The 144,179-nt window shown below is 40.1% G+C and overlaps 2 protein-coding genes, 1 non-coding gene and 1 pseudogene across 3 annotated transcripts in view; 1 reads left to right on the top strand and 3 right to left on the bottom strand.

The window, feature by feature from the left end:
• Nucleotides 1-41,747: 41,747 nt before the first annotated feature.
• On the bottom strand, nucleotides 41,748-128,292 carry RNF144B (ring finger protein 144B). The gene is made up of 7 exons (XM_049765279.1): nucleotides 128,095-128,292; nucleotides 90,305-90,409; nucleotides 72,374-72,434; nucleotides 47,406-47,610; nucleotides 45,419-45,563; nucleotides 44,205-44,294; nucleotides 41,748-42,518 (listed from the first exon to the last, which is right to left on the bottom strand). The coding sequence occupies exons 1-7, from the start codon at nucleotides 128,257-128,259 to the stop codon at nucleotides 42,378-42,380; spliced, it is 912 nt and encodes a 303-aa protein (XP_049621236.1). The 5' UTR covers nucleotides 128,260-128,292; the 3' UTR covers nucleotides 41,748-42,377.
• Nucleotides 59,878-59,984, bottom strand: LOC125996707 (U6 spliceosomal RNA). Its single transcript, XR_007491388.1, has one exon. It is a non-coding gene; the product is annotated as a U6 spliceosomal RNA (small nuclear RNA).
• Nucleotides 105,195-110,157, bottom strand: LOC125996245 (ERI1 exoribonuclease 2-like; annotated as a pseudogene).
• A 13,692-nt stretch (nucleotides 128,293-141,984) lies between the features above and the next one.
• Nucleotides 141,985-144,179, top strand: part of LOC125995835 (POU domain, class 4, transcription factor 1-like) — a 2,598-nt gene continuing 403 nt past the window's right edge. The window contains exons 1-3 of the mRNA XM_049764809.1: nucleotides 141,985-142,072; nucleotides 143,314-143,399; nucleotides 143,965-144,051. Of these exons, the coding sequence (XP_049620766.1) occupies nucleotides 141,985-142,072; nucleotides 143,314-143,399; nucleotides 143,965-144,051 (261 nt within the window). The remainder of the gene's footprint in view (nucleotides 142,073-143,313; nucleotides 143,400-143,964; nucleotides 144,052-144,179) is intronic.

Below are 144,179 nucleotides of genomic sequence, written 5' to 3'. Positions count from 1 at the left end.
ATAGAATTCTCTTTGAAAGGAAACAATTGTCCTTAGGCATATTGTCATAGTAACATAAAACCAGAGAAGTTTGACACATACAACAGAATTGAGCTCCAGGAAACTTGAAGGCCCAATAAAAGTTGGCCTGCAACTTCTTGGGGCTCTAGTTCGCTCAGGCTTTATTCTTTTATATATATATATATGTTGAATCTACTCTTACCGACTCTTTTCATAATTTATAACACCATTGAAAGCAGTTGTCTGAGAAGATGTCTTAATGTGCTCTGACTGCTCTAACAAAACACTGGGTGGCTTGTAAATAAAAGATAACTATTTCTTACAATTCTGTATCATGGAAGTCGAAGGTCGAGCCAAAGGCCAATACAGTTAGGACTCAGTGAAAGCTCTCTTCCAGGTTAGGCTTGCAGCTTCCTGCTGTGAATTCGAGGAGTCAAAGGGTCAAGCTAGCTCTGTAGAGTCACTATGAAAGGACACTGATCCTTTAGCACCACAAACACGCCCATCTACCACCCCTCTACCATCAAACCACCATCCATCCCAGGTCAGCTGCTTGCAAGGCAAATGCACTACTGATCTCCTTTCTCTCCTGCCCTGGTTCTGCTTTCTGCTTGGCCATCTTCACTCTCATATTCCACTTGGTGACATGCTTCTTCAAGTTCCCTTCCTAGGATATGAAGGGGTGGGAAAATGAACTTCTGCTCAAATTTTATTGACCATGGCAAATTAGAGCTTAGGTTCCCAGGAGATAAGTTGAGCAAGAGAATTCACCCCAGAGCTGTGGTGCAGGCAATAGGGCATTTGCCTTGCACAAACTAACCTAGAACATACCACGATTCTATTTCCCCCTCCCCCCACGGTGTCCCATATGGTCCCCCAAGCCGGGAGGGATTTCTGAGAGCATAGCCAGGAGTAACCCCTGAGCATCACCAGGTGTGGCCCAAAATCAAAACAAAACAAAAAAAAATTTCACCCCATCCAGCAAAAAAAAAAAAAAATATATATATATATATATATATATATATATATAATATATAATATATATACCCAACTACAAACATGATGCTTAATAAAGATATTATTTTTAAAAAATTAAAAAAAAAAAAGAATTTACCTCACCATGAACGAGTTTTGCTCTTCCTGCATATAAATATTTCTTTATTGAAAAAAAAATTGCCAGGCCCGGAGAGATAGCACAGCAGCGTTTGCCTTGCAAGCAGCCGATCCAGGACCACTTTGGTTGGTTCGAATCCTGGTGTCCCATATGGTCCCCCGTGCCTGCCAGGAGCTATTTCTGAGCAGACGGCCAGGAGGAACCCCTGTGCAACTTATCGATCACTTCCTATGAGCTTGACAAGCCTGTGATATACATAGGCTTAGGCTTTGTAAAACTCTATCTCACAAAGGAACTTTGGCTTTCCTCCTGTTCTTGTCAATAAAGTTTTGTCGGAACAGTCACACTCATTCATTTACATACTATAATTGCTTTCCCATCCAATGGCAGAGTAGTTTCTACAAACACCATTTGGTTTGCAAAGCCTAAAATGTGTACTATTTAGAAGTTTGCAGAAAAAAATTGGCCACCTCTGCTCTAGGCTATTCAACACAACCAGAAAAACTAAAAGTTCTGGTTACAATAAATTCACTTCCCTGAAAGGCTAGAGGGATGCATACATACATCACCCACTTTGGTGTAACACAGTTTTTTTGTTTGTTTGTTTGTTTTTGGTTTTTACGGGCCACACCCGTTTGATGCTCAGGGGTTACTCCTAGCTAAGGGCTCAGAAATTGCCCCTGGATTGGGGGGACCATATGGGACGCCGGGGGATCGAACCGCGGTCCTGGTCCTTGGCTAGCGCTTGCAAGGCAGACAGACACCTTACCTCTAGCGCCACCTCGCCGGCCCCAGTAACACAGTTTTAACTACTAAATTACTGGCCTTAAAAATAAGCATGGGGGGGAGCCCGGAGAGATAGCACAACGGCGTTTGCCTTGCAAGCAGCCGATCCAGGACCAAAGGTGGTTGGTTCGAATCCCAGTGTCCCATATGGTCCCCGTGCCTGCCAGGAGCTATTTCTGAGCAAACAGCCAGGAGTAACCCCTGAGCACCGCCGGGTGTGGCCCAAAAAACAAAAATAATAATAATAATAATTAATAATAATAATAATAATAAGCATGGGGGAGGAAGAGAGAAAATAGAATACATGGCGCTGGAGCTATATAGAAAAAATGGTAGGGCGTTTGCCTTGCACACAGCCAACCCAGGAGAAACCCTGGTTCGATTCCCAGCATCCCATATGGTCCCCCAAGCCTGCCAGGAGCGATTTCTGAGCACAGAGCCAGGAGTAAGCCCTGAGTGCTGCCCGATGTGGCCCCCCAAAAAGCAAACAAACAAACAAAACTAATGGAATACATTTTGGGCTTACAAAATTGTATAGTACCACAAATGAGACACAGACTTCATGATAAATCCTTAGGATCCTCCTCAGGGATGGGTAAAACTCTACCCAGCTGGTGCCCATGCAAATCTAAGTATGTAGACAATGGCTCATTAACAAAGAAAAGAGATTTGTGTAGGGCTTTATTTTCTCCTCCCATTCTTTCCCGTGGCACAATTCATGTCTCCAAATAATGATTTGATTTCAAGAAACTCTAAGCCTTGTGCTAAAAGAGAAAAGCAAATATTTCTAAATACTAATGCTGCAAAGACTGAAAGCTTGAAATTAGGTCCTTGAGCTGATTTACTTCTGTAGTGGTCTAGGATGCTTCACAAGTAAACATCCGAGCAAAATATTTCGAGTTCATTGTGCTTGTGGGTTTTCTCAAAATTCTTTTGTGGTGTCTGAGGCATTAACACCATTATGGTTCACATTATTGAACAATAGAGCAGAAATAGCATAGGCTGTTGAGCTCAAAAGGCACCTGTGAAATTTTGTTTATTACTTCCAGTTCAGACAGTATAAAAGAAGGTCGTTTTCTGCTCTGTACTGTGATTTCTTCAACAGTCAATAGAATACTGATATCTGTTGGGGGGGGGGTCTTCCCAACCAGTGCTCACAAATCTAGGGGGCCACACTAATAATTTCATCCAACTGAGCTGGAATGCAATGATCCTAGGATGTGGTATTGCTCAAACTCTCTGGTGTTGGGTGTTGCCTGGGCCACCCCAAGAATACATGGTTCTGGGAATGGGAGTATTTTCAGACCCACATCAGGTAATGCCTAGAAACTTCCAGGAATGCAGGTAGAGAACACTTGGGAGACCATGTAGTGCTGGAGATTGAACTAGTCAGCCTCATGCAGAGCACATCCCTTGACCCCTGGACACCTCCAACCCCGAATTCTTATTTTTCAGTTGTCAGAGAATAGAATGGGTGTGTAAAGTCAATAAATCAGATCCAGGTGCACAGCTAGTTCTCAATGAGAGTGGCTTTCCTTCCTCTTCTTCTTTTTTTTTGTTTTTGTTTTTGGGTCACATCTGGCAGCGCTCAGAGGTTACTCCTTGGCTCTATGCTCAGAAATTGCTCCTGGCAGGCTCAGGGGACCATATGGGATGCTGGGATTCGAACCACCGTCCTTCTGCATGCAAATGCCTTACCTCCATACTATCTCTCCAGCCGCCTTTCCTTCCTCTTTTCCCTTCATCCTTCATTTTTTTTTATTGTATTAACAACTTTATTGGTGATACAATAATTGTCACAAATATATCTGCTAATGAACTTTCCTTTTCTTTTTCAAATTCTTTTTTTTTTTTTACTTTTTTTTTATTTAAACACCTTGATTACATACATGATTGTGTTTGGGTTTCAGTCATAAAAGGAACACCACCCATCACCAGTGCAACATTCCCATCACCCATGTCCCAAATCTCCCTCCTCCCCACCTGACCCCTGCCTGTACTCTAAACAGGCTCTGCATTTCCCTCATACATTCTCAATATTAGGACAGTTCAAAATGTAGTTATTTCTCTAAACTCATCACTCTTTGTGGTGAGCTTCCTGAGGTGAGCTGGAACTTCCAGCTCTTTTCTCTTTTGGGTCTGAAATTTATTATTGCAAGAATGTCTTTCATTTTTCTTAAAACCCATAGATGAGTGAGATCATTCTGCGTTTTTCGCTCTCTCTCTCTCTGACTTATTTCACTCAGCATAATAGATTCTGTGTACATCCATGTATAGGAAAATTTCATGACTTCATCTCTCCTGACAGCTGCATAATATTCCATTGTGTATATGTACCACAGTTTCTTTAGCCATTCATCTGTTGAAGGGCATCTTGGTTGTTTCCAGAGTCTTGCTATGGTAAATAGTGCTGCAATGAATATAGGTGTAAGGAAGGGATTTTTGTATTGTATTTTTGTGTTCTTAGGGTATATTCCTAGGAGTGGTATAGCTGGGTCGTATGGGAGCTCGATTTCCAGTTTTTGGAGGAATCTCCATATTGCTTTCCATAAAGGTTGAACTAGACGGCATTCCCACCAGCAATGGATAAGGGTTCCTTTCTCTCCACATCCCCGCCAGCACTGTTTGTTCTCATTCTTTGTGATGTGTGCCATTCTCTGTGGTGTGAGGTGGTATCTCATTGTTGTTTTGATTTGCATCTCCCTGATGATTAGTGATGTGGAGCATTTCTTCATGTGTCTTTTGGCCATTTGTATTTCTTCTTTGTCAAAGTATCTGTTCATTTCTTCTCCCCATTTTTTGATGGGATTAGATGTTTTTTTCTTGTAAATTTCTGTCAGTGCCTTGTATATTTTAGAGATTAGCCCCTTATCTGATGGGTATTGGGTGAATAGTTTCTCCCACTCAGTGGGGGGCTCTTGTATCCTGGGCACTATTTCCTTTGAGGTGCAGAAGCTTCTCAACTTAATATATTCCCATCTGTTAATCTCTGTTTTCATTTGCTTGGAGAGTGCAGTTTCCTCCTTGAAGATGCCTGTAGTCTCAATGTCCTGGAGAGTTTTGCCTATGTGCTGTTCTATATATCTTATGGTTTGGGGTCTGATATCGAGGTCTTTAATCCATTTGGATTTTACCTTCGTACATGATGTTAGCTGGGGGTCTAAGTTTAATTTTTTGCAAGTGGCTAGCCAGTTGTGCCAACACCACTTGTTGAAGAGGCTTTCTTTGCTCCATTTAGGATTTCCTGCTCCTTTATCAAAAATTAGGTGATTGTATGTCTGGGGAACATTTTCTGAGTATTCAAGCCTATTCCACTGATCTGAGGGTCTGTCCTTATTCCAATACCATGCTGTTTTGATAACTATTGCTTTGTAGTAAAGTTTAAAGTTGGGGAAAGTAATTCCTCCCATATTCTTTTTCCCAATGACTGCTTTAGCTATTCTAGGGTGTTTATTGTTCCAAACAAATTTCAAAAGTGCCTGATCCACTTCTTTGAAGAATGTCATGGGTATCTTTAGAGGGATAGCGTTGAATCTGTATAATGCGTTGGGGAGTATTGCCATTTTGATGATGTTAATCCTGCCAATCCATGAGCAGGGTATGTGTTTCCATTTCCGCGTGTCCTCTCTTATTTCTTGGAGCAGAGTTTTATAGTTTTCTTTATATAGGTCCTTCACATTTTTAGTCAAGTTGATTCCAAGATATTTGAGTTTGTGTGGCACTATTGTGAATGGGGTTTTTTTTTTTATGTCCATTTCTTCCTTATTACTATTGGTGTATAGAAAGGCCATTGATTTTTGTGTGTTAATTTTGTAGCCTGCCATCTTGCTATATGAGTCTATTGTTTCTAGAAGCTTTTTGGTAGAGTCTTTAGGGTTTTCTAAGTAGAGCATCATGTCATCTGCAAACAGTGAGAGCTTGACTTCTTCCTTTCCTATCTGGATTCCCTTGATATCTTTTTCTTGCCTAATCGCTATAGCAAGTACTTCCAGTGCTATGTTGAATAGGAGTGGTGAGAGAGGACAGCCTTGTCTTGTGCCAGAATTTAGAGGGAAGGCTTTTAGTTTTTCTCCATTGAGGATAATATTTGCCACTGGCTTGTGGTAGATGGCCTTAACTATATTGAGAAAGGTTCCTTCCATTCCCATCTTGCTGAGAGTTTTGATCAAAAATGGGTGTTGGATCTTATCAAATGCTTTCTCTGCATCTATTGATATGATCATGTGGTTTTTATTTTTCTTGTTATTGATGTTGTGTATTATGTTGATAGACTTACGGATGTTAAACCATCCTTGCATTCCTGGGATGAAACCTACTTGATCGTAGTGGATGATCTTCTTAATGAGGTATTGAATCCTATTTGCCAGGATTTTGTTGAGGATCTTTGCATCTGCATTCATCAGCGATATTGGTCTGTAATTTTCTTTTTTGGTAGCATCTCTGTCTGGTTTAGGTATCAGGGTGATGTTGGCTTCATAAAAGCTATTTGGGAGTGTTTCCACTTGTTCAATTTCATGAAAGAGTCTTGCCAGGATTGGTAGTAGTTCCTCTTGGAAATTTTGATAGAATTCATTAGTGAATCAATCTGGGCCTGGGCTTTTGTTTTTGGGCAGACTTTTGATTACCATTTTTATTTCATCAATGGTGATGGGGGTGTTTAGATATGCTACATCCTCTTCTTTCAACCGTGGAAGATTATAAGAGTCCAAGAATTTATCCATTTCTTCCAGGTTCTCATTTTTAGTGGCGTAGAGTTTTTCAAAGTAGTTTCTGATTACCCTTTGAATCTCTGTCATATCAGTAGTGATCTCTCCTTTTTCATTCCTAATACGAGTTATCAAGTTTCTCTCTCTCTCTCTTTCTTTGTTAGGTTTGCCAGTGGTCTATCAATCTTGTTTATTTTTTCAAAGAACCAACTTCTGCTTTCGTTGATCTTTCGTTGATCTTTTTTGGGTTTCCAGTTCGTTGATTTCTGCTCTCAGCTTTGTTATTTCCTTCTGTCTTCCTATTTTTGGGTTCTTTTGTTGAGTACTTTCTAGTTCTATTAGCTGTGTCATTAAGCTACTCAGGTAAGCTCCTTCTTCCTTCCTGATGTGTGCTTGCAAAGCTATAAATTTTCCTCTCAGTACTGCTTTTGCTGTGTCCCATAAGTTCTGATAGTTTGTGTCTTTATTGTCATTTGTTTCCAGGAACCTTTTGATTTCCTCCTTGATTTCATCTCGGACCCACTGGTTATTGAGTATGAGGTTGTTTAACTTCCAGGTGTTAAAGTTTTTCTTCTGAGTCCCTTTGGAATTCACAAATAATTTCAGAGCCTTGTGGTCAGCGAAGGTAGTCTGCAAAATTTCTATCCTCTTGATCTTATGGAGGTATGTTTTATGTGCCAGCATGTAGTCTATCCTGGAGAATGTCCCATGTACATTGGAGAAGAATGTGTATCCAGGTTTCTGGGGATGGAGTGTCCTATATATATCCACTAGGCCTCTTTCTTCCATTTCTCTCCTCAGGTCTAGTATATTCTTGTTGGGTTTCAGTCTGGTTGACCTATCCAGTGTTGACAAAGCAGTGTTGAGGTCCCCCACAATTATTGTGTTGTTATTGATATTGTTTTTCAGATTTGTCAACAGTTGTTTTAAATATTTTGCTGGCCCCTCATTTGGTGCATATATGTTTAGGAGAGTTATTTCTTCCTGCTCTACATACCCCTTGATTAATATAAAATGTCCATCTTTGTCCCTTACAACCTTCCTGAGTATAAAGTTTGCATTATCTGATATTAGTATGGCCACTCCAGCTTTTTTATGGGTGTTGTTTGCTTGGATAATTTTTCTCCAGCCTTTTATTTTGAGTCTATGTTTGTTCTGACTATTCAGGTGCGTTTCTTGTAGGCAGCAGAAGGTTGGATTGAGTTTTTTGATCCATTTAGCCACTCTGTGTCTCTTGACTGGTGCATTTAGTCCATTGACGTTGAGAGAAAGAATTGTCCTGGGATTTAATGCCATCTTTATATCGAAATTTGGTGTGTCTTTTGGTTAGTCTTGTTTAAATTAGGTCTTTCAGTTTTTCTCTTAAGACTGGTTTTGTGTCTGTGAAGTTTCTGAGCTGTTTTTTGTCTGTGAAGCCATGTATTCTTCCGTCAAACCGGAAAGTGAGTTTTGCTGGGTACAGTATTCTAGGTGAAGCATTCATTTCATTCAGTCTTTTCACAATATCCCACCACTGCTTTCTGGCATTGAGTGTTTCTGGTGACAGGTCTGCTGTAAATCTCAAGGATGCTTGCTTGAATGTAATTTCCCCTTTTGATCTTGCTGTTTTCAGAATTCTGTCTCTATCTGTGGGATTTGTCATTGTGACTAGGATGTGTCTTGGGGTGGTTTTTCTTGGGTCTCTTTTGGTTGGTACTCTTCGAGCATGCAGGATTTGATCACATATATTCTTTAGCTCTGGAAGTTTCTCTTTAATGATGTTCTTGACCGTTGATTCTTCCTGGAAATTTTCTTCCTGGGTCTCTGGGACTCCAATGATTCTTAAGTTGTTTCTGTTGATCTTATCATAGACTTCTATTTTCATCTGTTCCCATTCTTTGACTAATTTTTCCATTGTCTGTTCATTTGCTTTAAGTTTTTTTTTCCAATTTCTCCTGCTGTATGGAATTGTTATGTATCTCATCTTCCACAGCACCAAGTCTATTCTCAGCTTCTGATACCCTGTCCCAGAGCTTATCCATTTTGTCATTCACTTCGTTTACTGATTTTTTCAGGCCTGTTAGTTGACATGTTATTTCAGTTTGGAGTTTTGTGATTTCTGTCTTCATATTTTCTTGATTATTATTAGTGTTCTGTTCCACTCTATCCATGGTTTTTTGGAGGTCTTTGAGCATCTTCCATATTGCTACTCTAAAGTCCTTATCTGAGAGGTTGATTAGTTGGTTGGTCATTAACTGGTCATCAGAATTGTCATCTTCATTCTCTATGTCTGATGCTGGCCTGCGTTGTTTCCCCATTGTCACACTTGTATTGTGGGTTTTTCTACGTGTTGTGGTGGTATTCATTGGTTATATGATGCAGGCAGCACACTTCTCTGGCTCCGCCCTTTCTGGATGGGCCGGCTTGCCTCCAAGGTAGGGGAGTCCTCCGTGGATGAAGCCTCACACAGGATCAAATCTTAGGCCCGAGCACGCAGCAGAGAAGACAGTCTGGAGAGAAGTTCTTGCTTCTGTGATCCAACACAGTTCTTAGTGTGTTTTTTTTTTCTTCTTGTGATGGTGTTATTTTTTTAGAAAGAGCGCACGGCTGCGTAGCGAAGTGGAGCTAAGTGCCTTCTGGAGCCTCTTTTCAGCCCACTCTCAAGAGGTTCATGCAACAGGATAGTAGAGAGACACACACAGGCAGCACTCACAGTTTTTCACAGTCGGGCCCCACTGGACAGGCGTAGTTTTCACTCGCTTGCTTGGCAGCTTCAGAATGCTGTATTTTTGGGGTCGCTTCCCAGGACTCTGAGGAGAGTTGCTGGGTAGCTTCAGTTTTTGGGGGGTTTGCTTCCCAGGGCTCTGAGGTGAGCTTCCAGAGTTCAGGAAAGACAGAGAAGAGTAGGACAGGGCTCCCTTCAGGTCCTCAGTTTCCTCAGAAGGAGCACAGCCTGGTGGAGACTCTGCAGGTAGAGCAATCAGCACTCTGCCTGGAAACCCCCACATCCAGCCATTTCTTACTCACTCACTGGCTCGCTGGGTAGCTTCCGAATGTAGTTTCTTTGGGGTTCGCTTCCCAGGGCTCTGAGGAGAGCTTCCAGAGTTCAGGAAAGACAGAGAAGAGTAGGACAGGGCTCCCTTCAGGTCCTCAGTTTCCTCAGAAGAAGCACAGCCGGGTGGAGACTCTGCAGGTAGAGCAATCAGCACTCTGCCTGGAAACCCCCACATGCAGCCATTTCTTACTCACTCACTCCCCTTCATCCTTCTAAAGTCGAGGAAATGAAAGTTGATCCTATCTGACAAGAGAATCACACACTCTTTAGAATTCCTGTCTTCCCTGGATTCTAGATCACACAAAATGGGAAAGCTGAGAGAGACAAAGGGATTCCATTGTGTTCTATGTACCTCTATCCCTTGATTCCTCATCCAAGATTAAAGATGAGAATTGGTTGCTTTTTCTACATGCACAGAATGGTTTAGGTACTACTAATAGAAACTTGGCCACAAGCACCTTCTGTAAGGCTGTATGACATGGTTGATTCTAATAGGTAGTCTGCAGAAGAGCCAAAACATATAGTGCCGTACACCTCACATACACGTCACAATCAAAGCAGAGGTAAATTTGCTGGTGGCCACTAGGGCTCTGAGGGTCAAAATTGAGTCAGCTAAATACTGTGGGACAGATTTAGGAACAGGTTAACTACTCACTAATGCTAGAAGACCCTGATTGAGCAAGTTTGGGCCCTAAACATAAAGGAACAAGAGAAAGCATTCATGGTGGCTGGCAGCTTGGGTGGTCAGAGGAGAGGCCAATTTATTTTCATTTTGCCTCCAAGGAATTTGGAAATTAATTAATATTTTCCTTTGGGCTTCAGTGTAATGAGTAATTTCAATTTCTCAGCAAGAAATATGCTGCAGTCTAAAGCTAAGAAAATGTCAACTTTTCATTCTGCTATTAGTCTTCAGCATATTTAATAGCAAACTTTTAGCAGAAAAAGAAATTTACTAGAAAATGTTTCTTTCAAACTTTGGACAGAAATACCTACCCATCATAACCTCTAGGTGCAGGGGTCTCAAACTCGCGGCCCGCGGGCCGTTTGCGACCCTCTGTACAACATTTTGTGGCCCTGCCCTAGAGGAATCTTTTTTTGTTTTGTTTTGTTTTGTTTTACTTGTTTAGATCACAGCCCCCAATGTTCAAGGCTTACTACTGACTACTTACTACCCGACTTTGCCTCCTGCAGCCCCCAGGTAAATTGAGTTTGAGACCCCTGCTATAGGGTATGTTCCCTTTGAACATTGTTCATTCTCTTGACTCAGGGAGCTCTAAAAATGACAGAAAATTCCAGGAAAATATGCAGGCCACATAAATATGCAAGTAATTGCAATATTGACAAATATCCTGAGACCCTCCTTAGAATGCACTGGCCTCTACTCATCCTCAGTTAAGGATTCCTGTCCTAAGGGGCCAGAGAGATAGTATAATGAATTGGGAAGGTGCATTCCTTGTACACAGACAATGTAAGGTCCATCCCCAGCAACCCATATGGTCTCCCAAATCCAACCAGGAGTGATCTCTTTACACAGAACTAAGATTAAGTCCTAAGCCCCACCAGGTATGGTCCAAATTTATAAAAATAAAAAATTCTTGTACAACATCTATTAAACAGAAAAGGAAACATTTGTAGTAACAAAGGGCTTGCCTGCATTGGTCCATCATTAATTCTTTTGTCCTAGACTTTTAGCTTCAGGGACATTAGAATCCCTTTGGTACATGTCGCATCTGGTAAAAAGATTAAGCCCAGGACTCCCCACTCACTCAGGATATTGTAAGTCTTGGAGCCATTTCTAGGCTTCTTCTCATTATATCAAACTAATTTACATCAGTCAAAGTCATCTGACTGGTCCTACAAAGACCTCTTTCTTAGCATACTAGTCAAACTTTATCTAAAAATGTTTGTATTTAGAATTCCTTGAGACATAAGCTATAACACTGGAGAACTATGGCCTACCAGACTCCAAAATAATCCTAAAACAAAATGACAAAGCACAAAGACCACAACAGAAAGCAGTCAGATATGTCAATTGATTCACTCAACAAAAAGTATTTCCTGCCTGTTACTTGACTCTATTTGAGGGCTCCAAGGATACTAAGTGAGTGAGACAGCTATGGTATCTAGGGCTTGCATCAGGTTCAAAATTTGGCTCTGCCTTGTTATCTGAATTTTATAAAGTTTCATTTTTGCAATTAAAAAATTATGATTTACATCTTGCAAGGATTGGTAAATAGTATTCTAAATAAAAATGCCAAAGTACTCTCAAACAATGTACATTTAAATAGTATTCATTATTATTATTACTAGCAAGAAGAATACAACAGTTTTTCAGGTTATATATCACTGCTGAAAGATGTACAAAATTCCTGTTCTTACTACAGAAATGGTTGACCAAAGATTTCCAAAGACACTGTGGAGAATGCCAAAGAGGAGAACTGGGTTTAATTCTCCCATTTCCATAATGAAATTTTATTATTAATAACTGATCAATGTTGAATTGTGTCTTAGTTATGATTGTCCTTCCGTCATCAGTGCCCCTTTTGTTTTTTAAATATCATATTATATTTTTATTTGATTTTCATTCTTTATTGGCATTGTTAGTTTTTATTTTACCTCATATAGGTGGTGCCAGGGATAGAAACAGGACCTCACACTTAGTAGGCATAAAATGTGTTCTACCTGTGAGCCCTGTAACCTGTCCCTACACTTCTCATTTCTCTCTCTTCTAAGTCATCAGTGACTATGTCCCTATATTTTTTGTACAAAATTCACTTTAATCAAGTGGTCCACTGCTGATAGTCCAATGTAATCTCTTCATTACTGAAATAGTCTCTGCCTAAAAGTAGATTTTAATACTACAAGCTCTACCATCCCACCTTGATATATTTCCTTAAAATGTAAAAAAAAAAAAAGAAACCCTACAGAGCCAAAGGACAGAAATCTTACTGCCAGGAAATGCTAATATCTTGGTTACAGGAAGTAAGTTTGCCTGATATCTCTATCCAATGCCAGCTACCACATTAGGATTGTGTTCCACTCTGTGAAATACATTTTAAAATCAATCTTAATATGCTATAGAACAAATTGCAACTCCTACCCAGAGAATTTCTAGGCTTCTTATATTGAAAGGAAGACTAAGACTACAAAATGTAGTGATAAGGACAGAATCAGTAGAAGGTAAGGATAACCAAGCACCCATGAGGGATTTAGTGACTCTAACAACAACAAAAATATATAGAATCTGAAGAATAAGCAACCACAAAATTCTATTGTTCTGCAAGGTCAGAAAAATCATATCAGGAAGTCAGACAGAGATGGGGCTACCAATCCTCCAGAGAAATGTCAAAATGGAACCATGAATCTTTTTTTCTAAGCCAACATTGGAACAGTGACCCCAGTAGACTATTCAGAAAATAGCAGGTCTAAACACTGAAAGTGGTACATTTTCAGGATGACTCATTTTAGAGAAAGACTTAAAAAGCTTCCCAGCAAAGGGACAGTAAATCCCAGCCACCCCAACATGCACACACCCTTCTCCCTTATATCCCTCTCCTTCAACAACATACTCAACCTTTGCTTTTAAAACAATTTAAAACAATTCTTTCTCTTTTTCCTCTCTATCACTCTTCCTGTAAACCAGCTCATTATTCTGATTGAAACTGGAAGTAAGGCAGGATCTTTGACAGGACCAATTTTCTAAGGCCACTAAGATCTAAGATTACCATGGGGAAGGTATTGATTGTCAAGGCCAAGTGCAAATTCAAGAGTAAAAAGAACTGGGGAGGGGCCAGAGAGATAGCATGGAGGTAAGGCATTTACCTTGCATGCAGAAGGTTGGTGGTTCGAATCTCGGCATCCCATATGGTCCTCCGATCCTTCCAGGAGCGATTTCTGAATGTAAAGCCAGGAGTGACCCCTGAGCACTGCCGGGTGTGGCAAAAAAAAATAATTAGAAGACTCAAGGAAAGGGCTAGCTCATGTAACCCCTACCTTATAGGTAGACTGAGTTCCAACCCAGGTTATAGAGGTCCCTGTTCATTCTTTCAGCATTAATGTGACTGACAAGCCTGGGAGCATAGGGCTCAGCAGGAAGGAGAGAAGAAAAGGGAAAGTGAGACAGCTGTGAGAGATTTTGAAGTCTGGTGTGTCTTTAGTAAAAAGAAGTCATTTGTTTCAGGAAAGAGAGCAGGAAGAAAGGGATTTGGGGAGTTAGCACCTCAGGACTAAAGCCAGAGTAGACTGGGAGATCCCCAAGATTAGACCATCAAGGAACAGTACTGAAATCCTTGTGGGGTCCCAACTGGGTCCCCAGCAAGCACTGAATGGTCATTAACCATGAAGAGGTGAGTTGTCAGCAATGAGCCCCTCTTGAGTTTCGGGGACCTGCCTCCATGCCACTTTCCAGGGGTTCTTTATCCCTTTGACAGTACTCTCGGGTCTACAGAAAACATTCTGTCTTGGCATGCTTCTAAACTGTAAGATTTGAGTTTGTTTTGTTTTGTTTTGTTTTATATTTTGTTTACATTTACATGCATCTTGTATTTCCCTGAGAACTAAATAAAGTTTTTGGCCTTTAAAACAAAAAAGGCTCACTATTTCCACAAGCACCTCAGAAGGCATCTCTCAAGTAAGCTGCACAATAGGAGTAACCCCATAGGTATAGCCCTATACTATGCATACATCAGTCATGCAATGTATGATGATGTCTCCACTACACAGCAACCACGGCTCTGCTGGCACCAATGAAGCCCTCAGCTAACCTATAAAGGAGTAGAAAAGCACACTCGTAGTGCTGGATATCAGTCCTACCGGCAATAGCTGCTCCTTCTTGAGACACTTAAAAGATATGTCAACTTACATTTCATACTTACAAATTTCCTACTTACATATAAGAAAAATAAAAAATGTCATAGCTACAAGCACTATAATGAAATGTAAAAATAAATCTTCTGCAAACTTGCAAAATACTAGAACAGATGACATGATGTCTTTAAAGTTCTGAAGGAAAATAATTTACAATCAAAATTTCAATACCCAGCTAAACTGAATTAATAAAAGCTATCAAATAAGCAAGAACTCAAATAACCTTCTCACACACATCTTAAATAGTTTAATTTACTACAATAAAACAAGGGATAAGCTCAGAAAAAAGAAAGTACAAAATCATGGAAATAGCAGATCTGAAGGTAACAGGAAGGAAAGTATGAGAAGATAGTTGCAAAGATGGTCTAGACTCAGAGGAGTCTAGACACAGCTCAGCTGGAGTGTGAAGGAGGTGTCTCAGAAAGAAGTCCTTGGGGAAGGGGACACCAATGAATAAATTTTAAAAGGTTAGATATCCATGTGATACCCATCTTAATGCATATATGTCAGAACTCACAAGAATAATTTTTAAAAAATTGTTTATTAGCTATATAAAACTCTATATTAGTCCATGTGTGCTTAAACCAGAAAGGTTTAAAGAATGCAATATTTTGTTAAAAATAAGGAATTGTATCTTAAGATGGGACTGATTAATTGTGGAATAAAGTTAGAAGACAGGCTGTGACCATAAAAGAAATTGGTATATTTGTGAGAAAGAAACTTTAGGGCAACCCTGAGTAGCCAAGTGGAAAAGAATCCAATGAATTGTTAGAATTTTTATTGTTTCATGTTTTGAGTTATTTGTTTTTTGTTTTGTGGCTAAACACAGTGGGTGTTCAAGGGTTTACTTCTGGTTTTATGCTCAGGGGACCATATGTTCTGCCAGGGATCCAGCTAGGGTCAGAAACATGCATGGCCAGTGCTTTAATGCTTTACCATCTCCTTGGCACTTGTTTATTTGATAACTTTTGCTCTTTTTAATAAAATTATTTTATTTAAACACCACGAATATGGGGTTGGAGTGATAGCACAGCAGCAGGGCATTTGCCTTGAATGCAGCTGACCTGGGATGGACTCAACTTAATCTCATTTGATCCCCGGAGCCTATAGGAGGAATTTCTGGGCACAGAGCCAGGAGTAACTCCAAGCGCTACCGTGTGTGGCCCCCAAAATAAAAATAATATAAACACCATGGATATAAGGTTGTTCATGATACATTTTCCTCCCACAGATACAAAGTTATTCATGATTGAGTTTCAGTTATGCAATATACAATATACCCTATACCAGTCCACATTTCCTGTCACCAATGTCCCTCATTTCCCTTCCCCTCCCCACTGCCTGTTTATGGGGCAGTCAGTTTTCTGTTTGTCTATCTGTCTGTCTTTCTCTGTCTCTCTCTGTGTGTCTCTTTGTTTCTCTCCCTCTTTTCCTCCCTTCCTCACCACCTTTTAGACACTGTGGTTTGATTTATTGTTCTGAGGAATATCATGCCTATCACTTTATTTCTTTTTAGCACCAATTCTAGTCCAGATCATTTCCAAGTTTCATTGTCATAGTGGTCCCATCTCTGCTCTATCTGCATTTTATCTCTATTTATGGGAAGCTTTCTATCATGGACTGGTATTCCAGGCCCATATCTCTATTATCTTTGATATCATTACCATACTTGATAGCTTTTCTTAATGCAGAATTCAGTTCAGTGTTGAAATTTTGATTGTAAATTATTTTCATTCAGAATTTGAAAGACAAAAGTTATAAGTTTGTTTGTTTGTTTTTGTTTTTGAGCCAATTATCTCTCAGTCCCCTACTAAGGTCACTTTTTAACAAAAGATTATAACTTGTTTAAGTTGTTCAGCTTGGAAACAGATTTATCAAAATCACACCATACACTTTATATTAATTTTACCAACAAGTCCTTAATTACTTGAAGTACCTAGTCTGGATTTTAAGGAACAGAATTTAATTAGCAACCATGAAAATTTTAATGTGATGAAGTCACCTGATAATAAGATGGCAGTTAAAGCTCATGTCTGATAATAACAACCAAACACAATAGCTTAATTTTCCTTTACAGATAACAGTTATTGAGGGGAAAGAAAACAAAGTACAATTATCTACTAGGCCTGTGTACAAGTATATTTGACTTTTTTCCTTCCTTCCTTCCTTCCTTCCTTCCTTCCTTCCTTCCTTCCTTCCTTCCTTCCTTCCTCCCTTCCTTCTCTCCTTCCTTCCTTCCTTCCTTCCTCCTTCCTTCCTTCCTCCTTCCTTCCTTCTTTCCTTCTTCCTTTCTTCCTTCCTACCACCATATCCAGTCACACTCAGGGCTTACTCCTCTCCTTGCTCTGTGCTCAGGAGTTATTCATTATAAGCTCTGGAAACCATACAGAATGCCAGGACTGAACTCGGTTGGCCATGTGCAAGGCTTTGGTCCCAATATATGTGTCTTAATTTAAAATGTATTTCTTAATAATATTCTCAATAAAGTAAAATAAAGGCAGTAGATATAGTTTAGGGATAGTGATTTGTCATAGGAGAGACTTCATCTAACAAAACTTTGTCTCTAGATTTTGTTCCAAGACAGTTTTCTCTGGTAGTAGGGTTGTTTCTGGAACTCTTAGGTAATCTTGACTCTTCAAGTCATAGTATTGAAAGGTCCGGAAGTCCTAATTTAGCTACCCGGCGCAGAGAAATGAAGAGGCTGATGAGTTCCAGCAGATGCTTTGAAAAGTGCTTTAATACTGACCATTTTGAATGGCCAGGGTCTATGGACTTCCAGAATAGGACCGGAACCAAAAGACCGCGTGGGTCCCTGATCACCCCCTTTTATAGGATGGGAAGTGGGAGGAGAAGAAGAGTCCTTGAGGGCTGGACTTCCGCTAGGATAACACCAATGATTCGTGAGGTAGGGGTAGAGGTGGGGCCGAGGCAGTGACGACTTCCTTAAGGGTGGAGTCAAGGTAGTGATGACTTCCTTAAGGGGCGGGACACCCACCAAGGCTGGTGGGGGGGGGGCTGATTTCCCTTTTCAGTATGAATTTCTCCTGATGCTCCTCAGTTGATATAGTCCACATATCAAGTGAACATATGAGGAAGGCCTGAAATTTTTGGCCAAATAGGCCAGTGAGTCAATGCAAGGGCCCAAGGATGTGTTGCTATTCGGGCCTGTGTTACAAGGGATAGATTATCTGGGCTACACTGGTGGTCTTCAGGGAACTTCAGGGCTGCACTGGTGATGCTTGAGTTATCAGATGGTACCAAAAAATCTAATCAAGATCAACTACATGCAAGATAAGTGCCTTAACCCCTATACCTATCCAGTCCTCTTGTCATTTCTCTTATCCATATTGTTCACAAATGTGCTTTTGTTTTTAAATGGACCAACATTTTCACTTTATACTCACAGTGCAGTTATACCTACCTGACCACAATGCCAGGATCCCTCTATCGCTATGACCAGTTCTTCCTGCAACTCCACCACCATATTTTGGCGGGGGGAACCAATCCTACACAATACAAAATAAAATATTAACAGAAATGCCAGACATATTATTTGTTGATATCTATATCAATGAAAGAACTTGGGGAAAGCAGCCAAGCATTTCTCCTTTTCAAGAGTCCAGCCTCACTTCTCTTGAGCTGCCCAGGTCAAGCACACAGCACTGCTCACTGCTCAATAGCCAAGAGCTATGGGGGCTTGAGATCTCCTGTCATTTGTTACAGAGACAGCCCTGTTGGCCTTTCTTCATTGTGTGCAGTTATTCCCTTTTCCCTCCTAAAATAATGGGTATTGATCAACAGAAAACCAATTTGGCCACAATTCAGTATTCCTGCTTTCTCATACCTTCCCTGGGCTCAGCACTCTATAACAGGTCTAATGATTTCCATGGGCAAAAGGCAACTAATGAAACGGGGTAATCATCAATCAGAAGATAGATAGTGAGTTAAGTGGTTTGGCTATAATCTTTAGATCTTCCCATACAAGCCGGAAGTATGCACCATTAGATTGCATCAGTTTATCTTGCTAGCCCACAGAGTGGCAGCTAAGTAAGGGAAAGACACACCTCGCTGCTTTTTCAAAGGGAATTCCATGGCCAGTCAATGAAAACAACAGTCAATTAACTTCCTCAAAGTACTTGCAGAACTTAGCTTCATTTCCTGTCTTTGTTTAGCTGGGTATGTACTTCAGTGCTCCTGGCATTCCTTAAAAAAAAGGAAACAGTAGTTAGTTTGAAAGCGTTTCATAAGCACTAACAAATTCTTTAATGTAGAAAACTCTCCTGTGCCCCCTACTTTCTTCAGAATTAACTCAAATTATATAACCAAGTAGGAATCCATCTCCCACAGTTTTTCTGCCTTTGATCTGGCTGTTCTTTCATCTTGCCCTGTGAGTAAATGTATTTATTCTCTGCTTTGTTCCAACAAGGATTTAAGGGTAAATCCTATAAGTCAACCTCACATTACTAAAATCCTTCCTAAGTGGTGATATATATAGACAAAGAAGAATTACAATTTAATACAGTAACATTTTAATTAAGAAAACAACAATTCAATGGGAAAATATTAAAAAAACATTTATATTGCAAGACGATATTGTCACTAAATGCTATATAGTTATATAGAGAAGGGAAAAAAATCACATTCTTTTTTGCCCCCCCCCCTTTCCTTTTTATACAGACACTTTCTTTGGGGGCCACATTCTGTGGCACTCGGGGCTTACTCCTGACTCTGCTCAGAAATTATTTCTGGCAAACTCAGGGGACTATATGGAATACTGGGTATCAGTCAGCCGTATGCAAGACAAATGCTCTATCCACTGTGCTATCACTCTGGCCTCTCTACAGGTACTATTTTGGATAACTCTTTCCAATATATCTTGCAAAAGTCCCCTAATTTGTCATGCTACTTTTAGTTTTACCCTAATGAAATCTAAACACTTTGCTGCAGATTCAACCTTCTCGCTCGGAAGTCTTCAACGGCTTCCCCATCACAACAAGTGACCAACTCCTGAGGCCTGGCCAAAGTGTGATAACCTCTCAACAAAATGAACATAGCATAAAGACTGTCGTTTTATTGGGAGGAAGTCCACTCCATAAAACTAGATTCCTAGTAAATGATGGGAGTAGGGCTGCGAACTGCTTTAGGCAGAGGCTTGGGAGAAAGACCAACAAACAGTAGTGAAAATCTAGAGCTTTCTCTCAGAAACTTCCATACATGGAGAAGGAACTTCTTTCTTAGGAGGTCCTATGTGGTCCTCATTCGAGAAAGCATCAGGATAAAAGGTGTGGAGTACAGATACTGTTTCAGACCTGACCCAATTTGATGCCAAATTGATTGCGTATTTCAGGGGTGTATTAACAATTAACAAAAGAGACCTATTAAATTTAGGTGGGGCCTCTCAGCTATGTCTTTATCACCTCTTGTTTCTTTCACATAATTTTTTAAGCAAAGCTTAAGAAACATCCTAACTCATGTTTATAGGTTTAATGTACAAGATTTCATCTTGCACCATCCTTTTCTAACTCAGTTGAATAAGGAAATTAAGGTCTCCTTATTCTCATGATTTTCTTTAAAACGCTTTCTTTTCCCACACTAGGGGCTATAGAGGAAGGCTAGGCCATTTCCAATAGTTTTAAAGGGTTATTCCTGGCTCTGTGTTTAGGGATTGTTCCTGTTTGTGCTTGGAGGACCAAGTGGAAGGGGATTGAATCTTTCACACACACCCCAAATCCGAGTGCAAGGCCAACACCTTAAACTCTATACAAGATTTCTAGTCCCAACTGAACTCTGCTGGATCTCAGATGCCAGCACCACTATCTGCCTCTCTTCTATGCTGTGCTGCATTTTCGGCCTGATTTCATCCTATGTGTGGCTCATCTGCAGACGGCCTGCCTTCTCGTGAGCCTTCCGTGGAGGTGAGTCGACACGCCCAGAAAGGGAGGAGCCAGAGGAGCATGGCCGCTCTGCTTCGCTGCGCAATCGTGCACATCATTTAGCCAATGAATACAACCACAACATGTAGAAAAACCCACAATACAAGTGTGACAATGGGGAAACAACGCAGGCCAGCGCCAGACATAGAGAATAAAGATGGCAACTCTGATGACTTGAACATGACCAACCAACTAGTCAGTCTCTCAGATAAGGAGTTTGGAGTTGCAATATGGAAGATCTTCAAAGAACTCAAACAAAGTATAGAAGAGAAAAATAATAAGAATCAAGAGAATATGAAGATAGAAATCAGAAAACTCCAAATTGAAATTTCAGGTCAAATAAAAGGTCTGAAAAACTCAGTCGATGAATTGAAGAAAAACATGGTTGAGCTTTCCCATGGGATAACAGCAGCTGAGGATAGAATTAGTACACTGGAAGATGAGATGAATAACAATTCCATACAACAGTAGAAATTGGAAAAAAGCCTCAAAGCAAATGATCAAACAATGGAAAAATTACTCAAAGAATGGGAACAGATGAAAATAGATATCTATGATAAGCTCAACAGAAACAACTTAAAAATCATTGAAGTCCCAGAGACCCAGGAAGAAAATCTCCAAGAAGAATCAACAGTCAAGAACATCATTAAAGAGAAACTATCACTGCTAATGAATACATGTGATCAAATCCTGCATGCCCGAAGAGTACCAACTAAAAGAGACCCCAGAAAAAATACCCCAAGACACATCCTAGTCACAATGACAAATCCCACAGATAGAGACAGAATTCTGAAAGCAGCAAGATAGAAAAGAGAAATTAAATTCAAGGAAACATCCTTGAAATTTACTGCAGACCTGTCACCAGAAACACTCAAGGCCAGAAGGCAGTGGTGGGACATAGTGACAAAACTCAATGAAATAAATGCTTCGCCTAGAATACTGCACCCAGCAAAACAAACTTTCAGGTTTGAAGGAACAATACATGGTTTCACAGACAAACAACAGCTCAGAAACTTTACAGACTCAAAACCATTCTTAAAAGAAAAACTGAACGGCCTACTTTAAGACAAGACTGACCAACAGACACACCAAACTTCGATATAAAGATGGCACTAATTCCCAGGACAATTCTTTCTCTCAATGTCAATGGACTAAATGCACCAGTTAAGAGACACAGAGTGGCTAAATGGATCAAAAACTCAATTCGAGCCCGGAGAGATAGCACAGCGGCGTTTGCCTTGCAAGCAGCCAACCCAGGACCAAAGGCGGTTGATTCAAATCCCGGTGTCCCATATGGTCCCCCGTGCCTGCCAGGAGCTATTTCTGAGCAGACAGCCAGGAGTAACCCCTGAGCATCGCCGGGTGTGACCCAAAAACAAAAAAACAAAACAAAACAAAAAAACTCAATTCAAACTTCTGCTGCCTAAAAGAAACGCACCTGAATAGTCAGAACAAACATAGACTCAAAATAAAAGGCTGGAGGAAAATCATCCAAGCAAAGAACACCCATAAAAAAAGCTGGAGTGGCCATACTAATATCAGATGATGCAAACTTTATACTTAGAAAAGTTGTAAAGGACAAAGATGGACATTTTGTATTAATCAAGGTATACGTACAGCAAGAAGAAATCACTCTTCTAAACATATATGCACCGAATGAGGGGCCAGCAAAATATTTAATAAAATTGTTGACAAATCTGAAAAATAATTTCAATAACAACACAATAATTGTGGGAGACCTCAACACGGCATTGTCAACACTTGACAGGTCAACCAGACTGAAACCCAACAAGAATATACTAGACCTTAGGAGAGAAATGGAAGAAAGAGGCCTAGTAGATATATACAGGACACTCCACCCCAAGAAGCCTGGATACACATTTTTCTCTAATGTATATGGGACATTCTTCAGGATAGACTACATACTAGCTCATAAAATATACCTCCATAATATCATGAGGATAGAAATTTTGCAGGCTACCTTTGCTGACCACAAAGCCCTGAAATTATATGTGAACTACAAAGGGATACAGAAGAAAAACTTTAATACCTGGAAGTTAAACAGCCTAATACTGAATAACCAGTGGGTCCAAGATGAAATCAAAGAGGAAATCAAAACCTTCCTGAAAACAAATGACAATGGAGAAACAAACTATCAGAATCGATGGGACACAGCAAAAGCAGTACTGAGAGGAAAATTTATAGCTTTGCAAGCACACATCAGGAAAGAAGAAGAGGCATACCTGAATAGCTTACTGACGCAGCTCATAGAATTAGAAACTGTTCAACAAAAAGACCCAAATATAGGAAGGCAGAAGGAAATAACAAAGCTGAGAGCAGAAATCAATGAAGTGGGAACCTGAAAAACAATCCAAAAGATCAACAAAAGCAGAAGTTGGTTCTTTAAAAAAATAAAGAAGATTGATAGACCACTGGCAAAGCTAACAAAGAAAGAAAGAGAGAGAAACTTGATAATTCGTATCAGGAATGAAAAAGGAGAGATCACTACTGATATGGTAGAGATTCAAAGGGTAATCAGAAACTTTGAAAAACTCTATGCCACCAAAAATGAAAACCTGGAAGAAATGGATAAATTCTTGGATTCTTATAATCTTCCATGGTTGAATGAAGAGGATGTAGCATATCTAAACACACCCATCACTATTGAGGAAATTAAGATAGTAATCAAATGTCTGCCCAAAAACAAAAGCCCAGGCCCAGATGTATTTACTAATGAGTTCTTTCAAATCTTTCAAGAGGAACTACTACCAATCCTGGCAAGACTCTTCCATGAAATCGAAAAAACAGGAAAACTTCCAAATAGCTTTTATGAAGCCAACATCACCTTGATACCTAAACCAGACAGAGATGCTACCAAAAAAGAAAATTACAGACCAATATCGCTGATGAATACAGATGCAAAGATCCTCAACAAAATCCTGGCAAATAGGATTCAATGCCTCATTAAGAAGATCATCCACTATGATCAAGTAGGTTTCATCCCAGGAATGCAAGGCTGGTTTAACATCCGTAAATCTATCAACATAATACACAATATCAACAACAAGAAAAATAGAAATCACATGATCATATCAATAGATGCAGAGAAAGCATTTGATAAGGTCCAACACCCATTCTTGATCAAAACTCTCAGCAAGATGGGAATGGAAGGAACCTTTCTCAATATAGTTAAGGCCATCGACCACAAGCCAGAGGCAAATATTGTCCTTAATGGAGAAAAACTGAAAGCCTTTCCTCTAAATTCTGGCACAAGACAAGGCTGTCCTCTCTCACCACTCCTATTCAACATAGCACTGAAAGTACTTGCTATAGCGATTAGGCAAGAAAAAGATATCAAGGGAATCCAGATAGGAAAGGAAGAAGTCAAGCTCTCGCTGTTTGCAGATGACATGATACTCTACCTAAAAAACCCTAAAGTCTGTACGAAAAAGCTTCTAGAAACAATAGACTCATATAGCAAGGTGGCAGGTTACAAAATTAACACACAAAAATCAATGGCCTTTTTTTTTTTTTTGTTTGTTTGGCCCACACCCAGCGGTGCTCAGGGGTTACTCCTGCTTGTCTGCTCAGAAATAACTCCTGGCAGGCACGGGGGACCATATGGGACACCGGGATTCGAACCAACCACCTTTGGTCCTGGATAGGCTGCTTGCAAGGCAAACGCCGCTGTGCTATCTCTCCAGGCCCATCAATGGCCTTTCTATACACCAATAGTAATAAGGAAGAAATGGACATTAAGAAAACAACCCCATTCACAATAGTGCCACACAAACTCAAATATCTTGGAATCAACTTGACTAAAAATGTGAAGGACCTATACAAAGAAAACTATAAAACTCTGCTCCAAGAAATAAGAGAGGACACACAGAAATGGAAGCACATACCCTGCTCATGGATTGGCAGGATTGACAACATTAAAATGACAATACTCCCCAAAGCATTGTACAGATTTAATGCGATCCCTCTAAAGATACCCATGACATTCTTCAAAGAAGTGGATCAGGCCCTTTTGAAATTCATTTGGAACAATAAACACCCTAGAATATGGGAGGAATTACTTTCCCCGACTTTAAACTGTACTACAAAGCAATAGTTATCAAAACAGCATGGTATTGGAATAAAGACAGGCCCTCAGATTAGTGGAATAGGCTGGAATACTCAGAGAATGTTCCCCAGACATACAATCACCTAATTTTTTATAAAGGAGCAAGAAACCCTAAATGGAGCAAAGAAAGCTTCTTCAACAAGTGGTGTTGGCACAACTGGCTAGCCACTTGCAAAAAATTGAACTTATACCCCCAGCTAACATCATGTACAAAGGTAAATCCAAATGGATGAAAGACCTCCATATCAGACCTCAAACCATAAGATATATAGAACAACACGTAGGTAAAACACTCCAGGACATTGAGACTACAGGCATCTTCAAGGAGGAAACTGCACTCTCCAAGCAAATGAAAGCAGAAATTAACAGATGGGAATATATTAAACTGAGAAGCTTCTGCACCTCAAAGGAAATAGCACCCAGGATACAAGAGCCCCCCACTGAGTGGGAGAAACTATTCACCCAATACCCATCAGATAAGGGACTAATCTCCAAAATATACAAGGCACTGACAGAAATTTAAAAGAAAAAATCATCTAATTCCATCGAAAAATGGGGAGAAGAAATGGACAGACACTTTGACAAAGAAGAAATACATATTGCCAAAAGACACATGAAAAATTGCTCCACATCACTAATCATCAGGGAGATGCAAATCAAAACAACTATGAGATACCACCTCACACCACAAAGATTGGCACACATCACAAAGAATGAGAACAAGCAGTGTTGGCGGGGATGTGGAGAGAAAGGAACTCTTATCCACTGCTGGTGGGAATGCGTCTAGTTCAACCTTTATGGAAAGCAATATGAAGATTCCTCCAAAATCTGGAAATCGAGCTCCCATACGACCCAGCTTATACCCTAGGAATACAAGAATACAATACAAAAATCCCTTACTTACACCTATATTCATTGCAGCACTATTTACCATAGCAAGACTCTGGAAACAGCCAAGATACCCTTCAACAGACGAATGGCTAAAGAAACTGTGGTACATATACACAATGGAATATTATGCAGCTGTCAGGAGAGATGCTGAGTGAAATAAGTCAGAGAGAGAGAGAGAGAGAGAAACGCAGAATGGTCTCACTCATCTACGGGTTTTAAGAAAAATGAGGGCCCGGAAAGATAGCACAGCGGTGTTTGCCTTGCAAGCAGCCAATCCAGGACCTAAGGTGGTTGGTTTGAATCCCGGTGTCCCATATGGTCCCCCGTGCCTGCCAGGAGCTATTTCTGAGCAGACAGCCACGAGTAACCCCTGAGCAACACCGGGTGTGCCCAAAAACCAAAAAAGAAAAAAAAAAAAAAAGAAAGAAAAAAAAAGAAAAAAGAAAAATGAAAGACATTCTTGCAATAATAATTTTCAGGCACAAAAGAGAAAAGAGCTGTAAGTTCCAGCTCACCTCATGAAGCTCACCGCAAACAGGGATGAGTTTAGTTAGAGAAATAACTACTTTCTGAACTATCCTAATAATGAGAATGTACGAGGGAAATAGAAAGCCTGTCTAGAGTACAGGCGGGGGTTGGGTGGGGGAGGAGGGAGATTTGGGACATTGGTGATGAGAATGTTGCACTGGTGATGGGTGGTGTTCTTTACATGACTGAAACCCAAATACAATCATGTATGTAATAAAGTTGCTTAAATAAAATAAAAAAAAATAAGTACTCACAATGGTTAACTCCATAAAAAAAAAAAAGATTTCTAGTCCTTCGGCTTCCTTACAATCATGGTCCTAGTCATCTTTCAAAGCCCTGATTCAATGCTTTTACTGTAAACTTCTATTCAAGCAGTGTCACTAAAGTATGTTGTCCTCTAGATACTGACAGAATCAACTTCTACCACTCATCTACCATTTGCCAGGCATGATCTGGTCCAGTGATTCATCAATCTTTAGCTCCAACTGGAGATGAAGCCACTACAGGGCATGAATTGCCACACATTGGTTGAATTGCCACACCAGTGGGTGTTTTGGGAACAAAAAAGGAGGCAATGAAAACATGCCTTTTTTAAAATATCTTTATTTAAACACCTTGATTACAAATATGATTGTAGTTGGGTTTCAGTCATATAAAGACTTCACCACCTTCACCAGTGCAACATTTTCATCACCAATGTCCCAAATCTCCCTCCTCCCTACCCCCCCACCTGTATTTGAGACAGGCTTTCTACTTTCCCTTAAATTAGAACACTTGCCTCCTTTGGCAAGTTTGCCTATATGTTTCTTTCATGTTTCTCTAACAGATTTAGATGTCCTGTGAGCATCTTTTCAAACATTTGTGCAGCGGAATTATCTGGCTGCACACTAATTCTCATGTATAAGAGAGAAGAGCAAACCAACTGCCAGTTTGTTTTCATTTCTCCATTGACAAATTAACTGCCTTCTCTCAATGTATTTAAGCGAGCTGTCAGCTCAGTTTTATATCCTTTGACAAACTAAGACATCTTTGCAAACCGATGTTATCTTTTTCTAGCACAGTAATATGCTATTTTAAGATGGATTTCACATTTCTAGTAAGTTTGATCACTGACAAATATTCTTTATATATAATATTGTGAATGAATTAAAAACCTGAAAGTGCTAAAATGCAATCACCCCCCCAAACCCCCCCAAATTGTGTACAATGTGGCTATAGGCCTACACACTTTTTGAAAATAAATTTGACTTTTATACTTTGTTGTTTTTTTCTTTTTAGTGTTCCTTGGTATCTTTTTGAATGTGCCTCTTCTCTTTCATTCTTTATTCATTGCTGGCAAAATTGCTTTCTAGTCAATGAATTATTGACTCATTTATGGAAAATATTGCTGTGGAACTTCCTAGAACCACACCTTGTGGATGCAGAATGCAAAAAGATTAAGATGCAACATCTGTAAGAGCTTAATTCTACTTAGCATTTTTACAATGCCATCTCTAAAATAAAATGAAAATAACATGAAGTGAGGCCAGAGATATAGGCCCTGGGCTTTGATGCATGAAGCACAGACGTGATGTTTAGTTAGCATTTATGTGGTCCCCAGACACCACTGGATGTGACCCCAAATCCCCTCCCAAAATGTATAAAGTACATTATCATTCAATCCATTTAAAAAGACCATTGTGGGGCCCGGAGAGCTAGCACAGCGGTGTTTGCCTTGCAAGCAGCCTATCCAGGACCAAAGGTGGTTGGTTCGAATCCCGATGTCCCATATGGTACCCCGTGCCTACCAGGAGCTATTTCTGAGCAGACAGCCAGGAGTAACCCCTGAGCATCACCGGGTGTGGCCCAAAAACCAAAACCAAAACCAAAAACAAAAACAAAAACAAAAAAAAAAGACCATTGTGAAAATTTTCAGTATATTACAAATAGTTTCAAAAAAAATTACCAAATGTAAGTGTAAGATTCTTGGCAGTTTGTTCTGGAGTCTCAGCATCTTCCAAAGATTCACTTCTATTCTTTTTTTTTTTTTTTTTTTTTTTTTTTTTTTGGTTTTTGGGCCACACCCTGTGACGCTCAGGGGTTACTCCTGGCTATGCGCTCAGAAGTTGCTCCTGGCTTCTTGGGGGACCATATGGGGCACCGGGGGATCGAACCGCGGTCCGTCCTAGGTTAGCGCAGGCAAGGCAGGCACCTTACCTCCAGCGCCACCGCCCGGCCCTCACTTCTATTCTTAAACCAGTTGAGGCTATTTAGATGAAAACATCTGAGAAAGACCTTCTAGATTGTGAATGATAAGAGGGAAGGAACTCATTTCCTTCCTCTCAGCCCATCATGTCTGTTTTCAGATCACATAATCAACACTTTAAAAAATTATTCTGTTGGGTAACAGCAATTAAATCACAAAGTTTTTTTTCCAAGTCTTTGTTTTCCATCATTGGTTATGACATATTTGTGACAGAAGATATAAATACCAGAAATGAGTTCACACTTCAAATTACTCAGAGGTTAAAAGCCCTAAGTGGAAACATTTTGACATAATGTTTTGTCCAATGAGAGCAATCATTAGTGTAGACAGATTGCTGTGGGTTCAAGTAATTCAGGGAAAAAGTAAAATCGAAACCTTCAGAACTCAAGTGAGGAGTAAGTTCTGCTCAATGGCAGAACTGTCAGCCTCTTAGGTCTGAGGCTCTTTGGAGTTCAATTCTCAGCCCCGCATTGTTGAGTTTGATTGTTTCCAGGGCTCTGTCATTCAATCGCTGCTGTTGAAACAACTGTGACCTCAGCCATCTGTACATTAACAGCAAGCAGGTGTGTGACCTCAACCACTGCAGCAATATCAACAACTCAAAGGGGGAAACAATACAACTATTTTTAAAAGTGCTTGCTGGCATGTTGCTGACCCTGGTTCAATTCCCAGCACTACATGATCCCCTGAGAACCCCAAAGCATTGCTCGCTCTGGCCCTTCCTACTAAAAATACGTAAGTAAAACTATTTTTCAAGAATACTTCAAATTTGAAACTTTTACTCTTTTATTTACTGATTTTGAGATCTGGAAGTTTTTTGTTTATAATCTATTTTTGAAAATAGAGTGTATTATTTAAACCAAAATAAAATATTCTTTATTAAGTGTTTATTCTTTATACTAATAATTATAAAATATTATTAATATATTTATATAAATATAAATAAAATATACTATAATTCTTTATACTAAGAATTCTTTTTTTGGGGGGGTTGGATCACATATGGAGCTGTTCAGGGGTTAATCCTGGCTCTGTGCTCAGAAATTGCTTCTGGCAGGCCTAAGGGACCTTATGGGATGCTGGGATTTGAACCACCCACCATCTGTCCTGGATCAGCTGCTTGCAAGGCAAATGCCTTACCACTGTGCTCTTTCTGATCCCTTTATACTAATATTCTTTTTTTTTGGGGGGGGTCACACCCGGCAGCGCTCAGGGGTTACTCCTGGCTCTATGCTCATATACTAATATTCTTATTTCATTCACCTATCTACTACTAATTCTGTGTATTCTACTATGTATATAGAGTATATATTAGTATAGTATAGTATACATTAGTATATTAATATACAACAGTATACTACTATTCTATGTATACTACTCATATACACATGCATACTAATATTCATGTTTATATATAAATATATGCAGGATACAGAGTATATATTAATATGGTTATTCATAGTTATATACATTTACACACATAGTAGTATATATTAGAGTTTACATGTTAACATACAATATGTATGTTACATGTTTTATATACATAGCATCCCAAACACCATCTATTATTCTATATATGTATCTTAAATTTAATTCAAAGAATATTAGATGGCTACTAGAAACATAAAAAATTGGGCCCAGAGAGATAGCACAGCAGCGTTTGCCTTACAAGCAGCCAATCCAGGACCAAAAGTGGTTGGTTTGAATCCCAGTGTCCCATATGGTCCCCCATGCCTGCCAGGAGCTATTTCTGAGCAGACAGCCAGGAGTAACCCCTGAGCATCGCTGGGTGTGGCCCCAAAAGAAATTCATCTTGGGGCTGGCGAGGTGGTGCTAGAGATAAGGTGTCTGCCTTGCAAACGCTAGCCAAGGAAGGACTAGTGTCCCATATGGTCCCCCCAAGCCAGGGGCAATTTCTGAGCGCTTAACCAGTAGTAACCCCTGAGCATCAAACGGGTGTGGCCCGAAAAACCAAAAAAAAAAAAATTGATCTTTAGGGGCTGGATTCATAGCACAGTGATAGGGCATTCCTCCTGTTCATGGCCTGCCCAAAATGGATCCAGGTATGATATTCAACATCTCATATAATTCCCCGAGCCTGCCAGGAGTAATTTCTGAGTGCAGAACCAGAAGTAACTTGTAAGCACTGCTGGATGTGGCCCAAATCCCCAGCCCCCAAAAAATTGATCAATAAGTAGCCATATTCACAACAGCAGTCGCCATGTTTGAAATGGGCCAGCTCCATAGACTGACTCTTTTCTTTAATGAGATGTAAACCATGGCTTTCATGGCTACACCGGCCCATGAAAACTGGTCATCTCTGTAAGAGAAGGTAGACTAAGCCCCCAACCAACTGAAGCCACGCTTGCTGCCTCTATCACCCAGAATCACCATTTCCCCCAATGGCCCTGCCTCATCACTGCCTCTCTACAATTCCCTGGAGAAACGCTGATCTGACCACACTTCAGGTAACCAGTTGTTGGGCTGATGTCACCAGGGGTTTTTCTCGGAGTGAGTGGAGACACCTTCCCCAGTTTTCTCCCTTTTTCTCAGAAAGCCTGGCAGCTGTAACCAGACCCACAAACACAGTTGCTATGTTCAAACAGGATCTTTTTCCAGAAAGCGCTTCAGCTGAATACATGCCCCTAAAATTTGCTGTATCATAGCTTTGGATTTCTGGACAGCTTCATTTTATTGTTGCTGGCATTCCTAAAGGAACATCCCAATTCAACAGACTGGACATATGATAATAAGAGCTTACTAAACCTTCTGCCACTGCATTAAAGTCTTCATTGGAGATATAATAATTTTCTCAAATGACCTTGAAACTCTACTTATTCTTCATTCTTTCTTTTATTTTATCTTCTCTTCCATTTTATTTTTTCTTTCCATTTTTTTCTATACCTTTGCTTTTATTTATCTGGAAACAAATGTATCATATTTAATTATGTCAACTATATGATAAAATTTCTTTAAATAAAATAATCAAAACATCAAAAGCGGGGCCGGGCGGTGGCGCTAAAGGTAAGGTGCGCCTGGCTTGCCTGCGCTAGCCTTGGACGGACCGCGGTTCGATCCCCCGGTGTCCCATATGGTCCCCCATATGGTCCCCCAAGCCAGGAGCAACTTCTGAGAGCATAGCCAGGAGTAACCCCTGAGCGTTACCGGGTATGGCCCAAACCCCCCCCAAAAAAAAACCATCAAAAGCATGATTCCAAACACAAACGACAGAGCAATTTTAATATAGGATATACATATTTCAAAAGTTAAAGTTAAAATTATGTTAATAATCCATAAAGTAGGATGATATAACTACGTGGCTACTTCCATATGCTCTGCTTGTCAAAATGGCATGGATATGTTCATGATATTGTCATATTAGTTTCAGTTGTCAAATGAATAAAATTCTGTTGTTTTGATTTTTGGTTTTTGGGTCACACCCGGTGGTGCTTGGGGGTGACTCCTAGCTCTGCAGTCAGGAATTACTCCTGGGGACTGTATAGGATGCCTGGGATCAAGCCCAGGAAATGCCTTACTCTCTGTACTATTGCTTGGACCCCCAATAAAAATAATTCTCCCTTTTTCTTTTCTTTTTTTTTTTTTTTTTGTTTTTGGGTCACACCTGGCAACAATCAGGTGTTTCTCCTGGCTCCATTCTTAGAAATCACTCCTGGCAGGTTCTGGGGACCATATGGGATGCCAGGATTAGAACCAATGACCTTCTGCATGAAAGGCAAACGCCTTACCTCCATGCTATCTCTCCGGACCCTAAAAATAATTCATAATAACAAGCACTAATGCGTTAAGAATAAGCACTCCAATTGCACTTCAAATAAGGAAATTGAATCCTGGCTTTAAAAAATAAAAATAATAATACAAATGTGGAGGAAACATGTTCCTGGAAACTCCCCCAAGTCACTTGCTGGACGTCTTCTCAGCCATTCAGAGCTGTAAACAAATCATGAAGTTCAAATATCATTGTTTTGGAACTCAATCATTTTAAATAAATGGGTAATACATTTCACATGCTTCAGGAATGATGATCCATTATTTAATGCTGGGAAGTTGCGCTGGCAAAGACTTTTTTGTCTAATGAGATGTTCCCATGCTGGCTATTGACAAGGGTAAGGAACTCCCTGAGGAGTGATTTTGATTTTTTTTTTTCCCCCACCTTACCCAAAAGGTTAGCTGTGAACTGGACCTAAGGAACTACTGAAGCCAGATGAGATTGAAACATGTCAAAGCTACTAGAACCAGTGCAGTTCTCACCACAATTCCAGTCTTCCTTCCATTTCCGGTCAGAGGCACAACCATTCTAATCTGATCCAGAACTCTGTCTCTGCATTGAGGCAGAAATGGGTGAGGTCTGGATTTTGGGTACAGGCTTCTCTGACATAGACAGCAACCGGATAACTGATATTTATGCCTTCTTTGATCTGAAACCAGGGCCAGAAACCTGACCACCATCCTGTACTTTAAACCAGCTCTTGAAAGGAATTATCTTTCCTGGAATTAACTCAAGATACACTCCTACATGGAACCTGTTGAAGATTTATTTTAAAACATGGGATCAGTTTTTTGTTTTGTTTTGTTTTGTTTTGTTTTTGTTTTTGGGCCACACCCGGCAGTGCTCAGGGGTTACTCCTGGCTGTCTGCTCAGAAATAGCTCCTGGCAGGCACAGGGGACCATATGGGACACCAGGATTCGAACCAACCACCTTTAGTCCTGGATCGGCTGCTTGCAAGGCAAATGCCGCTGTGCTATATATCCGGGCCCAGAGATCAGTTATTTTTTAAGTCTGTTTTGGGAAACAGGACTCAAGTGACAAGACCAAGTAGATGTCTCTAAAGACATCAAAATATCCCCCAAAGGGCTTGAGGCTGGAGCCATCGTACAATGGATAGGGAATTTGCTATGCATGTGGCCAACAGTGGTTCGATCCTCAGCATTCCATATGCTCTTCCAAGCATGTCAGGAGTAATTCTGAGCTCAGAGCCAGGAGTAACCCCTGAGCAAGACTGGGTATGGCCCCCAAAAAAACAAAAAATGAAAAAGAAAGACACCAGAGCTAGAAGAGAGCAGGGTTGCTACTAGCAGCTCATCCAGGTCAGGCTTCATTGAATTTTGTCATCAGTGGAATGTTCCTATAGGAACCTAGATGATGCTCTTTCTTCTTCTAGCTTGTTCTATCAGAACTGCACACGGTTTCATTTCACAAGGGAGGCAAATACAATAGCGAGTGGCAAATATAAGCCTCCTATTTGCTTCTTTAAAATTCAAAATGATGGGTGTTAGTAAATACAACAGAAGAGTAAGTCTTTTCAAAGCATGAGGACTTGATGTGGCAAGTTGAGAAAGGCCACATGAAGAGTGTGAAATGGAGCAGAAATTTACCAACAAACAGAGAGCTTAGAAGAAAACTCTGGGTCCCAGAAGAAATCATGATCCTGAACTTTATCCCCCAAAGTCCTTGAACAACAGCAGAAAATCTTAGCCACATCATATCAAACTTCTGGGGGACAGAGAGCAAGTAATAAGTGTACCATTTTAAGCCATGTTCAAAAATGAATTGTTGGTTTTTGTTAATCAAGGGCCCAGGTTCTACTTTCAATCCCTGGTACCAAAACAAATTAGGCAAAATATTGCTAAGAGGTCCTGGAATCTGAGCTGAATGATAGTAAGGCAGGTAGGGTCTTGCCTTGCATGCATTCAACCTGTATTCAATTGCTGGCACTCCATGTGACCCCCAAAAATCTTCCAGGGTGCTCCCTGAGCACAGAGCAAGGAGTAAGCCTTGAGCATGTTGGTGTGGCCCAAAAACATACAGGGGGGGGGGGAAAGGGGGGTGTCATGGCTCATCCATGCAAGATAAGGATTAGGATTCTAGTTTTGCTATTACAAACCCACTGTATGACACTGGGCCTCACAGCTGGCTTCTGAATCTTGTCTCTTATTTACACATTAGGGGAGAGACTTAAAGGGACTTTGAACATCATTTGGTACCATGTAAACCCAAGTCTTGACAGTCCACTATTTACTGCAAAAAAAAAAATCAATGTTAATATGAATTCAGCATTTCTTTCTCCTCAGGTTCTCCATTTCATCTATGTGCAAAATTACTAAGTGTTTTTATGACATATTTTTTGAAAGCTGATTTAATTCTTTTAGTTTGTTTTTGTGCTTGGGCCACACTGACAGTGCTCAGGACTTATTCCTGGTTCTGTGATCTGAATCACATGGAGTGCTGGGATCAAATCCAGAGTAGCCACGTGTAAAGCAAATGCCCTTTTCATTATATTATCTCTCCAACCTCTAAGTTAACATTTTTACCTCAAAAAGAACTCTATATTTACTGTGGAGGTCACATCTCCTTCAATCCACATTCCCAAACTTGAAATATATTTTGGGATAGCCCTTGTCTCCTTTTGAGAAGTATGTGGCAGAAGACTCAATCTCAGTACTCACAACCTTGACATTTGAAACACACACACACACACACACACACACACACACACACACACACACACACACACACACACACACACACACACACACACCATGTTTCCATCTCCTCCTTCCTAACAAACACTAAGGAGCATTTAACATCCATGATCTCATCAGATTCTCCTCAGCATGAGGTAAGACTGATGAAATGACTTATGATAAATGACTGACCCTGGACCACATCACCAGCCAAGAGCAAAACCAGGCCTGAAACTGAGTCATCTTACAGCAAGTTGGGTGTCTCTTCCACCCTACTCGGATGGATAGGCAGAGAACCGGAAGCACAGAGGACACGGGTAGTTCTGTGTCCAGATGTCACTCAGGTAAGAGCCAACTCGCTCCCAGCATTCCATTTACATGCCCTGGAGCTGCTAAAGACCAGGATCTGCTCAAAATTTGGGCAGCACCAGGCCCTGTGGAGTATGAATTTTCTGGACTTGTTTGTTTTCACTTAAGAAAGTTGGTTTGGCTTCAGCAGTGAAGTCTAGGGTGATGAACAGAATTTGAATCACCTTGAGAAACGTTCTGGGATCATTTTGTTTGCATGTGTTCTGTCCAGCAAGACACACTTCGTGTCTGCTGCTCCAAAGAGGAAATTACTCTTCAATCAGGCAGGGTCAGAAAGAAACTATCAGGTAAAATAGCATTAGACTTCATTTCCTCCTTATCAAAGGAGTGGGTGTCTATCTTTTGATAAGGAGGAAATGAGAAGTATGTGGCAGAAGACAGGTCTCATCACTCACAACCTTGATGTTTTACACACACACACACACACACACACACACACACACACACACACACACACACACACACACACACCATGGTTCCATCTCGTCCCTCCTAACAAACACTACAGAGGATTTTACATAATTTAACAGCATTTAACTAGAAACTGGTTTCTAGTTTCAACCTAGACAGAAAAGTAAAACTGACAACATATGTTGTCAACACCTAAAAACCAAGAGGGCAGAAATTGGGGTTCTAAGCACAACTGTTTATACACTTCAGAAGTCTATGAAACTTATTATTGAGTCTATCTCGAGCTTTTGAAACTGCCAGTTTATTTATTGAATGCTGGGCCACAAGGCACAGCTATAGAAAAGAAGTTGGATCGCTCAAAGTCTTGATGAAAAGGAAACTGTGAGAAGGTAATTTATATTTCCAGACAAGAGGCAAACCCTTTGGCAGCCAGAGCAGTGCACGAATCCAGCAGCAATGCTAGTTTCTGTGCAAGCAAGTCAGCTCCACACCACTTAGTTATTTCTCTAATGAATCACCTCTCTTCCAACTCTTCTCCTCTAGCTGGATCTCAGAGAGTGACAGGAGTTTGATCAGGAGTTGATGAGCTGTCTGAGACCCACAGTTGGGCACACAAAAATACAAACTCAAAGTGATGCTTTGAGATCAGAAAGTGTTCTCATATTCCTACTTCTGCTGATTCCAGTAATTGAGGGAAGTCAATTCTCTTAAGTCTCATATCTAGGAAGATGAAGGTGGGGTCAGAATTAGTCCTAAGAAAGCTTGAGTAATAGTAAAAGAGTGAAAGGCACTTGCAAGCAGCCAACCCTGGTTCCATCCCCAACACCACATATGGTTTCTCTGAGCACTGCCAAAGGGATTTGATCTCAGAGCCAGTAGACCCTGGGCACCAAAGTGTAGTCCAGCCCCAATTAACAAAAGTAAAAAAATAAATAAAAAAAAATAAAATAAAAAGCCCCAAGCCCCAATAAACAAAAGTACTTTCATGTCTTGCATTTCTTAGCTGGCTGCAACTCGTCTCTCTCATCTTGGCAAGGCATAAATACCAAACCATTTCTTTTTCCATTAAATGGATCTAATGACTTCTCCATTTTTCTAAGATTATTCTCAAAAGCTCTTTTAAAGTCTCTGTAAAATATATGTAAGAAAAACATAATTGCTATTATTTGGAGGAAAAAAATCCTCATAATGGAGAATGGCTACTATTTTTAAGGGTCTAAAGAAAAACGAGATATTTTACTGAACAAATGAAAATAACTGAATTGCTGTAAAACCCAATTATAATTCTCTAAATTCACCGGAGTCATAATTTACATGGCAGTAAAGTGGTTGGTTGAGGCATTGATTAAAATCATGGCTGTGCAAGACGGTTTATTAAATATTTCTTTGGGAGTACAAATTCAAAGTGAGCAAATTATAAGCTCAACTTAAAAATGAAATAATGTTGACAAACTAGATGAATAATCACATTAAGAAATTATAACTCGGGCTGGAGAGATAGCATGGAGGTAAAGCGTTTGCCTTTCATGCAAGAGGTCATCGGTTCGAATCCCAGCATCCCATATGGTCCCCTGTGCCTGCCAGGAGCAATTTCTGAGCATGGAGCCAGGAGTAACCCCTGAGCACTGCCGGGTGTGACCCAAAAACCACAAAAAAAAAAAAAAAAAAAAAAAAAAAAAGAAATTATAACTCCCCAAATGTCTGTACATTATCCTATTGATTTCCCTAAAGTGTAATGAGGGCCAAATGAAATCTGAATTATGTTGATTGGAGCCTTTGTACTGTTATTCTATTCATCTAGCATCCAATTAAAAAGCACCAAAGCCAGATATACAGCAATATGAGCCTTCACTTGGATGTGTGTTTCTAGAAATACAAGTTCTAGTTCAACAACTTCTGACACTCAAATCCAGGTGAATACTGCCTGGAATACTAATTAGATGAAAATGACCTTAACATTCCATTGTAAATCTCTTTAAAAAAAAATCCTAACAAGAAAATATATTTCTCTAATAGACTTTCAGAAAAAAAAATGAAGCTAACCCCAAAGAGGACTCAGTCCAGTTCTTCTTTTACAGGATTAATAATTGATACCTCTTAGTGTTTATTAGAATAAGCAAAAGACCTAACTTAGGCTAATGACATAATGTCTAGGCACTGGCTATTTGGAATATCACAGAAACAACTAGAAATCGACAACCAATAAAGGCATTCCACTTTCAAGAGTTATTGCTACAAATGGTACCAAAGATTTGCATATGTCTGACTAATTCTGAATCTAGGATTTAGCAGTGAGTTGGGTTGCAAGTGGGTCATCAAATAGAAGGTGCCCAGAAACATGCAGAACGAAGCTTAAAATGTTTGATTTCCTACTCCACATTTATTAGGGCCAGAGAGGTTAAAATATCTTCCTCTCAAACAGATAGAAAACTGAAATAAAACAGCAATTTCCTGAATACGTAAGAATACTTTGGGGACCATGAAACAATGTGAAGTTAATAGTTTACAGATATCAACAAACAACAGTTTTATAAAATAGTCATCTAAGGCATTCTGCAATTGTCTTATAGGAAACTGAATATACATCACTCCATATACATAAAGCATTTATTTACATTTGGGACACACCCAAAAGTGCTCAGAGTTTACTCCTGGCTCTGCCTTCATGGATCACTCATGGCAGAGTTCAGAGAATCATGAGGAACCAGGGATTCAAACCCAGGTCAGCCTTGTGCAAGGCAAAGCACTTCACTTGCTAAACTTGCTCTAGCCCAAGGCATCCATTTATGAGACAGAAACTATTTCAGAACTTTTAGCAATGTATAAGGAAAGGTAAGTTATACATATTTAGGTTCTGAGTGATTTGTAAAGGACCATTTGGGGTGCTAAGAAACAATGGTTAACATTCAAATAAATAAATAAATAGATTTTCCAACTTAGATTGTTAAGATTTTCCAGATGCAGACTACAAGAAAATTCACATCATGTATTTTTTTCCTCTTTGGATAGAGGTTTTATTGGGGGGCGAGGGTGTTTTTGTTTATTTTGGCCTTTGGACCACATCCAATAGTCCTCAGGGATTACTCCTGGCTCTCTCCAGAAACTCCTCCTGGCACGCTCAGGGTTCTTTTTTTTTTTTTTTGGTTTTTGGGCCACACCCAGTGGTGCTCAGGGGTTACTACTCCTGGCTATCTGCTCAGAAATAGCTCCTGGCAGGCACGGGGGACCATATGGGACACCGGGATTCAAACCAACCACCTTTGGTCCTGGATCGGCTGCTTTCAAGGCAAACACCGCTGTGCTATCTCTCCGGGCCCACGCTCAGGGTTCTTATGGATAGAACCAGGGTCAACTGCGTGCCAGGCAAACAACTTATCCTCTGTGCTATCGCTCTGGTTCTGAGGTTTTATTTTATTTGAGGCCATACCCAGAGGTACTCAGGGCTTACTCCTGGCTCCACATGCAGGGATCATTTCTGGCAGTATTTGGGGACCATTTGGGGTACATGGATAAGATCTGGGTAAGCCACATGCAAAGCAAGCATTGCTATGTACCATTGCTTTGGCCCTGAAAACAGGTTTTTTTTTTTAATTTGGGGTCAATATCCCTCACATGGACAAATAAGATAGTATAGGTTTTAAAACCTGCTTTTATAGGCCATGGTTTCTTACTACCTTTTTCATAATAAGACAACATACTTAAAAGGGGTCACCAAAGATTTTATTTCTCTTTCAAGTGGACTACACTCATTTAAATACACGAAGATTTGGGCCACAATGTCCATTCATTATCATGTAGACCTATCTCCCCTTCCAGTACAGAGAGAGAGGATCATTCAGAAAGGACAAAAGAAGAATATGAGATTAGACACGTTTTTATTGGTCAATTATTCTCAAATGCAAACATCAGTCTTTGTTATCAAAGTTGTCAGCTCTCCTCTCTGTAAACACAGTCTTTAAAATTAGCTTGCACCTCCCCCTTTGATGCACCACAGGAAAATTTGGGTTTAGTCAACTAACTCTTCTTCCTGTTGACTCTGACAAAACTATTTATTTGGCAAGATCAGAAAGAAGACACCATATTCCAGGCACTTTTCCACCTTGTAAAAGCTTAACTCCAGTAATTTAAAATCAGCTCAGCTCTCTAGGCTTCACACACATAAAAGAGGCTAACTTGTTTACAGTACAGAAATCTTATTACAGCATCTAATAAGTAACCATTACAGTAGCTCTCTGAGAAGTCATATTTCTTTCATTTTGCCAAGAAAAGAGATGTTTTCTTTAGACTGCATTCTAACTTGAGGAGCCCTTTTTCTCTGTAGTATTTTAGAAGACTTGAAATCAGTTCCAGTTGTTCAAATATGGTGGAACAAAGCTTGGGGAATTTACTAATGGAGGAGTACATTGCCACTACAGACTTTCTTGATACAAAAATTCAATTGCAATTGAAGTCCTTGATCCCCTGAGCAGTAACAAATGCCCCTTACAATAATGAGGCAGCATAAAATAAAGCAAATTGTTCAAAAATACCTATTTCTGCATTTATACTAATATGAAATACATTGATAAAAGAGGGCATTGACTTCTTTTCTTCTGAAATAATTATGATTTTCAAGAAAAAAAATAAAGATAATACTGAGGAAATATTTTTTTTTTGTTTTTGGGCCACACCCAGTAATGCTCAGGGGTTACTCCTGGCTATGCGCTCAGAAGTTGCTCCTGGCTTGGGGGACCATATGGGACACCGGGGGATCGAACCGCGGTCCGTCCAAGGCTAGCGCAGGCAAGGCAGGCACCTTACATCTAGTGCCACCACCCGGCCCCACGGAGGAATTTCTAATAAATCATTAAAAATGGTTTTTTGGTAGGTTGCCATTCAAAAGTTTTCCCAGAGTTCTCATCTATGTTCTATACAAACTGTAAATAAAAAATGAACATGGCCAATAGATAATTCTATACCTATACCATCTATCAATATGAACATGAATGAAAGTTCCTTAGATATACACATTTCCCACTTACGATACATTCTAATGCATAGGCAAAGCATCATTCCTTAATAATAAATCAGGACAGCAGCAATAATCCAATTATCCAGTGACCTCAGAAAATAGCAGAGATCCTGATAGTTCCTGATGTAGTATCCCTGGCTTCAAGGAGAGTTCTCCATTAATACATAATATATATCTCATAAAGCACCAGACTGCATTGCTAATAGCAATGATGTCATCCTGTCATTGAAGAGAAAATACTCTTTTCACAACCCGTTTGTTCAAAATCTGACTAATGTATCATGTGAAAAAATAAGTCACAATGAGGTGGTACAAATGCGAACAACTGAATATAAAGCATTTACATTTTTATCTTACATATTCATTTTCATTTTATCAGTGCCTGTACCCTCAGAAAGCTTTCAGATGGTCTTCACAGAGCAGAAATGGCAATACTATAAACTTGGCTAAGCAAAGAACTGCTCTGAGTAGTGTTTGAAAACATATAACCCACTTGATGAGCCACAAGCATTTTTACAAGCCACGAGGACATGATGTAGTAAATAGTATTTTGTGAAAGAGTTATGTTCATGAGGTGATACCTTTGGGTACGTTGGGAGCTTGCCACCAAAATTTACATATACAATAGGCAAAAAAAAATCTTTAGGTTGATTTATAACAAAACATATTTGCCACAAAAAGAAAAATTGGCTTTTCAGTAAGGCTTTTTAAGTAAACATTTATTTTGTGTGTCTACTATTGGATATATTCACGCAAGCCCAAAACATAGAAATTCCAGGTAGACAATTAGGTCATACAGATTCTAGACATAACATGTATTATAATATTCACACTTCCTGTGGACAGTAAAGTCCAACTCTAAGTGTGTCAGCTGTAAGAACATTGATCTCTATTTATCTAAGTTGAAAGTTTCAAACCTCAGTCACTCTACCTTGACTCAATAGAAAATAATTGTGTAGACCGCAGCCAATGACTGTAAAAAAAAAAAAAAAGAGTTTATCGCTTCTAAAAGCGACTCTAGTCAAGGGGGAGATAGTAAATAAGACTATGGGCCCGAAAAGATAGCACAGCGGCGTTTGCCTTGCAAGCAGCGGATCCAGGACCAAAGGTGGTTGGTTTGAATCCTGGTGTCCCATATGGTCCCTGTGCCTGCCAGGAGCTATTTCTGAGCAGACAGCCAGGAGTAACCCCTGAGCACCGCCGGGTGTGGCCCAAAAACAAAACAAAACAAAACAAAAAAGACTATATTGTTTTACACGATGCCACCTTTCAGTGGGATGGGCAACTTTCCCTGCAGAGCAGATTTTCCTGCTTGAAGTTGCACATACAAGGATGAACCATTGCTGTCAGGTCCCCATGGAAAGGTTGGGAAAAGCATTTCCGGCAGCTAGCAAAGCCTGACAAACCACCCACCTTAGAGCTTTCAAACTTCCCTTTCAATGTTCTGATCTTCGCAGTTACATGTGCAAACTTCTCTCCCTACATGGGACCCAACCCAACACAAGACTCTAACTTCTCAACTACTGAACATGTCACCAACCAGCCTTCATCCATTTAGCTGGAACTTGTGCCATCTAGGCAGACTCTTTGAACAATGAAACACATCTGTATTTGTTCCTCTCCAGCAGCCAGGAAGCTTTCCAACATGTTTCATAGATGTTGACCTGTTCCACAGCACCCGGGGCTCTGTCCACAGGAACACATGGTTTTTTGTGGTGCTAAAGGAGGGCAGGCAAATTCAAAGTGTGGACACAGGCACTTCCAAAGTTTGGCGAGGAGAAAGGAAGCAAGATCGCTCAGTGGGGCTTTGTCACTGTGTGTTCTCACATTATAACCCAGACATGTGTGGCGTGTGGACAGGAAGGAAGAGAGTTTAGGTGGTAGGTGGGTCGTGATTTTTCTTCTTGCTTCGACAGGATTTGCAGACACAACAGATGATACACGGAGAAGCCAGGAGAAGCAAGGGGGAGGTGACCAGGGCAATGATGCCCAGCCCCACAAGAATTCCCACCACCTGGAAGTGGAGAAGAAACAACTCTTTTAGCACCTAAGTCTCTATGCAGATGTGTCACCCCCGGATGGGTCATCCTGAGATTTCCGTGTGGAAACTTTGATCCCCGATATGACAGTGATTTGGATTAGGCACCTTGGGCACATATTGAGACTACACTAGAGAGGCCCTTATAATGGGGTTAGGTCCTGGATATTCTGGTTGGGTTGCTTGTTTTGAGAGGCTTCTCCCCCAAGTATGGTTCAAGGGCTCCAGAGGCTACTCCCAATGGTGTTGAATCTGACAGTTCAATTCCTGGGCCCACCTGGTTGTGTTAGGGAGGACATACCTACTGTGTCAGGGATGGGATTTGAGCCTTTGAGCAAGTATCTCAGCCTTGGTTCGTGCTGTTTGAGGGGACCCCAGAGATCTGGCTTCCTTTCTCACCTTATTCAACCACTGTAAAGCACAATGAGAAATCCTACAAACCAGAGGTGGGTAAACCTCCCATAACTCAACTATACTGAGACCCTCACCTCCAGTTGCTGAGCTCCAGAAATAGGAGTAAGAAATCTCTGCTGCTTTTAAGCCTCCATTGGTAGTGACCTGTTCTAGAAACCCTCTCAGGCATATAAGAGTGGTGTAATCACAGGGCCTTTTTGTTGGTTTATTTTCGTTTTAGGGCCATACCCAGCATTGTTCATTGTTTACTATGGTTCTGCAATCAGGGATCATTTCTGACAGGCTTGGAAGTTCATGTAGGGTGCTGGGGATTGAATCCAAGTTGGCCACATGCAAGGCAAATGTCCCACTTGCTGTACTATCTCTCAAGGCTTTTCTGGACAATGCTGAGAAATGGTCTGAAATGCATGTAAATGAAGCAGATCCCAAGGACTAAATCACTGATGGCAGTCTATGATGGATTCACAGAGACCATCTCTGATTCAGCTTCTGGTATGAAGTTCAGGGTTATTATAGACTGTTGGAGTCAGCTCTCTCTTTACCTGAGAGACTTCATCCAGTCTCTTAAAGATGTTAAATCATGATTACGAGGCCCTGGTTGCTGAGTCCCTACCAAGGAACGTGGCCTTTATTAAATATAAAACACTATTAAAAATAAACCAGGACTTCCTTTGAACTTGCCACATAACCACACCAGGGGTGAGTCCCTGCAGGGGTTGGGGGATTGGAGAGAGCCACCTTTGAGAGCAAATATGTCTGAAAGGACTTTCAAAAAGCCATTCCACCTTTCTTTTTCTATATTTTTTGGGGGGCCCACCTCATGATGCCCAGAGCTTAATCCTGGGTTTGTGCTCAGGAGTCACTCCTGGGAGTGCTCAGGGAACTCTGTGTGTGGTACAGAACTGAACCAGGGTCTGTCAGCCATGTGTAAGGTAGCTGCCTTAACCCTACACTGTCCCTTAGGCCCCATATTGCCATTTTTGTCAGAGACAACAGACCCTCTCCCTTCCTTCTGCAGCTGCTCAAAGTTACTTGGCTACTCTGGGGCCTGCGGTTTCCACTGAATGACCCTCCAGGAGAAGGGCAGTGTCTATGCATTCACTTCACTCTGCTCTTCCATGACTTTCCAGAACCTTCCAGGCTGAGGTAGGTGGGAAGAGAACAGACTAGGTGAAGGTGATTAGAAGAGGCTTTATAAGCCATCCTCGGTGTGTCGGTTTAGCTCCTGCTAGTTTTCACTCATGTTACCTGTGCTCGGTTCCACATCACTGATGCTCTGGAATGGCCGAGCTTGTTCCTGCATGGCCCTTTGTCATAATGTCTGAGGAAAATGTCATTCTGAAAAACAAAGAGAAGTTTCAGTCAATAGAAAGTTTTGAACTGAGAACTAGCGACTCGCCACATTGAACATCAGACCACATTTGTGGATGCTAAAGCTCTAGGTAGTGACAGCCTCTAGGTATTTAAAGCTTATGATTTTCAGAATGGACCTCAGTAGATTTTAAAGTCACAGCATCGAAAGTCAACAAGAATCCTGAATTAGTCTAAGAAAGACCAACAACCTGATGAAGGCTCCTCAATAGGCATCTCCAGCAGAGGCATGATGTGGAATGAATGTGGACCCAAGTGAGGCCACAAAAGAATTCTGGGGCAAGAGCGCTGGAGCAAGTGCACACGATAACCTAGGACGGACCAAGGTTTGATCCCCCCATGTCCCACATGGTCCCCCAAGCCAGGAGCAATTTCTGAGCGCATAGCCAGGAGTAACCCCTGTCACCAGGTGTATCCCAAAAAGCAAAAACAAAACAAGAAAAACCTCTGCTCAATTTCCAACAAAATACCAATGTCATTTTCTAATCAATAAAAACAATTCTAAAATGTATATAGAACTAGAAAACACTCTAAATAGTCAAAACATTTCTGACAGTGGGGAAAATTAATACTTGGAGGGTAAAATCTTCATGCCTCTTCAATGCCTTATTTGTGTTCAGCCCATAGTGCTGTCTAGCTTGACTTTATTTTAATTTTGGTTTCTGTACCACACTTAGCAATACTCAGGCTCTGCCTTGGCTTTTGGCTCTGCCCTCAATGATTACTCCTGGCAGTGCTTGCAGGACTAAGTGGCATGCTGGGGACTGAACCCAGGTTGGTCGTGTGAAAGGCCCTACCCACTGTACTATCTCTTTGGTCCCAGTGAGCTTGCCTTTAAAGTTAAAGGGTGATGGTGGACACACTCAGACAAGCAAAGAAATGTTTTCTAGAGGCCTAAAGAAGTCCATTCAGGTGAGTATAGTAACGTAACCTGCAACTCAAAGAAATAGAAAACAGCTCTAAAATATCGTCTTGGAAATCTCTGATATGACATTTTTTTTTTAAAGTGAATTTCCATCCTATTTTGCAGAAAACAGCACAAGCTCTATATTCTCAGGACAGAGACAGCTCTGAGTCCTCTGGAGACTTACATCCAGGTTCTGGAGACAGTACCAGCAGAATGTGTGTTTGCAGTTCTTACACATCATCTGAGCACAGCCTTCGTTGCGCTCGATGTAAACCCGGCACACAGGACACTGCTTAATGGGAGCGTCAGCATCCGTCCCAAAGAGGGCCCTGGAAACCAAGCACATAAGAAATTATTAGGGGGTGCAGGTCCCACATGCTGCCCAGATCCCAATAACCAGAGCTGTGGAGAAGAGGGCTGGAAGCACCATGAGTTCAGGAACAAGTGTCCCTCCCCATCAGACTCCACTGGCTTGTTAGCAACTGAATTCCAGGGCTCCTGAAAGGAAGGTGGTGAGCTAATTCATTCTTCTCAGGAAAACAGTGGGTGCAAAACCAGAAAACACACTAATCACTAGCTGCTCAGGTGACTTCCAACAAGAAAAGATCTTTACTCAGAGGTCTGGCTAGTTCTCAACTGCAGAATGGCACTTTCTACACTTAATTCTTAGTTTCTGCAAACTCATTTTGTATGCCCTGAGCACGTACTGCCTGAATAAAAAGTGAAAAAAAAGTCTGTCACAGTGCTGAAAAAGTAGCTTAGGGTTGAAGTGGAGACTTCAAAATCCATTGAGTCATCTGCTTCTGGATACTCAATATTTTAAATTTTCAATCATTGAAGACATTTGCTCTCAACAGAAATAGTATAGCATAGGCTATACCAAACTCAAGGAACAAAGGAAACACATTTCAGGAAAATTTCAGGATAATGGTGATCTAGGTAAGCCATGATCTGGGGTCACACTCATGTGACAATTCATCCTCACTCCCTTCCAGCATACAGGAATGCTGTCACAGAGGGTTGTCAAATCTGTGACAGACTGTGGTCCATCACCTTGAACGGCAGTGAGAGAATTATGATTTTAATTTTCTTTTTGGAAAATGTTCAGATAAGGAAGCAGATTGCTAGTGGCATGACTTGTAGGCGGTCACGTGGATACCAAGGGACAATGTTGGAAATCAATCCTTCCCTCTGGAGATGCGGTGATTTTCAAAGATTAACAGGAAGAGGCCGTGAGAATGTAGGAGGATGGACGTGCTCACCAGGCCCATGACATCATTTTCTCTCCTAGATAGGCTGGGTTTGAGACTTAAATGCTATCTCCCAGCCAGAGAGCATTCCTGGTCCCAAAGAAAGACTCTTGGCACTGGGGAATGAAGCCAGCTGGCCCCCCCAACACTTCAGTTTGTGTCCTTGCTTCTACAGAACAGTCGTTGCCCAGAGCAAAGCATGGATCCACCACAGAGATTTCTCCCTCTGGCTCTGCTACTGTCTGAGAAGCCCTCTGAGAGAAAAAGGGAGACATGGAATGACTTCTTGTCATAACGCACCTTCAACCTTGGCCTATTTTCAGAGCAGAAGAGGACATTTCTTTGCTCTGAGTCTCTGAAAACTCTGAGACTCGCATGTCCCCATACTGGCAATTTCATCAGGTAAGAAAATAATTTCCAAGCCACCACTTTGCAAACAGGAAGAATGAGGTTTTTCGATGGTGTTTAGCCTCAGTAAATGGACAAACCAGAGCTGCCTATGCAAAACCAGCAAACCATGTGTCTTGTTCTAAAGAGAAATCAAAGATCCTTCAGATGTTAACTTTAATGGGACAAATCTCTTTTATTTCCCCTGGGACCATGCCCAGCAGTGCTCAGGGCTTACTCCTAACTCTGTACTCAGGGATCAATCCTGGCTCAAGGGACCATTATAAAAGATTGAGGATCAAACTTGCTTCAGTCACATGTAAGGCAAGTGCCCTACCCACTGAACTATCTCAATGGTCCCATCAAATCCCTTTAATAGTGTTTCCTTGGTGGTTTTTCGTCAATTTACCAGCTCTGGAAGACTCCTTAAGGAAGTTTTGAGAGGAAAGCATCCATCTCTAAATCCCAACACAAGACACATTTATCTCCAAGCAACACAGCTGGGTTTTAAGAAGGACCCATTTCTTTTCTTACCCTTGCTCTGTGGGCATGACAAAAGGCTGGTTGTCTCTGCAGGAAACTCCCGAATGCCAAGCATCCTTGCAACAGGAGCAGAATTTCAGGTGGCATGAAGGACATTCCACCAGCACTGGCTGTCCGGGTTCACTCGAGGAAACAGGGCACACGGTCTGGCAGTCTGCCACCGGGCACCAGGTTCGGCAGGGGTCCAGATGAACTTCTGGAGCATGAAGAAAGCAAACAGCAGAGCTGATATGATGTTTGTCCTCCCTTCCCTCATTCTCTTTTCTAAGAAATTAAAAGTACATATATATGTATGTATGTATATATGTGTGTGTATATATATATCCTGGAATCAATATCTGCCACTGTGCCTGGGCTTTCAACCAACCTGTCCCAATCTTGTGGAGATCTAAAATGGACCTTGTTTTTATTTTGTTTTGTGTGTGTTTTGGGGCCATATCCTGCTGTGTTCAGGGGTTACTCCTGGCTCTGTGCTCAGAATTATTCCCGGCAGGCTTGGGGGACCATGGGATGTCAGGGTTCAAATCCAGGTCAGCCGCATGCAAGGCAAACACCCTACCAGCTGTGCTATTGCTCCAGTCCCAAGAGAAGGGCCATTATCAGTGGGTTTGAGAATCTATGAATCACCAGCTGATTATTTTTATGGAAACCTTCAATCAAGTGTAGTGATTGCTAACTATTGATTTTCATAGCATTTCTGAACATACAAGGTCACTCAACTCTGACACATTTCTCTGAGGAGGTGCTAATGTTCATGTGAAGAGATAAAAAGTGCTTTTCCTGACCTACATGGGCAACTGTTTGGGGAGATTTCTCACCACTCAGTACTCAACACAGGCAAAAAATTGAGGTAGCTGCCACCTATTAATATTTTGCTATCTTAGAAGAAAAAGTGACATATAAACTTATCTGTACAAAAATTGCACAAAAATCATTCATCCTTTTAGGTACTAAGGAATAAGTTATGAGAGTTTTCTTTTGAGAGGAGAATTAAAGAACTAGGAAGAATCAAATAGTTTAGGAATCCATCCAACAGGGTCTGGTCTGGTTTAGCTATCAATTTAATAAATTTATAAATTTAACACATTTAAATTTTCTGTTACCCTATGAATAGATTATTTTAAGACAATGTAAAATAGACCTATGGGGGCCAGAGTGATAGCACAGTGGTAGGGCCTTGCATGTGGCCAACTCGCAACCGACCTGAGTTCTATCCCGGCACCCTGTATGGTCCCGCAAGTCTGCCAGGAGCCATTTCTGAGCACAGACCTAGGAGTAACCCTTGAGCGCTGCCAGGTGTGCCCCCCAAATAACAACAACAAAACAAAACAAAAAGACCCATGAACTAGCGTAATATTACAATGAGTAGGGCATGTAATCAACACAGGTTCTATCCTCTACATACTATAACATCCCCCAAATATCATGAAGAGTGCAAATCAGGAGTAACTCCTAAGCACCACCAGTTTCGACAAAACAAAACAAAACAAATACCCATACAATCTAAAAATCAAGAAAAAAACTTTCATAGATCATCAAATGATAACTAATCAGATTATATCAAATACATTTATGTGTCACTAAGGGAAGAAGACAGTATTGGGGATATGTGGGAAGCTTTCTCTTTAGTATTTATAAATTATTCCAATTTTCCATGTTCTATTTAGTAATAGACTCACATACTTTCCTGTAACAAAATCTTTAAGATAACAGATCACGTAAAAAGATTATAATACTTGAGAAATAGAGCAGTTCTTTTTCTCAAAACTATTTTATAAAATTTAGACTGAGGTTTCAATTTAAGATTTCCTAAGGATAATGATTCTTGAAAATTTCCAAGAAGAGGCAATCAAATCCAAAGAGTTGTGCAAAAAAAAAAAAAAAGACATTATGTATGATCTTAATAATAAAATTAATTTTACAAAGTCATTATCAGAGGAGATGTTCTGAAATATTTTAAAAAACACCTTAAAAAAGCACTTCTCTGTTTATACTTATTACATTTTTAAAATGTCCTCCTTAAACATATTGTCTTATCTAACAATCCAGGAGAAAGGAAGCCAAGAATGAACCAGACATTATTAGGAAGGAGAGTGTATCTTCAAAGGTTCCTAAAACCCAGCAGTAGGCTTGTTAGAAAGTCAAAGAGAAGTCACACATATAGGCTCAGGGGTCTTGCCAATTTTATTTCCATGACATTTATTTTTTTCCTACAAACTGTTAAAACTGCATCACAAAAAATAAGTCCTAAGGAACCAAAGCTAGTATGTAAGTGAGAGTTGAGCGCTCCCATGTCAAATATTTGCTTAAACTCCATTCTGAGTCACAAATCTTTGAAAAGGTTGATGGTCAAGAAGGGAAAGAAAAAGGGGAAAGTTCAGAAGCCTAATCCAGTTACAAGGTATAGCATTTCTGCCCATTGCCTGCAAAAATATATAAGGAAACAAATATTCTCATAACTCAAGTCCATAAAAACACTTTTGTGTAGTGTTTTGCTAATTTATTATTTTGGATATCTGGAGTGGCAGATAGCAGAAATAGAGCAAGTACAAAGTATATAAAATAACAAATATGAGAGCAAGTATAGATAAGTACACATGTCAATAGTAGGTAGACTTTAACATACAATGAAGCTATGTACAAAAAGCAGGCATGAGTCTGAAATATAGAGAAGAGTGAAATACAGAAGACAACACCTTCTAGGTGTTATCCATTGAGACAGCTCATGAATGGCCATGCCAAAAATGAAAAGTATACAGGGAAGAAAAGAGAAACTTTTACTCTTTCTTTCTTTGGAGATATTGGGCAGAAAGAGCAGGGGATACAGATTATAGTACAGAAAGTGGGGTTCATAAGAGAAGATTTTCATGCTGTTCAATAATAAAGTTGGCCAACTCTACTGTAGGTGTCCCATCCCTTTCTATTAGCTTGCTAGTGAAAACTAACTGAGAAAATTAACTCCATGGTGGTAAAATAAATATTTGGCCCTTTTCATCCCGAAGTTTTGCTTCTGCTCACATTTGGATATATAATCTCTTTCCAGCCAACAGAAGTTCTACCAAAGAACTTTGAGACACCATCTCCTCCATGCTCTGGGAGAGAATAACCAGTCAATTTTCACACATTGAGTGAGGTTAAGAGGCTTGGGCCATGGTAATAATCTTAGAGCTCTGAAGAAAAAGCTGGGTCAGAACATTGGCCTAAAGCAAGTCAACCTTCTCCTTCCTGCTGAGGGTGTAGTTTTATCTGCTATTTAAGCTGCTCTTAATCAAGCTTTCTATTCCTTGCCACTGGAAGCACCTTCACTGAGAAAAGTTCCATCTAGTAATAGTGATCAAATCACCACTTCAAATTAGGACTGTCCTCCCATGGGGGCAGAGACTTTATAAAGGATTTAATCCTCTTTATAACCATGTCCAAGTGACCTTAAAGTCTTTTCCAAGTCAGGAATTCAGCAGCCTATATGTGAAGTATGTGGAAATATGAGTGTGTAAATAGAAATAAAATAGACACTGCATACATTATCCTGCAGAAAACCTTAACAGAATACATTAGATTATATTGTTTCTCTGAAGATGAATAGATAAATAATCACATTTTTTGGCTCATCTTATTGTAGCTTTACAAAAATAAGGTAGAGTGTACAGAGATAGTACAAGGATTAAGGCTCTTGCTTAGCAATCAGCCAACCCAATTTTAATCCCCAACATCATATATGATCCCCTGAGAACTGCAAGGAATGAACTCTAAGCACACAAGAAGGAATAAAGCCTAATGACCACCAGGCATGGCCCTCAAACAAACAACACAACACAAACAATAACAATTCTTTTTTTTTGGTTTTTGGTTTTGGGGTCACACCCAGCAGCGCTCAGGGGTTACTCCTGGCTTTATGCTCAGAAAATCACCCCTGGCAGGCACGGGGGACCACATGGGATGCCGGGATTCAAACCGCCATCCTTCTGCATGAAAGGCAAATGCTTTACCTCCATGCTATCTCTCCGGCCCCAGAAATAACAATTCTTTGGAACTGAGAGAAGAAAGTGGATAAGGAGTCTGCCTTGTACACAGCTGACCTGGATTTGATCCACTGCACTATGGAAAGGCCCCCCAAGCCCTGCCAGAAGTGATCCCTGGGAAGTGAGGAGTAAAACCCTGAGGTTTTACTTCTAGGTGTGACCCAAAAGCCAAATAAATAAATAAAGTAGGGTCAGAAGTTAAGGCACTTGCTTTGCATGCTGTCAACCTTGGTTTGATCTCCAGCACTGCTCACAGTCTCCCCAAGAACCACCAGTGGTCACTCCTGAGCACAAAGTCAGGAGTAATCCTTATGCACTATAGGATGTGACCATATGGAAAGTAGTTTAAGCTATGCTGCTAAGACAAAAATAGCAGATTGACAAAAAGCATACATGAGCCATGTTTGTTTGTTTTCTTTAAAAAAAAAAAAACACTGTCATGGAGAACTATGCTTCAGCATTTCCATCTAGGAAACATGACCAGAGTGGCCCTTTCTTAAGAAAAGAAGCAAGATTGATTTATTGCTAAATTTGAATTTTAAACAAAGTCAAAAGTGGAGAGAGCTCAGCAGTAGAGCAATACTTTGCAAGCCCAATGCCTAAGTTCTGGTCCCCATAACACCACATGCTGTGGTAGGATTCTCACTCTCTTCACCCCATAAAGTGTGGGACCTCCATGAGCAATGCAACTGAGAAATGTGTGACCAGTCACCAAGTAAGAAGTCCCAGTGATTGCAGCAATAACAAAGGGAAGAAGTAGGCGGGGGTAGGGGGGTGATGATGGTGGTGGATAAGTTGATATATTAAACAGAACAGAAGCAAAGGCTTCTTATATAATTTTAAAAGCTAGCTTTAAAAGCTATTTACAATCTGGCATATGACACTGACTAATAAAGTCATTCTGCAGCAAAACTGTCCCTGGAAAATCATTTTCTTTTTTATAACATTGAAACAGACTCAAATTTCCCCTTTGTTCATAGTCTTCTCGGTATATAAAAATTTCATTCGATCATCCTCTTTTCTCTCTTTAGATTCTAGGCAAGGACTTCTATTTGTTCTTTATTGTGTGGCACCTTCCAAGCAGTGTTTGGAGGGACCAGAGGTCACTTCTGGCTGATCCAGGTCAACCAAGTCATGCAAGGGCACAAGGATATCTAGGACCCAGTGATGCTTAGGTCCTGGAGAGCACCCAGACATACCAAGGTGTTTGGGAACCATCTGAACTATGCCTGCTTATGTTTGGGGTACTTTAGAGCTACAACTTCCAATGGTCAAGGGTCCAGTAGTGTTGAGGATCAAACTGGGATCAGTAGCATGCAAAGCATAAGCCTATTCCCTGTGCTATCTCTCTGACCCTATTTGTCTATTCTTGGGTTTTTCAAAAGCAGGTATTTTTTTCTGCCATTGACTCAGAATGCAATTGCTAATAAAATCATCTTCAAATGCTTTGCATGGAAAATTATTGTGCATGTTCTCTAGTATTCACCCACATATATTTAAAACACATTAAATCAAAAATCATCCAGTTCTGGTGCTAAAACTATTTTTCTTAATAAAAATTATTATCTAGAATCTGAAATAGGGAGGATTCTTGCCTTGTTTACATCTAGCCTGGGTTCTATCTCCTTTATGAATCGTCACATATTATGATGACAACAAAAAATTTCCAATTATGATTACTTTTTCAAAGGACCAGAGAGATTATACAGCTGGTAACTTCTTGCTGTGCATATGCCAGATTGAGGTTCTATCCCTAATACCACTTAGGGTCTCCTGTGCCCCACCAAGAATGATCCCTCAGCTAAGAGCTCAGAGTGCCACTGGGTGTGGCCCCCCCAAAAATAATAATAATTATCCTCTTTGAGCACTCCATTCTATCTGTAGCTGACAACCCATTTCACTTCTGCTCCCATCTCCATTTCTCAGTGAATGTTCCAGTCACTGGTTCTCCTTCCTAAGTCCGTGTAAGCTCTACATCTCTGAAATAGTCTTTCCTCCCAACACATTAATAAACTGTTGTCTGGGCATTACAACTGACATCCCACCAGTCACATAAGCAAACGTTTCTCAGTCCATCTTCAATGTGAAAAAATACAAGTAACTATTTTCCATGCATGAAACACTTCCCCTTTCTATTTTCTTCCCAACCATCCTTTTCCTTTCTCCTTTATCACCAAATGCTGCTTTTTTTTTTCTTCCTCTATGGATGTTATCTCAACTTAGTTCTGCATTTCTCCTCTATTTTACTTAGTAGAGAACTAATGCTGTACATGGTTTAATCTCTCCTCTTACCTCCTGGGATTCTAAGACTGAAATTAGGTGCACCCCATCTAAAATTACCCACATCCCTCTTGGGGTACATATTTTCTCTCCTTTACATAATAGAAGTCTCCTCTATTTCTCTCTTCTCATATTTCCTAAATAAATGACTTTACTTCTATGCTTCCCCAAAAGGTTTAAGATAAGGCAAATGACCATTATTTATTGTTCATTCAACAAATAATTCATTCTGGGTATTCATCAGAGACCTGGGCTTATAAAATTGAAAAACAGGGTTGGGTCTCAGAAATTTATTATAAAAGGAGAAAGATATTTAAAATAAATATCATGTTATAAAAACCAACATCACACCAACAAGACTGAGAGATAGTGCATGTTTGAGAGGGCACACACCTTGCTAAATGGACTTGAGTTCTATTCCCTGTAGTGCATGCAAACCCTCTTTCAGCATGGCAGAGAGGAGGACTTCAACACTGCTGTGTCCCTGCAGCGCCACATAGCTAAGCTCAAGAACTAAACAATCCATCCTAGTTGGCTGAAAACTTCCAGAAATAGGAACAACTAAGATTAAAAAAAGAAAAGGAGGGCCCGAAGAGATAGCACAGCGGCGTTTGCCTTGCAAGCAGCTGATCCAGGACCAAAGGTGGTTGGTTCGAATCCCGGTGTCCCATATGGTCCCCCGTGCCTGTCAGGAGCTATTTCTGAGCAGACAGTCAGGAGTAACCCCTGAGCAACACCAGGTGTGGCCCAAAAACCAAAAAAAAAAAAAAAAAAGAAAAGAAAAGAAAAGGAAGGAAGGAAGGAAGCAAAGAGGAAGGAAGGAAGAAAGGAAGGAAGGAAGGAAGGAAGGAAGGAAGGAAGGAAGGAAGGAAGGAAGGAAGGAAGGAAGGAGGGAAGGAAGGAAGGAGGGAAGGAAGAAAGGAGGAAGGGAGGGAGGAAAGAAAGGAAGGAAAGAAGAAAGAAAAAAGAAAGAAAGAAAAAAGAAAGAAGGAAAGAAAGAAGAAAGAAAAAAGAAAGAAAGAGAAAAAGAAAGAGTGAGAGAAAAAGAAAAAGAGAAAGGAAGGAAGGAAGGAAGGAAGAAAGGAAGGAAGGAAGGAAGGAAGGAAGGAAGGAAGGAAGGAAGGAAGGAAGGAAGGAAGGAAGGAAGGAAGGAAGGAAGGAAGGAAGGAAGGTGAAAGCCATAGAGATAGTATAGAGGTTAAAATTGTTAAGCTGGATGCTGATTCAATAAGATCCCTGACACCACATATGATCATCCAACTAATGCTTGGACTAATCCCTAATCATAGAGTTGGGAGCCAGCCTTAAGCTCAGAAATGCCCCCCCCCTCAAAAAAAAGAAAAAATTTCTAGGCCAAGGACATAGTAGAGCATGTTGCTTACAAGTGAAGTCAGTGAGTAGAGACAAAGTTAATAGGGATAGTGGTAAGGAATACTGAATATACAGAAAGTTTTAAAAATGCACATAAAATTTTTTCAACACAAAACTTTTGCGCCCTTTACCCCCTCAGTATCCACCATAAAGCTTCCCCTGTGATTCATATCTCAAATCAGGAAGCAAAACTCCCAATCACAATACAAAGCAGTTAACACATGCTGAGATGAAACAGAGATTAAACTAGAAAGAGCAAAAAATACCACATTATCAGAGATTAAAAAAAAAAACATATACAGCATTGTAAACCAATGTTAGCTCAATTTTAAAATGGGGGGTCAGAAAGGAATAGAAGTAAGAACACTACAATCACACCCCAAAGCAGGGTTCCTGTCAGCTTATCAGAACCAAATTCATCTCTGCCCAACTCAGGGCTGAATGCCAGTCCATCAGCTGGATAAAATTAGCCACCACTAAAAAGCTTGTTCTACTAAAATGAGCAAACACTACACATCCGAGCTTGCCTGTTCAATCCCCAAGTCTATTTGCCAACCCATCTTTAAACACATGGAAGGAACACCTCACCAGTCCAATCTGGCATCTGGAAGAGACAAGTGAAGATGCAGCATGGAAAGAAGCAAATGAAATGGAATTAGCTGAAGATCCTGACAGGTACTTTCACCTGAAGTGGCCCTCACATCTGGTATCCACATCTGCTCCTACACAATACTTGGTTATATATTGCAGTGTGGGTTCATTCACTGCTTCTTTGCATCTGTCCAGGAATCTTCAACTCCCACGAGAGCTACCTGAGAACATAAACTAGTTCTTCCTCTTAGGCTCCCATAAGTAAATCAACTGTCATCTCCGCACCAAGCTGCCAAACCTCACTCCCAAGCCCAATCAGATGGAATCATCTATACATTCCTGTTTACTCTGGCAGGTCAAAGTCATTCCTCTTCCAAAGACAGAGGATCAGAAGAGAAAACAAAGATCAGATACCTACTAGATATCTACTAATTTATTGGGGTAAAAGAGGTTCCCAGAAATGGTAAGGAGAATGAAGGGGCACCTGCAATTCTCAACCAATATCTGCTAATTTATTAAAGGAAAGTGGATCCCAAAAAAGCAATATTCAGAAGACTGGGGGCCCCACCTGAAATTCTCAGCCATTCAGGACGTTGGCTCAATGCAAAGTTCCTGGGATGTGCCACTCTAGCACTACACGGACTCTATGACCCTCCAATAGTCAAAAGCAGATCAAATGCATTTAGCCATGTGCCCTAACCACTGTACTATTTCCTGGACTAGAATACCTAGTCATTGAAATCAATCAGTTCTCTCCAACAGAGTTTTCCCCCACCCCTTCCTTCTACTCTGTTAAAATAACTTAAGTAAAAAAAAGTAATCACTGCACGTTGGAATCTGTCATGATTAAAGCCTGGGGAATCGATACAGGAGGCTTCTGCAGGAGCAATACATTATCCTTCATTTAGAGAATGTTTGATTGGGGCACAGATGTTTTTCACACAGCAGTTGAGTATCCCTTTACTAATAGAGAAAAAGCTACACGCACCTCATCGTGGTGCTTTACATCCACAATAGCCTAGATCTGTAAACAACCCAAGTGCTTGATAACATGAATGGATAAAGAAGAGGTCAATGAACACAATGAAACAGCACCTGGCTATAGAACAGGTGAAACCTTGGTTTCTGCTATAGTATGGAGAGTGTGAATTTAATAAGGAAGAGAAACATACAAAAGCTAGATGCTCTGAAGCATAGATGGATATAAAGAGATAATGCAAGGGAAGAGACCAGGTCCAATTTCAAACAACTCTGAGGTTCTGATATAAAACTAAGGTCAGGAAGCTGTGTTGAAAAGTCTATTGGACTATGTGGTATGATATTGGCACTTTCCTGGTAGGGTTGATGTGGTAACACTGTACCCCTAAAACATATATTTATAGTCTTATAAACCAACATTACCTTAATTAAAGAAAATTGAAGGGGAGAAGGGCATCTTAAATACGGCTCTAAATTGCTCCATTGAAAGAGGGGGAAAAAGCACTATCTTGGGGGAAAACAACAAAGCCAGACAAATTCTTTAAATGTCCTTCAGCTTTATATTTTTAGTTAAAGTAAGGGCAGAGTGGGAATATTGCACTGGTAAAGGGGGGTATTCTGTTTGATTTTTTTTTTGTTTTGTTTTTGGTTTTTGGGCCACACCCGGTGACGCTCAGGGGTTACTCCTGGCTATGCACTCAGAAGTCACACCTGGCTTAGGGGACCATATGGGATGCCGGGGGATCGAACCGCGGTCTGTCCTAGGCTAGCGCAGGCAAGGCAGGCACCTTACCTCTAGCGCCACCGCCCGGCCCCAAGGGGGGTTTTCTGTTTATGACTGAAACCCAACTACAAACATGCTTGTAGTCATGGTGCTTACATAAAGATTTGTATTAAAGAGGTCGGAGAGATAGCATGGAGGTAAGGCGTTTGCCTTTCATGCAGAAGGTCGGTGGTTCGAATCCCGGCATCCCATAGGGTCCCCCAAGCCTGCCAGGAGCGATTTCTGAGCATAGAGCCAGGAGTAATCCCTGAGCATTGCCGGGTGTGACCCCCCCCCCAAATATTTATATTAAATAAAAGTAAGAGCAGAGTAAGTCAACAAGAAGTTATGGGTAGAATATTGGAAGGAGTACTAATCCCATTTTTCTCTCTCTCTTTTGAGTCACTCCCAGCAGTGCTTAGAGGTCTCTTGTGATGCTGGGGATTGAACCCACATGTATGTTATTCCTACATGTAAAATAATTTTCTAGCCTCTAATTCAGTTTCTCTTCCACTGAATCAGAGATAGGCCCGTAGAGATTTTTTCTGTAATAGAACAGCCAATACACCAGTCTTCTAACAAAAATTTATGAAAGCATCTCTGAACAAGAAGGACAGCTATTTTTGTATTTCTAGACATGAAGGACAAAGAATACAAAATTCCCTTGCTGTTCTTTTCTTTTTCTTTTCCCAGAAGGAAGAAAATATTTACCTTTCATTCATCTTTTGAACACAACTGCCTTAATTTTTCAGATGATTTTGGGAGCAAACTGATGAAGAGCTCCAGGTTACCATTTCAAAGCCAAGTTTTCAAATAAGACAAAATTTAATACAAATGTTTTCTTTAAGGACTATGTAAAGTCTGACTTCTGAAGGCAAATATACATGAGCCAGGCTTTGGTCTTAGTAATGGATCAATGAGTCAGGTTTTAAACTTCATAATGTTGTACTTAGTAAGGTAAGTCACAGTGTAAAAAGTACCTATATGTTCTACAGCATGAATATAAGACACTCACTTGCTAGTATGAATAAGGTGTATGGTAGACTCTACAGGAACAATATAGTAAGTGAGCAGAGGGGATAGTTCTAGACACAGAGCAGGATATCTCTCTCTGGTGTTGTCTCAGTTCAGCCTTCTTCTTCATACATAGAGCAGCAAAAGCATTTTCTTACAGTCACCAGCTATTTCACATGTTTGCTTGGTTTGGGGCCATACTTGAGGGTGCTCAAGGCTTACTCCTGGTGTGCTTGGGGAAACCATACATGTTCCAGGAATAGAAGCCATGTCAGCTACATGCAAGGCAAGAAACATTTTTTTGTTGTTGTTTTTTGGGCCACACCCAGCAGTGCTCAGGGGTTACTCCTGGCTGTCTGCTCAGAAATAGCTCCTGGCAGGCACGGGGGACCATATGGGACACCGGGATTCGAACCAACCACCTTTGGTCCTGGATCGGCTGCTTGCAAGGCAAACACCGCTGTGCTATCTCTCCGGGCCCGCAAGGCAAGAAACTTACCTGCTGTATTATTTTCCCCACCAGCTCCATGACTTTTAATCATGGAATAAAGACAGATGACAACATTCTACCTAATTTCCTATCTTACATCAAACAAATCACTATCACCTCTGAGATGACACAGCTCTGATGAGCTGTCCCAGATCCTTTATTTTTTCTATCTTCTCTATTTTTGATTCATGACAAAAACAAAAAACCTCCTCAGCTGGAATATACTCTTTCTGCTCTGGCAGTAGTGGAACTGAATATGATTTGCTAGGCATAAACATGCGGGATTGTTCAGGTATCTGAGAACTAGATGACACTATGCAAACATTTGTTGTGCTTTTGAAGGTTAATCATAAGCTCTATGTGTCTTTAAATCGCATACAAGGCTGTAGGCTAGAAGTATGAGCTAGAAGTATGAATAAGCAGTCAATCTAAATACACATGGTTTGATTGGAAATATTTCCAACTTTGTTCTGAATAACAAAAAGATTTCCAAGTGAAATAAGACAACCAATATACATGTAAGTGAGCTGAGGGGAGTGCCACAGGAATTTATTATTTTAAAATTGTTTATTGATTACAACATGGTTTTATTACAATATGGCTGACAACACTATTGTTAACAATAATTTCTCATGCACATCTTTTTATCACCACACCCATCAGCAGTGTACCCACCACCCTTCCCCAAGGATGCTAATGCCTCTCTTTCAACTCCCACCACACACTAACTCAGTTGTGTGGATCAGTTTCCCATAATTTTTGTTTGTTTGTTTTTGGTTTTTGGGCCACACCCGGTGGTGCTCAGGGGTTACTCTTGGCTGTCTGCTCAGAAATAGCTCCTGGCAGACACGGAGGACCATATGGGACACCGGGATTTGAACCAACCACCTTTGGTCCTGGATTGGCTGCTTGCAAGGCAAACACCGCTGTGCTATCTCTCCAGGCCCTCATAATTTTTTTAATATGGAACGCTTCACAAATTTGCATGTCATCCTTGCACAGGGGCCATGCTAATCTTCTCTGTATCATTCCAATTTTAGTATATGTGCTGCCTTAGCGAGCACTCCCAATATTTTTTTAACTTTATTTATTGATTAATTAATTGATTGATTGGTTGTGGACCACACAACCAGCGGTACACAGGGGTCGCTCCTGGCTCTGCACTCAGAAATCGCCCATAGCAGGCTGGTGGACCAGATGGGATGCCGAGATTTGAACCATCTGTCATGGATCGGCTGTGTGCAAGGCAAACACCCTACCGTTGTGCTATCTCTTCGGCCCTGTTCTTCCATAATGTTGCCTTTGGCCCTTTGTTGTCTTTGTTGCTACCTTGCTGTGTATTGTTTGGTCCCACATATGAGAGAGGTTATTCTGCATCTCTCCCTTTCCTTCTCATTGATTTCACTCAGCGTGGTATTCTCTAGTTCCATCCATGAAACTGTGAATTGCACAATTTTGTTCTTTCTTATAGTGAAAGGTTACGAATATAAAACTTATATCTTTGACTTCTTTGTAGTAGAAAAATCCCAAATCTCAGGGTGTCTCAGAGAAGGTGCAGATAGTAAGCTGAGAGGCTCTTAATGAAAATTATCAGAACTCAGACGCCCATCCAGGGAACACCCTGGGAGCAAGAGTGCAGTAGACAATTTCCTATCTGTTACCTTTCCCTGGAGGAAGACAACCTTCACAGATTATATCTGAAATCTCCTCCTTCCTCACATTCCCTTATGCAATTATAAACCCTCTTAAGTTTAGTTAGCATTGATTAAGAATTTGTATATTATCTGTCTTCTTTTTATGATTGATTATTACTGAATAATAAATATCCTATAGAACGGACAGCTGAGGCTCTCTGTCCAAAAGACAGTTAGCCCCTTGACTCCCATCCTGTCTCTTTTATGTCTGTCTTGTTTTGGTTTGATTTTTGGTTTTTGGACCACACCCAGTGATGCTCAGGGATTACTCATGGCTATGCGCTCAGAAATTGCTCCTGGCTTTGGGGGACTATATGGGATGCCGGAGGATCGAACTGTGGTCTGTCTTAGGCTAGCACCACCACTCCGGCCCCTGTCTTGTTTTCTTAAATTTCATGGCAACCCTGCTTGAGACCCATTCACCTCGAGCAGGACTCCGGCACTTTTGTACAAAGGTGATATTTTAAGAATAGAAGTCAAGGGGCCATCGTGATGGCATAGTGGGTAGGGCATTTGCCTTACTCGAGGCCTACCTGGGTTTGTTCCTCGACATCCCATATGGTCACCCGAGCTTGACAGGAGTGATTTCTGAGCTCAGAGCAAGAAGTAATCCCTGAGCAATGCTGGGTGCAACTCAGAAAACATAAACAAACAAACAAATAAATGAGAATATAAGTCAAGGGCACATTTGTAGATTAAGATAAGAAGCCTATGCATGATAAGAAAGCATTGGGGGTATCACTTGGAACAGGGGAGTGTTGTGATATTATCCCTTATTTAGAAGATTACACTGTCTACTGTACAAACAACAGCTGGTGGCAGAACCAAGTGGCAGCAGAGAGAACTAGTGGACAATTTATTGAAGTCAACCCATCCAACAGGATACATTGGGTGCTATGCTGTGTAAAGATGAAAAGGCAAAAGCTTATTTTGAAGGTATAATTATTAAGGTTCCAAGAAGAGTTGAATGAGTTGATAACCACTGACCTAGCAACATACTGGGACTGTGGTATTCATTAAAAAAGTAGAAGTAGCATGACAGAAGTGTAAAAAAATCATATTTATACATCAGTTCCTAATGACAGTTTATATTACAAGGTACTAAATTATTCAGTCCTGAACTCAGATATTTCCAGAGAACAAAAGTAACTACTCAGAGAAACATTTGTAAATTGCATCTTGAAGCCTCTTGAAAAAGATGCCAGTAATATGGATACCCCCAAAAAACAGATGCAGCTATTCCAACCACCAGTAATACACAGGGAAGGCATCAGAGAACAGCTTAGATCTACTCTTCAACCCTGCTCCCAAAAACAGCTCCAAGTCCAAGTGAGAAAAGCATTCTTATTTTTTTTTTATTTTTTTATTTTTTGGTTTTTGGGCCATACCCGGCAGTGCTCAGGGGTCACTCCTGGCTGTCTGCTCAGAAATAGCTCCTGGCAGGCACGGGGGACCATATGGGACACCAGGATTCGAACCAACCACCTTTGGTCCTGGATCAGCTGCTTGCAAGGCAAACGCCACTGTGCTATCTCTCCGGGCCCGCATTCTTATTTTTTAATTGCATTTTGATATTGCATCAAGATCACATTTGCAATATGCAGAGTCCTGGGTATGTACAAACACACATTCACACACACACACACACACACACACACACACACACACACACACACTTCGAGTCACTGTTATTTTCTCTGATATAGCTCTGGTGACCCCCAGCACTAGTGCAGAGGTCCCTGGAGGGGAAAAAAAAACAAACCCAACAATAGTTATATTTTATATCCCTCAAGTCACTGAGTATAGTATAAAGGAGACCTAACAAACAGATTCATAGGAAAGAAAAAGTTGCCAAAGGGACAAAGCAGTCCTGGTGGCTGAAAAGACTTCCTGGAACCCAAGTGGACAAAGAACAAATTGGTCGACACCAGGTGGCAGTTAAATTGTTGTCTCCTAAGGAAGAGCCACCGAGAGGAGTTAGAGAGGAGTTGGAGGGAAGGAGGAGCCCCCAGGATAGATAGGAGACTTTTAAAAATCTCATCATGAGGGGCCGGGAAGGTGGCGCTGGAGATAAGGTGTCTGCCTTGTAAGTGCTACCAAGGAACGGACCGCGGTTCGATCCCCCGGCGTCCCATAGGGTCCCCCCAAGCCAGGGGCGATTTCTGAGCACATAGCCAGGAGTAACCCCTGAGCGTCAAACGGGTGTGGCCCAAAAACCAAAAAAAAAAAAAAAAAATCTCATCATGAATTCCATTCTACCTGGAAGAAATATCATAACTAGAGAAGTAAAATACAATCCACAAAGTTCCAGGATATGATTTTATCCTCCTTCGAATTTTCATTCAAAATCTAAAGAAAGTGAATAAATGCAGATTCACTAATTCCTTCTGGCTCACTGTAAGGAAAGGTTCCCTTGTAACTGTGAGGGAGGGAAAAGTTTAAAAATGTGGAGAAAAAAATGAAAACAAGGCCTATTATTAATAGGGGCTTATTAATAACAACCCTTATTATTTTACATGCTAATAGTTATGATCATCCTTATATGAACCATGAGGAGAAGTGATTCACCGTAACATTTTTACATAGAAGATAAGCAAATTCAAAGTCAAACTGAGATTCGCTCAGGAAATTTCAACTGATCACTTTAAGGAAGTCCAGGATTCTACTTGGGGCCAGAAATACTTGGGGCTCAGTGGTACTTGCCCTGCCTGTGAAAGACCTGGGTTTGATGCCCAAATCCACCCAAAAGAAAAGACTATTTGTTCGTGCAAATCATTCAAGGCAGAAAATAATATTTAAAACTATTTTTGATGCCTCTGCTCTGACCCTATTGGTGAAATAAACACTCTGTGAAAACTGCCCTGAAATCAAAAGATCAAGCCATACCCCACTGATTACACTTCTTAAAAACAGAATCCAAGACCTTTTTCCTTGCTCTCATCGCCTGCAGCTATTGGCATTCGATGCACACCACTGGCTTTCCATTCCCTTGTAAAATCTCACCACTCTCAGAAATATTGTCTCAGCCATCCCTCTGCCTTCCTGAGGTGGTGCCAGAAAGACATCAGATGAATTCTTGTTAGTGTGGGAAAAGGCAAGCACCCAAGCTAATTTAATTATCAGCTGATAAACTGTTTTCATTTTTATGACCCATCGCATTTTTAATTATGCCAAAGTTAATTTGCTTTCTGGTATCTCGGAGAACAAAGGTCTTCTGCAGATAGTTAAAATGCAATTAAAGTAAACGGATCAGAATTAACATCTGCTGCAGTAAATAAGCCCCAAACAAAGGTGGCCATCAGTAGGAAGGCTGCCCTCCAGTCGTGAAGGAGAACCATAGAATTTCAAACCTGGAAATAGCTTTGCAAGTTATCGTATTGAACACACCTCGAAGTTAAGAATTTGCATAACTCACAGTTAATGAGTTGAAGGGATTAGGGTGTTTTAACCAGTAGAATGCCATTCTCTATGCAAAAGCCTAATCATGCTATTAAGTAGATTTTTGTCTTTGCTATCACCATGGGACCTTTTTGTTATCAGGCATCAACCTTAACATGTTCAGTCAATTCTCCTAGGAGGTGCTCAGAGGAGAATTCGTGACTAGAGTTCATTCCTCTTTGTATAAAGAAAGTGCTGTGGTGGGAGGTGTCAGGTATTAGAATTGATTATTAAGTTTCCCTACAACTCCCTAGAATCTAAGACAATAGGATGGAAACTTGCTGGAATAGGTCTGGACTAGGTCTACAAAGAAAACAGAAGGGTTATTATTGGGCTATGCACCCTAAAGCATGATAAACTGGATTAAGGAAGATGCTTTCTTAGTTTAGTTCATAAAACAGGGGAAAGATTAGATCAGTGATTTTAGTGATGAATAATAACAATAATGAAGCAATGATCATACAATGATTATTTGGTGTTACAGGCACATAACGTTGACTCATTTATTCTTTGTGGAAGTCAAGGATAATCATTCCATTATGCTTTCCATTTTTTGAAGAATGAAGGTTAGGCAATCTGGAGTGGTTAACACTCATATCTTAACTCTCATATCTAAAGGAAAAAGAAGGGAGGGGAGAAGCAGGCAGAAACAAATTATGATAAAACCTTGGTGCTGGATTGCACAACGGAGATTATTAAGCAGAAAAAAAAAAGAGGAAAGAAGAGGTGAACTAGAAGAAACAGGACATGGTGGAAGTCTTGCATATTTTAGTAGAGGGATGGTTCAATATCTATACATCCAGATCATAAACACTAACATTATTGTTAACATATTACAGAAACCACTGAGAGCTGGTGAGAAAAATTGCTTTGTGGACAGTTTCCTCAGACTACTACATGCATTTCAATAAGAACAACAGGCCAAAGAGTGACAGGAAAGCCAAAGAACCATGTCAGACATTTCAAGGCTCACATGAAAAGAGGCTTGTGAAACAAAATACTGGAAAGGGGGCTGGGAAAGAAAGAGAGGGGCTGTTGCTAGAAACAGCATCTGGAATTCCACCTGAACGAAGAGATGCTTCATGTACAAGTAAGTCCTCCCTGAATAAATACACAGGTAAGTGTCCAGGATACACAGATCCTAAAGGAAAAGCATTCCTATTGCCCTTCACTTTTGATGTTGTTGCTGCAGAGATAAGGAAGTTGGGGAGTTGCAATCAGGGGTCACAGTGCCAGGATCCATCAAGCTTAAGCCTTGTGCATGCAAGGCAGGTGCTCAACCACTGAGCCCATCCTCTGTCTACTTCCTTTTCACCAAGAACAAGAAGTTAGTCACTGGTAAAAGGGTCTGACTACAACACAAATATTTGGTTAACACCAATAACCAAGGTTTGACACATAAAGCTACTAACTGTAGCAGCCTGCATTTACAATAAGACATGTTATCACTCACACACACACACACACACACACACACACACACACACATACATGCAGAAGAGCTTACAGACTAAAAATAAAGCATCTTAAGCCGATTTTCAAAAGAACTATTTTTTTAAAAGTAGAGTCTGGAAATAAGAGACTAGCAAAATTCTGCACTCATCCTCAAGCTTGTGCTTTGAGAACCAGCGGAATATTAAACAGTAAACACTAACACAGTCCAAACCTAAGGTCCCTTTCTTTGTTAATCAGGGAAAAATGGTTCCCCCCCCCCAAAAAAAAGGGAAAGCCACAAACACTAGTAGCTATGGGAAGAATCACAGATGAATGGAAGGTGAATTTGCGGTATTAATGTAAAGTCATACTTCTTTGCTTTGTAAACAGTATGAGAAAAATTTTCCCTACAGACATTTAGATAAAAACAAAAACAGAAAAAAAAACCTAATTATATTTATAACAAATAAGAGGGCATATTAAAACACTGGATGATAGGGGCCGGAGAGATAGCATGGAGATAGGGTGTTTGCCTTGCATGCAGAAGGACGGTGGTTCAAATTCTGGCATCCCATATGGTCCCCCAAGCCTGCCAGGAGCGATTTCTGAGTGTAGAGCCAGGAGTAACCCCTGAGCATTGCCAGATGTTGCCCCCCCCCAAAAAAAACAAAAATAAACAAAAAAACTACTGGATTATAGGCGCTAGAGCAGATGTTTACCTTGCATGTGGCCAACCTGGGTTAGACCCCTAGCATCCAATATGGTCCCCTGAACATGCCAGAAGTAATTTCTGAGTGCAAGGCCAGAAGTAAACCCTAAGTGATGCCAGGTGTGGCCCAAAACCAACCAACCAACCAAAAACAAACAAATAGACAAACAAAAAAATCCACTGAATGACAAGCTAAAGCTGGAGAAAAGAACCTGGTGGGCAATAAAATAGGATAAAACCAGCTATTTTTATACTTTAAGATAAAGGGTATCACTAATCTAGTCTACTTTATTTTTTTGGTTTGGGGGCCACACTCAACAACGATCAGGAGTTACTCATGGTTCTGCGCTCACAAATTACACCTGGCAGGCTCAGGGGACCATATGGAATGTCAGGGATCAAACCTGGGTCAGTTGCATGCAAGGCAACTGTTCTCCCCGCTGCACTATCACTATGGCCATAATCTAGTCTACATTTTATTCCGAGCAATAATCTCAATAACTCTATCTTGGAGCTGAATGATCTCTATTTTCTATTAATTCATAATATTTGTATTTTATTCATCCTAAGTTCCCACTGTAAGCAACTTTGTGTTTTAAACAATTCTATACTGATAAGTTTCGTGTTTGAGGTGTCTATGAAAAGTATTATGTAAAATACAATTTAATTATTTTTCTTAGTGTGTTCAACCACTAGTTGTATTCAAGGGGGTAGATCCATGCCTGGGTTCTAATGCAGGTGGTTATTTTACCCTCTGCGTCATATCTCTATTCTAAAGACAAGATAATACAGTTTAGGTAAAGATGGTATCAATCAGGGACAGATAGATAGAACTGTGGGTAGGTGCTTGCCTTGCATGCACCTGACATATGTTCAATTCCTGGCACCCTATAAGGTACCCCCACCATCACCAAGAGTGATCCCTGAGTGCAGAGCCAGAAATAAGCCCGGAGCACTGCTGGGTATGGCTTTCTCCCCTCCCCTCAAAAAGAATATCTCATTCAAGTAAATTCTACAAAATTGTGTTAACTTAAATTTACTCTTACTTCAAATGTCAATTTTTCAATAGTGATCTGTAATGGACTATTATGTAGAATTACAGGATTTCAGATTGCTTTCCAAATCACTTAAGATCAAAATGTCTTGTCCTTGCTTCTCATTTTTTTTATAAAATAAAGGGAAATGAACAATATGGTTACCAGATTTAACAAATTTCCAAGTTTAACAGACTTCCACGTATGAGCAAATAATGTCAAAGTAAATTTGTATCTCAAACACATAGTTACATGGATTGGCAGCTCTTCAAAATAAAACAAAATTACCACCATATGACCCAGCAGTTCCACCCCTAGCTACATACCCCAAAGAACTAAAAGCAGGAAGTCAAAGAGATACTCATTCCCCAATGCTCACAACAGCATTAATCACAAAAGCCAAAGCATGGAAACCATCCAAGTTTCCATCAACAGAAGCCTGGATAGAAAAATGTAGTGATATACAAAGGAAGATTCAGCAATAAAACAAAATGGAATTGTAATCCATACTACAATATAGATGAGCCTTTGAAACACTATAGATGAACCTTCACTGCTAAGTGAAATAAGCCAGTCATAAAAAGAACTATCACATAACCCCATTTGCAGGAAGTAGAGTCTATGCAAATTCAGAGAGATGAAAAGTATAATAAAGGTTACCAGGGGTTAAAGGAAGAGAAGCATGGGAAATTGCTGTTTAATGGTTCTTGTTAGAATGATAATAGTTTAATAAATAAATAAAAGTTTCAGATACATAATTTTGGTGATGGTTGCCCATTTTATCCAATTATATACCTCACATGAATGAAATGTGAGGTATACATATTTTACCTTTAAGTTGTTTAACTTAATATCTCTATTATTTATAGATGGGGAAGTTCTATACAATCCTAGGAGTCTCAATCTTTAATTTTTATTTATTCATTTATTTTGGTGTTTGGGACATATCTAGCAGTACTCAGGTTTACTTCTGTCTCTGAGTTCAGTAATGTCTTCTGGAAATACTCAGAATGCTGGGGATGAAACAAGACTAGCATCTTAACCCCTCTACTATCTCTCCAGCAACTAATTATTACTTTCCTAGTCTATAAAACAGTTTTACTAAAATTAATCATCCATTTGTGAACTAGTGGAGAGATGCCTCCCTTGAGAGAGAAAAAACATTAATTTCATATATGAGTAAAATTTTGTAATTTACTTAAAATTCTTCTAAATAGAAACGTACCAGATGACCTACTTCAGATGGGTTTCAAGGAAGCACTATCTGGGGATGAGTGAGAGTCTTAGCTGCTTCTTCCAAGCATATTCACCTATGACAAAGCCATTCCAACCGCAAATATGGATGAGTCATTTAAAAACGCATATGGGATAGAGATATAGTACAGCAGGCAGGGCTCTTATCTTGCATATGGCTGACCAGGGTTCAATCCCTGGCACCATATACGATACCCTGAGAATCACAAAGAGTGTGCCCTGAGCAAGAGCCAGAAGTAATCCATGACTAATCCATTGGATTTGTCACCTCCCCAAAGGAAAATAGAAAAGAAAAGAAAAGGCATATTACTAAGTAAAAATATCTAAGGAGACCATTGAATATATAATTCTAAGTACATAACATTCTGGAAAAGGCAATGCTAGGAAGAAAGAAAAGCTGAGTGATAACATGGCATTCAAAGAGAAGAAGGGAGGGAGGGATAAATAGGCAATCACAATGTATTTGGCAGAGGGGCAGTGAAACTACTCAGTATAATATTATGATAATACTATAAAAAGGAAGAAGACATGATGAAGTATCTTCATTTGTCTTCATCCTGCTGACCAAAAAAGAATCAAAATACTTATTTTATTTATTTGGGGAAGAGTGTGGGCCACACCTGGCAGTGCTTGGGAGTTACTCCTGACTCTGTGCTCAGAAATCGCTCCGACAGGCTCAGGAGACCATATGGGATGCCAGGAATCCAGGTCAGCTGCATGGAAGGCAAATGCCCTAACCACTGTGCTTTTGCTTTGGCCCTAATAATATTTATTTTAATACAAAGCTATTTCTGAGAGAATACTACAATGATCTTATCTTGAAAAAAAAAGAATAAAAAAGGTATGTGTGAATGTACAAGTAATTAAAGTTAGAATTATTTTTAGTACTACCAACTATTAATATTTTGAACACTGAAACACAGGAAGCACTCATAAAAAGTACTGTACATGTATTAATTGACTTAGCCTTCAACTAATCCTGTTGTATACAAGCTATTTTACAAATATTTTACAAATGTAAAAACTGATTTGCATAAATGAAGAGAACTTGCCTACAGATACTGGTAGAGCCTACAATTCCATTCAGCTTTTTAATTTGGCGACTTTTCTTTACATATTTACAATAAGTATCAATATTATTATTTTATATTTGTAGTTTTTTTAAATAAATAAATAAATGAACACTCTACCCATATCACTGAGAATGTACCTATGGAAGTCCTCATTGCTGGAATCATTAGGATTTATCTCAGTAGTTACAAAAGGGTATTTTAGCTCATCATTTTGTCCCTAAGAAGAAAACAATGAGCAATAAGGCCTGCAATGGACAGATGGGATGTGGGTGATCTGAGATGCAGTCAAGGAAAGAAGTGATGTCTTAGAGCAGAGGAATATGGGAAATGAGCTGAGCTCTGGCTATAGAGAAGGTCTGATGAGACAAACTGGTCTCTGCTTAAGAAGCCTAAAAAGTCAACCTATTTCCTGATTTGACTTTCTCTAACAAAGAGCTCCAAAAGCACGATACTCTCTACTAGCCACATCCATCCACCAGGTGAATAATAGGAAGGCTATGTTTCAACAGTCATTTGTTTTGATAATGAAGGTTGTTGGGATAAAGTAAAAGAATAGCTGGGCAGAAATAACCTCACTATTGTTTTTGGCTAATAGATCCTAGTGTTTCAAATGCTCAATGAAGTCTTAATCTGTGGGTGGACTAGAGAAAGTCACTATATCCATCACTAACTTCTTTTTTTGTTTTTTTGTTTTGTTTTTTTGTTTTTTGGGCCACACCCGGCGGTACTCAGGGGTTATTCCTGGCTGTCTGCTCAAAAATAGCTCCTGGCAGACACAGGGGACCATATGGGACACCGGGATTCGAACCAACCACCTTTGGTCCTGGATCGGCTGCTTGCAAGGCAAACACCACTGTGCTATCTCTCTGGGCCCCATCATTAACTTCTTTACTTAGTTTTAGATCCAAATAGGTAAGATACATCAAGCCATATCTTCACCCATTAAACCTCAAACTCATCTGTGTCTGCTATTTCTGAGTCCAACTACAACACCAGTCTTGTTTTCTACTCCCCTATGAGCCTTCCTATAGGTTAAAAATATATTAACCTTTTGAAATGTGAGTAATGTTGTGCAACCATTGTTTAAACTAAATTCCATCTTGACACATCAGTCTTATGAGTTTTGTTAGGAAACCCCAGAAAGATGAATCAACTTTTGGCTTCCTGATTAAAAAAAAAAATGCCTGAGACAAAACCAGAGCTTGATTGTACATAATAAAATCCACCCTAGAAATCTACCCTATACCTCTCCATGAAACACATAGTTTTGTTCTTTTAAAGAATGACCAACAGGAGTGATGCCAAAAACAACATAATTAAAGGTGGTTGTATTCATCAAAGTTACTGGTGCAGAAGAGTTAAATAACTGATTTTCTCCCTATCTTTAGATTTTATTTGTCCAGACTTAAAGGTCAGCAATCAGAAGACATATGTCCATGCTAGATTAGAGTTTATTTTATATACTCAATGAGACTCTAGTAGATAGATCTATGAGTTCTGGGGAAAACAATTTTTTTCCTACTTGTCAGATACAAAAATAAACCACTTTAGAACAAATTCAGGTAGGATAGAAGGGAAAGAACTCCTCCAAATGATAAAAAGCAAAATAAATTTAAACAATAAGGATCCCGGGCCAAGTGATAGCACAGCAGTAGGGCATTTGCCTTGCACGAGGTGGACCTGGGACGGATGCAGGTTCGATCCCTGTCATCCCTTATGGTCCTCCAAGCCTGCAGGAGCAATTTCTGAGCACAGAGCCAGGAGTAACCCTGAGCACCAATGCCAGGTGTGTCCCAAACACCCCCCAAAAAATAATAATCCCAATATAAATAGAAAAGCTACATAAATGATTCTACACCCCAAATCAGGAAGAAACTTGGTCCCATGTTGCATCAAATAAATAACGATGGGGCTGGATGGCGGTGGATGGCGATGGATTTCTTTCTGCCATCCCAGGCCACGTGGCTCAGCAACCCCATGAACCGGCGGGTTCCAGGCCCAGGTGATCGGCGTAATCACTCACTCATAGGCAGGCATCAGGAAGCATTAACTTTATTCATGCCCTATTCACCACATGTGTGTGGCCTATCTCATAACCGTTTAAGCATTCAGCCATTCTAGGCTACCCTGCGTCTAAACCCTTTCAGCCATCTTCCCCTTGGCCTCCATCCTGCTCCAAAACCAAAAGAGGCAGAAACCCTAAAGCCAGAGAGCTCAGCAGGGCCGAAAGGGAAAGACCCTTAATCCCCTGGCTTCCGGGTTTATCTACCTATCTACCCATTCCCAGGAATGGGCCGGGTCTTGCAGGTAAGGTCACACCTATTATCCGGTTCCCAAGACCCCTCCCAGAAATGGGTGGGTCTCAGATAGGTACCCTACATTCATACATTGTAAATAGCATTAAAATGGTACACTCCCCATCATTGTGATAATGAATGCAGCCCCAAAAGAATAAACACTAAATATTAGAGTAAAAGTGTCTGGACAGATTAATTTTTGGAGGTGGAGCTCCAGATCTGGAAGTGTGGTGGTTACATTTCTAGAGACATTTTCCTTTAGAAGAACTTTTCTCATAGAAGCCAAATTAAAAAAACGACAACAGCCATCATAAGAACATTTCCATTTCCTGATCATATTATGTATTGTTCCTGACTGGAAAAGTTGATGATTGATGTTTTGACCACTGTTTTCCCCCTTTTGGAGTGCCCCGGGGGCCCAGTTGACATCCCACTGCCACCTTCATCAAGCTTTTATGGGATGTAAGGAATATGTGTGGATAGCCACACTCAGCAATGGGCTTGCAGGGAAGGTTCCTACCTCGTTCAAACTTTAACCGCTGATAGAGCTGAAACTGTTCCACAGGCATCAAACAGGCGATCTGAAACCAGAGAGAGAAAGATGAGATTGTGCCCATCATGGGGCCAAGCACACAGTAGTCTTGTATGATTTTTCCTCTCTAGGCTGCCACTCTCCTCTCTGTGACCATCTGTTTGCAAACTCTCTTTTCTCCACAGTGTGTATGTAGCAGCCCATGCCATCGTGCTCTGACCATCCCCAATCCTGTGCACAGTAGGAGCCATCACTCAAGGCACAGAATTCACACACCTTCCATAATTTTATTAGTACTTAGACAACCAAATGCTTGGACCACTCCTCCCACTGATCTACACACAGAATGAAAGTGGTTTCTGTCTCTACAATCACTGAAAAAAAAATTTAGAATATAGTTCTAGCTTTAGAGTCCTTGAAAAATAAGGTCAAGGGGTCAAAGAGATAGCACAGCTATAAGGCATTGACCCTGCATGTGGTCGACCTGGGAGGGACCTCATTCGATTTCCAGCATCCAATATGGTCTCCCAAGCCTGCCAGGAGGGACTTCTGAGCACAGAGCCAGGAGTAAGCCCTGAGTGCTGCCAGGTGTGGCCCCAAACCTGATAAATAGATAGATAAATAAATAAGTTGTGTAAAAAAATAATAATAAGGTCAAGGGGTCTGAGAGATAGTATAGTGTGTAAGGTATTCACCTTACACATTGCCAACCCAGATTCAATCCCCAGCATCTCATATGGTCCCCCCAAGTCTGCCAAGCGTAATTCCTGAGTACAGAGCCAGAAGTAACCTCTGAGCACTTCTGGGTGTGGCCCAGAAGCCAAAAAAATATATATAGAAATGAAAGAAAAATAATGTCAAGTAAGTAGCGCCATAGAAATTATTAAAATTCCATAGCTCCTATGAGTAGAGCCTTCTGATGTACAAAAGGATCATCTCTCCTGACAAAAAAAAAAAAAAAAAAAAACACTTCAGGGGGCTCTGGGTTACCATGCCTTGCCATCCATGAGACCAATAAGAATAGAAATGCTTGAGATATTTCTTGCCACCAAACTCACATTTCTATTTCCGGTGGCAACAAGAAACTAAAGATTTACTAGTAAACAACCATGATTCATATCGAACCAAATGACATTTTGGATTAATCATTTTTAAACTGGATTTCAAAGGCCATCGCAGGAAAAGCTAACTGCTCTTACACAGGCATTCTAAAAATAATAATTCCATTGACGTCAACATGAAAACATATTGACATTACTTAAAAGATTTATAACGAAGAAAATCAAAGGATCTGACATTGGGTTTCTAGATATTTGGCACATTGATACAGAGCATGGTCTTGTATCAATGCTGAAGCAATTGGAATGAAATATATCTAGCTGAAATTTCCTACAACCAGTGAAAGTTACTTTGAGAAAAATGGATTAAAAAAAATGCAGTAGTGGGGCCGGAGAGATAGCATGGAGGTAAAGCGCTTGCCTTTCATGCAAAAGGTCATCAGTTCGAATCCCGGAGTCCCATATGGTCCCCGGTGCCTGCCAGGAGCAATTTCTGAGCATGGAGCCAGGAATAACCCCTGAGCACTGCTGGGTGTGACCCAAAAAAAAAAAAAAAACCACAAAAAAAAAAATGCAGTATTTGTTCATGCTGGGAACGGGGTGGAGGGAGAACAACACTGGTGGTGGGAATGCCCCTCATTCATTGTCACTATGTGCCTTAAATATTACTTTGAAAAATTTGTAATTTACTTTTTTTATTCACAATTAAAAAAAAAGAAAAGAAAGAAGATGATTATTTTTTTAAAAATGCATTAAAATTGTACTGAAAAATATATCTCATGGTAGGGAGGAAATGGACATTCTTATGGGAGGTTTAGTGTTGGAATGTTGTGCCCATGGCAGTATTATAAATCACAGAAACTAAAATAAATAATTTTAAATTTTAAATACCTGGGAAAATCTACATATGTATATAACTCATTTGAAACCCAAGACAATAGCTCAAAAGGAGGGACATATCTAATATGTGAGAGGCCCCAAGTTTGATTTCCAATATTTTATAACTCCCCAGGAAATACTGGTGGTAGCCCTGGCTAAGGCTGAGAACTCAAGCAGTTTACAGACACAGACACACACAGACACACACACACATTTTATTTGGCAGATTAATAAATAATATAAAATGTAAGAAAAGCCATACAATAGGCAGGCTCAATCTTCACCATTTTAGGGACAGCATCAGAAACATACATTGCATTAGGTTCCATTTTCACCTCGCATCTCCAATAAAAGCTCCTTAGACATGAAGGGAAAGTAATTGAAAGGGAAGAAGAGATAGATGGGAAGCAAAAGAGCAGGGTGACAGAGACCCATGTCCATCAGTTGTGTAAAGGAAGGAAATATCACTAAATACCCAAACCACAGAGTCAAAACACTCAAAACAAGAGATCCCAACTTCAACAACCAAACTTTAAAAGGGGCGTGAGGGTGGGAGGAAACCTGGATACCCTGGTGGGGGAGGGGGGAAACACCAGTGGTGGGATTGATGCTGGAACATAGTAAGTCTAAAACTCAACTATGAAGAGCTGTGTAAATCAGAGGGCTCTAACTAAAAATAATTTAAAGCTCCTTTGATTTGCAAAATATATGTATAATCATATATATATATGTTTAATTTTGGTTATATGTATTTTAACATAATCTTTTAAATAGGGGTAGGCTTAATTTATACTGAAAGCCAGGTTTGTCTCATAGATAAAACACTAACTGCACATCTTTACTGAGTTGTCTCCAATACAGTTTACAGCTGAGATGAGGACAGATGCCAGCAGGGAGGACTCAAGCAGTTCCTGCCTTTGGTGGAGAGCAAGTCCCCTAATATCGTTCAGTATAAGACTAAGATTTGAGGGGTGATATCAACTAGAACAGAAAGACCCTAGGGATATTCTAGAAATTTGCTTTTAATACAGTTGCCCTGAGTTATTTGAGGTCTTTGGATCTAGGGCACAGTTCTGCACTCTAATCCCCCTGTTAAGAAACAATTTGGAGACTGGTACGAATCTGCTTCCAATCACCCCCCTAAATACCGTTGTCCTCAATGCCAAGCAATTCATTTAATAGCAAAGCCAAGCAGAGTTGATGGGAGATAAAGCCAACGGAAGATGAGGTGTTAGTGAGAGCAATGACCAGAATTAATGCCAAGAACGGGGACGGAGCTCAATGGTAGAGTGTAGGCTTTGCAGTTATGAGCCCTGGATTCCAGCCCCTCTACAGTCTCCAAATACCGTGAAGACAGACAAATGTATGCAGTGGAAAGCCAGCAACAGTAGAGACAGATGTTTCATTTTAAATTAAAAAGATAAATGTTATCAGATACTCAAAGATAAATGCCCCCAGGGAAGTCATAGATCATACTTTTTTTTTTTGATATATGACTGTTATTTGTTATTTTGGCAGGCTCGGGGGAGATGGCTCAATGCTACAGTCCAGCCATGCTAAAGGCTGCCAGAGAGTTGGGGGGGGGGGGTCCATGCAGTGTTGAAGGTATAAGGCAGCTCCTTATACATGCAAGTCGTGAGCCCTTACTTAGCCTTAGGCTACCTATCTATCCCCCTCTTTATTATTTTATATGTCACAGGTTGGTAAAGAATTGAGCCTTAAGATAAATCTATTTTTCTCCTGAAATGGGTGACCATAAAATGTTAGTTCAATCGCTTCTCATTCTATGTAATCCTTTCTGCAATAAATAGAACTCTTGAATGGATAATGGAGAGTATCAAGCTGAGTGAAATGAGTCAGAGGGAGAAGGATAAACATAGAATGATTGCACTCTTTATGGGATATAAAAAAAAAGATAGTATGGTAATAATACCAACAAACAATAGAGACCAGGGCCAGGAGGACTCGTCCATGTTAGGAATATTGCCATAAATAGCAGGGGAGTGCTGTGAAGGCAGAGAAGGGATCACTGTGACAATGAGAGTTGGAAATAATCACTCTGGACAAGACTGGGTGCTGAAAGGAGATAAAGTGATATGCATGGTAATCCTTCAGTAATAATATTGCAAACCACAGGGTCTAAAAAAAAAAGAAAGAGAGGGGCCAGAGCAGTGGTGCAAGGCAAAAGGCATTTTGCCTTGAGCGCGCTAGCCTAGGACCTAGAACAGACCACAGTTCAATCCCCCCCCCCCCGACCACCCCCCCCCCCCCGGCTCCCATGTGGTCCCAAGCCAGGAGCGATTTCTGAGTGCATAGCCAGGAGTAACCCCAGAGCGCCACCAGGTGTGGCCCAAAAACCAGAGAGAGAGAGAGAGAGAGAGAGAGAGAGAGAGAGAGAGAGAGAGAGAGAGAGAGAGAGAGAGAGAAATGTCTGCCACAGAGGCAGGTGGGAAGATAAGAGAGGAGGGAAACTGGGGACACTGGGGCAAGAAATGTGTACTGGGGCCATTGTAGTGGCACAAGTGGTAGGGCGTCTGCCTTGCAAGCACTAAACTAGGACAGACCTCGGTTCAATCCCTGACATCCCATATGGTCCCCCAAGCCAGAAGTGATTTTTGAGCTCATAGCCAGGAGTAACCCCTGAGCATCACAGGGTGTGGCTCAAAAAACGAGAGAGAGAGAGAGAGAGAGAGAGAGAGAGAGAGAGAGAGAGAGAGAGAGAGAGAGAGAGAGAGAGAGAGAGAGAGAGAGAGAGAGAGAGAGAGAGAGAAATGTCTGCCACAGAGGCAGATGGGGAGATAAAGGGGGAGAGAAACTGGGGACACTGGAGCAAGAAATGTGCACTGGGGCCAGAGCTGTGGCACAAATGGAAGGGCGTCTGCCTTGCGTGCAATAACCTAGGACGAACCTCTGTTTAATCCCTGACATCCCATATGGTCCCCCAAGCCAGGAGCGATTTCTGAGCGCATAGCCAGGAATAACCCCTGAGCGTGACCAGGTGTGGCCCAAAAACAAAACAGCAACAACAAAAGAACTTCTGTTATTCAGAAGGCAATTTAAACACATTAGATTGAGGGGTGGGGTTACCCAGTGGTGCTCGGGACTTACTCCTGCCTCTGCTCAGGGATCACTCCTGGAAGTGTTTAAGGGACCATATCAGTGTCAGGGATCAAATCCAGTCAACTATGTACAAGGCAAGTATCCTACCCACATATAATTTTAAAAATCAAATCCTTCATCTTATTTGAGTTCAATGAGGAGAGCCAGTTTTCTGAACTGTTTCTATTATGCTTTTAGCTGTAAATGAAAGAAAGCTGGAATTGCTTTAAAAAAAAAAATAAAAGCAAAAGATTCGATTCCAGCTTTCATTGCCATTTGACACAAAGTCACCATTGCGCAAGGTCGTGTAATCATTGTAAAATTGAAATAAATGTGTTAGGATGATTACTGGTGGCTCAATCACACCTCCGGTAAAGGGCTGCTCCTCTTTTTTTTTTTTTTTTTTAAGAAAAGACAATCACAGAGACTCAAAAATTGATTGCAGGACAGAAAATTCTAGTGTGTAATAAAGAGGTTTCTCATGACCCACAATTCCTCTTCCTGCCAAGAAGGAAGCACAAATCCTTCCAAATCATGCCAGAAGAGTCTTTGTACTTTTGAGATCATTTCAGACCTATGAAAAGTGACAAAAAATAACAGAGACTTCCTCACTGCTAGTTCCCCCAACTCCTCCTATGGTTAACCCCTTATGTAATCACAGTTAAAAATTAAAATCATTGTTCCACCAAAGAGTGGTGCCCCACTGGTGCCTTCACTGTCCCAGTTTGGGATGATCCAGGACACCTCTTGGGTTTTGCTGCCACCGGATCTCCGGAACTTTCTCCAATCTGTGTCAAGCTGTCCCTCAGTGTTGCCTTTCCTGACCTTGGCACTCTGGGGCCAAGTTAAGCTATTCTGTCCAATGTTTACTAGTTTGGACTCCCTTCTCTAACTTTTTCCTGATGAGTTTGAAGTGGCCTGTCTTTGGGGACAGGAGAGCCGAAGTGACATTGAGCCATTAGGAAGGCACCTGTTTCATACTAGTGAGGGCAACTTGTTAACTTGGGGGGCATGGGATGATATGGTGAGACTCTCCAAATATTCCATTTCTCATAAAAAATTATTTTCTTCTTTTGGTTTTTGGGTCACGCCCGGTGGCACTCAGGGGTTACTCCTGGCTCTGTGCTCAGAAATCGCTCCTGGTAGACACGGGGACCATATGAGATGCCAGGATTCAAACCACTTTCCATCGTGGATCGGCTTTGTGCAAGGTAAATGCCCTATTGCTGTGCTCTCTCTCTGGCCCCTCTCATCAGACTTTTTGCCCACTAATCTTTATATCTAATGATAATTATTTTCTTTTCTTAAATAAAATTTTTATTGAATCACTGTGAGATACAGTTACACAGTTGTTCATGTTTAAGAGTTTATTGGAAGATAGCACAGTAGCAGGGCATATGCCTGGCATGCAGTCAACCTGGAAAGGACCCGGGTTCAATTCTTGGCATCCCATATGGTCCTTTGAGTGAGCCAGGAGTAACCCCTGAGTGGCAAAAAAATAAAGGAGAGTTTATTGGTAATTCTTTTTTTTTTTTTTTTTTTTTGGTTTTTGGGCCACACCCGGTAACGCTCAGGGGTTACTCCTGGCTATGCGCTCAGAAGTTGCTCCTGGCTTGGGGGACCATATGGGACACCGGGGGATCGAACCGCGGTCCGTCCAAGGCTAGCGCAAGCAAGGCAGGCGCACCTTACCTTTAGCGCCACCGCCCGGCCCCTTATTGGTAATTCTTACCTACAACTGCTGCCATGGTATTTTCCTCTGTTTTGTTGTTTTTGTTGGTTTGTTTTTTGTTTTTATTTGTCTGTGTTTTAGTAGATCAGGGAACACCAGGCAGTGTTGGAGCTACTGTATTTTACTACATAATCCTCATAGATTTTATGCTAAATTGTGTACCCAATGTAGGGTATGAGTGAAGCTTTCTTGTTTGTTTTGGGTTTTTTTGTTTGTTTGTTTGTTTTGGGCCACACCCAGCGGTGCTCATGGGTTACTCCTGGCTCTGAGCTCAGGAATCGCTCCTGGCAGACTTGGGGGACCATATGAGATGCGTAGAATGGAACCATTGTCTGTCCCGAGTCGACTGCATTCAAGGCAAGCATCCTACCGCTGTGCTATCACTCCGGTCTCACTTTTTTTTTTTTTTTTTTTAATTACAGGAGTTGGAGCAATAGCATGGCAGGAAGAGCATTTGCTCTTGCTTTGCATATAGCTTACCCAGATTAGATCCCTGGCAGCTCATATGATCCCCCAAGTTCCGCCAGGAGTGATCTTTGAGTACAAAGCCAGGAGTAAGCCCTGAGCACTTACGGGTTATATTTTGGTCTCAAAACCAAAAAGAAATTTGGGATAAGATGGATCAGGGTGTTTTCCTTGTATGCACTCAAACTGGACTCCATCTTCAGCACCATGCAGCCTCTGAGCATCACTAAGTATAGTCCTAGAGGCTCCCTGAATATTGCTAGTGTGAATCCAGAGACCCTACATGTACCTAGAGGGTCCCCAAGCAGTACTGGGTGACCCTAGTAATATAGAGCACAGCAGAGCACGAGTGGCACCACAACCAGGTCCTCACACCCAACTACCAACAGGATGGCAGGACCCTGGATCATCTGAGCACTGCACCACGACTCCCAAATTACTAGTATTACATAAAAACTCAGGGTGTAATGATTATATTAGTGAAATATGGTTCTCTTGAAAACGCAGAATGGTCTCACTCATCTATGGGTTTTAAGAAAAATGAAAGACATTCTTGCAATAATAATTTTCAGACACAAAAGAGAAAAGAGCTGGAAGTTCCAGCTCACCTCAGGAAGCTCACTACAAAGAGTGATGAGTTTAGTTAGAGAAATAACTACATTTTGAACTGTCCTAATAATGAGAATGTCTGAGGGAAATGGAGAGCCTGTTTAGAGTACAGGCGGGGGTCGGGTGGGAAGGAGGGAGACTTGGGACATTGGTGATGGGAATGTTGCACTGGTGATGGGTGGTGTTCTTTACATGACTGAAACCCAAACACAATCATGTATGTAATCAAGGTGTTTAAATAAAAAATAAAATATAAAAAAAAAAGAAATATGGTTCTCTTGGACAAGGTTCCAGTGTCTCCCAGTAGCGCTGGGAACTGGACCCAAATCTCCTGTACAACAAGTGTGTGTGTGTGTGTGTGTGTGTGTGTGTGTGTGTGTGTGTGTGTGTGTGGCCATCAAGCCAAATCTCTAGCCCAGTATTTTGAAATAATGCTTTTCTGTTTCCATCACTAACAAAGAAAAATCTGTAATTGTTCATTAGCATTCCGCCAGAGAGGAAAAAAAAAAAAGAAAAAGAGAAAACCACTGCCGCTTCCCATTTGTTTCTTTGTTTAATCATTTATTTATTTATTGGGGTCAGTATAGAGTACTAATGTTTATCATATTCGGAGGGTTCTGAGTTATTCCTAATCAGATCCATATTCAAACAGTAGAAATAACAATCTCTTAATAGCTGTTCTGCTATCAAGGCCCTGCATAACTACTCAGATGACTACTCAAAAATCCTTGACTTGATTGAAAATTATTTGTTAGTTCCCTTTTAAAATGTTGAGGGTAAAGGTTAGCCAAAGAAAAAAGAAATTCCATTTCATTTCAGTAGAAAAATCCTACTAGAATAATAAAAGCCAAAAAAGAAAAGCAACTGCTGTTTGCAATCACTCTATTTTTTTCTGGTAAAAATGAACTCAGGGATACTTATCTAGCCAGAGAATTCAAAATTCACCTACATGTAGCTCCCACACGGCAGCCAAGTGCTTCTGAACATGCACAACTGAGAAGAAATGAAGAGTCAGGCATCTGTGTTCGATATTAGTCAAGACTAGGGCCACAATATTTCAGTGCTTAGGCCTGTTGAGTCCAATTTCTGGCAATACTTCGTCCCCTGATTAGCTTCACATGCAGGCCAGAAGGTCCCCAAGACTGATCATGCAGCCCTGATATCCCTGGTACTGTAAGATCCAAACAGCATCATACCTTTGAATCCTTGTATTGTAATGCTGAGAATTACCGGTGAGACCTGGGTCTCCTGAACACCACTCAGGAGTGACCCCATCCTATATGAAAAAAAAAAAAAAACAAAAACAAAATGGGCCCGGAGAGATAGCACAGCTGCGTTTGTCTTGCAAGCAGCCGATCCAGAACCAAAGGTGGTTGGTTTGAATCCCGCTGTCCCATACGGTCCACGTGCCTGCCAGGAGCTATTTCTAAGCAGACAGCCAGGAGTAACCCCTGAGCACCACCGGGTGTGGCCCAAAAACCAAAACCAAAACCAAAACCAAACAAACAAACAAAACACAGACCTCACCCCCAAATCACAGCCATAATCTTTGAGCAATAACTTTGCAAAAGCCAAAGAAAAAGGGGAGGACCAGGCTCAAGTTACTTTAGGAATTTTAAGCAACAGCTTAAATAAAGAGCAGAGCAAGGTAAGGATATCTACAGAAGGAAACAAGCAGTGATAGATCGATCATCACAGCATGTCAAGGCTATGGCCCTTTTGGAGGTGCTGGGATGGGCAAAACTACTTGCAAGAGAAATGATGCTTTCAGGAGGTGTAGCCCTTCAGGAGCAAAGAAATGAGGAGTGTTTTTTATTACAGTTCAGAAAAGAACCACACTTTCTAACAGACAAGTGACATGGTCCCCTGGGTAATTAGTCCAGTCCCTCTCTCCTTTTCCACAGCTGAGCTATCTAAATCTGGATAAAAACACAAGCAAAATCTCAGTCTGAGAGCCAGAAGCAAGACCCCAGGGGAGGGAGAAGTCCTGGATTTTCTTGGAGTGTATGGACAGCTCCTGCAAGGCAAAGCTTTTACTCGCTTTCCACAGCATATTGGGAGTATCCTTAGCAGGTCCTTCCATGTTCTCCACTGCCTTTCACTCTCAACCCAGCTAGAGATAAAAAGGCCAGTCCTCAGCAATTCCTTCAACCCATGCTGCTCAGCCTCCTAGAAGAAACAGCTCAGACACATCTGTTGTACTGACATGTAAGATGATGGTTTTGAATTTGAGGGATTATTTTTTGAGAGGGACTATCACAGGAAATTTTTTTTTGGTTTTGGGGCCACACCCAGTGACGCTCAGGGGTTACTCCTGGCTATGTGCTCAGAAGTCACTCCTGGCTTGGGGGACCATATGGGATGATGGGGATCGAACCTTGGTCAGTCCTAGATTAGCACGTGCAAGGCAAATGCCCTACCACTTGCACCACCTCTTCAGCCCCAACAGGAAATTCTTCTTTCATGATCTAAAGCAAGATGCCTGCAGAATCAATTTCTCTGGAGGTTCTGAGGGAAAATTCATGCTATGCCTCTCCCTCCAAGCTCTGCACTTGCTCTACAGCGCAATCTGAAAATAAAACGCACATCGGCTCAGAAAACACCCCTCAGCTGGGACCTCAAAACTAAAATAATCTTGTAATTCTGGCTTGGCATGTTTCTTTATCCTTCCTTTCTCTAATAAAGTTTGAGGATTAGAATAAATATACCCTAATGTTTTTTAGAATTTTGTTTTTCATGAATATATCACAATGTTTCTTATTGATCGAGGTTCTGTGATTTATAATGCTGTTAATGATGGCTTTCTGTGCACATAATTACAACACCACACCCCTTGCTGTGTACACACTTCTCTCCTCCAAAGACTCCAATGCCATAAAACATCCCTTCCAACACCCCAACTCAGTTGTGTAGATCGAGAATTGATCCCATTGTGCTTCCTCTGAGCCCTGTCGCTACCTTGTTGTTGTGTTCCTTTAAGTCTCACACCTGAGATAGATTATTCTGTATGAGTCCCTATCCTTTCTAAATGATTATATTCAGCATGATATTCTACAGCTACATCCATGTTATGGCAAATCACAAGCTTGTGTTCTTTCTTAGAGCTACATAGTATTCCATTGTAGGTAGAGACATAACTTCTTAATTCATCCATCCACAATTGGGCATTTAGCTTGTTTCTGTATCTTGCTATTTTACTAAGCTCTCTACAACATAGGTGTGCACACATCCTTTGGGATTAATGTTCTTGTGTTTAGGGATAAATGCCGAGAGGTAAAAATATTCCAATGTCCATTCTTATCCAGCCTTGAGATTAGTCTCAATATACTGAGTCCCTCCACTTTAGGTTCACTAATCATACGAGATTAATAAAAAGAGATGGTGGAAGGAACTCACTGACACTTAATTTAGGGGGGGAGTCCTGCAGCCCTCAGTATTGCCTCTACCAAAGCACCTCACATAAACATGGAGGATGACCCAACCTATTCAATAAATGCAACTTCCGGTTCCTTAAAGTCCATGCAGCATTGCTCTATCCTAGTCTCCCATGAGTACCTCCTCATCACCCCCTTCTAATGGCAATTCTGGAGTCATTCCCCTCACACAAGAGCAGCCACACACATTCACACTGTCCCAGCTGTGCCAGGGCAGCAAGGACAAGCTTGATGGAATTAGAGGGTATCACACTGAGTGCTGCCAGCTTAGGCGAGGGGCAGATCATAAAAGTGATTACTTTCCTATTTAGGGTTAGAAAAACATTCAGAAAGGGAATATAGAAGCAACAGACCCTGGGAACTGGACAATAGAACTGAGCTTACCATGGTAGGGTAGATGGGAGGCTGTGTAAGGGGTGGGAGGTACAGCTGAGAGAGTGATGGAGGGAAGAGGAGACTTCAGCGGAGAGTGTGGTGTTGGAACCATGTATGAGTGAAGCCTGTCATAAATAGTGTTGTCAATCACAGCAAGTCAAATAAGATTTTTTTTAAATAAAATTCAAACAAGAAGAACTGGTTGTTTCAGTGCCCCAGGGTTTGGAAGGGAAATTGGCAAGTGAGAGTTTGTTCCTGCCCTCCATGGCCAGAGGGTAGTGGGAGGAAGTTTAGTTCATTTTGGTTGTGCAATGGGAACTACTACTCCAACAGGTTATGTACTCGCTACTTTCATGTGGCCAAGTCAATGGTTTGGACTTGCAGCAAGCATCGGTACCATGATGTGTTAGCCATCGTGTCTCATCAAGAAGACAAGCCCCACCTGCAGTAATGCCTTCCAGACAATCTGTGACCTGCCTTCCTAATTCTATCTTGGAAGCTTTGCCTGAATTCAATGCCTTAGAAAGTCTCACAGTTGGGCCAGAGAGATGACACAGTGGTAGAGTGTTTGCCTTGCATGTGGCCGACCTGGAAGGGACCCGGTTCGATTTCAAACTTCCCATATGGTCCCCCAATCTGCCAGGGGCGATTTCTGAATGCAGAGCCAGGAGGACACCTGAGCTCCCACTAGGTGTGGCCCAGAAGCCAATCAATCAATCAACCAACCAATCAATAAATAAAGTTTAAAAAAAAAAAGTCCCACAGAGTAACAACTAAAAGTCTCAGGCAAGCCACCAGGTCTTGGGGTTGCACACTCCACCAACTCATAGGACACTGGAAGGGAACTTGCAGGCAAACCAGACTTGACCTGGGCATTGAACAACTATTGAAGTTGTTCCTGATCATTATGTATAAAGATGGAGAGACAGACAATAGAGCTGATTTGGAAGCATGGAGGAGGCAAAGCCTAAAAATTCTAGAAGGCACCATCCAAAACTCAGACAATAGTGGGAGCTAAAACTAAGCGGAAAGCAGCAGACAGACAAGCTTCCCTCTGCTCAACCCTCAGGTTGAATAAATATTACCCAGACAATGAATGATGAAGTATAATTGGTTGCAGTATAAATAGTAGTAGCACAGAGGGAACTCTAACCTTATCCAGAATTATTTTTAACAAGCAAAGTACATGGACATGATATGAGTCTAATCAAATGTTTTTCTGAAAGGAAAAAGATGGAGTCATAGAGGTACATACAGTCCAGTCAAGCAAGAGGTAAGTCCCACTAGGCGTCTCTACATGAACAGCTCCACACCAACTGCAATAGTTACCAGATATGAGAAATCTTCACATCAGCAAGTCAGAAAGAAAAGTGATCTACACCAAGGTCCTGTGTGTGGTATTTGTTTGGAAGAGTATAGTCCTGTATAAACCCATGAAACTATAACTATTTTTTTCCTCCACTCAAAATTATTAGCATCCATTGGACTGTTGAGATAGCACAGTGGGTAAGGCACTTACTTGCCTTATATGAGGCTGACCTGGGTTTGAGTCCCAGAATCCCAAATGGTCTCCTGAGCACTGCCAGGAATAATTCCTGAGTGCAAAGCCAGGAGTAACTCCAGAGCATAGCCAGGTGTGGCCCCAAAACAAAATTACAAACATTCCTACTAACTAAAAGAAACTAAAAAATCAAGCAATAAAACCAATGGTGGCCCGCTAGTTAGGAACATCTGATCACTGCATATTATTGTTTATTTCTCAGCAGATTCTTAGTAAAATCAGAGGGCACAAAAATGATCAGTCCATGGTTCATTAATGCCCTGGGGCATCTCCTTACTGTTTTCATAGGAAACAAGTGCTGAAGAATTTAAGAAATGCCATCATGGAGCTTGGACTCTGCTTTTGTGCTAGTTTTCCAATGTTGTTTGATAAGTTTGAAGAGCAGAATGGCTCTAATTGAGGACAATACGGTCTAAAAGTCCGTTTGCTTTTATAGTAAAACTGGATAAACGGAATCAGATGGATGAGATGGAACAGAGGGCGGACAAAGACTTAAAAGGAAAAGGGACAGAAGGCAGGAAATATCTAAACTCACCAGCTCAACCCTAGAGAGCCAAGTGAGATAGGTGACACTTATCACTTGACCTGGAACCCCAAGAGCAGATGGTGACAGTTATCACTGACCTGGAGCCTCGTGATGTAAAAGAATCTTCAGCAGTGTTTTAATGTTCTATTCTGGGCTGTTGAGTCAGACAGACACTGAACCAACCACCTGTGGCTCGGGAGCAGCCAAAAGACTGAATGTTTAAGTTACTTTCATTTTCTTTTTGATCTTTTTTATGAGCCACACCCAGGGGTTATTTCTGGCAGGCTCGGGGGACCATATGGGATGGGATGCTGGGATCAAATCTGGGTCTCCAGTGTGCAAGGCAAATGCCATATCCCTGTACTATTGTTCAAACCTAGCCCCTCCTGCCATGTCGTTTATCTAGAGGTAAACATTCACATAGCGTTAGGAGCTACAGATCAGAAACACACTGATCTAGAAATACAGGACCCAAATTCATTTTAAAGACTTGATTGGAAGCACCATCTAACCTGTCTTTTGTGGTGCATAGTTACAGACACAGGGGAAATAAAACTTTATACCAGATATGGTTCTTGCTGTCAGCTGCACCTCACACTTTTCCATGTTGAATGTTACACGTGTCATTTTCTTCTCTCTACCAGAGAGGAAGCTCTTGGGCCTGTCTGTCCTGGAACCAATCAACCCCCTTGCCTATCCCCCACCCCAACACACACATGTGCATGCGTGTGTACACATACACAAACACACACATACTGTGCTCCCTTTACTTTAGTTTGTTTCTGAAGCAACACCCAGCGATGCTCAGGGTTTAACTCCTAATTCTACATTCAGGGTTGACTTGATGGTTCTTGGGGGACCATATGGGATGCTGGAGATTGAACTCAGATTGGTTACATGCAAGGCAATCATGCTACCTCCTGTACTATAGCTCTCACCCTACAATGTGTTCTTTTAATAAGCACTCCTTGACAGCTAAGACATTAAAGAGAGCAGATCCAACTGGAAGGACTCTTTCCAGGAGGGATTATGCACAGGAAGAAACTTCCAAATAATTGAGTCTCTTTTTTAGAAACAAATTCCAAGTTGCCTCAGTCAATTATTGTGTTCTGGATCACTAACTTAATCTTTCCTCCAACTTTAACCGCCCTCTGCCCATTACTCATGCAAAAGCAAACCAATTTCTCACCAGAGGATTTACATATTTAATCCTGCCTTCTTCTGTATGCAAAGCAGTTATTTCATGGTTTTCTTAAAGCGAGTCACAGCTTGGGCCTGATTGATAGTATGACTGGTAGAAAGAACATTTACCTGGCTCATAGCTGACCTGGTTCTGTGAGTGGCATCCCGTATGGTTCCTGAGAACAGTTAGGTATGATTCTCCTGTGAGTTTTGTTGTTGTTGTTGTTTGTTTATTTGGGGGCTATACCCAGTAATTCAGGGATTACTCTGTCTCTACTCTTGGAAGTTACTCCTGGCAGGCTTGGGGAACCATATGGGATGCCAGGGATCAAACCCAGGTCAGTTGCATGCAAGGAAAATGCCCTACCCATTCTAGCCACTGGGGATGATTCTTTTTTTTGGGGGGAGCACATCCGGCATCCCATATGGGTTACTGTTGGCTATGTGCTCCCACCAGATATAATTCTTTTTTTTCTTAAACTTGATTGATTGGCTGGTTTTTGGGGCCACACCCAGGGGCGCTCAGGGGTTACTCCTGGCTTTGCACTCAGAAATCACCCCTGGCAGGCTGGCGATCATATAGGATGCCGGGAATCAAATCGGGTCCCTCCCAGTTGGTTGCATGCAAGGCATATGCCCTACCACTGTGCTATCTCACCAGCCCCACGGGGATAATTTTTGAGTGCAGAGCCAGGTGTTAAGCTCTGAGCACCACCAGGTATGGCCCACAACTGAATTAAAATAGAAAAAAGGCCCATCCTCACCAGTAAGTTCATCTTTACCTTTTTAAGTTCTCTGGGATAATAATTAATTTTGATTGAATCACACTTAACTCTAATGGTCCATAAGCCGAATAGGTGTGCAGCCCTGTATTGCTTAAAAATGCTCTATTATTCATTGCAGTGCTATTTACAATAGCCAGGCTCTGGAAACAACCAAGATGCCCTTCAACAGATGGATGGCTAAAGAAACTGTGGTACATATACACAGTGAAATACTATGCAGCCATCAGGAGAGATGAAGTCATGAAATTCTCCTATATGTGGATGTACATGGAATCTATTATGTTGAGTAAAATAAGTCAGAGGGAGAGAGATAAACACAGAATAATCTCACTCATCTATGGGTCTTAAGAAAAATAAAAGATATTGTTGTAATAATGCCCAGAGACAATAGAGATGAGGCCCAGAAGGACCAACTCACTGTATGAAGCTGTCCAAAAATAGTGGTGAGTACAGTGAGAGTAATAACCACACTGACAACTACCATAATAATGTCAATGAGTGAGTGTAGTGTTAAATAATTAGCGATGGAGCTGGATAGAGGTGGATGGATGGATGGATTTTTCTCTGCCATCCCAGGCCACGTGGCTCCGCAATCCCCATTCAGTTGGTGGGTCCCAGGTTTAGATGAACAGCGGAATCAGACTCATCCAGAGACAGGCATCAGGAAGCATCAACTTTATTCATGCCCTATCCACCACATGTGTGGCCTATATCATAACCTTTTAAGCATTCAGTCATTCTTAGCTAGCCCAGCATCTTAACTCCTGTCAGCCATCTTCCCTTTGACCTCCATGCTGGCAAAAGACCAAAAAGGCCAAAAGGGGCCTAATCCCCTGGGTCAAAAGCTTTATATAACCTTCCAAGACCACTCCCCGGAATGGGAGGGGTCTTGCAGGTAAGGTTACACATAATATCTGGTTCCCAAGACCCCTCCCAGAAATGGGCGGGTCTCAGGTAGCTACACCTAAATCCAGGGTGGAGTTACAAGTGAGAGAAGTGCAAGGCCTGTCTTGAATACAGGCTGGGGGAGTTGGGAGATGGGGGACATTGGTGATGGGAATGTTGCTCTGGTGAAGGAGGTGTTCTTTATATAACTGATACCCAACAACAATCATATCTGTAATCAGGTGCTTAAATAAAAATATTATTAAAAAATAAAATAATCCATGTGTTTAAACAAATAAATATAGGGATGCATACATTTTATTTATACAATGTACATGTAAACAATAAAAAGAAAACTAAACAATAAAAAAACAATAGATAAAAATGCTCTATAACATCTTTCCTACGCTTTACTTAAAATTCACACACGTATACACCTACCTACAGGTAACACAGGGTTGTACATGTCCAGCAAGGACCACCTCTGTCATGCACAGTTTATCTCCCTTGCTCTAATCCCAAAGTCCATAACTATGGTGGTCAGAAGGAACTGCCTGGGGAAACCAGAGCTTCTACTTTTCAAGTATAAAATCCTGAGCCCAAACCTGACTGGACCTCAGTTTCCTGTGTGGGGAGAAAGAATATGCTAGTTTGCAGACTGAACGAGAGCCTGGTTGTGCCATGCTTACTGACTGAATTAACTTCATCTCTGTCTTGGGTCCCTTAGGATCTTCTAGATCCTTCTAAGAAAGGTAGAAAGTTCATTAACTTCCCATTTAAGTGACGGGGCTCTAAAGATGAAACGACAGACAGAAGGGCATGCAACAGATCAAGGACTGAACAAAGGAGAGAGAGAAATCAGAGTCTTAAGGAAATAGAGAAGAATTCAAAAATAACCCTTTGAAGGTGGGATAAAAGGCCTCTCTCGCTCCCTGCCTTTTGGAAACGGATCAGTTTGGATGACCATTGTGGAATCATCAAAGTTTAACTTGTCATAACTAGCTAATCCATTCTCAGTTTATCGCAAAAGTCTTCATGATCAAAGGCCACTTACTTAGTCGGCCTCTAAATTTCTCATCTGGTAAATCTGATTTTGAGCACACCTTCCCCAACCTACAGCTCTCTCACCAAGCAATTAGCTTTTCTAAATAAAACAGAAGCCAATAACGACTTCAGCCATTGGTAATGAATGCTAAGTGACATAGCAAGGAAACTCCCTTGGAAAGTTCATCTCTGCCTATTCCTTCTAGACTCCTCCACAGCAGGAAGTCAGGGTACGAGGAAACTGTCACCACAGGAACAAGGGGCAAGACAGACACGCGTCCATACCTCTGCTTCCTGCAGAGTTCCCTGGTTGAGACACACCATGTCAGGACAGGTGATGGGGGAGCCGCATCCTTCTCGAATGGCCAACTGCATATACTGTTTCAGGCACTAGAATTTAAGAAGAAAAAAGAAGATTACCCACAGCGTGCCCATAAAACACGCATAGCACAGAGCGGAATTGCCACCACCTCTCTTTTTTGAAGTGGCTGAGCTGGGGCTCTCATTTGTACTCAGGAAGCATAAACTTCAGCAGTGTGAATGCTAAGAGCCATCCCTTGCAAGGAATGCAGAGAGAGGCGATTAATTCTGCATGACTTCACCCAAAGAATATTGAGTTTATTCAAAGCAACAAGTCGAATTCCTTCATGCTCACACACTGGATTCACCTTGGCTTGGGGAGAAATGATAAAGTCTTTTGCACTTAATGGCAAGAGTTTTCTTTTCACTTTCTTTTTGAGGGGCCTCCCAGGAGGTACTCAGGAATCTGGAGGTCCCCCACTGGTGATTTTCAAATCAGTGGAGCTGGTGGCTCGGTGCAAGGACTGAGGAGGTGATGTTGATTTGGGCACTGTGGTGCCTGGGAAAACTGAATCATCTTAGCAGTGCTGGTGACCTCGAGACCACACCTGGCAATGCTCAGGGGACCATGTGGTGCTGTGAACCAACTTTGGGTTGTGTGCATGTTGGTTATGTACCCTAACCACTGTACTAACACCCCCTCTTAAAAACACATGTATGTCTCTCCTCCAAAAGGAGAAGTCTGAGATCCTTCTGCTGAGCAAAAATCTAAAGAGACTCAAGTTGTTGCTTATCTAGGAACAATCCAAAAGTAAACACCCCCTGGGAAAGGCAAGGAAAGTTTGGAAAAGCTAAGAGGCCTCCTGCAGAGTGGGAGCAACAAAGACAATTTGTGAGAATGATCCCTTCCCATTCCTCCATGCTGCTAGGATAAGGAGGTGTGGGTAGGAAAAACTCCCTGATGATTTGGGGAAAGAAGACACCGGGGATAAAAGAAGTAGAAACTCGGGCAAATGACACCATACTACACACAAAGAAAACTAGAGAGAAAAATAATGAAGAGAGAAGGGAGGAGTTTAAAGGTCAAACTTGGTTTACTCATTGGCGTAGGTTGTTACCTAGATCTGGGGCAGTGATAGAGTAGTGAGCTTGCCTGAGAAACTAAGAGACACACAGATAAATGATAAAGGAACTAAGTTATCCTTCCTTCTTTCCCATCCCATCTCATAGGTAACTGAAGGTGGTATTTTGAAAAGACAAAACCTTAAACATACCCAAAATCTATCTCTTAGATTTCTGCTCTTTTGCTCATAAACACTCCTAATATAGCCTTTTGTCTTTTATTTTTTTCTTTTTTCTTTTGGACCACACACATGGTAAAAGCTCAAGGCTCTGAACTCAGGAATCATTCCTGGCAGGGCTCAGGGGACCAAAAAGGATGGACATTACTTTTTAACCTTCACTTTCTAATAAAAGAAAAGATTGTACAGCTCATTCACTATAGGAGCTTGGGTGGCAAACCTGGTATCCAGTAAGAGACAGGAAGCCAAAAAACAATGGGCAGAACTCAAGATGAATAGCCATGATGAGCCAGAACAAGAAATGGCAAATTCCCGGATGGCTCAGTCTGTCTCCCCATGCCCAATAATCTCAGATTACAGTGGTAATATCTTGATCTCCCAGGTACAACTAAAAATTTAAGTAAAAAAAAAAAAAAAAAAAAAAAAAAACCTCTAAAAATGTTTGGGGTCCAAGCTCAAGGGGAAGGTACGTGAGTTCAACCAAGTGATTGATAGCATGAATGCCAAATGCCCACAAGGGGAGATGAACCATGCTATTGGTGGTCATGGGAAAATTACTCAACACTGTTAGTCCAGGATATTGCCCCTTCATTTTTAGCGGGTACAGGGCTGGAGAGATAGTGCACAAGGAAGGTTGTTTGCCTTGCACACTATCCTCCTCAATTCAATTTTTGCTATCACATATAATGCCCGGAATGTTGCCAGGAAAGCCCTGATTAACACTGGGAGTAACTAAAAATCAAAAAGTATTTTAAAGTAAATAAATAAGTGGGGTCAATAATACCTCACAGCAATTTAAACATTCAGATACACGAACACAAACTTGAGATTTTGGGGGACTTTTCAAATTGAAGTCTGGTTGTATTTCTATTTCACTTCACCTGGTATCGTAATTTGCATCAAAAATGCTGAGGGATCATATTGTATTTGTCCTGCTTCTGGCTGATTCTACTCCCGTGATGCCTTTTATTTCCAATCAAGTTGCCACAAACTGCATGGAATTTTTATGACTGTATAGTATTCCAGTATGTGTGTATCACAAATTCTTTATCTATTTATCAGTTGTTGGATATTTGGGTTGCTTCCATATCCTGACTCTTGTACTAAGAGCTACAATATTCTTCAAATTGGTGTGTTTATGTTGGAAGGGCACATACCTAGAAGTAGTCTATCTGGGTCAAATGGAATCTCCATTTTTACTTTTAAAGAAATCTCTATATTGTCTTCACTACCAGATGGCATTCCTACCAACAGTAGCAATTATTAATTTTTCATCACTCTATGGCCAACACTTGTTACTCAATTTTTTTATATGTCATTCTCATTTGTGTCAAGTTCTTCTTGCTTTGATTTGTATTTCCCTGGTACTAAGTGATAATGAGCTCTTTTTTTATATGTTTATTGGCCATTTGTATGTCTTCCTTATAGAAATATCTTTTTATCTTCTCCCAATTTTTCATAAGTTTATTGTTTTGCTGTTGCTGCTAAGCTCTGTGAGTACTTTATAGATTGTATATATGGTTCTTTATCTGAAATACAATGCACACATAATTTTTCCCAAACAGAGAGCCTTTATAGTCTATTAACCTTGAATTTCTCTTGCCACACAAAACATTTTTATTTGTTTTGGTTTTTGGTTTTTGGATCACACCCGCTTGATGCTCAGGGGTTACTCTTGGCTATGCGCTCAGAAATCACCTCTGGCTTGGGGGGACCATATGGGATGCCGGGGGATCGAACCGCGGTCTGTCCTACGCTAGCGCTTGCAAGGCAGACACCTTACCTCTAGCGCCACCTTCCCAGCCCCACAAAACATTTTTAACTTCATATAGTCCCACTTGTTTCTTTTTGAGGTTGTTACTTTTGCCAGTGGGATAAAATCATAGAAGGCACTTTGTTTTTGTTGTTTTCATTTTTGTTTTAGGCCACACCAATTGATGCTGGGGATTTACTCCTAGCTCAGCACTCAGGAATGACTCCAAGTGGTGCTTGGGGTCCACATAGGGTGCCAGGATCAAACCCGGGTCAGATATGTGCAAGACAAGTGCTTTACTCACTGTACTATCTCCATGGCCCAAGAAGTCACCTTTTTTAAACAGATAATAAATCTTGGACACTGAATTACAAACCAGAGAGTACCAGATCAGGGTGGGAGAGAGATGGGGAAAAGATTGAGTTGACCAGAAGTAACAACAGAAGGTTGCTGGAAAGCCTAGAATACATGGCCAAGGGAGAAAACATAATGCAACAAAACTATAACTGTTAACACACAAATAGTAGGGAAGGTCAGACTAGCACAGTGCTTCCTAAATAGTGGGGCTCAATAAAGAGGGGTACGTTTGACCTTGGCAAACACTGTCATAACAAGCTAAACCCGTGTGTATATCTCTGGATGTCTCTGGAGCTGAGAGTTGCTGTGTCGTGCTTCAAACCCTGCTTCGAAAAGCTATGCATTGCAAAACGTGCTCATTGTAGCCATGAATCCAGACATCACCTCTGATTAAAAAAATCCGTTCAAATTATTTGATATATTTTTGTCTTGCAGGTTCAAGTTTTTTTTAAATAAAAATACTATTTACAGTCACACGGGGGGGGGGATGTTTTCTTCTTCCTTGGGGGGCATGACAGAAAATAGTTGAGAAGCACTGGACTAGACGCCACAATCAATACTATAAATATGAGCTATGCTGCAACTCTATTACCAAAAATTTAATGAAGAAAAAAAAAAGGAAAGAGAGAAAAAGGAAAAAGAAAAAGCTCTCTGGCTTGATCTCAGTGTGGTGTATGGTGAAGCAACAGCCTTATAGGGGTGAGGTGTGAATTCCTCTCCCAATTTCACCACATTTGCCAAATGCAAGTCATGCCGCAATGCCTTCAGGGAGCTGGAGTGCTACAACAAAAAAAAGTACAGATTTGTGTGTTGCTCCACAGCCATGTGGGGGCAAGCACTGTAGCCAAGGTATGATCCCCAGTGAGCACTGAGACCAAATAGGGCAGGTGGGCAGCCCTAGTGAGCCCAGCATGTGAGTCCCACACCTGGAGGGAGTCACCAATGTGCAATCTTATTACAACAACCACAAAGGCAGGCAGGAAGTGGGTAGAGGGGCAACTGGAGGGAAACCTTCATCTTTGGACCCTCTAGGATCATCTTTGCTCCCCTGTCCTGGGATGACTAAAGCACTGATGAAAAGAAGCTCTAACATATCTCTGCAAATTAATGTATTTATGTTTAGGGGGCAGATACCTAGAAGTGGAATACCTGGTTCAAATGGGATCTCCATTTTAATTTTTGAAGAAATTTGTATATTGTCTTCACTACCAGATAGCATTCTGTGGTGGAGGGACTGTGAGGAATTCCTTCCCCCAATGTCCCAAACTTTCTATTGAAATGCTATCTCGGGCCCGGAGAGATAGCACAGCAGCGTTTGCCTTGCAAGCAGCCGATCCAGGACCAAAGGTGGTTGGTTCGAATCCCGGTGTCCCATATGGTCCCCCGTACCTGCCAGGAGCTATTTCTGAGCAGACAGCCGGGAGTAACCCCTGAGCACCACCGGGTATGGCCCAAAAACCAAAAAAAAAAAAAAAAAATGCTATCTCACCTGGGAGATATCTGGGAGGAGTCTGCAGTTTGGAATAAAGAATAAAAGGTGCTAGTTGGGGAGAGAAAGGGAAAAGCAAGGAAGTATGGAGAGCAGCTGAATGGGGGAGAGAGAGAGCTCTGGAGAGAAAGAGACATGACACAGAGTTTGCACATGGCGGATAGGGCCATGGAATAAACCAAGATTTAACTGACTGTTTGTGAACTAACCTCTCCATTACCTTGCAATTTTCAGACCCATCCACTGAAGGGGCTAGAGGTGATGTGCCTTGCTGTGCCAAGGGAGGCCTCACTAGACATGTGGACTTTAAACATTATACTTTAATTAAATCAACAGGGAATAACAGGCATGTGTGAGGACATCCCTCACACAACCCTCTAAGGACCATTTGCATCTTCAGAAAAGCTGTTAAATAGGCATTAAAGAGGCTCTGTGTAGGGCCAGAGCTATAGCACAGCAGTAAGGCATTTGCTTTGCATGAGGCCAACCTCAGATGGACCCTAGTTCGATTTCCAGCATCCCATATGGTTCCCCTACCAGGAGTGACTTCTGAGCACAGAGCCAGGAGTAATCCCTGAGCACCACAGGATATGAACCCCCCCTCCAAAAAAAAGAGGCTCTGTGAGCCTCAACAAAGGCTAAAAAAAGGGCCCAGAGAGATAGCACAGCGGCGTTTGCCTTGCAAGCAGCCGATCCAGGACCAAAGGTGGTTGGTTCGAATCCCGGTGTCCCATATGGTCACCCGTACCTGCCAGGAGCTATTTCTGAGCAGACAGCCAGGAGTAACCCCTGAGCACTGCCGGGTGTGACCCAAAAACCAAAAAAAAAAAAAAGGCTAAAAAAGTTTTATGTCAATAGAATATTGCAGATTTGTGAAGTCAAAAATCTCAGCTTTTGCAAGCGTATACAATGGATGCTCTATTGTTGAATGGAAAGTTCTGAGGGACATAGAAACCAGATACTAATTGGCATTGCAACCAGCAAAGGGGGTAGGAGAAGTGGGGCACTCATAGCAGGAATGTGCACTGGTGAAGGGATGGGTGTTAGAACATTTTATGAGTAAAATTCATAACTCATGCATCTCATGGTAATCCAATTGTATTTATTTATTTATTTATTTATTTATTTTTGGTTTTTGGGTCGCACCCGGCAGCGCTCAGGGGTTACTCCTGGCTCTAGGCTCAGAAATTACTCCTGGCAGGCTCAGGGGACCATATGCGATGCCGGGATTCGAACCACTGTCATTCTGCATGCAAGGCAAACACACTGCCTTCATGCTATTTCTCCATCTCTGGTAATCCAATTTTAAAAAAGAAAAAAACATAATTTATAAACCTAATGAATGTTGAAACATTCCCCAAGACTCTGCTGGCTTTATATTAAGTGACCTGTGACTTTAGCAGGCAAGTTAAGAGTTGCAGGCACTGACTATAAAGTGTAAGGAAGAACATGGAGACTTATAGCCCATTGCCATTCTTTTTTTTTTTATTAAATATATTTTTTTATTTAAGTAACATGATCATATTTGGGTTACAGTCATAACCAGAACACCCTCTTCACCAGTACAACATTACCCCCTCCCCCCTTCCCATCCCCTACCTGTATTCGAGGCAGGCATTCTACTACAGTAATTTGTTTTTAAGTTCAGTAAGTTGTATTTTTTTTCCTTAAAGGATAAGAGTAAAAAATATATAGTAAAGATGTGATAGTGGCAATCGTCAATGTTTGCATAGGTCCAGAAAAATGGAGAAAATGGGAAAAAAAAGTCCTTGACCTGATTACAAAAAGGCCTCACCCCAGAAGTTTATTGGCATAAGACAGACTCTGGGTTCCAGGCATACCAATCTATCCAACTCCAGTCATTCTCAAGGTCCCGGTGAAACTTTTGCACACTTTAGCTATAGTTGGTATCAGACTTTTATGTTTAAAGACTCTGGATTCTGTGCATTTCTTTCGTCAATGCCAGGCTGATGTGGAGCATCCTCAGTTTCAGCATATCATTAAATGCAGAGCGATCTGCCCTGCATGCAGACTGTTGCTGAGTCGCCTGGGTGTTGGGAGTACTCTTTGGAGTAAGTCAATACCACAGCAGTGGTAGGTCTTCTCTGGTAGAGGCTTGGATCCTGGGAATGTTAAAGGCAATTGTGGTTGTTTCCATAGTTCAGGTGTGTGTGGGCAATGCCCATTCTTCTGAGACCTGAGCCAAATCATTATGCCAATGTTCAGGGTAAAAGGTCTAATTGCATTACCAAATTTGTGTTCCCATCTCTATTAGATAAAAACTTGTTTGCATATGTATTATTTTCCCATTTTAATGTGCCTATGCAAAAGAGAAGCAATGCCACAGATATTGTTGGTGCATCTGGGGGCCAACGAATAAAGTCCAACATTTCCCGTAACTTGGTATAAACGTGAAATCTATACAGAGTTACTCTTCTACCAGTATTGCTTATAAAACAGCCCATTGCCATTCTTTTTAATGTTCTAAAACTAATTTAAGATTTGTAAGTGCAAGATCAAAGGCACCTGATTCTCCACTGCTGTGGATGCTCAAAGGCCAATGGAGAAGCTAGCCAGCCCTTCCCCCACCTAGTGATAGCTGCTCATTGAATTTCCTGTGTCTTCAGTATGTTCTATTTTATTTTCTATTTATTATTTATTTTATAAATAAATTTTATATATTTTATTTAGTTATTTTCTATAGTGTATATTCTATTCGTTTTCTTCTTTGTCAAAATGTCTGCCCATTTCTTCTCCCCATTTTTTGATGGGATTAGATGTTTTTTTCTTGTAAGTTCTGTCATTCTATTCATTTTCACCAAAAATTTGATCTCAACATTTCCCTCTCTTTTTCAACACCTCTGGCTAAAACACAAAAGAACTACAAACATTCACATCAACCCTGAGCATATTATACAAACCAAACAGAAGCAAAAAGTTAACAATCTAGGAAAAAACTGAATCTAGGTCTGGATGATGACAACAAAAAAGAGAAAAACTAAAATGCACCATTATGTAGATATTTTTTTAATTACAACCCATGAAATAGTGGCATTAACACAGATGCCTAACTATGCCATGATTTCATGGTTTCATGATAGCTAATAATTCTAAGGTAAATGTTTCAAGTAGAACATTTAAAAATTCAAGTAAGGAACAAAGCAATAGCACAAAGGGGGGAAGGCATTTGCCTTGCACATTGCCAACCCGAGATTGAACCCCAACATCCCATACGGCCCTCGAAGTCCACCAGGAGTGATTCCTGAGTGCAGAGCCAGGAGTAACCCCTGAGCATCACCAGGTGTGGCCCAAAAGCAAAACAAAACAATCCAGATAACCACCCCCAAAAGAAATCATTTCATTTTTTGAATAATTGGTATTTCACTTTATTAATTTTTGGTAGAGCACAAAGGATGCATAGGTCACAGAAGGTCATGTAAAATACGGCTCTCAAATATTCAGATGGGACCCAACCAAGGATTTAACTTCAAACATTTATTAAATTATTCGATTTATATCATCTCTTCCAACCCCAAGAGCCCATAGGTTATAAGCAATAAAAAAAGAGGTTCCTCTTAGAATCCTTTCCAGAGAGATACTGTCTAAAGTCAAACTTCTTAAATTGTAATTGCCACCCTATATGGGTCAAATAAATGAAAGTGGGTGGCAAATTTTTTAAACAAATTTATGATTTATTGACTTGTTTTGTGTGCCTATTTTATATATTTGAGGTTATGTACAAATTTCTCAGGTAAAAAGAGATAGCAAGTGAAAAACATTTAAGAAGTGCTGGTCCAAAGGAGCAAAGGCCATTTATTATTTAAGTATTCTCATCATCTACTAGGTTAGTAGAGGAAAAAGGACTCCCCTAACCAGACAAAGTTCTATAATGTCTCAAAACATACCTGCACATGCATGTACCCACACACATTTACTGTCCAGTTGTTAATTCTCTGCCATTAATTCATAGCTTTTAATTTTTTTCCAAAGAAAGAAAGAAAGCACCTACAAGAATAGTCATGGAATAAAATTCAAACTATCAAAATTGAAGAATAAACTCCAAATCTTCCTCTGCCTCTTAGGCAAGTCACTGATTTTCAATTGCAAAATGAAATAATAATTGCTTCTCAGTCTATTCTGCAAAAAGACAAGGTACCATTCTTTTTGGGTGCACACATCAAAATACTCTCAATATGGGGCCAGAGTTTTGACTCAGTGCATGCCTCACATTGATGGAGAGAGAGACAGACACACAGATATAGAGAGCAAGAGAGACAGAGACAAGGATATGCAAATTTAAAGAATGACTGGAGTATGGCCTGTGTGTGTCTGAACTTTAAGCAGACATGCACAAATATAAGTCCTAAAACATGTGTGAGCCCTGGCGATCAGGCTGGTGAAGATGGGGAGGCAAGGGAAAGGCACACAGGAATGGTGTGTCACTAGTTGAAATTTGCAATTGACCCCAAGATCTTGGTTGTTGTGGGAGGCAGTTAATAGGGTCCCAAGGACAAAGAAAGTCCACCAGAACTGAAGCTGGTTTGGGGAACTTTTGACCCTACCTAGGCAAAAGTTGGGAAGAAAAGTGATGAAGAAACAATGAAAATAAGAACTGAAAGACTTCTAGTTCCAATTGGTACTTTTTAGACTTCCTGGTACAATCATGTATACAAAAATAAATACTTAACAATACATACACAATCATTTTTCTACGTCAGTACAACATTACAACACAACACTACAAAAGGTGTTGTAAATAACAGCTTAGATGGAAGCCAACATTCTATTTATTCCCTCTTGGACTCCGGGATCTACACATAGTCTAAGAATAGTCTCCAGGGATTGGAAAGATAATACAAGAGTTAAGATGCCTGTTTGAAACTGGCTGACCCCAGTTTGATCTCTGGAACCACATATGGTCCGCCAAGCTTGGGACCATAATCACTAATCACAGAGTAAGTTCTGAGCACTGCTGAGGATATTCACCTCCATAACCCAAAAGAACACAACAATAACAACAAAAAAAATCAAGGCTTCTTTGTTAGATGCTGTTGAATTAAATTATTAATACAATTCAAGGTTGTATCTTTTTCCATTCTAAAACCTTTTAACATACTCAAAGCCTCATGGCTGGAAAGTACACTGAGATTTACAAACATTCACAGAAACCAGCCCTCTATAGGCATACTGTAATCAATCTACTGGTATAATAGGAACCTACATTTTTCTTTCAGAAAAGTTTCTTTGAGAAATTTTGCTTCAGAAACAGGGTGTTACTAGGGAGGAGACTTGTTCAGACCCCTTGCCAACCACACACTTTAGAGGACCAACAGGAAAATGTGGCACAAGGTGACGAGAAAAAAAATCCCCAGTCAACAAGCCAGCACTAGGTAACAAGACACCTTCAAATTCTCTCCCTTGCTGGAGTCTGGTATGGTGCCAGGCTTCTGCTCACAGTACTTGCCAACCTGAGTCTTGGGCACCCACGTGTTCTCCAGGCCAAGGTGTTCTTCCTACTGTTTCCTATTTTATTAAGTGATATTAATAAAAGCATATCTTGTACCATCTAAGGGAAAGCCCATTTCCACTGAACATCAGTATGCAGGTTAGTGTATATGTGGTATAATTCTGCTTTGTGAGATCCAACTTACTTTTTTTTTGTCAAAGGCAGATGAAGAAAACAACCAGCAGAAGTATATGAGCCCAATAAGAGCTCTGTAAATGAAGGGTTTTAGTGATTTTCACACAGAAAAATAGCAAGATCACTGATTTACCATTGGAATATGTCAAACTCAGAGACTAACCTTTGAAAGAGATTTGTTGAAAAAGAAAATATTTATCCCATTAATGTTAAAAAAATGCCAATAGGTCCAGAAGTTTATATAATATTGATCTTTCCATTTAGCCTGATGCTCTTGATGCATAAAATATAACAGTCTAAATATGTTTGTATCCTGTATTATGACTACGTATTTAAGTGAGACTGAAATGAAAAGTAAACTTGAAATTAAGTTTAAAGTTTAAATTAAATTAGTATTTGGGCTCCAATGATTTTCCCTTCCAAATGGAATCTTAATAAATCCTTCCGAAGGAGGAGAACATTGTGATTCTCAAAAAGAGGGAACAGGTGGCATTGTTCCTTAAGGACATAGCAGAATATCAAACTATCTGAAGAGAACTAATACAACCACACCCTCTTCTTCAATTCTCCAGAAGACTTGATAAATTCTCTCTTTGACAAATTCTCATCATCCACAGTTGCGCCATATATGTTCAAGTTCAATTTCTCCTTTAATTTTATTTGCGGCACTATCACTTATCATATTGTCCATCACAGGGTTTCATGCTTCCAATGTTCCAAGGCCACACCCTCTACTGGAGTATTAGTTCCTCTCTACCCCCATATGGGTGTCCCTCATTCAACCCATTCCCCACCCCCATCCTCCTGCTATGGTCAGTTCAGTTTTCTAGACCAGTTCTCAGGTTCTTTTTGCCTTTGTCCAATGTTATATCTGGACTCTGTTTCTTTCTCCTGCTGGCAAACTTTATTCAACCTAATACTCCCAGATCCATCCACACAGTGGTAAATTGCTTGATTTCATCTTATAGCACAGTAATATTCCATTGTGTAATATGCTATAAATACTTCATATATGTGAGTATATGTGTGTACACATATATGAACTTTATTGAGATGTAAACCACATACAATTGTTACATTTACAGTGCATAGTGCAATCTTCGGATAGTCACAGGGTTGTGTAACTCTCATAAAATCAATTTTAGAATGTTTCACAATTTTGTTAATAAGCAGTTAACCTCACTCTGGCCCCTCCCAAAACACCTATTTTCTTTCCAGATCTAGGAAACTACCAGTTCTTTCTTCGGTATTTTTTACTATATGGATTTTCCTATTCTGGACATTTAAAAAATTAGAGCATAAAATGTGTGGTCTTTTATGACTGATTTTTATCACGAAGAATAATGTTTTTAAAGTTGCTCCGTTTTAATTTATTGATAAATAGCATTCTATTGTACAGATATGCCATGTTTTATTTATCCGCTTCTCAGTTAACAGAAATTTGGGAGCGCTACATTGCTGCTATTATGTATAAGGCTTCTATGAATATCCATATATGTTTTTATTTCTCTTGAGTGAATATGATATACAGTAACCCCGTGTTTTTGAAGAACTGCTAGACTATTTTCCAAACAATGGCACTGTGTGACATTCTCACAAACTGTATATCAGGGTTCCAAAATGTCCAGTCCTCATCAAAACCTGTCATTGTCTGTCTCTTTTCATTCTGGCCATTGTAATATATGTTAAGTAGTTCTTTTATATGTCATTGTAACTTTGATCCACATTTCCCTGACTGGTAATGATATTGAGCATCTATTTATGTGCCATTAGGTAAACTGCACATCTACTTTAAAGACAAGCGGGAGGTGGGAGGGAGAAGAGGCACACAAATTCCCTGCCCTAAAGATGGGAGGGAGGGGTTAGGTCAAGGTGGGAAAGAAACTAGAGACATCAGTGGTGGGATGGGTGTATGGTGGAGGATGGTCAATATTGTAAGTCAGAAACCCAACAATGAACAATTTTGTAGCGATGGTGCTTAAATAAGCAATTAAAAAAGATGATTTAGGAGCCAGAGCGGTGGCACAAGCAATAAGGCATCTGCCTTGCCCGAGATAGCCTAGGACAGATGGGGGTTCCATCCCCCGGAGTCCCATATGGTCTCCCACGCCAGGAGCAATTTCTGAGCGCATAGCCAGGAGTAACCCCTGAGCATCACCGGGTATAGCCCCAAAAACAAACAATAAAAAGATTATTTAAATATTCTAAATATGTCTCTATTAGATATAGTTTAAAAATGTTTTCTCCCAGTCTTTTTATTTTTGTTGTCGGTGGTGGTTTAGTCAAATCTAAGAGAACTTTATTCAAGCCAAGAAGAAATGTTTATTCTTTCCTATATTTTCTTCTGAGAGTTTTGGTCCTCTAGTTTAATTTGTAATCCATTTTGAATTTGTGTTTATCTGTGATGTGAGGAAGAAGTTCAACTTAATTCTTTTGAAGTTACATATCCCAGATTGCTTATAATAAAAAAAAATTGGGGGGGGGGCACACCTGATGATAATCAGGGCTTACTCCTTGCTCTGCACTCAGGGATCATTCCTGGTGGAATGGAAGACCCATATGTAGTACTGGACATCAAATCTAGTTGGACATGTTCAAGGCAAATACTCTACTTGCTGTGTTATTACTCTTCCCCTCCACCCAAAATTATGAATTATTTTCCCCACTTTAATTGCCTTGATACCTTTTCTGAATATCAACTGAAATTAATATGATAATTTATTTCCAGTATGTAAATCCTATTCCATTGACTTGTCTATCCTTATAATAGTTATCTCTTTGTTTTGTTTGATTTCCCCCTGGTATTTCTTATATTATTTTGTTTTAGATTAAAAAAGCCATTTTTCCTCTGATAATTAAAACAGAAGATTCAAGATTATATAAAAATTACACACACACACACACACACACACACACACACACACACACACACACACAGTACCTTGGGACCAAAGTGATAACACCGGGGATGGGACACTTGCATGGCAAGAGGCAAGCTCTCCAAGGAGTAATTCCTGAGTGCAGAATAAGAAGTAACCCCCTGAGCATCACCAAGTGTGACCCAAAAAACAAAAACAAACAAACAAACAAAAGCCCAACAGTACCATGCATAAAATTCAGAAAGGTAGGTATTCAATTAAAAGGACTTCATATTCTAATTTTTTTTATTTTCATAAATTCTCTATTATTCCACACCAAATATTCCAAAATGAACTATAGTCATGGTTTAGAATCAGAATCTGTAAAGCTAAAATAAACCTCTTAACCAAATTTGTTTGGTCTTTTGCTTTTCTATAGTTTTCAAGAAAAAAAAATCCCTCCACAAAACCTTCTCTCCTTTTCTTAATTGTTACAAAGAACCCATCCCCAAGTGTGCCATAATTCTTTCACCTGAAATTCATAACAAAACTTCCATACAAATGATTTTGTCTAAAGATTATTGTCTGTTCTCATTGTCTTTCCCCTGAAGAATTTACCCAAGAATTGACAAGCACTAATAGTGTGAAGATAAAGATAAAGAAACTGAATTGGGAAGCATTTTAAACTTCATTTCATTAATTATTATGGTATTTGTAAGACAAAAAACTCTGGAGAAACCACAAGATTACGTAGAGGATAAGTAAGATAGTTTAATTCTTATGCACATGCTCTGCATGCAGAAAGCCTGGGTTGAGGGGAGAGAGAGAGAGAGAGAGAGAGAGAGAGAGAGAGAGAGAGAGAGAGAGAGAGAGAGAGAGAGAGAGAGAGAGAGAGAGAGAGAGAGAGAGAGAGAGAGAGAGAAGAGAGAGACACTAAATGAAGGGTAGACTTGATATGGTTCAATTTTTTTTAAATTTTTATTGTGATCATAATGGCTTACATATCTTTCACAGTAGTTATTTTAGGTACATATTAACATTGAATCAGGGGACTACCCATCATCAAATTTGTCCTCCCCCATCCCAGTTTTTTTAATTAAAAGATTACATAGAGGTGATTTTTAATATATGATTAAAAAACAAAGAAAAAAATGAAATAAAATAATTGTAAAAAAGAGACAGGTCGTTTTTGACATTGTGAAGATCTGGATTCATATTGATTTTTAGTTAGAAAAACTAACTGATTTGGCTGTTTAGTTATAGGAGAATTCGCACCCACTGATATAATTTGAACCTTTCATCAGAGTGCATTGTATTTTTAGACTCCCTATCATTTACACTGGGACTGCGTGCTACTTTGGAAAATTGTTCCAACTTGATTTCTATTCAAATTTCCGTCAAAATTCTGAAATTCTTAGTGGGAATCATGTTCAAGGACCTTGTCATTTTCATTAAGCAACCACCCCTGTTTAGTTTTCATACATCCCAAGCACCATCCAACCCAGAAGGCCATTGTCCTACAAAATGTATTATTGTTTTCTGCAGGGCACTGCTTAATGCTTTTGGCTTTCTCCTATAGAAAATCTTGAAATTCCTCTACGATCAGTACAAAAATTTAAGCACATGGGTTTTAACAACTGCTTTGTTGGACATGCATAAGCCAGGAGGACCCTAAGACCCAGTCTAACCAAATAACATTTGTGCAAAGCTTTGCCTCCAATTTCAAAAGATCTGAAATCCCACAGCAAAAATAACTTCCTGTTGCTGAAACTTACAAATGCATTTCTAGAACTGAGATAAGCAAATCTTCCAAGGGGCCTCTTCATCATCTTTAACTTCCTTGAAGCCTGTCGATTTCACACAAAATTAAGAAAGAAAAAAAAAATTAAATCTGGATGTTCCTGAGGTTGCGCATGGAACTCAGATTCAATTTATCCAGTTGACATGTTCAGCAATACTGCTGGAAATTCAATTATTTCCTGGATGTGGTGGTATTTCCCATAATTCCACAGTGTGGATTCAAAATCTATGACAATTCAGTCGTCAAAAACTGTTCGGATTTGCTTCCTCCTAGACTTCCATCTGCTGGTGCAATTCTAATTAATCTAGGGGGCCGGCCCAGCCTCTTGTTTCTCTTTCCAAACATTTCTGTCTCGCAATTTTTACTATTATCATTCAGTAGCAATTCTGAAATCAGGAAGTGGGTTCCCAGTTTTGTTCTTATTTTTAAAGATTGCTTTGACTGTTTCAGTCAAAGACTCAACTTTCAACATGAGTCTTCCATGAGCTTGTCCATTTTCTACAAAGAAATGAAACTAAACTACAGACCCACTGGGGATAGTAATCACCTTCAAGATTTTGCCTTCTAATCCATAAACTTGGGGTGTCTCTCTGTCTTTTTAGAACTTTTCTCAATTCTTTTGTAATTTTCATAGTGGACTTTCTATATTTTTGCGAAATTTCTTTTGCTTCTTTTGTTGGTACTATAAATTGAGTTATTTTTCTTGTCATTATCATATTATTTTTATTACTTTATAGAAATATTTAAACTTTGTTTTTATTTATTTTATTATTTTTCAAATTGACAGTGCATTCTGCAAATATCAAACCAGACATGATGTTTCTAAGCCCTCAAAGTGTTTCCAACCTGAAATCAAAACTGAGGACCAGTATTCCAATACCATCCATGATCTCAAGTCTATTTGAAGAGAATACTTTTATGTCATCATCATTCCCTTTAAGTTTCTTAGTGATTAGCAGCACCATGTTCTCATCTGATGAAAGCATATTCTCTACAGGAAAGAAAGATTCTTCTAAATTAGTTCTCCACACAGAATACCAGCATTCAAAGAATTCTAGAAAAAAATAGTAAAGGAAACTCGAGGAGGAAATTACATATGCGAATTTTAAAGGTTGTGTTGCAATCCTTCTACTATCCTAGAAATAGTTTACCCAAAATAGTGCTTTTACTTTTTCTGGAAAAGGCTACACTGAGAAAACCACCTTGTAGACCCGTCATTCAATAAGAGAGATTAAACCTGATGCCCCATCAAAAGTACTTTAAATCCCTACCATGCAAGAATGATCAAACATTGCTATCTTTATCTCCCGTGATCATGAGCATCTAAATTAAGAAACTCAAGGACAGAAATATCTTGGAAGAGAATCCATCGGAAATGCTGCAGCCTTGCCCAATCCTCACAATAAAGCCAATGAAACCTACCAAACTGGAAGGGCATTTCAACCCAAAGGGAGCAGGCACCAGCATCAGAGAAATCTGCTGCCAACATATGTAATGCAGTAGCTCTTCCATTGACCTTTGAGAGTCCTTCCCTTCTGTTCCACCTGCTCTGTCCTTCCTAACAGAGGGAGGGCCCCAGTTCTTTTCCTAGTTCCAAATAGATCCATCTGTAGTAGGTGCTAACTTACCACACACTATATCCAGAAAGGCAACCGATGGCTCTGGGAGAAAGAAAACAAGAATCCTTGCCAAGTTTACCTCTTTTCATTTCCTCCAAAGAAACTTTAGACTTCAGAGCTGCCAGCTCTCGGCAGCCCAAGGACTCATCCCATAGGCAGGACTGAGAGCGAAAGTAAACACACTCTGATCAAACACCAGCAGGCCCCAGTGATTTTACTGTCACTTCCTTTCTCCTGCACCTGGGCAGCTAAACATCCCTGTTTAAACTCAAACTCAGAACATATCTAGGGCCTCAGCCACATGAAGGGGACTTGTCTGCCAGTTAATTCTATCAGGAACTCAGTCATGATGGAGTTGCTTAAATGTAGCCACTCAACTGATCTAAACAAACACATTGCAAGACAATTTTTCCATTCCACTGGAGTTTACAATGAATTCCTAAAAACCACACCATCAAACAACAGAAAGGAAATGAATAGGAATGTATGTGATACAGTAGGTAAAGTAGAAGGTTATTATACTGTGAGAAAGATGCTGGCACCTTGCATGTGGTCAACTCTGGTTTGATCTCCAGCTCCTCATATGTTCCTATGAGCACCATCAGAAGTGATCCTACAAATACTGCTGAATAGGGCTCTCCAAAAAGACAAAAAACTAAAATAATAAAAATTTCAAATATTAAAGTAAAAGGAGTAATATTAGAATGTAAGAAGTGTAAGATGGGGGCCGGAGAGATAGCACAGTGGTAAGGCGTTTGCCTTGTATGCAAAAGGACGGTGGTTCGAATCCCTGCATCCCATATGGTCCCCCGAGCCTGCCGGGGGCGATTTCTGAGCATAGAGCCAGGAGTAGCCCCTGAGCACTGCTGGATGTGACCCCCCCCCAAAAAAAAAGAAATGTAAGATATTCATCTTTAAAAGTTTTCTGCATGCTTAAAAGTTTCATAGGAAACTATTGTCCAATTTTTTAACACAAAAGGAAAAATTACTCCAATCACCAAATCTCCAATTTTAATGCTCCTTAAAAAAAATCATCTGCATCACACTTTATATAAAAACAAATATCTACATTAGTATTTAAATCAAAGTTTGAATAAATTATAGTGAAGAAAAATTATACCAACTAAAACTAAGAGCAGTCATATTAATAATTATCTAAATGTTTGAAATACTTTTATACATGATACAAAAAGAGAGTAAGAGGCCAGAGAGATAGCATGGAGGTAAGGCGTTTGCCTTTCATGCAGGAGGTCATCGGTTCGAATCCCGGCGCCCCATATGGTCCCCTGTGCCTGCCAGGAGCAATTTCTGAGCCTGGAGCCAGAAATAACCCCTGAGCACTGCCGGGTGTGACCCAAAAACCACACACACACACAAAAAAAAAAAGAGTAAAACTAACTCATCATTAACAACATTTTCCTCCACAGGATACAAAACAATATGCAAAATAAATAACCGAGAAGTTGGACTCACTGATTTCATCTAGAGGATGTTATTTTTCTACATGCAAATATGGTTATTATCAATTTAAAACCAAGCCTTAAGCAACTTTCCTTCTTAGGTAACTTTAAAAAAAAGAGTATTTAGAAGATTTTAAAAAACATAAGCTGAAAAAAAATCAGAAAAGGTTAGACAAGGATTAAGATGGAGAATCTTATTTTATTTCAAACTTATGTTAAAATTCTTTATTCAATTACCCCCAGAGCAAAATCAGAATTCCTTTCTACTTATAATTTAGGTAGCAAATGGAAAATGTTCCCCAACTCTTAATTTTCTTCCAGGACTTTATTCTGAAAAAAAAAATGTGAATGCCCTCGATCCTTTCTAAAAAAAAAAAAAAAAAAATTAAAGTAAAAATTTAAAAAGCAAGCTTCAAGAAAGCAAAGGGTTTTATGTATGTTTACTTTTAAAAAATTTTTAATTGCCATAATTTGAACCAGTCTTCCCTTTCTTTCTTTGAATGCTTACATATCCAAGACTGCTCTCAACTCTGTTTAAAAATCTAACCGAGTTTCTCTTCTTAAACTGCAACTTTCCAAATGTTTTGAATTAGCACCATGTTTTAACAAATTAGTCTATTGAGATCCTAAGTTAAAGCTATATGACGAGTTGTTTCCAAAACATGCCAAGCATCACAAAGGAGACCAAGTGAGCTTATGATCTTCAAAGCAAATGATAGGAAGTCATGCTCAGCAAAAACCACAGATCAACACATTAGAATCCCATAGGATGAACTAAAATATAGATCATAGAGTCCCATCTTCATAGTTCCTGAACTTGGTAGTCCATCAGGAGGCTAAAGAAATTATAGCTTCAACAAGCTCATAGGCGATGTAGTGAATGCTATATTTTGAGAGTCACTGGCCTAGAATCCTAATAATCATCAGAGGTGAGGCAGAAAAAAAGAGACAAGTGATAGGACTAGTCTATCTAGCTGAGGTCGTGACTCAGAAGTGATTGAAATATTTGCCTTGCATGTATGAGATCTTGGATTTGATCCCCAGAAACAAGCAAGCAAAAAGCCATTCTGATGGGGCCAGAGAAAGAGCTCAAAGGACTGAGCACACACTTTGCTTGTGGGAAGACCAGGTTTCAAGCCTCATTACCATCACCACAAATGATCCCCAATCATCAAGCTGAGGTAATTCTGAAGTTCCACTTATGTGGTGCAAAAACAAAAGTGAAAAGATCAATTGTCAGTTTTGTATGATATAGGCCACTGTCAAATTTCAGAAACTACAGATATCATAAAAATATAAAATATGGCTCATATTTTGTTGTTATTATTTTGTATATTGATTATGTTTATATTATTTGATGTTATTAAATTGTATGTTATTGTATATATTATTTGGGGAGCCATACCTAGGGGTGCTGAGGGTTTATTCTTCCTGACTCTGTGCTCAGCGATCACTACTGGTAATGGTTTGAGAACCATATAGGGTGTTGGGGATTGAAGCTGGGTTAGTCATGTACAAGAGCCTACCCACTGTGCTAGCTCTCCATCCCCAGACCACATCTCGTGTTCATGTTAATAAACTGTAGAAAGTGCTGATACATGCTAGCAACAACACACTCTGATCTCATAGAGGTTGGTTTTATTTCATCTAAACTCTATGGCCCAAAACTTAAAAATATGGCATTTGAGCAAATTGTTCAATTCTGTGCTGGTTCCTTCCTTTATCTTCAAACCAGAGGGTAAGAGTACATTTTAGTACTCCTACATACATACATATTATAAACTAAATATAACAGGTAGATACTACATAGCACATACTCAAATATTTTGCTTGTCCTTCCTTGGATAGGTTTATTTGCTGGGGAGAGAAGGTTCCCAATCGGTATTCAGGAGGCACTCCCAGAAATATTTAAAGTACTTGCCTTGCATGAATGAGATCTTGAATTAGCTAGGGCAAGTTGGATAGCTAGGGTCCAAATATGTGACACTTTGCAAGATGACTAGAACCACTCCAATGGTATTTGGAGGGCTCTGGGTTGACACGCAGAGATCCAAGGGAGATCATTTGGTGCCAGGGCTCAGACCTACTTCAGACACATGCTACATATACCCTAAGCACTGGTGACGTCAACCAGCCCCATTCCTTGTTGTTGTTTTTCCATATTGAAAAATAAATTGCAGGTCAAAGCAATTGAGAGAATGAAACCCCTACACGCACTGGGTAAATAAGTCTTTCTTTCCAGAAGGGTCAACACAAGAGGTTCTCCTTATGCAGGGTGGGAGATGATTCATATGAGGGTGAAGGTTAACAGCGAACTTTTCATTTCCATGGCAATGAAAACCCCCGACTCTAACCTGATTCCAGACACATATGCTTATGTATAGCTTACAATACAATCAATCATTAATGCACATCAATGTTTAAAAATAAATAATGATATTTCCAATAAACTAAATCTAGTTCACTTTCATTTTTTTGTTTCTATCTTTGCATTTTTAACTTCCTTCCCCATCCTGTCACTAAATAAAATTTGTTTGTGATAATGCTTCTCCCACCCCACTAAGACACTACAAGTTACAAGCATTAATTTTTCATTTGTTCGGGTCACTTTTGTGCAAATGTTTTCTAAACATAGTTCATAATTCTGATTTCACAGTGCTGTGAATACCAGCACATCAAACCAGCTACAACCATAAGCAAATCACTCCAGCAAGAATCAACCACTTTGACAAAAGTTGCCATTGCCCAAGGGTGAGGTCTTTTTAGAGGTAGAAAACCAACAAGTCCTTGAAGGCCCCTACAGAAGAGTCATAAGGAGAGACTAGAGGACTGCATACTTTAAAAGCGACTCATGAGATTAATTTGGTTTACTAAAATTTACTTCCTCCTTTAAAAGAGGAAGCCTGGATTAAACAATGAAATATGTTCTTTTCTTATATCAGATTAGAGAAAGTGGAAAACTTAAAAATACCCACTCACAAAGGGGACTTTCCCACCCTTGTGGTAGAAGGGCTACACTGGCGTGACAGTCTGGGAGGATCATTTTAACACACATATTGATTTAACATGTACATGCAAGTTTGCAAGTTGGTAAGGAATTTGGCTCCTAGAAATTGCTAGAATTTGGCTCCTAGAGAAGCACATGTTGATAAAAAAAAATACAAAAAAAATCATAGCAAAAATAGGCATCAGCCTTAAAATAAGATCATTAATGGAGATACCTAGTTATATAATTTTGATATAGAGACCCCATAGAATAATTCACAATATCAAAGAAAGAGTAGGAACTCAAGCCTACTCTTGCCATATACTAAGTAAATTTGCAAAGCAAGTTAAAGAGAAGAACCGGGGAGGGAGAAGAAAAAAAGAAAAAAAAGAGACGAACCAATGTTGATAAAACACATAGAAAAGTATGATGCCAACTGCCTGGAGTTGAACTATAAGTTAATAATAATTATGAACCAATGATAGGTCAATTACAAAGTAAAAATTGAAACTTTCTGTGGGCAAAGATCCCATTTCTCTATAAATTGATGTGATGAGTTCATACATGCATTTACATATTTATTTAAACACAGAGAAAGAGCCCGGAAGAGGCTATAGCTCCTATAATCCATAGTTCAAAGGTTTCATTTTCCTTTGTTTTGTTTTAAAACCAGCCTGTGAGCCACTGGTAGTTAAAAATTAGTCTTTTAGGGGGGTGGAGAGATAGCACAGCAATAGGGCATTTGCCTTGCATGCAGCCAACCCAGGATAGACAATGGTTCGAATTCCTGATCCCATATAGTACCCTGAGCCTGCCAGGAGCAATTCTGAGCACAGAGCCAGGGTAACCCCTGAGTGCTGCCGGGTATGATCCGAAAACTAAACAAAACAAAATTACTCTTTGAGGACAGAAAGGGAGTATAGTGGTCGGGCACATTTCTTTGCATGCCACAAACTCTGGTTCTAACTAATACTGTATGGTCCTCTCTGAAGCCCTGGAAACCCACACACACACACTCTGCACCAAGCACTGCAGATGGCTCAGGGGCAATCCTTGGTAGTGCAAGGTATGCACAATATCTCATCCTCATGCCCTCAGTTGGCTGAGAACTGTCAAGAAGGGCCCTTGCCAATCAAAGACAAATGATTCTTTGAAGAGAGAGAGAAAAAAATTGGGTGGGAGACAGGAAAACAAGTGAGGTTTGTTATATTTCTGATTCAATGTCATCAGTGTTCATAAAATTGATTACCAAAATCTTTGCACTCATTGACAGTTCGGTCTGGGTCAGCAGTGTACAGAAAGGAAAAGTTATCCAGATAGTTTCCTCATCTGACACTTGCTGGTCATCTCTGATTTCCTGTTGGCTTTCTAGTTTCACAAAGCGATATACTGAAGAACAAAAACCCTACACATCTCCCCCTTACAAGACGTGCAAGCTTTGTAGAGGGTGTTGACACCATTTGGAGCGACCTGCTTAGGGCACAATCGCATCTGCCTGTCCCCAAGTACTTTGGGAAATTGGTAGAATAATTTGTTCTCGAGATGGCTGAGCTGTTAAACAATTCAAAAGAAGATTTTCTGGTGACCAATTTGGAGCATTCTCAGGGCAAAGTGAGTCCAAGCACTTAGAAATATGCCTCATGCTGAATACAGCAGATAAATGCTAGCTGCTGCTCATGATAACAACAGTGATCCATATACCTACCGTACTTTTTGTACCATAAGATGCCTTTTTTTCTCCTATAAAAATGTGTCTTATGGAGCAAATGCTGCCTGAAGCTGAAGAAGTGCAGGGGAGGAGAGCATCTAAAAACTATGTGTGTCTTATGGTCAGATGTGTCTTGTAGAGCAAAAAATCTGGTAATTGCTTTTCTGTTTTCTACTCTCAGTCCTGCTTTGATGTAGATTTCAAGTCATGAGTAAATGAGAATATAGAGTGGGTCTCTATCATACAAGTGATAGATATATAAGGATATATATAAAATATACATATAGGGGCCCGGAGAGATAGCACAGCGGCATTTGCCTTGCAAGCAGCCGATCCAGGACCAAAGGTGGTTGGTTCGAATCCCGGTGTCCCATATGGTCCCCCATGCCTGCCAGGAGCTATTTCTGAGCAGATAGCCAGGAGTAACCTCTGAGCACCGCCGGGTGTGGCCCAAAAACCAAAATATATATATATACATATAAGGCAATGCAGATATTTGTGCAAAATTTATTCGTTTAAACATTTCACACTATGGTAATCAATAGCTTAAAAACCATGTTTGAATTTTGGACCAATAAACCCAACCCTCCGAAGTAAGTATTTGTAATCATGAATGAAAATATGTCTTGAAAAGGCAATGAGATAGTATTAGGAATTGATCCTGAAGTATAAGAAGAAAAAAAAAGAGTTGGGTTGGGGTGGGTGGGATAAAATTAAGGAGATTTTAGAAAGAAGAAAAGATGTGGAATGGTGAGATAATACATCGTATCAAAGTGCAGAAGGTAGTCTGAAAGGTTAAGAGTGTTGTAAGGTAGAGGGTCCTGAATGCCAGCACAGGGAAATGGAAAGCAGTATGCATAACAGTCAGGCATATTGACAATATTTTTAAAACGTTTTTAAAAATAAAGCAAGGAGATAAAAAAGAGAAATGCATCAAACGGAACTCCAGACTTCAAGCTGCAGATTGCTATAATAATAGAGAGTAAGTTGATGGGTAGGTTCTCTGAGCTCTTTCATGGACCCTTCACTTCCTCCAACTCCAGTTTCAACTGCTTTCAGACTATCCTTCACCTGACAAGGTCTTCCTTCAACACTCCTCCCTGTTTCTTGCCTGGCCAACCCTTCCAGCACCAGCATTGTGCACTGGCATCCAGGACCCACTGTCTGGTCTCTGCCCGCCATTCAGCCTCTTGCTGAAGCTCCATCCATTCTCCTAACAGGACACTGCAGGGATGTCCTTCATTCAGCTCTTCTCACTTCCTCAGCATGTGATGTCCCAAGTGGCCGCCTTTCCACCCTGAACCTCCTTCCATCTAGAGTCCAAATTCCTCCAAACCATCTCATTAATATTGTTGGTTCTTGGCTCTCAGGACCCCTCCATTGATCCTGGGGACAACCAGTCACACAATAAGCACAGCGCTTGGCACATGGTCATATCAAAGGGAAGAGAAGAATGAGAATAAAGATGCGAACAGACTGAAAGAAAACTGCCACTTCCAAAGAATAATAAAGTGGACTTGTGAGGCAGTAAAATGGGCAAGGTCAGCCTTCCATACAGCTCATCTGTGTTCAATCTCCAGCACTCAATATGGTCCCCAAAGCCTACCAAGAGTAATCCATGAGCAAAGAGCCAGAAGTAAGCTCTGAGCACTGCTGGAGGTGCCCCCCACCAATGAATAAATAAAAGGATAAATTCTGGTGTCTGAGTGGAAGAAAAGGATAATTTTCTCCGTGTTTACATACCTGCCTGTTTTCTAGTGATAGTCTGCACTGTGGACCAGTCTAGTACATTCTGATGCCTAGCTGGAAATTCAACTACAGTAAATTCAATGATCCCAACTGCATGCATAGTTGGAAAAGAATAAAAAAAAATAAAGTCTCTGCAATATACAAGCACCAATCACCAACCTGCCATTTTTTTACAACCTCCTTTTGGAAAAACACATTAAATCTATTTCAGATTAGACTTGACTGCTTGTGTGTTTCTTTTCGAAGTAAATATAAAAAAGCCCAAGGAAGATATCCAACCTATCATCAAAGCCATGAAGGTTGTGCAAATGTTGTTCTAGAAGAATAGCATCACTGACAGGGGAGGAAGAGCTACAGAACTTTTTATTAATTTCCCCACAGTGGACAGAGCACTGTGGAGAAATGTATAATAAGTAATCTTTGTCTTTGCCCTCTAACAAAAAGATAACCTTCCTTCAAATAACACAGAGCTAGTGAACAGAATAAAAATTAGATTTCAATCAATTTGGTTCAGGAGGGAATGAGTACTAATAGGTGGGATTTATGCAGAAATGGGTTTCAAACACATGTAGAATTCAAGCTAATTAGAATTAGAACTGAAAAGTTAGTGTGTGGTATGTCTCAATCCTGGCAATTTTTTTTTCAACCAAAATCTAAATGATGACAGTGAAGTCAGGATACACACTAGTTTTCTATTTCTGGGCATGCTAGTATATACTTTACACTATCTACTGAGATGGATTATTATTAGTGTTAATAAATAAAAGAAAATGAAAACAGACCTCCAAAGATATCAACTAATATAATGCTGGTCCAAGCCATTATCATCTCTAGAATGGGTAATTACATTTGCCTTCTGATTGGTCTTCTGATGATCTGATTGGTCTTCTGTCTGTCTGATTGGTCTGATTGGTCTTCTGATTCTGATTCTGATTGGTCTTCTGATTATCACGTATAGCTCATTCTCTATGTAGCAGTAAAGATAATTGTGATACTGGTCTGGTGTCTGTGAAATTGTTCTCACAATGTTGGGGATCAAAGTGAAGGCCTTATATGCATGTACTGTGAACTATTAACCAGTTGGGATGGTTAATTTTATATGTTAGTTTGGTCAAGCCCTAGGTGCCCGGATATTTGGTTAAACATTACTTCAAGGTATGTCTGTGAAGCTATTTCCCAATGATGCTGGCACTAGAATGAGTAGACAGTAAAACAGAAAATCCTCCCTGCAAGTGGCTGGGCCTCCTCTTACCAGCTGAGGGCCTGAATCAAATACAAGGGCAGATGAAAGAATATTTATTCCCTCTGCCTGCCAGTGGATAGGAACTAAGACCTTCTCCTATCTTCCGATCACATTACACCATTGATTCTCCACATTCTCAAGCCTTCAGACTAAAACTGGTAGCACAGCCTCAGTTCTGCTTCGTCTCGGTTTACAGACAGCAATCATGAGACTTGCCTACATAAGTGCATGGGTCAATGCAGTCTTAGAAACTTCATTTTAGGGAGCTGAAGTACAGAGGGTAGGGCACTTACCCTGCACACAGCCAACCTGGATCTAATCCTGACACCCTATATAGTCCCTTGAGCCCCACCAGCAAGGAGTGATCCCTGAACACAGAGCCAGGAATAAATGCTGAGCATTGCCAGCTATGGGCCATAAACAAAAACAATGTAAAAAAAAAAAGCTCATTTTATACACATATATGCTTATAATTACATATGTGTATATGTAGGTAGTATATCTATTATAGGTCTTTAGTAGTCACAGATTATCCTGATGCCCTTCAGGACTATGCTTAAATGACACCTTATCAGTGAGGCACCAATAGCCATCACCAGCAAAATCCTCTTCCCCTAAATCACTAAGTCTTTCACGTGCTTTATTTTCTTCAGAGCACTTCATCTGATCACTCTATTTACTTACATCTGCACTTAACCCTAAATTTTGAGATTTTTTTAAACAATATTTTATTATTATTTTTTTATTTAAACACCTTGATTACATATATGATTGTGTTTGGGTTTCAGTCATGTAAATATTATTATTATTATTATTATTATTTGTTTTTTGGGCCACAACTGGCTGCGCTCAGGGGTTACTTCTGGCTCTGCACTCAATAATCACTCCTGGCAGGTTCAGGGGACCATATTGAATGCCGGGAATTGAGCCAGGGTCTGTCCCAAATCCGGAACCTTGCAAGGCAGATGCCCTACTGCTGTGCTATTGCTCCAGCCCCAGATTTTGAGATTTAAAACAAAACAAAAAATAGATCATGGTGCAAGTCTTCAATACTTTGACTCAGCTAATGCATATGATACAATAAATATTTCTGATTAAACAGAGCCCCAGTGGTAAGATTTGACCCTATCATGAAGGCCAAATAATATTGGTATTAAGGAAAAGAATAAGTTTCATTGGGGTTGGGGCAAAGATCCTGCCACTTCTGAGCTCAACCAAAATTCACGAGGATCTTAAAAGTGCAGAATCTCTTCTGCTGTTCTTTTTTCTCTGACCATATTTTGCCACTCTCCTGGAATAAGTAAATGGGTGAGCATTAAGCACGGATGAGATCATAGGTCCAGGAAGTCAGCCCCTTCTTGAGTCATCTTTCATCCATTTCTCAGCATGTTATAATTTGCTCCTGTTTCTCAGATACCATCTGACCACTGTAGTTGAATTGTTGGAGAGAAGGAAATATCCGAGGAAAAATTTGCATCTTAATCCAGTGACTTGTTTGACAAAGACAAAGATCATTGGAGCATAATCGCCAAAGCTCTAAACAAGTAGAAACAGCAAATACATTAAGAGTCATTTACAAATAAACAAAGACAAAGAACAAAATGACTCACTGTTGATGGCATGAAGCAGTGTTATGGAAAAATAAAAAAGCAAACTTGTGACTTTTCATAGGGTTGTCACAAACACAGGTATCCTAGGCTCTCAACCTCTGGATATGTGTCCAGATAATAAACAGCCACCAAGAAAAATAAAAGAATAACCTTAGCAGTGAATATGCTTCAATATTACAAAATAAGTGAAAGAGGGCTCTGAAATGGCATAATTTAGTACTGTCCACTGATAGTACTGAAAACCATGGGACTCAAGAAAGCTAAAAATTCAGAAACTTTTTTTTTTGTTTGGTTTTTGGGTTACACCCGGCAGCACTCGGGGGTTACTCCTGGCTCTGTACTCAGAAATCGCTCCTGGTAGGCACAGGGGACCATATGGGATGCTGGGATTCAAACCACTATTTATCCTGGGTCAGACACTTGCAAGGCAAACGCCCTACCATTGTGCCATCTCTCCGGCCCCAGAATTCAGAAACTTTTAAGAAAAATTAGTAGATCACATGAAGGGGAGAGAAAAATGGTCTGTGACATGACCGGTGGATGCAGGTTAGAATTCTAGATCTCAATAAAATGCTACTTACTACTAGGGCTGGAGCAATAGTGTAGGCAAAAAAGTCCTTGCACATAGCTAACCTGGGTTCAGTTCCCAGCAACCCATGTAGTCCCCTGAGCCCATTAGGAGTGATCCCTGAGCATATTTAGGAGTCAGCCCTGAGCACAGTTGGGTATGATACAAAAACCAAAACAATAATAATGACATTGGATACTATTCATTATAACCAAACTCTGGAAATGGAAGCAACTCAAGTACTCAAGAACAGAGGAGTGGTCCAAAGTATCATACATATATACAATGGAATACTAGTTGGTTATAAGAAAAGATGAAAGCATGCAATTTGCCACTAGGTTGATGACTGGAGGGTATCATGAGTAAAGTCAGGCAGATATGGGGAAGGACAGATATAGAATGACTTTTCTCATGTGAGATATAAAGAAACCTAGTAAAAAAAAATAGCAAATGGCCCAAATTTGCAGAATCTGGGAACTGATTTACAAAACTGAGTTTACCATGTTGGCAGAAAGGCAGTCGGGGGGACCCCTAAGACTATGATAGAGGGAAGACTCTGTTGGGAAGTGTGGTATTGAAATATTGTGTACTTGAAAATCTATCACTGACAGTATTATAAATCATGGTGACTAAAATAAATGTTTAAATGGCATTGGGTTCAAGCAACAAGCAATTGTATTGTTGTGTTCTTACTATGGATAAATAGCTCTTAAACAAATTATGGTTTTGGAAACTCTTCACCTGAATCTCTTTTACCAATCAGGATGTACTCAACTCTTCTTTTCCCTTTTATACCTACTTTTAGGTCTTCCATTTAAAGAGCTATCAAAAAGCCACACTGTACAAACCCAACAGAAAAATTTCTCTATATCTGAAACACTAATCAGATAAGAAAACACGAGACTTCCCATAAAGTTCAAATCACCCATCTAAGCACTTTTTTTTTAATTGAAAAGGCAAGTGAAGAAGCAATTTTTGTTTGTTTTTGAGCCACATTGGTCTGTGCTCAGGGCCTACTTCTGGCTCTGTGCTCAGGGATTGCTCCTAGCAGGTTTGAGGGACCATAATGGATGCCAGGGATCGAACTAGGTTGCACCCTACCAGCTGTACTTTCTGGCAACTTTCCAGAATTTCTTTAAAAAATAAGTAGATGTAGCCGGAGCAGTGGTGCAAGCGATAAGGCGTCTGCCTTGCCTGTGCTAGCCTAGGACGAACCATGGTTCGATCCCCGTAGCATCCCATATGGTCCCCCAAGCCAGGAGCGATTTCTGAGCGCATAGCCAGGAGTAACCACTGAGCATCACTGGGTGTGGTCCAAAAAACAAACAAATACAGCTGGATGATTAGAACTGTTTGGAATACTGTTAGAATGCAGGAAAGAAAGGAATAATAACATCAAACTAACAGGGGCACCATGCTGGTTCCTCAACTGGAATTCACATTTGTTACCTCCTGTAATACAAGATGAGTATTATCACACACACGCCAACACATATACATATATCGTCCTTCCATCCCATTGGTGATAAAACTGAATTTTGGAGAATTCAAAGGCTCTGTCAAATATCTCACAACATTATATGATAAATTCTGAACTTGAACCTAGATCTTCATATATATGTCAATAAATATTTTTGCCAATTACATGTAATTTGTTATAAAGATAGTTGACATTTTTTAAAACACCTGAAGTCACATTTTGTATAATATCATATGTAGCACTCTATACTGACATCAGAGCATGTGACATTATGAACCACACCAAAAGTCTAGTTTCTATCCACCAATTTTTCTATCTCCCATCCTACCTCCCATCCTTTCCCTCTGGTGGCTACCATTTTGTTAACATGACTCAGAGTTTTTGTTTGGTTTGCTTGTACTTTTAACTAGTGTAAGTTTCTGTTATTTTACTTTATATTTGAACATCTCTATAGACTATATTCTGATGCCACTTAAAGTCTAATTTTCCTTTACCACCAGACTGTTAACACTCTACTCATTTTACCCACATTCATTCCCACTCCCTCTGGAAACCACCATTATTTTGTTAGAATTTAAGTATTTGCTTTTGTTTTTCTGCTTTGTTTTGTTTGCTTGTTTGCTAGATCTTCCACATTAAAAAAAAAAACCATACTTATTTCACAACAGAATTTTTGGAGGGTCAATGTCACAAATAACAAGACCTCCTTTTTATAGCTAAGTAGTATTTTGTATATATATGTATATATATGTATATATATGTATATATATGTATATATATCACATTTTCTTTATATGTATATATATTATATGTATATATTATATATACATAAATATATATAATATATATATGTATATATATGTATATATATACATTTTCTTTATATGTATATATGTATATATATATGTATATATATCACATTTTCTTTATTCATTCTTCCATTAAGTGGGCATTTAGGTTGTTTCATATTTTGGCTCTTGTGAATAACAGAAGCAATAAACAGGAATCTATGTATCTTTCCAAATTAATATTTTCATATTTCTCGCATAAATGCCCAGACGTGAAATAGCTGAATCATAGGGCATATTTCTACCCTTATATTTCTAACCTTAATTTTTCAAGAAACCTCCAATCTGTTTCCTATCATTGTTGTCCCAATTTACATTCCTGCCAACATTTGTACAAAGATTCTCTCTTCTCCATACCCTCATCAACACACATTGTTATTGCTCTGAGAATAGACATTCTAACAAGTGTGAGGTTATATTCAAATTAGCCTTATTTGCATGTCCCTAATGATAAGCCAAGATGATATTTTTCCAAGTGTCTATTAGCCCACAGTCTGTCTTTACTGTCAAAATGTGTATCTAGAGCCTAGGCCCATTTTTCAATTGCATTGTTTGTTTATCCTTGTTAATTTGCATAAATTGTTTGAATATTACTCCCTTATCGGGTCCATGATTGGCAAACACTTGTCTCATCCAAAACGTATTTTTTGTGATGTTTTCTCTCTTTCAGTGTGCAGAAGATTTTTTAGTTTTTATTACCAGGCCACATTGGACAAAAAGAACAGAGGTGGGAGTAGAGAAAAGGACATTCCTTTCTCCTAGTGCAAATGATCAGATAGGAGCCAAAACAATTTAAGAAGACAAAATCATTGCTGATTTTTTGCTTCATTTAAGTTACCAATTCATGTGGGTCCATACTAGACACACACACACACACACACACACACACACACACACACACACACACACACACACACACACACACACACAGCCAATCTTCCCAAATTGCCAGTCTCCCAAGCTACACTGGGTCTCTTCTTAAAGGTCACCTAACAGGCACCAAGAAAAAGAAGGGCTTGGTCTAAAAAGTTTTATATTTCCTTTCACTTTTTAAACATTGGAAAAACCATTTGGCTCCAAGAAATGAATAGTAAAAGGAGTTCTAAGGACTCAGTGCCAACAGAGTGTAATGGAAAAAAAAAAAAGGAAGAATATGGCTGGACTTTATTTTCTTTTTGTTCAGCATATCCTGTCTTTAATCTGAAAGGTAAACAGGCCATGCCCAACATACCGACTCTTTTCGGGTGAAATTATCTAGGTTATCAAAACAAGTAACAACTGTGTATTTCATTATTTCTTAATTCTCGGCTGATAGAAATAACTTCCAACATAAATGAGCGAGGTAAATATTGCTCACAAGGGAGCAAAGCCACAAATTGTCCCTCCTTTGATAGCTTAATTTTGTGAACTGGTTTCCTTCACTTAAATTATAATTGTGCGGTATTATCTGACAGAATGTATTGCAAAAGCCAGAAAAGGAAAATTCTGAATTTTCACATTGGGGCTATTTAAATCCACAAGCAGGGGAAAAATAACCCACACAGCTGGGAAGTGGGGGGTCAGGCAACAGGGAGGGGAGAAAGAGGAAAGAGAGAGAGAAAGAGAAGTTTTGCATATCGTTACTCAATCTTGAGATACCTGAATTCCAAGTAGAGGTAATTTTGCAATATCTCTTCTTCTAATACCAAAATATCAAGTTCTTTTGCTACATAATACAGATTTTCTACATTAAATATCTATGACATTGGTCACACTAGAGAGATCCAAGTCCATATTTGTCCTATGTAGTGTTTCTGGTCTTGCACTACAATTTTCTGTATATTCAGGCTGTGTAAACAGTGGAATAGAAACCACCTTTACAAATAGAACATGCACCATTTCCTTTAACAAGAACCTAGCTATATGGACAGATTTTTTTTTATGCAATATTCAGCCCATTCCTTGTTCTGGATGTCATTCAAATAAAAAATTGTCTACTGGAATGTCACAGCAGTATTCTTCAAAGTGGGTATGGAGTATGGGGAAGCTTGCAAGTTTTCCACTGAAAAACAGTCAAAAGAAAATACTGGAGTAGTAGAAGTTATACAGGGTCCCCCTTGCTTTGCTTTAAAGCCACAAGATTCCACGGAACCTCTAAAATGCAAATATACAAGAGAGGAACAGAGAAATACCAGTTTCCAAGTTCTTGTGACTAGGAGACACTTTACTCCAGGATCCACAGAGCTGGAAGTCTAGGAACACACTTGGTGTGGGAAGCACCTACTAAAAGGCCAGGTCTCCCCCAAAATGGGAATGAACTGGCTAATAGCCAGTGCTCGAGTCAGACACTCCTGCCTGCTCATTTCTATTGCAGAGCACGCTGACCTTGGAAAAAACCAAAAACTTAAGCTCAGAGCAAAATGGTCAGCGATAATTCTTAAGGCAAAAATAAAAAAAGAGACACTACATTAAAATTGTTTATTAAACAAAGCCATAGAAGAAAGTTTAGGCATTTGCCTTGCACACACAGAGGATCCAGGTTCAATCCCAGGCACTACATATGGTCTCCTACCCACTGCCAGGACCATCCCCTGAGCACTGCCTGGAGAGACCCAACAACCCCTCAACTGCAAAAAACAGAAGTTTATTAAATGATTATTTTAATACCATTATAAGCAATGATACTACAGTATTTGAAAAGGTTAACTTTTCAAAATACCAGTATTGAGGACTTTTATAACTGGACACTCTTAAAAAAAAGAATAGTGAATGTGGGCACTGTGTTGGGAAAATTTTTTTACATGTTGAAGAAATTTCCCATTAATAATAAAGTGGGACTGGAGTGATAGCACAGCAGGAAAGGTGCTTGCCTTGCACACAACTGACATGGGTTCAATCCCTGACATTCTATATGGTCCCCTGAACCTGCCAGGAGTAATTCTGAGTGTAGAGCCAGGAGTAACCCCTGGATGTGGCTTAGAAAACAAATAACAGTAACAACAACAACAACAACAATAATAATAAAGAGAAGTCACTCAATCATGTTTAACCAGGGGAATCAGAGCTGGAGAGTACAACAATTAGGGCACTTGGCCTTGCATTCAAAGTCAGCTCAGGATCAAACCCTTAAAGTCCCCTAAGCAGTGCCAAGAGTAATTCCTGAGTGCAAAGCCAGGTGTTATCCCTGAGCACTGCTGGATATGGCCCAAAAATAAACCAAAAAAATAAAGTTGGAAATTGGGCCTAAAGATCTGAGTCCATATTTAGCCTAAAGGGCACCTGGGTCCAATCTGGCATGGCATGATCCTTCAATATCCTCTGGGAATGACCCCTGAGCACAGCCAGACTGGGACCAAAAGCAAAACAAAAACAAAAACAAACAAAAACAAACAAACAAACAAAAAATGTTTTGAGCCATACCCGTTTGACGCTCAGGGGTTACTCCTGGCTATGCACTCAGAAATCGCCCCTGGCTTGAGGGGACCATATGGGACACTGGGGGATTGAACCACGGTCCATCCTATGCTAGCGCTTGCAAGGCAGACACCTTACCTCTAGCGCCACCTTCCAGACCCCCCCAAAAAAACATTTTAATGTAAAATAACATTATAAATTAGTAGTAACGTTTCAATGTCACAGATCTCAGCTTCAAAAACACAGAATACATTTGAGCATTTTATCTAAATGAAAATTAAATCTAGGACTATTATAGGCACATTTAAACAAATTTTAAGAGAAGCTAAGATCTCAGACCAAAAATTCTAGAGTAAAATATTCCAGGTAAGTCCTCTATTAATTGCAAATTTATTGACATGCAATAAAAACCAGACATCTCCTGCTTATTATTTGGGCAGATCATAGGCTTTCGAATATCAGGAAGCAAGATTCAAAAAGTTCCAATGCTAAAGGAGAAAAAAAATACTAAGCCATTGGAGCACCACCCCTGTAATGAGAATGTATGAGCCTACATGGAAAAATCATTGAACCAACCCGTACACTCAAAATACTGAAGGACAAAAGAGAAACAACTATGCTGTTTTCAACAAAGAGTTAAGATCCACTAAAATAACACAATTCCATGTCAGGTCCTGGTGAACCTACAACTTTTACTTGAGTGCTCTAATGTTGACACACAAACTGGAATTTCAGCCTATTCCATCTCTGAGCAAGAACAGAATTCTATGTCCCTGCTTTGAAACACCAGTAACATTCAAACAAAAATTGCACTCAAGGCTGTCACCAAATGTTGTTTCTGACTCATTTGGCTTCGAGGATTAGCAAGGGTCGAAAACATATGTGAGAATGTCCTAGGAAAAATTTCCTTTTGGAAGCACGGTGTTCAGAAAAAAAGCAAAGCAAAACCAAAGAAAACAGTAGCCACCCTGTGATGACAACTTTCTATCAAGCAACACATGTGAACATGATCAGGAAGAATGAATGAGCACTCAGATCTCCCAACAAGGCTGTCTTCTGAGGTGCCCTTGTCCAACTACCATGGTCTCTCACCCCACACTCCTAATCCCTCTCATGCTCTGCTTTTCCCCACTACTAAATGACTTACGTATGAAGTATGCTTATTTTTTATTGGATCATTTCTTTGTTCCTCCTAAGAATAAACATTGATGCAGGAGTTTGGGGGAAGTCTTTTTCTCTAACTGATAATATGCCCTGGTGCCTAAAATAGTTCCTGGAACCCACATGTTCCTCATTATGGGGTGAAAAAAATTACTATTCTTTTGCCATCTTTGGATTCTTCCTCTTGATTGTTTTCTTCTTTCTGCCCAATGTTGTAGTGAACACATTCACCATGCTTAGAGGCCATGCAGTACTGTGCTGGAATTCAAGACCTTGCACATATATGGCAATTATGTGTATATGATTCTTATTTTTCTTGATATTTTTTGGTTTTCTGATTGGCTTCATAGGGGATAGAATTCAGGGTCTCAATCATGAAAGACAAATGCTAAGACACATTATACCCAGGCCTACCATTTTTGGATCCTGTAGTTCGAAACTTAACAAAAATGGCATGTGGCCAACCTAGGTTTGATTCCCAGCAAACAAAATCAAGAGTAATTCCAGCATAAAGAACTATGAGTAACCCCTGAGCATCATTGGATCAGAGTATCCCCCCAATTTGGGGGGTGGTTTGGGCCACACCTGGTGATGCTCAGGGGTTACTCCTGGCTATGCACTCAAAAATTGCTCCTGGCTTGGGGGACCATATGGGGCACTGGGGATCAAACCAAGTTCTGTCCTAGATTGGCCATGTGCAAGGCAAATGCCTTCCAATGTGCTATCACTCCGGCCCCAAGCAGAAAATATTTTTGAAGAAAGCCCATATCAACTATCTTGAAAATATATTGACTAATTAAAAAAATGGTTGAATTTATTTCGCTTAGCAAACATATCCCTAAATAATTCTACTTCCTCTACATGATCCATTTCTCTTTTTTCCCCCTTCATTTAAGCACTTACCACAGTAACTAAGCTATTCCATTTCCTTCAGAAGTCAAAATATTAAGCCCAGATTTGTCTGGTGATTACTATAATGATAAAATAATACATATTAACTGCCTGACTGTCTAGAACCTTCCAAAGCAAGAGAAATGGTGACTTTGTGACTTTGACATCAGACCATCCTCTTCCACCATGCTGAGATGCCCAACAGGCCTCCTGGAAGGCTCAATTCAATAGTAGTTGGCCACTGTGGCTGTTTCTAATATACACAGGTGCAAAGGAGACACCAGGAATAGAGGGAAGTTCATCTATTTCTGGGCCTCTGAATCAAGGACCAGATGGACCTGGGAGAAGGTAAAGGGTTTAAAACTTCTGCTTTGCCAGTGGCTGACCCTGGTTTTGTCCTTCATACATACTCTGAGCACCACTGGGAATGACTCCAAAAACAGATAGATAGATAAATAAATAAATAAATAAATAAATAAATAAATAGACAAGAAAATAGCTCCATAGTACACTTTTTTTCATGAGATGCTTAGCAAATTTCCATAAGAGATTAAGAAGGCATGGTCCATGAACATCAGGTCACAAACTCTCCTTTAAAGCCTCATCAGAGCTGGATACCCAACTGTGGAATGCTCTCTGATTGGCCCTCATTTTACCCAACTTTATTAACATTGCTTTAATGCATTCCAATTCCTTGAGCAAAGTAAACCGTCTATCACTAGCGTCCCAATATCCAGCAGAGTGCCTAGTCAAAGCTTAAAATATGTCTGAATTAGTGAACATTTGAGTAAGCCCACCTGGGTTCACCCTTCTAGTAGACACTAGTTTGTTTCTATTTTTATACCGGAACCAAACAACTTGCAGGGCACTCTGTCATAAATGTCACAGACTAATGTCACAAGATTCTTTTTATTAGGAGGAATAAGAAGGAATAAGGAGCACATTGCATATATGAGGGGAAGGAGATATAAGGAAGTAAAAAAGGTACATCAGGGGCCGGAGAGAGAGCACAGCGGTGTTTGCCTTACAAGCAGCCGATCCAGGACCTAAGGTGGTTGGTTTGAATCCCAGTGTCCCATATGGTCCCCCATGCCTACCAGGAGCTATTTCTGAGCAGATAGCTAGGAGTAACCCCTGAGCACCACCGGGTGTGACCCAAAAACCAAAAAAAAAAAAAAAAGGTACATTATATGCAATTTTCAGAAGATAAACTAGACTCTGAAAGAAGGTTCCAAAAAGTTCTACCTGATTCTATCACTCAAAATACTTGAGGAACTTCTTATTGATGGTTGTTAGTTAACTCAAACATATGAAATAAGGTCTCTATTGTGTCCCTCAGCAGGAACTTTTAACATGCTGACACTGGTACCTACGCCCAGTGGCTCACACACTTGGATGTGGCTTGACTTAATCCAAAATGCAGTGCCTGCATCAACATGTTAAGGAAGAAAAGACTCTGAATAGTCTATGAATGATTGAGCTTCACAGAAACCTTACTCTCTACTTCACAACTGGTAAATGTCAGAATTGCCACTCAATGGGCCAGAGTAGTGGCGCAACTGGTAAGGCATCTGCCTTGCCTACACTAGCCTAGGATCGAACGAGTTCAATCCCCCAGCATCTCATATGGTCCCCCAAGCCAAGAGTGATTTTTGAGCACATAGCCAGGAGTAAACCCTGAGCATTACCGGGTGTGGCCCCTACCCCCCCCCAAAAAAAAAAGAATTGTCACTCAAAATACTATTGGAACACAATTCCTTTGCAAAACAATTTCATCTTGTAATAAGCTATGGATCCCCAACTTGAACCATTCTTCCCTTTCCATTTTTCCACCATGAAAACCATCAAGGAAAACTCACCGCTGTACAAAACATGCACCGGCAATCCTGGAGTGTGGTCATCTTGTCCAGAGACTGTTCACACAAGCAGAGTTTGCAAGTGACAAGGGGGGCCATGGCCAGGTCTCCAGCAGTCGAATTTGGGGCAGTCATGGTAAGACAGGAAAGTCTACCAACTGAGTCCATCAGCCTGCCTTCTGTCTCCTTCAAGATCCTCAATCCCTGCAGAAAAAAAATCCATTAGGAAATAATATACCCAGTGATCCTTTGTCTAAGAGATCCATCACAGCGCAACCAATCTCAATGATCTCTAGTCCACAGCCAATACCTTTCTGTAATCAAGTCACCTTAAATTTGTATAATTCTCTGAAAAATAAATGTTTTTCTTTAACTTGATTGATTGATTGATTGATTGATTGGTTTTTGGGCCACACCCAGGGATCCTCAGGAGTCCCTCCTGGCTTTACACTCAGAAATCACCCCTAGCAGGTTGGAGGACATATGGGATGTTGGGAATCAAACGAGGTCCGTTCTGGGTTGGTCGCATGCAAGGCAAATGCCCTACCACTGTACTATCTCTTCGGCCCTGAAAAAAATATATGTAAAGCTTAGATAAATAAAGCGTAATGAAAAGACTAAGTTTGCCACTAGTGAGCCTAGCGAGATGTTCATAGGGTCCTGAAGTTTAGGATGCTCTTACTGCCCAGATCATGTTGACAATAGAACTAAAAGATCACTTTCAACAGCCGATTCACTACAATCAACTCAACAAGTTTTCACTTTGCTTTTGGGAAAGAAACCTGGATGTTCAATACCTGGTAGACAATACTTCATGGGTAAACTCCTCTTACAGTGCTCATTACCATATTGCTTAGTATTCTAGACCTGAACATTATGATTTGTCTTAAGAATGCTCTGTGCACAATCTAACCTAGAAAGCCCTTCTTCAGCAAAGTTTACCCTCACCAATGGTGATTTGCGTAGGAACCGGAAACCATTTCCCCCTGATTTGACTGCCTCATATTTTACATTGCTCTGACCCTTTCTACCTGGGTCAGTTTTTCAACTGAAACATATGGATTGATCTTCAATGTTTGTCTATGCGTGTGTGTGTGAGTGTGTGTATGTGGTGGACACATACATATGTCTGTCTAATGTATATTGCACATAAGGCCTGCCTATGTTGTATACAGTCCCTGTTATATATAACCCTTCTTTTTTCCCCTCCCTGCTTACCACTTTACAAATTCTTTTATATCCTTTAATCCTCTAACCCTTGTTATGTTATTTCTCCCTATTTAACCTCTCTATCCTCAGTTCTTAACTCCTCAGGAACTGGAAAGTTTCCCCCACCCCAACCAGCTGCCAGGCAGTTCCCAAAGCGAAAGGACAGCCTTCCAGCCCGCCTTGCCTCAGTCCAGGAAGTAACTGCCATCACCACTACTGCTGATTCGCTCTCTGCTGCCCTTTTCTTCCATGTTCCTTCACTGTAGACTGTTGCTCATTACCAGATTTGGCTCTTGAGACACCCTTGGCTCGGAGACATTACCAGATTCCTGAATACTGAGAACCATTTTTCAGACTACAAAAGACCATGTCACAGGTTGAAACTGTGCTCTGACTATTGCAAAAGACTTAAAGGGGATGTGTATATTTCCTTTGTATATTTCTTTAGATGTATTTCCTTAGTAGGTGTAATTCTTGCATTTCCTTATGTAGAGGTAGCTTTCTTTCCCCATCCCTTTTTTGGATCTGCTTAGTAGGAAATTCTAGTAGATAATTTTTTCTTGGGGGTCTGAGTTCAGATTAGAATCAGGTTATAGGGATTGTTTAACTTGTTGTTTTTACCCCCATATGCACCATTAGTATCATGTGGTATTGTTCCTTTTGCATAGGCACATTAAATGAGGAAATGTTATGTATAGAAAGAAGTTCTTATCTAATAGGGATAGGAACTCATTGATGTTCTAGTACAGGGGCATCTTTCACCCTGAACATTTGTCATAGAGACTTGACTTAAGCCTCTGTTAATAAGACATTGACTGTCCAACTCTGAACCTTGGATCCCATCCTTGGAACTGGCACCATTTTCTGTACCAACACCAGGAATCAAACTTCCACTGGAGAAGGCCCTAATGTCACCCTGGCATTGCCTTGCTCCAGGGTGGGCTCAAATAACACACTGACAACTAGGAAAGTGCAAAAATTTGCTTTCAGAGCAGGTTTCACTGTCTCACTACCTAACTGTGAGATGAAAATCAGAAGATACTCCATGATACTTCAACTTCAACATAGGATCTGTGCAAAAACCAAGATCTCTAATTACAGAAAGCTGACTGCAACAACTTTGATTGAGAACTTTTCCTAGGACCATCAAGAAAGACCTTGGGGTTAGACAATTAATATGCCTGGAGCCTGTAGTTGATCTTATGACAGGATACTTCATGGGTAGGAACACTTTGTTTTTTATGCTAAGGGTTTTTCCTTTCTGGTTTCCCCCAATGTTTTCTGTGTCTAACAAAATAAATGCTACCGCCTTATTTTATTTGCATCTTCTAGATAGGGGCTCCTGACTTTTTAATAGATTCTTGGGACATGAATTATTTTTTAACCTCATTTTTCTGCATTCTGCATTTTTCTATAAAATTGAGGGGGAATAAAGAAGATGGAGGCCCATGGCCAAATGGTGCATTGGTGGATATGAAAAAGGAGAGACCAAATACCCAAGCCAAAGTCAACAACAACAGAATCAAAAGAACCAATCTATAACAATCTAAACTTAAAATAGGCCTGTTATACTGGCAGGCCATGGGGGCTAAGGGTGGTGGGACAAGATGCATGCTAGGAACTTTGGTGGAAGGAGGTCAACACTGGTGATGGGAATGGCCCTAGTCCACTGTCAGTGTATGCCTAAGATCCAACTCTGAAGGACTTTGTATATCACAATGGTTTCAATAAAATAAAAAAAAAATGTTAAATAATAAAAAAACACAAAAGTGTGCAAGCACCACAAAAAATCTAAAAGTAAATCACAATGGTTTCAATAAAATTAAAATTAAATTAATAAAATTAAATTAATTAAACTAAATTCATATATAAATTTAATTAAATAAATAAATTTAAAATAAGTTAAAATAAAATAAATATCTACTATAGATTTCCCACATGCTCATAATTAAATTGTTTTATCCCATAATATAATATCTAAAAGTAGCCTGTTACTTCAAAAAGTTCAACAGAATTAGCATATTATTCACAGTTTCTAGGCCTCTAGAAAGGGGAAAGGGAGAGCTGAAAGAGACGTGCATACCAATGTTCATAACAGCATTATTTAGAATACCCAAAAAGCTGTAGCCATCCTGATGTCCATCATGAATAAAAATATAAATATGGTGACAATATACAAATAGATCATTATTTAGCCTTAAAGCAAAATGAAGTTTGACACCTGCTTAAACATGAATGCACCATTAATATACTGTGCCAAGAAATAAGTCAGACACAAGAGTGCAAACCTTACAGAATTCTGTGTAGATGAGGTCAAAGTCACAGAAAATATCAAAGTGGTTATCAAGGGACTGAGGGTCGTGGGAGAAACACAGTTCTTGACAAGTAAAGAGTTGGGGCTATAAAGTTATGAAGACAGATTGTACAATGGTTGTCCAACATTGCAAAAGTACTTAACATTATTGAATAATACACTAAAAATAGCTGAAATGGCCCACTTTACATATATTTCCAACCAATAAAAATTTAAATAGGATCTCACTATGTTATTTCTTCGCATATTTCATTTTATCTTTTGTGATTATGTGGATTACTTGCTTCATTTTATAGATAAATTGAGGTCCCAAGAAATTAAGTCCAAGTTTTCACTGCTTGTATAATGGCAAAGCAAATTACAAAATTTGCATTTTTTTTGGAGGCCAAGTCCAAAGCCTGACCCATTACGCTAGAAGTATTTTCAGGAGGCTATTTGGTGGCAGATCAGAACACCAAGAAAGTGAAGGAGGAAAAACAGAGAGGCAGAGAAAAGAGAGAGAAAGAGAAAAAGTTGAAAGGCCCAATAACAGCTATCCTTCCAGTTACTGAGGTTGTACAAGAATAAATCTAATGAGGGCTGGAGAGAGAATACAACAGGTAAGGTGTTTGCCTTGTGTATGGCCAATCTGGTTTGCTCCCCCATATTTTGAGTCCTTTCAAGAGTGAACCCTGAGCAGAAATATGGCCTGAGTCCTGCCAGGTGTGGCAGCAAAAAAATAAAATAAACCTAATCATCATACATAAGAAAGGCTATTTTTATACTTTAAAATGAAAATAATAACTAGAGCTTTTCTACTTGATTGTTCATATTCAAAATATTATATTTTAAAGTGGAAAATGGTTGTGAAAATCCTCCAGTGCACTCATACATAACTGATAATCTATTAAAAACATATTCTTAATTACCATAATCTGGGCAATACAATTTGCATTAAGTAAGTCACATTCAAGAATAAGCCACCAGTGGTATTATGCTGGCATCAATGTGTTAAAAAAAAGAAAGCTAAACTTTCTTACTATTTAAAAATATTGTGGCTAATTATAATTAATAAACTTTACCTCTGAAATAACTGCATATACCCTCTCCCTTGACATGAACCAAACTCTTTTTACTCATAACTGTTGTATGAAAGAAATTACTTTTTATGTTTGGCATTTGCAATATCCACCCCCCCAAACAGCTCAAAAAGCAAAATGATGGGCCAGAGGTGGCATGAAGGTAGGGCATTTGCCTTGCATGCAGAAGGACAGTGGTTCGAATCCCAGCATCCCATATGGTTCCCCAAGCCTGTCAGGAGCAATTTCTGAGCATAGAGCCAGGAGTAGCCCCCTGAGCGCTGCCAGGTGTGACCCAAAAACAAAACAAAACAAAACAAAAAAGCAAAATGCTCACAAGTAATAAAATAAGGAAGTGAAAAACAAGTTGAAATTTTTTTCACAGAAAAAATGTCTATTAGAGGGGACTGGAGAGAGAATATAGTGGGTAAAGCACTTGCCTTATCCTCATCAGCATCCCATCTAATCTCCAAGAACTGCCAGGAGTGATTCCTGACTGCACAAAAGTAACCCCTGTGCACTGTCAGATCTGGCCAAGGCCAAAAAAAAAAAAAAAAATCTATGAGAGGCCAGAGTGATGACACAGCAGGTAGGATGCTTGCCTTGCATGTGCTCAACCTGAATTTAATTACTAGTATTCCTTATTGCCACCTGAGCCCTTTAAGGGTGATTCCTGAATGCAGAGCCAGGAGTAAGCCCTGACCACCACCCAGTGTGGCCCCCAAACAAAACAAAAGTCTATGAAAACTAGATATGCTAACTTCTTAATGTCCCAGTGGAAGTTGACAAGAGTTACTAGCTCTAGTAGCCTGGGATATTGAATTGCTACTTGCTTCCTGAGTTTCCACTGAAAACTTGATTCACAGTGAATCAAAGTATTGCCAAGAGTGGTCTCCTGAGCTGTCACCCCAGATTAATTAAATTGGACTCTAATGACTGACTTTCTAATATTTACTGGGAAAGGCTTAGTGAGGTTTAAGACACAGAATAATTATTCTATTAAAGACTAATAAACTGGGCCCGGAGAGATAGCACAGCGGCGTTTGCCTTGCAAGCAGCCAATCCAGGACCAAAGGTGGTTGGTTTGAATCCCGGTGTCCCATATGGTCCCCCGTGCCTGCCAGGAGCTATTTCTGAGCAGACAGCCAGGAGTAACCCCTGAGCACCACCGGGCGTGGCCCAAAAAAAAAACAAAAAAAAAAAAACAAAACAAAACAAAATAAGACTAATAAACTATCATCCAAGGGAAAATTAAATTCATACCAATGAGCAACAAATTCAAGGTTTTGATGCCTTTTAAAAATATATCTCTGAAAAGAAAATAAAAGTAGGTGTCAAGGAATTATTTTGGCTCTCTTCTCATCCCAGTTTAAGCTTGAACAATACTATAGTTTGTTTCTCTAAGAACTAACAATTCATAACACACAGCTTTTTTTTGCTCTCTTCTCACCTAGGTATTCTCTGTATTCTCAAGAGCTTGTCTACCATGTTTTGTATTATATTTCCCCTTACAAAGGAAAACGCCATGTCAGATAACAAGAAGTGTATCTAGTACATGTTTCCTGAGTAAGGCTGATTTGAACTGAACTATTCCACACCACAAATGTCAATCATACTTGAATATCCGTTTGGAGGAAGCAGCTCTGAATAGAGAAATCTGTTTGTTCCCAACTAGAAACAGAAATAGGTTTTCCAAGAATGTCCATTATTTCTCACAGTTTTCACCTATATTATATTTAGGAGACATTAAATGGGTTGTTTTAATGAATTTGAACAATGAATTAGAGACCTCTAGAAGGTATCTCTAGGAAACAGCCTTCTCTGAAGGCATGTCTAGAAACTATTTCTAAAAAAATGTATTAAACATAACCTTGTATCTTTTTATATACATATGTTTTTCTTCTTTCATTTGCAAGCACATGTCTAGGTGCTGTGAAATGAAAGTTATTAAAAGCATATGGATACCCATCACCTTCAAAAAGTTTCTTCCTGCCTTCTCTCACTATTTTGTGGCTCTGTGATAAGAGTACAACATAAAATGCTCCCTCTTAGCAAATGCTTGAATATACTATTCAGTACTAACCACAAGCATGCTGATGTTCTGCAGATGCATACTGTTAAAAAGCAAAATTCAACTGAGTACATTTTGAAACTCTGCATGGCCTCATTCAGTGATTCATAAATCCAGCAGCATCCCATGAAGGAGACTTTTATTGACAGAAAGAAAAGTACAAGGAAGTTAATCCAGCCAAAAGTAAATTGGGGATGGCAAGGTCACTTTCTTTAGGAGATCATAAGGGTCTATCCAGCAAATTACCTCACTAGTGCTGACCAAGTACTTCCTGTTCAACTGGTTTAAGATTCCATTTCTGAAAGAGACTAAAACCATAATTAAGTCTCCATTTGGGACTATGAAGTTTAGCATAAGCGACTCCAATGGGAACCTACTGTCTTGTTCCTAACAATACTTACCTCCAAGAACCTCATGTTACATACATTAACTGTAGGCTGCCAATCATACTTCAGCAGAGTTAGCTTAAATCATCTATCACTTAATATAGCTGCAATATAACTGCAATAATATAACAATATTCTGCAATATAACAATAATGTAAAGACTATTTACAAAGCAGCAACCTATTTTGTTTTAAAAAAAAATTCCCACGCATTCCAATCAAGGCAATACTCGCAACTCAGTAAGAGCCAGGAAAGAAGTCAAATATTTCATCTCTTTGAGATGTGAAAAAAAAATCCAAAAGCATTCTTCAAAAAGAAGTTATTTGTTTTCCTGTATACAATAGCACCAATTCCCTAATGTGGTAGCTTTCAAACTTTTTTATTTCTACACCCTGGAATTTTACAGAAACCCAATTGTAAAGTAAACCACCACCAATAGAGATAAGGCAGACAAGTGTGGGCTGAAGCAGACCAGGGAGGTGGGCTGAAGCAGACCAGGGAGAAGGGGTAGCCTGTTGGTTTTCCCCTCAGCTATCTCCAGGCCCCACCACATCAGTAGAAACTTCATTGAGCACAGTTTGGAAACCAGCCCTTTGGTTTTTCACTCTGGGCAAAATCAATAATTTTTTATAATAATAATATATAATAATAAAAAACGAATGATACATAGTGAACACTTCATTAAATTAAAAAAAATAAGTGTATTGAACAAGAAATCTTTTCACGATTGAATCATTAGAAATGAAGCTTCTCAAGCAATAAACAGAAAAATTCTGAGAGTATCTAACACACACACACACACACACACACACACACACACACACACACACACACACACATACACACATATGAGAAGTTTGCAGTGGCACCAAGGTGTCATATATTTTATTTGTGTCTTAGAAGATTCACCAATCTCCACAACAAGAAACCATTAGGAACAAAAAATCATCCCCTCAAACCCCCTAAAGACATGTAAAGGGCATGAAAGGCCCCTGGGGAGAGAAGGGAGAAGGGGCACACTGGAAGACAGACCACACACTGGCATTTCCTGCTAACTGACTCTTAAAACCACACCTTCATAGATACAATGGCAAAGCATACCCATTCCCTTCCAGAAAAGTCTTCCTTCCAGAGAGCAGGTAATTCATTTTTCACTAACTTGCTCAACTTGTTTTGCCTCATACCTCACATTGTCTGGAAGAAAATAAAGTATTTTGGGTGTTGCCCTCCACTAAAAGTGGGGTGTTTTAAAACAATGACCCTTGTGATTACTTTTACAATGACTACAAATGTGAGTGAACTTCTTATGGGGTGTCAGAAAACCATCAGGAAAGGGATTTTGGCCCCAGATTGCAGGGGCAAGTTGAAAAGAAGAGAATAGCCTTTAGGTATAAACTTTTCTCCAGCTGGAGGCAAGATTCTGGGTGGGGTGGTAAAGACAGACTTCACCCAAACTGCAGAAGGGTCACTTGCTTAAATCTAACTGACCACAGAACAGAAAGGATTGGCTGAGTTATACAAAGGTTCTGACTACCACTAATTTCTCAGGAATGAGGAATCAGAAGTTCTACCTAACTCTGAGTGTCTCTTTCACTATAAAGTGTTCATTATATGAGAAACAAGAACTTATCTGATAGGAAAGGACAGGAAATTCACTTTTTCCCCTCAAATGTTTTCATTAGAACAGCCAAAAGAAAGGAATACTTCAGAAGCTGTGCTGGAAGCACAGGGTGTATAAGGAATTTTCATATTCTGCTGGCTGCCTGAAAAAGCAATCTGCTCCAAAAATGCAGAGGGTAGGAGATCCAATATTCAGTGAATTTCTAACCAATGTAATGCATGCCTATTTCACTATCCCTAATCATAACATTTATTCAACTGCATGAAAAGATAATGTGATTAGAAGGGATAATGTTTACTAGAAAAGCTATCTGGTCATCTTAAATTTGTATACTTCTCTGAAAAGTATGTTAAAGCTTAGATAAATAAAGCATAATGAAAAGACTAAGAGAAAGCAATGAAAATGAATTAACTGGATATTGCTGATCTGAGAGAATACTAATGTAAATAAAATTCCAGCTGACTTGTGCTAAGGTCTTAATATCTGGCCATCCAATCAAAGGCTCAGGATTACTCAAGAACAAGGGATGAAACAGAAGAGGAAATAGTTTACTTCAAAACGTTTACATGTCTATACAGGCCACTGAGTCAACACTATGAGGTAACTCAAACAGAAGATCTGAATGTGTGGACTCTGAGAGATAACTAACAAAAAAGGAAGGGCTTTTGGGGTAGACTGAAGTGTCACCCTAAGCAATGGAGCAATATTCAAGGGAAGTCAATAATGTAACAGAGTATAAAGCAATCAAAAAAAAAAAAACTCATCTCTGCCACTATAAGAAATTCACCTATTACCTAACGATGATAATAGCTGGGAAGCAGCTTCCACTCAACATAATCTGAAATTAGCATTGTGCTGATCTTGGTATTTCTGCCCAACATAATCATTTGTTTGGCTTCTTGTTCATGTTTTTAAGAGAAACTATAATGAGTTAAAGGGCATTGGTTGGGACTAATAAAATGTAGACTTCCATCAGTCATTAGCCATCAGCCATAGTTGGAGCTCTCCCTTAAATACTGTCTGGAAAAGAAGGTAGACCAGATGGCTGGCTGAGTAGCAAGGGCAATGAATATTGGTATTAGGTGAGGTGTTGATTGATAGCAGGCCTGCATCCTAGTCAATATGGTGGTTCAACTACCCACATCTTGGACCCACTTTCTAGTCGTTAAAGAACTAGATGAATCAGTGCACATCTAGTAATATAAAAAATATTAGAGAACATGACCCAATGGGAACAGCATTCATTCTCACAGCAGTCTACTAGTAAATAGAGAATGGCAATTTGCTCAATTATGTTTTGTATCTACGCAATTATTTTTGAAAGTAATAATGCTCAAGCCAATGAGTACTTACACGGCATCCTAGGCATGATACTTTGTCATTATTTATAAGAGTATAATAGATCAAAAACAATTATCTAATGTAAATAAGCCTAAGAAATACTGAGTTCTCAGATGTAGTAGAAGTAAATATTTACCTGCATAGGTTTATGAGATGTAAAACATTGTTTTCACTCCACTTTATATGTTCAGCAAGAGAGTTTGTTTCAAAGGCTCATTGAGATGAAATCAAGAAACATAAAAAATATATATCTCCATCTATGATTTCTTACTTTGACATCTTCTCATCAACAATTTCCAAAAACAGTTGTAAAAGCAAGATTGTAACTTCATAATGATCTTCAAAAATGAAAGTACTATGTAAATATAATTTCTATTACTTTTATTGTGGATGAAAAGGAGAACTATCCCATTGGAAATGGTACCTTAAATATTGGTCAAAACTACCATCTCAATTATTTGCTATTGAAATTGGGTTGCAAATAAAATCTGTTACAACTTTTTAATAAGCTCTCACTTCCCCAGATTTGAGATATTATTCATATGTAATACTGGGTCAACTTAAAACTTAAAATACATTTGATATATGTATATTTTACAAAATATGGCCACAATCAATTTACTTAACAACACATTATCACCTCATCTAGTTACAATCTTTATGGTGAAACTAAGATCTAAGTTTTCAGTTTCTTTCTACACAAAAAGTAAGTAGAAGTGTAAGGGAGAAGACAGGAGATCAAGGCCAGCAAATGAATAATATTGAAAAAGCTTATTCTGAACCTTAAAGAATGAATATAGGACATCTAAGATAGCATATTTTAACATTCTCAAAATGTTATTCCTTTTTCTAAAAAACACATTCCTTGTCTTGCCTTTTTTTTCCATATTCTCATTACTACTGCAGGGCATAGTCCAAGTGGAGAAAATCTATTCCCAGCTCTCCTAATATAAACGAATAAAAGAAGGTAAGAATGAGTATGAGAATAACAGCTCCAAGATATTAAGACGCCATAATTTACATTCATCCTTGGCATTGTGCCATGCCCACCTCTTTTTTTTAATCAGTGGTTCCCCTTCCTCCCACAATTCCTCATACAACCCCACTGAAAAATTTTCTTCGTCCTGCCTGGCACAACAACAAAGCTCGGGAGCAGGAAAGGAATGCCACTTAAAGGCAGGTCAGACAATGATGTAATTAACAGGATCAAAAAGTGTTATTTCAGAACGTCCCATGCAGCAAATTCCATGGGCTTTGACATGACCAGGAAATGAACTGCAGGCACTAACGCCTAAGTACCACCATAAAAAAATTTTCTCAAAATGAATAAAAATATCTGTCAATGTGACCCTCTTCTGTGAGTATTACAGATAAAAATTTTAACTGAATAGAAATATATCTAATTTGGGAAGGCAGCTGGGAAGAGGACTTACCTCCCACCCACCCAAAGCAAGATGCAAGATGTATAATTTTGGAGATGTTTGCTGAAACAGTTTCTTAGAATCCCTAATTCAGGGAATCAAGTTCAACCCACTAAGACTGACTTCCATGCATGTTAAATGCTATAGGTGTAAAGAGGATTAAACTCCACCAGGAAAGAAGAAAGTCCCTGAGGTGGTGTTGACAGAAAGCTATGTATCATCATACCCAGGACAACTTGGGGGTTTATAGCTTCAGCCATAAGACCAACAAAGAAAGAAATGAAATGCGATGGTTTTCTTCCCCCAAAAGATAATCAGTTGACTGAAAGTTTGGAAGGAAACTCATGACTGCAGAGGAATTGGAAACAAAGAACACATGGCTTTCAAAGAATGTTCTATAAGAGCAGCAGCAACAAGCCATGTGATCAAGAAGCATCTCCAGCTATGAAAAAGGGAAGTGTCTTTCACCTGCTCTGTCATGTGTTCAGTTCCAAGAATGGAGTTAGTCAATCACAAATGAGAGTCTTCTCATTCCATATTACAAAAGCCTGGGTCACTTTCCTTCCTTTTATTGTGTCATTTTCCATTTTCCTAAGTAACTACTAAAGGATGATGCATTTATTTGAGAATTGTACATCAAGTATACCAAATGTTAAAATTAATTTTAAAAAGTGTCATTAACTAAAAAAATGTTGTTTGTTTTGTTTTGGGGCCACACCCAGCAGTGTTCAGGGCTAGCTCCTGGCTATTACACTAAGGAATCACTCTTGAAAAAAATCAGAGGACCATATAGGTTGTCAAAGATCAAAACCCAGGTCAGTCATGTGCAAAGTAAATGTCCTACCCCCTGTACTATTGCTCCGGCCCCAATTATTTACAATTTTAAACTTTAGTATAAGATCCCCTAATGGTGCTTGAAGGTAATAAAAAAGGAACAAAAATTAAATTAATTAAACAAATTAATTAGGTGTTATGATAGCTCCCCAAGTTACTTAATACCCAGATGACATCACAGAAGATTATCCGTCCCACTCTCCAAAAAAAAAAGACTAAAATGGCAAATATCAAAATAGTCTTCATAGGTTAAAAACCATATAAATTAAGAACTACCATTGTACATCGGAAAGTAGGACAAGAGACACTTGCTTTCCAGATGGTCAACTCCAGTTCAATCCCTGAAATTGCTCATGGTTTTTATGAGCACTACCAGCTGTGACTCCCAAGCACAGAGCTAGGAGTAAGCCTAGAGCACTGCTGGATGCAGCTCACCCACCAGCTATCTGCCTCATCACCAATAAAATAGTCACCATGTCGGTACAGAGTCTCTTCCAAGCTTCCAAGTGTTGCCTTAGGACAGTGTCCATGTCTTATATACACATCTTTATATTCTGAGCTTCCAGCACTGTCCAAAGAGTACTCAGGACTACCTATAGTGGGTCACTTTTCTCCTTTTTTTTTGTTTTGTTTTGTTGTTGTTGTTGTTGTTTCTGGGCACACCTGGCAATGTTCAGGGCTTAGTTCTGCTTCTGCATTCAACAATCACTACTGGCTTTGCTTGGGGGAGACCAGATGGGATTCCAGAAACTGAACCCAGATCAACCATGTGCAAAGCAGATGCCTAACCAGTATATTCTCTCTCTCTCTCTCCAGCCCCATAGTTAATTTTTTGAATGTATACGAAGAAGAGAGAAGAAAAAGAAAATAATATAGTGTTGTATTCATTTTCTACATTTTTAATCCTTAAAGCATTGATAATTTAGGATAGTGAAGGACCTCTAGAAATTAAGGCAAGAATTCCACCCCAATTCCCCACCACCACCACCAAAATGTCTGTATTTAGAATCAATGTCTGCAGATATCAAGTCCCCAAAACCTCAAGTGGGAAGCATGCCATGTGGGACAGCTTGGCTTCTTTCCCACATCTAAAATAATCAGTTGCACAAAGAAGAGTTCATCCCCAAACTGTTTGGACTTTGCTTCTTTACCAACTCCTGGGTTCAGCATGATTCCTGCTCTCTTTCTCCAACTGGAGATTTCAAACACAGAGAGAGAGCCTCACACAAAAAGAAGGGATATTGGAGGCCAAGGGTTGGTAGGGGAGATATAGGACTTACCCAAACCCCACAGATGAGTCTACAACCCTGAAATACAATCTAAATATCTAAAATAGTGAGATTACTTTGTAAGAAAAACTTTTAATTAATACACTTTCCGAAATTGAAAGTATTTATATTATTGAAGAGAGAGAGAGAGCTTTTCTGGGAGGCAAAGAGAGTTTTGCTAGATGCATTCAAAAGAAGCTTTCATCTCTCTTACCTTATCTTTCTCTCAGCTGTAGGATTTGCCTGGGAAAACCCAGCTTACAATCCAGGAGACCCAAAAATGGATTTTCAGAAAGCCAAGACTTAAACTGACCTAGTTTAGAAACCTGGATGCCTTTCCATTGCCAATGAACTGAACCCATTCATGAGAATGGGGCTTTTGAATGCCGAGAATGTCCTTCGGGCTCAGCACAGAGATATTTGGCATGGGGTAACTGTCAATATTTGTCCGACACTGGGTAAATGGACAGTGTTCGACCACACTCAAACCTCATTTCAAGCACAGTCGTGCAGAAGCAAGTTATCTCAGGTGATCGGTTTGGGGGTTCAAAGATGGGCTCCCCCCCATTTGTTTTCAATAAAAAACCAAGAGTAACAGATACTGCCGTTCCTTTGATTCTCTCCATAGGTTTGCTTTCTATTTCTTCATGCATCAAGACCATTTCAATTAGTCAGAGGCTATTTTTGAAACCAAATAGTTTTTTCTTTAATTCTTTTCTTATTTTTCTAAGTGCTTACCCACCACATGGAATAAAATAGCAAGAACCAGAGGGATAGGACAGAAGTGAAGGTGCTTGCCTGGCCAACTGAGTCTACCTTGATTCCATCCCCACCCCTTCTCTGCTTGCCTAGACACTGCCAGGTACAAGTTTCTATCCTCAAGCACAGAGCCTGGAGCAGCTGTGAGCAGATCAGGGTGTGGTCCCCAAGCCCCAAATACATAAGTACATAACTTGATAAATAAATAGGTCATGAAATAAGTAAGTAAAATAGCAGCCAAAGGGGTGATAAGATAAGAGAAAGAAACTATGGGGAAACATGGGTTTTATATCCAGTTATCTACAACTGGTTCTATGAACCTGCCTTAAACATCTTTCTATCACTTTCTCCTTCTCTAGAAATAGTGGGGGGGGGAGTACAACAGGTAGGGGATTTGCCTTGCACACAGCCAACCTGGGTATAATCCCTAGCATCCCAGTGGTCCCCCAAGAAACTCCAAGAGTGATTCCTGAATGCACAACCAGGTGTCACCCCCAAATACTGCCAAGTGTGCCACCTCCCCCAAAAATAAATACTCCAGGGCTAGTTACCCATGAAGGATGAGGAGGAACCAGGACAGAGTGAAGAAAGGAATGACTAGGGCTTTCAAAGAGCACCCCAAGAAAAGCCAGAGTAGCAGGTAAAAACTTTCATTAGCAAGGCACTAAAGACCAGCTGGACTCCTTTTCCCTCTTACCCACACCCTAAAAACTGAGTCATCTCAAAGTTCATTTATTTGGCTCCTGGACCAAAACACCTCCAGTCTAGCCACTGCAGAAATATTACATACGTTGCTCTTTAATCCGGCCTGCAACTCAACACCCTGAAGAGGCCAAGGGAAAGAACAGGGGCAGACCTGTGGGAACTCCCAGCTAAGGTGCTGGAGAAGAAAGAAGGTAACTTCTATGTGTGAAAGAGCTTGGAAAGTGTTGTCTTGCAGGAAAGCATGAACACAGGGCATTTTCCCAGAAAGGGAAGGAGGGTGGTTCGTTTCTGAGAAATATGAACCTGAACTGCAAATGCCTGGTGAGTAAGCCAGGTGCGGGATCCCTGAAACTCATCTCTGGAGTCAGAGAGAATCCTGGAAGGGGTCCCCTCCACCCCACCTGAGGGGTCCCCTCCATCTGCACCTTTCAGGAATCATTGTCCTCTGAGCTTCAACTTGAGAACATCAGGATAGAATCTGAGCCCCCATACCCCACCCAAAAACACACAAACACACACATCACACACCCTTCTTTTATTCCCCATCAGTCATTCCCTGCCAGCATAATTCATCTTAATTCCACGGCCCGTTTCAAACCTCAGGTTTCTAATAACCTCTTCTTCATCTCCATGAATATCTACGACACACTGTCCTGCCTTTTCCAAAGCTTTTCCAGGGAGGTAAACATCTGTCTTCAGGCCAACTTTTGGGTCTGCCCCTTGGGCGAGCCAGAAGCTTCAATTCATCTCCTCTGGAATCTCCCCACACCGTTCGTTCGTTGGGTCCGCACAGCCTGTATTCATTCCATCAGCGACAGAACAAGTTTCTTTCCTTCTCTTTCCCTTTCCAAGAAATGCCTTAAAATTTCCCCCCTCTTTTCCTAAGTTAACAGGTGTGCCTGGCACCTCCGAATGCAGTCGTGGCTGGCAGGGTTCAAGCCAGCATGAGAAGGGAGGCAGAAAGAAAATCAAGGTAAAATCCTATCTACCTAGAGAAGGGATGGATCATGCTTGAGCCCGCCTGGCTCTTTCCAAAAAATGCTAAAACAAAAAACAAACAAACAAACAAACAAAAAAAAAAACACTGAAAGGCTTGCAAAG

The sequence above is a fragment of the Suncus etruscus genome, chromosome 18 (assembly GCF_024139225.1).
Source record: "Suncus etruscus isolate mSunEtr1 chromosome 18, mSunEtr1.pri.cur, whole genome shotgun sequence".
NCBI classification, from domain to species: Eukaryota; Metazoa; Chordata; class Mammalia; order Eulipotyphla; family Soricidae; genus Suncus; species Suncus etruscus.
This window is presented reverse-complemented; position numbering and strand designations above follow the sequence as displayed.

Bases quoted from the DNA above. Each gene is read 5' to 3' on its own strand.
- RNF144B (XM_049765279.1), bottom strand. From the start codon at position 128,259: ATGGACTCAGTTGGTAGACTTTCCTGTCTTACCATGACTGCCCCAAAT. The intron at 44,295-45,418 runs GTAAGTCTCCAG...TTTGTTTTTCAG, and splicing joins ACTGTCTCCAGAACCTGGAT to AATGACATTTTCCTCAGACA. The intron at 42,519-44,204 runs GTAACATGAGTG...CTCCACTTCCAG, and splicing joins TGATGTGGAACCGAGCACAG to GTGGTGGGAATTCTTGTGGG.